The sequence below is a fragment of the Hypanus sabinus genome, chromosome 15 (genome assembly GCF_030144855.1).
Source record: "Hypanus sabinus isolate sHypSab1 chromosome 15, sHypSab1.hap1, whole genome shotgun sequence".
NCBI classification, from domain to species: Eukaryota; Metazoa; Chordata; class Chondrichthyes; order Myliobatiformes; family Dasyatidae; genus Hypanus; species Hypanus sabinus.
In genome coordinates, this window is record NC_082720.1 from 39,711,213 (window position 1) to 39,855,391 (window position 144,179).

Below are 144,179 nucleotides of genomic sequence, written 5' to 3' on the forward strand. Positions count from 1 at the left end.
TTTCAGTATTGTCTCTCAGACAGAAAACCAGCTATTGTGTCATAGAAACATAGAAAACCCACAGAACAATAAGGCCCTTTGGCCCACAAAGCTGTGCTGAACATGTCCCTACCTTAGAAATTACCTAGGGTTATCCATAGCCCTCTATTTTCTAAGCTCCATGTACCTATCAAGGAGTCTCTTAAAAGACCCTATTGTTTCCACTTCCAGCACAGTCGCCGGCAGCACATTCCACGCTCTCACCACTCTCTGCGTAAAAAAACTTACCCCTGACATCACCTCTGTACCTACATCCAAACACTTTAAAACTGTGCCTTTTCATGCTAGCCATTTCAGCCCTGGGAAAAATCCTCTGACTATCCACACAATCAACGCCTCTCATCATCTTGTACGGCTCTCAGGTCACCTCTCATCCTCTGTCACTCCAAGGAGAAAAGGTACCAAGTTCACTCAACCCGGGGGTCGGCAACCTGCGGCTCCCGAGCCATTTGTGGCTCTTTCACCTCTGTGCTGCGGCTCCCTGTGGCTTTGGGAAATAATTGGTCAGTATTTAATTAAAATGTATTTTATGTTAGTTTGTTAGCTTTTGAAATGTAATTCTAAATTTGAAGATTATGGTGATCTTGTACAATCTAAGTGTGGCGACACATTTCCTGGCACATCCGAAACGGCTCACAATTAGCCAGCATTCCGGCTAAGGGAGATAGCCTACGGGGGTTTGTGAGTACGCGTCTTTTGCAGCATCTGCGTCCATGGGGGCTGGGTTGAGGGAGGCTTAAAAGCAAGGCTGTTTAGTTCGAATGAAGTTATTCGACTGCAGTTTACTGACTGCGTGAGCACACCGCTACAACGTGTTTTTATCGCTATTAATATACGTCACCACTGCCAATACCTGACACCCGCCAGTGCGCGATTTCTTTAATTTTTCGATCCAAGGTAAGCCAACTATGGAGAATTCTAAAAAAAGAAAAGTGACTGAAGAAAACAGAACGTTTAATGATACGTGGACAGATTCATTTGCTTTCACTGTTGACGAGACTGGTTTACCGGTATGCTTAATATGCAATGAGAAACTAGCAAACAACAAAAAGTCAAATGTCGCAAGGCATTTCCAGAATAAACACGCAGCCTTTGCTCAAAAATATCCGGATGGAGATGAGAGAAAAAAAGCCGTTTCGGAACTGATGCGGAAGGTTGATCTGAGCAAAAATCATTTCCAGAAATGGATGAAGTCTGGAAAATCAACGACATACGCCAGTTATATTGCCGCTCAGGAAATAGTCAGGCACGGGAAGCAGTTTACAGATGGTGAATATATAAAAGAATCTTTCATTAAGATTTCAGAACATCTATTCACGGACTTTAAAAACAAGAGTGAAATTGTGCAGAAAATCAGGGATATGCCCCTCTCTGCAAAGACTGTCAAAGACAGAACCATAAAAATGGCAGAAGACATCACAAGACAGCAAATTAAAGACATCAATTCAGCTGTGGCCTACTCGATTGCCTGTGACGAGTCTAAAGACAAAGGTGATATTGAACAAATAGCGTTGTTCTGCCGGTATGTAAACTCTGCCGGGCCACAGGAAGAACTGATTGAGTTGATACCTCTAAAAGACCAAACACGGGGGGAGGACATCTGTGAGGCTGTCTTGAATTGTTTAAGAGCCAAAGGAATAAAGACCACCCATCTGGTGTCAGTAGCTACTGATGGGGCTCCGAATATGACGGGAACGCACAAGGGATTTGTGGCTTTACTGCAGAAGTCGCTGGACAGAAAGCTGCTGACTTTTCACTGCATCTTGCACCAAGAGGCACTGTGCGCTCAAACATTTCCTCCGGAATGCACAGAAGTAATGGATGTTGTCATTCAGATTGTCAATAAAATAATGGCAAAAAGTTTAAATCACCGTCAATTCCGTTTGTTACTGGACGAGATGGAAAGCGCATATTCTGATCTCCTGCTGCACAACAAAGTCCGGTGGCTGTCCAAAGGGGAGGTGCTGAAACGCCTTGTCGCGTGTCTGGAAGAAGTGAAAACTTTCCTGGGCAGCAAAGGGCTCACCTTTCCTGAGCTGGAACAGCCAGAGTGGCTGGAAAAGCTACACTTCATGGTAGACATGACAGCGCACCTGAACACGCTGAACACAGCTCTTCAGGGGAAAGGACGCACAGCCCTGCACATGTTGGAGGATGTTTTGGCATTCGAGCGCAAGTTGACAGTGCTTGCCAGAGATTTACAGAAAGGCACTTTGTCTCACTTCCCCAATTTGAGAGAGTTCAAACAAGGTCACGACATGATAATTTCGGAGTATTTACATTCTGCAATCATCGCAATGCAAACATCGTTTGGGAAACGCTTCTGTGAGTTCAGAGAGGAAAAAAACACATTATCCTTCCCGGTCACTCCCTTAAGCATCGATCCTTCCCTACTGAATACGACTGCATTGGCAGGTGTGAGTCAACCTGAGATGGAACTGGCCGACATAGCCGACAAAGACATATGGGTGTCCAAGTTTAGACGCTTGACAGCAGACCTTGAAGATGTTGCCCGTCAGAAGGCCGTTCTTGCTCAGAATCACAAATGGAGTGATATTGAAAACCTTCCAAAACCGGACAAACTTGTGTTCGAAACATGGAATGCTATGCCCGACATTTATGTAAACATGAAAAAGTATGCGCTTGGAGTCCTGTCGATCTTTGGATCCACATATGTATGTGAGCAGGTGTTCTCCAACATGAACTTTATTAAAAACAAACATCGCGCACGCCTCACAGATGACAGCTTGCGATCCTGTGTAAAGATGAAGGTGACGTCATACAGCCCTGATGTGCAGACGCTGTGCGCTGAGGTCCAGGAGCAGAAATCCCATTAACCAAGTATGATAAATATTTTAATTGCCTATTATTTTATGTATATTCATATTTTTTCATTGTTCAGTGAAATAGTCCTTTTATTTTTCAGGCTGACAGCTGGCTGATGTTATTTTTGGTTTGCTGCTGGCGGCAAATTTAAGTTTGGCATTTTTCATAAATACAAGAAGGACTCAAATAGACGTTGAGTATTTTACTTAAAAGTAACCTTCAACCCAACGTCTTTTTTTCGGAGTTCAAAATGTTTTTGTTGCATGCAGAAATGTAATTTCGTTTTCTCTGCAGGAGTTCATCAATTTCATAAATGCAACACATTATAGCTTGTTTATACATAGCATAAAGGCAAAAAAAACGTTGTATGCAGTGTTATTTCATTTTAAATGTCAAACGGGTTTTGCGGCTCCCAGTGTTTTCTTTTCTGTGGGAAACGGGTCCAAGTGGCTCTTTCAGTGGTAAAGGTTGCTGACCCCTGACTCAACCTATTCTCATAAGGCATGCTCCCCAATCCAGAAAACATCCTTGTCAATCTCCTCTGCACCCTTTCTATGGTTTCCACATCCTTTCTGTAGTGAGGCGACCAGAAATGAGCACAGTACTCCAAGTGGGGTCTGACCAGGGTCCTATATAGCTGCAACTTTACCTCTTGGCTCTTAAACTCAATCCCTCGATTGATGAAGGCCAAGGAACCATATGCCTTCTTAACCACAGAGTCAACCTGTGCAGCAGCTTTGAGTGTCCTATGGACTCAGACACCAAGATCTCTCTGATCCTCCACACTGCCAAGAGTCTTAACAGTAATACTACATTCTGCCATCACATTTGACCTACCAAAACGAACCACTTCACGCTTATCTGGGTTGAACTGCATCTGCCACTTCTCAGCCCAGTTTTGCATTCTGTCAATGTCCCGTTGTAACCTCCGACAGCCCTCCACACTATTCACAATACCCTCAACCTTTGTGTCATTCCTCCACTTCCTCATCCAGGTCATTTATACAAATCACTAAGGGCATAGGGGTCTCAGAACAGACCCATGAGGCACACCACTGGTCACCAACTTCCAAGCAGAATATGACCCGTCTACAACCACTCTTTGCCTTCTGTGGGCAAGTCAGTTCTGAATCCACAAAGTAATGCCCCCTTGGATCCCATGCCTCCTTACTTTCTCAATAAGTATTGCATAGGGTACCTTATCAAATGTCTTGCTGAAACCAATATACACTACATCTATTGCTCTATCTTCGTCAATGTGTTTAGTCACATCTTCAAAAAAATTCAATCAGGCTTGTAAGGCACAACCTGCCTTTGACAAAGCCATGCTGACTGTTCATGATCATATTATGCTTCTCCAAATGTTCATAAATCCTGTTTCTGAGGATCTTCTTCATCAACTTACCAACCACAGAAGTAAGACACACTGGCCTATAATTTCCTGGGCCATCCCTACTTCCTTTCTTGAATAAGGGAATAAAATCCACGATCATCCAATCCTCCGGAACCTCCCCAGTCCTCATTGATGATGCAAAGATCATTGCCAGAGGCTCAGCAATCTCCTCTCTTGCCTCCCACGGTAGCCTGGAGTACATCTCGTCTGGTCCCGGTGACTAATCCAAGTTGACGCTTTCCAGAAGCTCCAGCATATCCTCTTCCTTAATATCTACATGCTCAAGTTTTACAGTCCACTATAAGTCATCCCTACAATTGCCAAGATCCTTTACTGTAGTGAATACTGAAGCAAAGTATTCATTAAGTACATCTACTATCTCCTCCGGTTACATACACACTTTCCCACTGCCACACTTGATTCATCCTATTTTCTAACATCTTATCCTCTTGCTCTTCACAAACTTCTAGAATGCCTTGGGGTTTTCCTTAATTCTGTCTGTCAAGGTCTTCTTGTAGCTCCTTCTGGCTCTCCTAATTACTTTCTTGAGCACCTTCCTGCTAGCCTTATAATCTTCTAGATCTCTATCATTACCTAGTTTCTTGAACCTTTCGTAAGCTCTTCTTTTCTTCTTGACTAGATTTACAACAGCCTTTGTACACCACGGTTCCTGTATCCTACCATCCTTTCCCTGTCTCATTGGTACATACCTATGCAGAACCCCACGCAAATACCCCCTGAACATTTACCACATTTCTTCCATATATTTCCCTGAGAACATCTGTTTCCAATTTATGCTTCTAAATTCCTGCCTGATAACCTCATATTTCACCTTACTCCAACAAAACGCTTTCTTAACTTTTCTGTTCCTACTCCTCTCCAATGCTATGGTAATGGAGATAGAATTGTGATCACTATCTCCAAAATGCTCTCCCACTGAGAGATCTGACACCTGACCAGGTTCATGTCCCAGCACCAGATCAAGTGAAGCCTCTGCTCTTGTCGGCTTATCTAAATATTCTGTCAAGAAACCTTCCTGAACACACCTAACAAACTCCACACCTAACAAACTCCACATTAGCTAAACCCCTTGTTCTAAGGAGATGACAATCAACATTTGGAAATTAAAATCTACCACCACAACAACCTTGTCATAATTACACTTTTCCAGAATCTGTCTCCCTATCTGATCCTTGATGTCCCTGTTACAATTGGGTGGTCTATAAAAAACTCCCAGTAGAGTTATTGACCCTACTCAGATTTAGATTCACTTGGCCTCCACTCAAATATACCCTTTCTTCTCTCCACCTGCTGCCCTTCCTTGTAACTCAAAAAATGTTTCATTTTTAATTTTTCCTAATTCATTTAACATGTCACTGACCTGAGGTCATAGCACTGTTTCTCCCTCCACACGTTACCTCTCCATGTGAGTACTTCCAGCATTTATGTTTCATATAAAATATCCTGCTTCTGGATATTTACACAACTTTACAAAGCTTGTCTTCCCCATTCTGTGGTTCAAGAAATCCCATGGAAATGCATGGTTCTCACATTTTTATACAAGACCTCTTTTGACCTGTTCTGAGTGTAATGAGCCTACATCGAATGCATGCTTGAAGCATTGTGACACATAGGGTGGCTGTTGCAATTCAATGAGTCCCAAACAAACTCTGGGTCCAGAACTTACTTCCTGCTGGAACTCATGACTATCGCCAACTGTCCCCACCCCTGCCTATTCAATTAATGGCATCCTTTCATAAATAGTCAGTGAGCTTCATAACCTTCTGCATTCACAGATGCTACTACTCAAGCTGTTTTAACTAACGCTATATTGTACTGAGCAGATGGAAAAAGATTTTATTGTTCTACAATTTTGCATTTCTATCCTCTGAATTGAAGATTTGAATTTGTAAATTTGCCACATTTTACAGCTGCTAAAGAGTTTCATTCATATGAGAAGGGATGTTTCTCCTAATATATTCATTCATGAGATGCAGATTATGCTGGCATGGTAATCATTTATTGCTTTTTCAAACTGCCATTTCACTGGTGCTGAGCCACTGCAGTGTCTTTGTTGAATCAGAACCAAGATTATTGTTACTGACATTATTTGTGATATTTGTTGTTTTGTGGAAGCAGTACAGTGCAAGTGTAATAAATTACTATACGTTACAATAAATAGTGCACAAAAAGAAATGGCAAGGTAGTAGTGTTCATCGATTCATGGGGCATTCAAAAATCTGATACCAGTGGAGAAGAAACCTGTTCCTAAAACAATGAGTTTGTGTCTTCAGGCTCCTGGACATCTTTCATGAGGGTAGTAATGATAACTGGACATATCACAGATGGTGAATGTCCTTAATGATGTATACCAAAATCTCGAATCACTCTTTTGAAGTTGTCCTCAGTGCTGAAAAGGCCTGAGCCCATGAAGGAGCCAGTTGAGTCTATGACCCTTGGAATCCTCTTACAATCCTGTGCATTGGTACCTATATACAAGACAATGATGCAACTAGTTTGAATGCTCTCCACGGTAGGTACTGTATTCTGGAAATTTGCTAGAGTCTTTCATGAAATACCAAATCTCTCAAACTCATAATAAAGAGTAGTTGCTGATATACTTCCATCCAGGACCAGGATAGATCCACCAAGATGTTGATGCCCAGGAACTTGAAACCATTCATCCTTCCCACCGCCAACCATGAAGGATTGGTGTATGTTCTCCTGACTTCCCTTTCTTGAGGTCCACAATCAGTTTCTTGTCTTGCTAATGGTGAATGCAAAGTCGTTGTGGTGACACCACTCAACCAGCCTATCTATTTCTATACCTGTATGCCTCCTCATCACTATCTGAGATTCTGCCAACAACAGTGGTGCTATCAGCAAATTTATAGATGGTGTTTGAGCGATGGTTAGCCACAGTGTATTGTGCATGGAGAAGGTAGAACATTGGACTAAGTGTACATCCTTGAGCTGCACCAGTGTTGAATTTGCTGAAGACACTTCCATGACAGTATTCGGTAAGGTTTGCAGATTCTGATGCAGCAATGTTGACCATTTGATTTGGAGGAGCCCTTGCAAGTTGTAGTGTTTCAATGTGCCCTGGACTATGGCTTCAGTGATGCTGTCAAGATATGTTGGTGTTTACCTGCATTGTCTTTTGTCAATAGTAAGCACAGCAGCCAAAGTGCACAGGTACAAGAAGGGAGGATTTTTTTTTGTAAGATGGTGAATGGGGAGACAAGAAATCAGGGTTACTTTATGCTAGTAGAAGTCAAACTTCTTTTGTGCTCGTGATATGGCACATTCAGTCAAGTGCAGATTAGTTCATTTCTAACCAGGCATATACACTGTGAATGGTGGAATTCCTCAGTGTTCAGAGGATCTGTCCTGGGCATTGAATGTAACTACAATTATGAAGAAAGCTCAGCAGCACCCCTACTTCCTTAGAAGTCTGCAAAGATTCAGCATGACATCTAATACTTTGGCCATCTTCTATAAGGACAGTAAATTGACTGGTTGCACCACAGCCTGGTATGGAAACTAATGGCCTTGAATGGAAAATCTGACAGGTAGTAGTGGATATGATCCAGTCCAACATGTGTAAAGCCCTCTCCTCTGTTGAGCATATCTACAGGGAGCTCTTTTGCAAGAAAGCAGCATCCATGTCAGGGACCTCTACCAACCAGGACATGTGTTCTTCTTCCTGCTGCCATCAGGAAGAAGATACAGGAGCAACAGGACTCACACTAGCAAGTTCAGGAACAGTTGTTACCCTTCAACCATCAGGTTCTTAACCATTCAGTTACAGGGTACCTTCACATGCCCTATAACTGAATGGCTCCCACAACCTTTGGACTCACTTTCAAGGACTCTTCATCTCATGTTCTTGATATTTATTGCAAATATATTTATTATTATTTTCTCTTTTGTATTTGCCAAGTTTGTTATCGTCTACACATTGCTCGTTTGTCTGCCCTGCTGATGTGGACTTTCTTTCATTCTATTGTGGTTTTTGGATTTACTGAGCATGCCCGGAAGAAAACAAATCTTAGGGTTGTATACGGTGACAGATATTTTCTTTGATAATAAATTTACTTTGAGCTTTGAAAAGCTCTGGAAGGTCAGGAGATGAGTTAATTGATAAATCATATCTAGCTCCTGACCTGACCAGTTTAGCTTCTGCTTAAGATTGACCCTTAGAATGCTGGTTGTGAGAGATATAATGCAGCTGAATGTCAAGGGGAAGTCATTGCAGTCCCCCTTGTTGAAAATGCTTATTACCTAACACTTGCATGGCACAAATATTACATTGCCATTTATTGGACCTACCTTAACTGTTACCCAGGTTGTATTTTATGCAACTATAAACTTTTTAACTTGGCAAGGAGCTGCACTCAGAACTGAACAATATATTATCAGAGAACCTCTCATTTCTGATGTAATGATGGAATGAATGCCACCAATGGAGTAATTAAAAATTATTAGACCTTGTAAACTGCTCTGGGCAAATCTTACAGCAATATCTGCCAAGAAGTGAAGCAGATATTTTTCTCTGTCTGGTTCTTTCCAGACTTGTGTTAATCATGGGTACTATTTTCACCTCTCAGTCAGAAGGTAATGAGTTCAAATATCTTTCCAGACATTTTGATACAAATCTAGACTGTCACTCCAATGAGTGTTCCATTGTACTCAGGTGTTAATAACAAGGACAGCACTAACTAGTGCATTGCTGCTTTGGCATATAAGTGATTCCATAGGGGTAAATGGGTTTTAATATTTTTGATTGCCCTGCTATTGTATTTAAGTGGCAAAGTGGCCCTAGTAGTAGGGCTGCTGCTTCACAGTTTGAGCACCCCAATTCCAGTCCTAACCTTTGTGATGTCCTAATAGAGTATGCACATTCTCTTTGTGATTGTGTGGATGATCCAGTTTCTTCCACATCTAAGGGGAGGCAGGTTGATGGCTTACCAGGCCATTATAAATTGTTCCTGGTGTAACAGATTTATTGAGAATGTGGAGAGAATAAAATGAGAATTGTGTAAATGGGTATTGTGGCTTTATTAAACACTGGTTAGGCTGCATTTAGGGTATTGCATTTGATTCTGAACACCCACTTTCAGAAGGATGTGGAAATTATGGAAAGGATTCTGAAGATTCTGAGAGGATGTTACCTGGATTAGAGGGCATGTTCTATAAAGAGAATTTGGAGAAACAAGGGTTGTTTTCTCTGGAGTGGTGGAGGTTGAAGGGAGACCTGATAGAGGTTTATAAAATTATGAGAGGCCAAAAGACAGCCAGCACCATTTTCCCAAGATCAAAATGCCTAATACTAGAGGGCATGCGTTTAAGATGGAGTAGTGTGGGGGCTAGGGTCAAAGGAGATGTGTGTGGCTTTTAGGTATGTGAAAGCTGAAGAAATTTGGCCTGTCCCCTAAAACCCTCACTAATTTTTATAGGTGCACCGTAGAAAGCATTCTTCAAGGGTGCATCACAACCTGGTATGGAAGTTGTCCTGTCCAAGACCGGAAGAAGCTGCAGAAGATCATGAACATAGCCCAGCACATCACACAAACCAATCTTCCATCCTTGGACTCAATTTACACCACACGCTGTCGGAGCAGTGCTGCCAGAATAATCAAGGACAAGACCCACCCAGCCAACACAATTTATGTCCCACTTCCCTCCAAGAGAAGGTTCAGGAGCATGAAGACTCGTACGGCCAGATTTGGGAACAGCTTCTTTCTAACTGTGATAAGACTGCTGAACAGATCCTGACCCAGATCTGGGCTGTACCTTCCAAATATCTGGACCTGACTTGCACAACCTTACTTTCCCTTTTCTATTTTTCTAATTATTATTTATAATTAAAATTTTTATTATATTTACTTCGATTTGTACTTCAGGGAGCACAAAGCGCAGAAACAAATATCACTGTGATGATTATATGCCCTAGTATCAATTGTTTGGTGAAAAGTATAATGAATATGCAGAGGATGGAGGGATGTGGATATGCTAGTTAAAGGGATTAGTTTAATTAGTTGTCATTAGTTTAATTACTCCAACACAACATTGTGGGCTAGAAGTTCTACATATGTGCTATACAGTTCTATGTTCTAATTTAATTCACTACAGAACATTGACATAGGATAACATGTATATCTTTCATATTTTGTGGTATATTTTAAATGTATAGATGTTCTAATTATGGAGCAGGAACTTCATGATTGAAAAAAATTGCCTCCTCATTGAGAAGAAATTATTTCTTTTCATTTATGGATAAAGACTTCCTTTCACTTATTCAACATACAATCTTTAGAGCCCGATTATTAACCATCTAAAATATTGAAGTCATCCTCCCCTGACAAATGCTGGCCTTCCCTGAACTGTGAAAAACTTGTCCTTTGTTTTGAGTAAAAGTTTTCAGCATTATTGTCATTACTACAATATCCTCCTCAAACGTGTTTATGGTGTTTAACTGAGCTAATAAAAATATATTTACTTAATTTTCTCAATAATTTATAAGGAATTCATCCTATCCTTTCCCAAAATGTATCTTTTTCCAATTTGCTCTTTGATCAGTATCAGCATTTTATTTTCTCACTATGCAGGGTCATTTATCAGATGCAACCTGGAAGACTTAATTGAAAAAATTAATTTACTTCCAATCTGGCAATGGAAAAGAACTGGCATTTAGAATAACAAAATATGATGCCAAGTTTAAGAATGAATCTTGCCATAATATTAAGCTTAAAGCCCTATTAAGCATAACTTTACTGTTTGCAAGTATGATAACAGTTAAAAATATGTGATATCACTGACAATGATCTGAGTATTGTTGGCTTCAGTGCTCACCATTTTGTAATATTGATCTGTTTGAACGGCATAATAAAATGCCCTTAGGGAAATCAACTGCTGTTGTTAATTTGTGCAAGAAGTACTTCCTATTTTGTTTATGCTTCCCTACAGCATGTCTCTTTTTTTTTGCTCCTTTTAATTTCTCATGGTTTAAACTAGGACAATTATACAGAGTATTCACCAATGGAGCACAGCCTTTCAGGAATTCTCCAATATTTGCAATTGAGGAATCTGATTGTGACTCCTATGCAAGGTTAGATTGGTGTGGAATCCACAAATCAATTCATTTTTATGGAGATTTTACAGATGCAAGGAAGGAAAATTACATATTTTTAATCACATATTTGTTCTCACTTTTTGAATACCCTTTGGTGATTCAAATATATTGTTTAATGAGTATAGTGATGTGGTAGCTCTGGGCAATGGTTTGCATATTGTGAGATATTTTTCTCATCTATTCTGAGCTCTGACTGTGCAAGGCCTTCTTTGATACAGTAGACACAATATGTCAGCAATTTCATCCTCAATGATATGAACAATCTACCTGTACGCCAAATAAATATCATTACAATGAGTTTCAGCCAGTTTGAAGTCAATAAGTACCAGAATATTATCACACCATTAGTGTACTATCAGACCCATTTCTAAAATGCTTTCTCAGTTGTATAGATTTTTATATCTATACATGATCTTCTAGGGAATTACAGACAAGGAGTTCAATCCGGCGGAGCTGTTTATTTCTCTAATACACATTTTCACATTGCTTCATGTCATTCAAGAAATTCAATCAGTCAATTCAGAGATGATTATCTTTCAATGTCCAGACCAAACATGTATATATGATTTCATTCTCTGTGACAACTACATGTAGCATTTAATAAGTTAATGTTGTCCCTGGTCATTAGTACATTTTAATAGTACCTCAATGGGTCATAAGAACAAACACATGTCGTGAATTTTAATATTTCTGTAGCATTTGAGTAATATTGTAAATATATTGTTCAGTTAGGCATTCTTGGTCATTTAAATAATTCACTATGGGTTATATGTAAAAATCAGAATCAGGTTTAATCAGATTAAATAATGGCATATTTCATGAAACTTGTTAACATTGCAACACAGTACTATGCAATACATGATAAATATAGAAAATAACTGAATTAAAGTATATATATGTATATTTAATAGTTAAGTTAAAATAAGTAATGCAAAAGCAGAAATAAATTAATAAAAAGTAGTGAGGTGGTGTTCATGGGTTTACTGTCCATTTGGAAGTTGGATGCCAGAGTGGAAGAAGCTGTACCTGAATCACTTCAGGCTTCTGTATCTCCTTCCTGATGGTAACCAATGAGATGAGGGCAAGTCCCGAGCGGTGGTGTAGTCTTCCTGAGACACTGCTCCTCGAAGATGTCTTGTATACATTGGAGGCTGGTACCCATGATGGAGCTGACTACTTTTACAACTTCACGCAACTATCTTCAATCTTGTGCAGTAGCACCCCCACCCCCCCCCCCCCCAGACAATGATGCAGCTGGTCTGAATTCTCTCCATCGTTCATCTGTAGAAATCTTCGAGTGTTTTAGGTGACAAAACAAATCTCCTCAAACCCCAAATGAAATATAGCCACCATCTTGCCTTCTGTATAGCTGCACCAACACGTTATGGCCAGGTTAGGTCCTCAGAGGTACTGACACCCAGGAACCTGAAACTGCTCACTTTTTCCACTTCCGATCCCTGTGAGGAGTGGTTTGTGTTCCATTGTTCTAGGCTTTCCGAAGTCCCACAATTAGGTCTTTCATCTTACCTGCCAAGTTTAATGACCTCTCTTGTCAGGAAAGATGTTATCCCTCAAGAGCAAGAAATCCTTCACAGTGATTAAATCTTTAGGCCTGAATGGGACAATTTATAATTTACTATGCTGTGGATGTCTGTATAGTAGTTGTATTAAATAGTATAGTGTGTATGTAATTGAGATGCATTCTATACTGAGTTGGAGTTTATAGCTAAGCAGGGAGGAGTATTGTGTATTTAATATTTTGGTAGTATTTGAGTATTATTGTAAATATATTGTTTGATTACACATTTTTGTACGTTTAAACAATTCACCATGGGTTATATGTAAAAATACGCGAATTGCTTATGTCATAACATTACCACCTGATATGTGCGCACCTTGCATAAAGGAGAAACTGAGACTTGCATCTCTCAGCTCTCTTGTTTTCATTTGAATGAGTTTAATGTTTTGAAGTTGGAACCATAACAATAAGTAAATAGAAGCAGGAGTAAGACACTCAGCATGAGCATAATCTGCCTGAAGCCTCAGTGCCTCTTTAGTGCCACTTCCCCAAAACTCTTGGTTCCCCGATCTTCCAGAAATCTATCTTTTTCTTCTTTAAGTACCCCCAATAAACAAGCCTCCACTTTTAATGATTTCAGAGATTCACCACCTCTGTAAAAAGCCATTTCTACACACATCAGTTTCAAGAAAACATAATTAGAACTAAACAAAAAAAGTCAATTTTAATGCAGCGTTATTTAAGCGATTATAGTGTAGCTAAACTGTTGTGATTAGGTGATTAGGGTTTTGCTGGTTAGTTCAAGAACTGAATTTTTGAAGGGAAAAAAATGCTCTTGAACCTGGTGGTAATCGTGGGCCTCTGTACCTCCTGTAGTTCTGAAAAGATAGTATGGCCTGAACAGTGGGGATCTTTGATGATCAATGTTGCCTTCTTGAAGAAGCAGAATCACCTATAGATATTATCAGTGGTGGGGAGCGTTGTGTCCTGATACCTGGGGCAGAACCTATTTCTCTCTGCAGCTTTTTACATTCTTGTGCATTCTACCTACTGTACCAACCATGACAGAACCAGTCACGATACATCTATAAAAGTTTCTTAGCGTTCTATGATAAGCCGAAACTCCTTGACTTCCTAAGAAAATAAAGACCTGGGTATTCCTTCCTTATGAGTGCATCTGCGTGCTGGGTCGAGGACACATCATCAAATACGTTAACATGCAAGAATTTAAAGCTACCACTCACTCCACAGTTGAAACCCGAACGCAGACTGGTGTGTGTTCGCTCCCTGTCCCCTTGAAGTAAGCAACCAGCTCTTCAGCTTTGTTGATGCTAAGCAAGGGATTTTGCAGCACCACTCAACCAGGTGACTTATCTTGCCTTCTGTGTTTCATGCAACAACGTTACTGTTAGCAGCAAATTTGAGGATGCCATTGGATCTGAGCTTACACACGAAGTCTTGCATATTGTGTGAGAAGTATTTTATCTATGGTGCAATGCAACATGAAAACTTATGACTAACAGGTTACAGTGATGAATTTCCAAAGGAGAGATGACAAAGCACAAGATCCCAGCAGAGGCCCTCTTTCATATGGTGCCTCTTAAGCAGTACAGGCAGAAGAAATGCTTCACGGACAACTTAACTTTATTTCCCACTGAGGTCCTGGTGGCACCTGGCTGTGACCACAATTTCCCTTTTCAGAACGTCTAGTAGGATTCTCTGGAGTGAAGAGGCAAAGCAGGAGGGGATAGCTTTTGCCTCTGTGTCCTCAGTTGCTTTGATGTGGCAAATGAGTTAGGGCCAGCATTGCAGACGGCCTCAGAATGCATGTGCATTGCACTGATAAATTGAATGTACTGTTTTCAGTATTAACAGAATTCTAACACTGATTATCAATGGGATACACTGTTCATGAAATACCTTTTGCTTTATAAGAACATAACTGGTTTATGCATGTGTAATTAAATAATCATAAATCTATAGTATATGAACAAGTTTTTTCCAATGGATTTAATACTTGGATTAAAAATAGTTTTGTTGAGCATAAAATTATTTCATAAGGAGTTTTCCATCATTTACCTCATGATGCAGATTTAATAAATCATTTTTGCAGGTCATTCTATTTGATTACATGTCTTCTATCACTTTCAATGAACTGTTAATTAAAATTATTCATTAAAAAACCATTGTCTAGTATATTCCGTTCAGTTTTTACCCTGTTTATTTAACTAGAAATAGTGAAAAACCTATTGAAAGATTTCAGTTCTGGTCATCCCAATACATTAATTTCATCAGCATGTTCACATTTCATTTGTAGCTAAATATGCAATTATTTTACCTGTGGAGCCTCTTCATATGCTTCAGCTTCAATTCCACCTTCTGATTCCATTGCAATTTCCCCTACAGTTTCTTCAACAGCTTCTTGCCCAAACTCTTCAGGCTGTTGTAACAGAAAAATGTAAATATTCATTCATGAGTTTATACATTAGTAGGATGATACAATTAAAACTATCATTTTAACTCAACACACAAGGTGTATACCATCTACTTGCATTTTTAGAAAGAAGATATCAAAATTCACGTAGAATTATTAATGGGAGTCATTGTAGTGAAAATAAAATTAAGAATTGATTTAACAATTTAAAGCAAGAGGTATTTAAAATCTGTTTAAGAGCTGTTTAAAATCTCAACCAACCATGAACAAATGGATTTCTGCATGAATTGATTTGAATCTATTATGATTACTTTTTAAAATAACAAATTGATTACACATTTGCTGTCAAATATTTCGATATTATTAGTTTTGGACTTTTAATGACTTTGTATTGATTTTGTCATGTTGGCCCCTTTATTTCCTGATGCAATAGAATGACTGCGTTAACAGTTAAATTCTAAAACCAAATAGTCTTTACAAGTGCAAATGTGATAGTGTTAGACACAAAAGATTTTTAGTGATTTATTAAGTATATAAGGTGACAATCTTTAGTTGAATCTAAATCTAGGGAGACATTATGCTATTGATTCATTTGAATATAAATCAGGTAATTTTCATGTAGGTAATTAGATTTAAGACCACAATATATCAGTGATTGGTGGCTTGGAGTAGTATCTGAGATATTTAGGAGCAGAAAGAGACTTTACAAAATGGAGAAAATCTGTGACTCTTTGGCAGATTGAAAGTTAAAAGATATATTTAGCATATCACCACAAGGTGTCTTGAATTATTTTACAATTAATGGACGATTTAATGTAAATGTACAGTCATATCACTAACACTGTTAATTTAATCAATTTGTTCTGATTGTCTCAGCTACTTTTTTACCTATAAATCTATACCACCCTGCCCTGGTTCGCTTTCAACTCTAAGCTAATAAAAAAAAAGACACTGTTGTGATGTAGGAAACAAAGCATCCAATTTAGAATTATGGAACCATAGAAAAGTTCAGCACAGAAACAGGCCCTTCAGCCTATCTAGTCCATGCTGAACCATTTAAACTGCCCACACCTATTGACCTGTACCTGGACCACAGCCGTCCATACCCCTACCATCCTATGTACCTATCCATGTAGGAGTGTGTGCTTAGCCCACTGCTCTACTCTATATAAACCATTGACTATGTAGCTAGGCATAGCTCAAATACCTTCTATAAATTTGCTGACCATACAACCATTTTTAGTGGAATCTCAGGTGGTGATGAGAGGGCATACAGGAGTGAGATATGGCAAGTAGTGGAGTGGTGTCACAGCAACAACCTGGCACTCAATGTCAGTAAGACAAAAGAGCTGATTGTGGACTTCAGGAAGGGTAAGACGAAGGAACACGTATCAATCCTAATAGTGGGGTCAGAAGTGCAGAGAGTGAGCAGTTTCAAGTTCCTGGGTGTCAAGATCTCTGAGGATTTAACCTGGTCCCAACATATTGATGCAGTTATAAAGTAGTCACAACAGTTATAAACTCCTATACTTCATTAGGAGCTTGAAGAGATTTGGTATGTCAACAAAAACTTCTATAGATGTACTATGGAGAGCATTCTGACAGACTGCATCACTGTCTGGTATGGGGGTGGGGGTGGGTGGCTACTGCTCAAGACCAAAAGAAACTTCAGAAGATTGTAAATTTAGTTGGCTCCATCTTGGCTATTAGCTTACAAAGTACCCAGGACGTCTTCAAGGAGCGGTGTCTCAGAAAGGCAGTGTCCATTATTAAGGACCTCCAGCACCCAAGGCATACCCTTTTCTCCCTATTCCCATTGGGTAGGAGGTCCAGAAGCCTGAAGGTACACACTCAGCAATTCAATAATAGCTTCTCCCCCTCTGACATTCCTAACTCGATATTGAACCCGTGGACACTACCTCACTTTTTTAATATACATATACTATTTCTGTTTTTTTGCATAATTTTAATTTATTCAATACAGTGTACGTATACCATAATTTATTATTATTATTATTATATTTTGTATTTTTCTTCTATACATTTACACTACACGCTGCATCCACAAAGGAAACAGCATTATGAAGGACCCCATGCACCCCTCATAGAATCTCTTCTCCCTCCTGCTGTCTGGGAAAAGGCTCCGAAGTATTCGGGCTCTCACGGCCAGATTATGTAACAGTTTCTTCCCCCAAGCTATCAAACTTCTCAATACCCGAAGCCTGGACTGACACCTTGCCCTATTGTCCTGTTTATTATTTATTGTAATGCCTGCACTGTTTTGTGCACTTTATGTAGTCCTGTGTAGGTCTGCAGTCTAGTGTAGCTTTCTCTGTGTTGTTTTTTTTTACGTAGTTCAGTCTAGTTTTTGTACTGTGTCATGTAACACCATGGTCCTGAAAAAGTCTCATTTTTACTATGTACTGTACCAGCAGTTATGGTCGAAATGACAATAAAAGTGAATTGACTTGATTATATTATGTATTGCATTGTACTGCTGCTGCTAAGATAGCAAATTTCATGTCATATGCCAGTAATAATAAACTTGATTCTAATTCTGACTTCGTGAAGAAATCACACTGACTGAGAGGAACTTGACCTGATCACTTTCACAGTATTGTCTGACCTTTGTGTGCCTCTTGGATGGGTTTTACTGTGTTAAACCTCTGCTTCCAGCTTTGCTATCTATCAAACTTGTCAAAAATGTTCTTGACATTCAGGAGAAATGAAAGAATATGTAAAAAAAAAAGAAGAAATAATTCATTAAATAAATGAAAAAATACTTAAAATCTCAAAAATATGTAAGCAGTTTAAAATATTCAATGCATTTGAAAAGGAACAAAAGAATTAAGGCAAATAAAACTATAAAAATATAAAATGCAGCTACTGTTAAAATAAAAACAGAAATTTTAAATTAAAAAAATTTAAGTTCTTATGCCTATGTTCTTATTATTTGAGTGTCCCATTCACTCGTTTACAGCTTATCTGTAAAACTCACACTGGTTTTACACTATCAGAAGTATCAACACTTTTCCAATAGAAACTGAAGATCTGATGTGTTCTGTGTACATTCAAGTTGTCCATTGGAGCTACTACTTCAATCCTAGATAGTGTTCCACTGGTGCATTATAAAGGAGGTGCATTGATTAGATATTGTAGAGCTTTATAATATCTCTAATTTAAAACCCCAGGATAATCCCACTATAAAGACTTCAACAATTATACTGAAAATCAAAAAGAATGAAAATGCTATACAAAGTCATCACGTTAGGAAGGATCCGTGGAAAGAAAAAGAACTGAATTAATGTTTCAGATCAAAGACCCTTCATTCAAGATGTCTTTGCATTACTTTATTTCTTTCCAAGAGATGCTGTTTGACATAAATGTTTAAGAATTATATTGATGATTCTGCACATTAATGAAATGTTCTTAAAATTCAACATATTTTATAAACCTCGCATTATTCTTATTTCAGTTTCTTAAGATTGTAACTACTTGACTGGAAAAAAAAAGCTTGTGTTGGAAAATTTAAGCGGAAGCTCAATACTCAAAGGGTCAGTGCAGGTTTGTTCCTGTGGAACTGAGGTTGATGTGCAGGAGAAACAATTTGAAGTGATTAGCAGGAGCAGATGGTGCAAATCATTTGTATCACGTTTAAGTCATTCTTGTTTTCTTTGGAATGGTGGATTTCAATCCAGTCCGAGAAGCCTAACCACACTATGAGAACAGTATTTAAGTATGTAAAGGAAAATCTTTCACTGGTCTTCATCTATTTAAAAACAAGAACTGGTCTCCAGCATGAAGTCTATTTAATTGAGCTGCTTGAGTGCTTAGTGGTGATATTCTCCGAGGTGCATTCTCTACGAACTTGAGGAAATTATTCTCTTGGGCACGAAGAGCACCAAGGCCAGAGTAATTGCATTAAAAATATTAAATGCAAATCTGTTTTCTTTACAGCTAGTTGTCAAAGGAATCATATCTTGCCTCACAATGCAGCAGTGTAACTAGAAATTATTGCCAAGAAATTGGAATATATAACACTTTTTTCAGCACTATGCATATAAAAATATTTTTTTTCATGAGGTGGAATGTGATTAGAATAATTTTCAGCTTGAGCATGACAGTCTGCAAATTCAATTCCAATGGCAAATTGTACTTGTGTTGTCACCATGTTTTCCACATCATAGCAGCACGTGATGGCAAAGTTCTCCTATGAGGGACTGCCGTGTTCTGAGGTGAGTCTGTCTTGTGCACATCAGAACAACAAGGTGTATATAAACTAAAGCAAAGTGATTTTCAATAGGTCCCAGCTCAGCTCCAGAAAACCAAGTCTGGCCCGTTTCCTTTTGATGAGATACTTGCCTGCACATTCAGGCCTCCCACTACCAACACATAATGATAATGAGCATTGGTTAATCTGTACCATCCACCTCTCCAACCACTGCTCTTTAGGGCACTTGAGGGACGGACAAATTCCAATCCTTGATGCCTGTTGGATGGATCCAAGAATCTCCAGACCTCCCAAGATCCTTATCTACTACCCTGCTCAGCCTAAATTCATGAGCAGGTACCACTCATCCTTGGCAACAGACACAAAACTCAGCAGGTCAGGCAGCATCTATAGAGGGGAATAAATGATCAATGTTTTGGGCAGAATGCTGCAGGCACCAGGAATGTTCATTTTGGCTCTGGTAAGTAGTGCACCTTTGGTAAACTCAAAGGCAGAAACACTGTTTCAACATTCTAATGCTGTACTCCATCAGATTTTGTGGAGGGTGATGGTTGTCATAATACATCTGCTTCTTACATGTGTGATCAGCAGTGTGATGAATGAGATATGCAAACTTATTGTCAAGAAACCTAATTATGGCTGTAGTTGAAATGGTACAGATGTTATTAGGTGATTGCATTGATTGGGGACAGAAGTAAATTTGCAATATGGTGGGCAAGGTGCTCCTGATCTTTTACTTTGTCATTAGGGGGAATACTCACCAATGAGTGCACAGTGTTCAGTTTCAATCACAACTCTTCAGATGATGAAATAGACCATATTTTGCAAACAACAAGAGCTGGACAATATTCAGGCAATAGCTGATGAATGGCAAGTGAAATTGCCCACAAGAACCAGGCAATCAATCAACAGCGGCTGAAAACTTCTCCTTGATATTCCAGCATTTATCAGTGCTGGATATCCAGAATGGCATTAAACAGAAATATAGTGAGTCCAAGCTCAGAAACACAAGACCACATCAGAAGCTGGGATAATGAATTGCCTCTCAACTTCCCAAAAGAAAATGTTCACCATTTACAAGTCACAACTTAGAAATGCAAAAGAATTGGGAAAAGATGTTGCCTGATCTGCTGAGTGTTTTCAATATTTTCTGTTTTTAATACGTATTATGTTACTAGATCCAGCTCTAACTACATCATGATGATGTAGTAGTTCACTGATGACACAACAGTAGTTGGCCTCATCGGCACCAATAATGAGTCAACATACAGAGGGGAGACAGCATGGCTTGAGGACAGGTGTGAACACAAAAACTTGAGTCTCAATGTCAAGATTGAAGAGATGATTTTGGACTTCATAAAGCTGCAGGCCGACTACTCCCTACTGCATTTCAATGACTCTGTGGAAAGAGTCAGGAGCACCAAATTTCTTGGAGTATACATCATGGACGATCTCACCTGGTCCTTCAACACCACCTCTTTAGTCAAGAAAGCACAGCAGAGCTTCCACTTCCATGATGAGTTTGAGGCAAGTGGTGCTCCCCGTCCCAATTCTAACCACGATCTACCAGAGCACTATCAAAAGTGCTGACCGGCTGTATCACTGTCTGACATGGAAAATGCAAGGCATCTGACTGCGATATCATGCAATGGACTATGGGGACTGTTGAGAGAATCATCAGGGTCTCTCTTCCCAGCCCCCCATATAAGTAGAAGTGCTTTGTTCGTAGAGCCCTCAGCATTGTCCAGGACCTCTCACATCCATCTCACAATCTGTTTGACCTCCCACCATCAGGCAGAAGATACCATGGTATAAGAGAAGGAATTGTTAAGCCAGGTAACAGCTACTTCCCCAGGCTGTAAGACTTCTGAGCACTCTGTTATTGCTTGGTACACATTATTTATGACAGGGCCAAAAGAAATAATACTGTATGTCATATATGCATTTTATGTCAACTTGTGCATCTCCAAAATACCTTTATCTGTTAATACTATTGTTCTATTTTATGTGGTATATGTGATACATGTACTGTGCTTGCTTCTTGGTCCCTGAGGAATGCTGTTTCATTTAGCTGTTTACGTATACAGTTGAATGACAAAATCTTGAACTAGAACTTGATTTTTTACAAATGTGCCATAAATGATAATACTTAGAATGTGAAAACTATTTGATGTTGGCTAAATAGCCTTCAGTCCAGTATTACAGTCCCTGAAATAACTCGGAATTAACCTGCAACTAACATACAAGTACATTAAATCAGCTATTGATTGTTGAAATGTCAGTTTTGTGAGGAGGTTAGCCAGAGTGTTGAACTCCAAGCAATACACACTAAATACTGGAGGCACTCAATAGGTTAGGCAGTATCCCTGGAGGGAAATGAACAGTTGACATAATGGGCCAAGATACTTCATCAAATCCTGAAACATCGATTGTTCATTTCCTTCCATTGCTTCTGCCTGATGTGGTGAGTTTCTTCAGGATTTTCTGTGTATGTTGATCAAGATTTCCAGCATCTGCAGTGTCTCCTTTGTCTCTGTTCAGCTCCAAAATGGCAAAACAATATCACATCAGAGCTCTGTGTAGTTGTGGAAGGCAATGACTAGAGGAGACACCTTAGCCTTTCTATCGATATGACACTGGTCCAATTGGGATCACAAATAAATGCCTCTATTGCAGATACCATTCTGAAAATCTACTCACATTACCTAAAAAGACATACTATTGGACCAACCAAAGATGTTATTGTCTTTTTTAAACATCTCTGCCAGACATTAAAAACTTCATATACTGCAAGTCTGCCCTATCAGTGAGTTGTTTAAAAGGTTAACTTGGCGGTTGAGTCGGTGGTGAGGAAGCCAAATGCAATGTTATCACTCATTTCAAGAGGACTAGAATATAAAAGCAAGGATGTAATGCTTAGGCTTTATAAGGTATAGGTCAGACCACATTTAGAGTATTGTGAGCAGTTTGGGCTCCCTATATAAGAAAAGATGTGTTGGCATTGGAGAGGATACAGAGCAGGTTTACAAGAATAATCCTCAGAATGAAAGGGTTAACATATGAGGTGCGTTTCATGGCTCTGGGTGGGTATTCAGCAGATGTTTAGGAGAATGGTGGGGGGGATCTCACTGAAAACTACCGAATATTGAAAGGTCTCGATTGAATGGATGTGGAGAGAATGTTTCCATTTGTGGGAGAGTTTAGGACCCTCTGATATATAAGGATGTCCATTTAGAACAGGGGTGAGGAAGGACTTCTTTTGCCAGAGGGTGGTGCATCTGTCTAATTCATTGCCATTGATGGCTGTGGAGGTCAAGTCATTGGTTATATTTAAAACAAAGATAAAGGTGTCAAAAGTTATGGGGAGAAGGCAGGAAAATGGGGTTTAGAGAGATAATAAATCAGCCATGATGGAAAGGTGGAGCAGACTCAATGAGAAGAAGGGACTATTTGTGCTCCTTTGTCTTATGGTATTATGGTTAGCGGAGGAGTTGGTGGAGCTGGACCTGTTGTGGACCTCATTGTTGCCTGCTATAGAAAGGCTTTGGATTCAGTGTGTGAATCCAAAGTGTGGTGCAATGATTGTCTTGGATATTTTTCTTGTGATCATAAGATCCTGTTGGCCATAGATAATGTAGAATACTGCAAGTCCACTTCACTGGCTTATTGGTGAGATCTGATGGCAGGGCAGTTGCATGGCCTCAGTTGTAGTGGGAACTAGGCCTCATGTCGCCTGTGGCAGCTGCCCAAGCTGAGGTGACACTGGATTGGGGGCCAGCCCCTCCTGTCAGTGCTGCCCTTCTGTGTTAGCTTGGTGCTAGACAAGCTGGATTGTGTTTATCTGCAGACTGCTGTGTGCTTGATTTTGTGACTGTATGTTCACTGCTATCTTTATGTGCTACACGTGCCTTGTGGTGTTGGTACTAGCTTTTACACCTTGGCCCCAGAGGAACGCTGATTTGTTCGGCTGTATTCATGAGTATTCATATATGGTTGATTGACAATTAAACTTGAACAAGTTCTAACAAGACAAATTATGTTTCAAGATGCACAAAATGCTGGAGGAACTCAACAGGCCAAGGCAGCATCTATGGAAGAGTACAATGTTTCAGCAGGGCTGGAGAAAAAAGATGAGGAGTAGAGCTAAAAGGTAGGGGAAGGGAGGGAGAAACACAGGGTGATAGTTGAAACCAGGAGGGGGAGGGGTGAAGTAAAGAGCTGGAAAGTTAATTGGTCAAAGAGATACAGGGCTGGAGAGGGGGGAGTCCGATAGGAGAGAACAGAAGTCTATGGAAGAAAGAAAATGGGGGAGGAGCACCAGAGGGAGGCCATGGGCAGGCAAGAAGATAAGATAATGTGAGAGAGGGAAAAGGGGATGAGGAATGGTGAAGGAGTTGGGGAGGGGGGAGCATTATGGAAGTTTAAGAAATTGATGTTCATGCTATCAGGTTGGAGACTACCCATACAGGTTATAAAGTGTTGTTCGTACACCCTGAGTGTGGCCTCATCGCGACAGCAGAGGAGGCCATGGATAGACATATCAGAAAGGGAATAGGGAATGGAAATAAAATGGGTGGTCACCGGGAGGTCCTGATTTTTCTGGTGAACAGAATGTAGGTGCTCAGTGAAGCAGTCTCGCAATCTACGTTCAGTCTCACTAATGCACAGAAGGCCACAATAGGAGCACCTGACACCGTATATGACCCCAGCATCCTCACAGGTGAAGTGTTGCCTCACCTGGAAGGACTGTTTGGGGCCCTGAATGGTAGTGAGGGAGGAGGTGTAGGGGCAGGTTTAGCACTTGTTCCGGTTACAAAGGTAAGTGCCAGGAGGGTTGAATGGACAAGGGAATCACATAGGGAGTGAGCCCTGTAGAACACAGAAAGTGGGTGGGGGAAGATGTGCTTGGTGGTGGGATTCTGCCGGAGATGGTGGAAGTTGCGGAGAATTATGTGCAGGATACAGAGGCTGGTGAGGACAAGAGGAACCCTATCCCTAGTAGGGTTGCTGGAGAATGGGGTGAGAGCAGTCATGTGTGATGCAGTGATGCAGTTGAGGGCAGCGTTGATGGTGGAGGAAGGAAAGCCCCTTTCTTTGAAGAAGGACGACATCTCCTTTGTTCTGGAATTAAAGCCTCATCCTGAGAGCAGATGCATCTGCAGATTGTCTCTTGTTTGTTTCAAGATATTTTCTTTTAATTTGTATGCAATTTTTGAGTTCCCACTTTAGCTATCTTAAGTCCTTTTGCTGCAAAGGTGCTTGTTCCTGGATTTCAGAGTAATGTTTCAATTTCTCAGTGTTTCTTTGGAGAGCTGCTTTTCTTCCCGAGTATTAATTTTGTTCTGCATTATGCCAATTAAGCATATTTTAAATAAAGCATCTGAATTGAAATTACTCACCTGATAATGTGTACTGTTTTAATTGCCAGGGCTTAATATTGATGTATTTTAGGCAGGATATTTTGTCCTTAAATGGATTAATGTTTTCATTGTATTGCAAGTGATTTTGTATCAGAGAAGCTAGATCAGTTCCCCAAGGAGCAGAGGAGGTTAAGAGAGGTTTATAAAATTATGAGGAGTATAGATTGAGTACACTCATAGCTGGGGAAGATAAGATTAACAGCAAACAGGATAGGATTTGGGAGTGCTAATTACTTGGAATGCAGTGTTCAGGAGAGTAGATGAAGCAGGACTGCTGACAGCATTTAAGGAAAGTCTAGACAAGCATTCGCATTGCTTGGGCACTGAAGACTGTGGAGAAAGTGCTGGGAGACGTGATTACTATTGGAGCAAACAACTTGGCCCGATTGGTTTGTTTCCATGTTGTATGATTTGATGACTCCATAACATATCAGTTATTTATGGGAATAAAATGATAAAGATAATGGTCAGAAGTTATAAATAATGGAACGTGCTTTTTTCTTGGATTAGTCACAGACGTTCACTTAAATGCTGCTATTATCAGTGACAATCCAGTTGTCATTTCCGGTATTAACATATTTCTAAAGTGCAAGAAACATGGATATAAGTATCCCTCTTTATAGTTGGCCTCTGTTAATTCACAGAATATTATCATCCCAAAATTGTTTGTCACATTGTCTTGAATCAAATCTAGCAGTCTAATTTGCTATCTGTTGCGTGTGCTGCAAATTATTATTTTAGGTATACTTTGCAGCACATGGTTGCCAACTATAGCAAATATTTCATAAATTAGGTTGTGCTAGTTTTGGAAGGCTAAAAAGTGTTAGAAAGCGATGCAAATACTATTTGTATTCAAGTTGGGTACTTCATTATCCAGGAATTAAGCATAAGAGTTTGTAAGTATGTATTTCCCGATAATTTGGAAGTCAGCATATTTCATTAATTGGGTTTTGTTCTGTATATATTTCAAATACCTTGGCCATTTTGAGCACTACATACATACAGTACTACTACTTTACATACAGTAGGTGACTTTAATATAGCTACCATATCATGTTAAATAGCCAGCCTGTTTATTATATTACCTAAATAACCTCCTCCTGACAGGTAAATTGGACCTTTCTAAACAAAAAAAAAAGTAGTATCTGAAAGTATTATCATTTGTCAACTTTTACTCCTTCCCCTCCCCCCCCCCACATTCGTATTCTTACCTCTATCCCCTTCATTTTCACTCCAGTTGAGGGGTCTCAGCCTGAAATGTAGTCCATTTACTCCCCTCCATAGGTGCTGCCTGACTTGCTGTGTTCCTCCAGCTTTTTGTGTGTGTCACTCACTATTTGGAAGCCGGAAGACCATAATCTTATGAAGAACTTTTATGAGAGTCACCTATAAAACGATTGTCTATTTATAAAACACAGTAATAAATATCACTGGCATATGTTGGACTGATCAATATTAATATATGTAACACGCATAAAATGCTGGCGGAACACAGCAGGCCAGGCAGCATCTATAGTAACAAGCAGAGTGATGGGCAGAGAGAGAACAAAAAGGGGAGAGGGGAAAAATAAATAAATCAGTGATGGGGTAAGAAGGGGAGGAGGGGTATTAATGGAAGTTAGAGAAGTCAATGTTCGTGCCATCAGGTTGGAGGCTACCCAGATGGTATACAAGATGTTGTTTCTCCAACCTGAGTGTGGCTTCATCTTGACACTAGTCCTCTCTTTGCCCATCACCCTGCCTATTCTCCATCTCCCTCTGGTGCTCCCCTCACCCTTTCTTTCTCCCTAGGCCTCCTGTCCCATGATCCTTTCCCCTCTCCAACTCTGTATCCCATTTGCCAATCACCTTTCCAGTTCATAGCTTCACCCCACCCCCTCTGGTCTTCTCCTATCATTTTGCATTTCCCCCTCCCCATCCTACTTTCAAATCTCTTAATATCTTTCCTTTCAGTTAGTTCTGACGAAGGGTCTCGACCCGAAACATCGACAGTGCTTCTCCCTATAGATGCTGCCTGGCCTGCTGTGCTCCACCAGCATTTTGTGTGTTGTTTGAATTTCCAGCATCTGCAGATGTCCTCGTGTTTGAATATTAATATATAGCTATTTTTGACAGCTGTTGACAGAAATTTTGCTGTTAGATATTATAGGATTTCTCTTTAATTCATGTTAAAGTTTGCTGTTAGATTTGATATACTTCACATGATGTTCTTTTGGAAATTCTCCCCTTGATCTCCTTAGTTTTTTCTTTACTGTCTTGTATTTGCGCCAGCTTTTTCTTTTCAGATTCAAACAAGGTTTTGCTTGAGACTGTGCAATTGAAAGCAAATATCAAATGATTCTCCCTATCATCATGCCACTATTTGTATTGCACTGCTATGATGTTATACAAATGTTGGGGTCACAGTTATCCTGAACCATTCTGAAAACTGTGGTGTTGTTATTATTGCTCTAGCCACTGAGGAGATTAATAGCAATTGCAACTTGTAAACAACTGTTTATATATTGTTTCTTGACTCATAATATTGTAGAATACTTCCCAACATTCTTGTAAATAAAATCATTCTTGCAAAGAAAACCAAAAATATAACACATTCTATGCACCCTTTGTTTGAACAGAAGCTTCCAGTGCATCTGAACCCAGTCGCCATTGGACCTGGCCATGTCTTAGATGTTGTACAGGTTGGCCAGTGGGAGTAGTTGCAGACATTTTTAACCTCTCTCTGTTTCATTCTTTGGTTCCCACCTGCTTTAAGAAGGCCACTATCATCCTGGTACCCAACCTAGACAAGATAACTCTTCCTGGTTTGACCACATCTTTCCTATAACAGGGTGACCAAAACAAGATAGCATGCCTAAACAAATGCAGCCCAGGGGCTCCGGCAAGTGCCTTTGAGAAGTGATTTAAGAGGATGCTCATGCTGGTGATAGCACATATTAACTCCGGCTTTCCAGATAACTTTCACACACTGCAATTCCACAACCCCCCAGAACAGGTCTATGGCAAATGCCATCTCCCTTGCTCTACACTCATCTCTGGGGCATCTGAACAAAAAAGACACTGAAGTCAGACCTCAGCATTCAGTACTACAATTCCATACAAACTCAACACTAAACTCCAGACCCTGGGAGTCAATGCCTTCCTCTGCAGTTGGATTGTTAACCTCCTGACCAACAGATCACAATCAGGAAAGATAGGCAACAGCACAATTAGTCTAAACAGTGATGCCTACAAGGGTGCATCCTAAGTTCCCTGATCTACTACCTGTCCTTCATGACCACATGGCCAGTTTCAGCTCTAACTCCACCTACAAGTTTGTGGATGATACTGCCGTATTGGGCTGTATCTGAAATAATGATGCGTCAAAGGATGGAAAGGCATTAGAGAATTTAGTAATATGGAGTCATGATAAGCAATTTTTCCCTCAGTGTCAGCAAAACAAAGAAGTCTGTCATTGATTTCAGGAACGGGGATGGTACACATACTTCTGTCAACATCAATGCTGTTGAGATTGAGTGGGTTGAGAGAGCTGAGAGCTTTAAGCTGCTACGAGTGAACATCACCAATACCCTATCCTAGTCCAATCACATAGGCATCATGGCCAAAAAATCACCAATGCCTTTACTTCCTCAGGAAACTAAAGAAATGTGGGTATCCATTTCCACATTTACCTTTGCATTTTTTACCACAGAGAGCATCCTATCTGAATGCATAGTGGCTTGGTATGGCAATTACTCTGCATATGACTGCAAGAAATTACAAAAGGTTGTGGACACAGCTCAGCAAATCACAGAAACCAGCCTCCATGACTCCCCTGCATGAACTCTGTCTACGCTTCTCACTGCCTCAGTGAAGTAGCCAACATAATCAAAGACATCACCCACCCAGGACATTCTCTCTTCTCCTCTCTGCCATTGAACAGAATATATCAAAGCCTAAAAGTACATACACCAAGCTCAAAGATAGCTTCTATCCTACTATTATAATACTATGAAATGGTTCTCTAATACAATCAGTTGAATTCTTGATCTTGCAATCTACCTTGTTGTGATCTTGCCCCTTTTTATTTACCTGCACTGCACTTTCTTTGATGCTGTTACACCTTATTCTACAAATTTATTGTTTTACCTCGTTCTACCTCAAATCATGAACTCTGTAATGATCTGATCTGTCTGAACAGCATTTATCGTGGTCCATGTGAATTTAGTAAACCAATTCTAATTCAAATTTCAGCTTAAGAGCATCAAAGGCTGGCATATATAACTTTTATTACTTGGAATTGTTCAGAGCAGCTATCTTAGTAGTGAAGTTACAATATGCAGCTATTTTCTTAAATATTAATGCCTAGATAATCTTCTGCACTTGTTAAAATGGCACCCACAGTTTGGTTATCATCCTACTGCATCATACTCCAGCCAAGGCTTTGGTGACAACAAACAGGAGTTATGCATTTTTTGCAGGTGTAATTCTCTGTCTAGTCCTTCTTTCCTGAGGCAGGGACATTGAATTTCCAAGCATATTTTTGGGTAGGATCTCAAATATATGACAATCATGATACAGTTCATGCAACATGTTATTTTTTATATACATGTATGTTTTAAGAACTGTAAGCAAAGAAAGCAACTTCATGAGTTCTTTTTACAATATTTAAGAACTTTTAAGGGCCTCCATGCATAAGATAGTGAAAATAATATTGTCATCTGATACAGACACATTTTAACTGCTGTCAAGAATCATTTGTTCTACCTCAACTTCCCTTCATGTGCTGGTCTGAATCTAACCCAACATGTAAGGATTATTTTGATCTGGAATCCAGACCAGATTGAAGATGCCAAGACTTCAGTTCAAAGGAACAGGATAATTAGAAGCACTCTTCTACTCGTAAACAACAAAGATCCACTTTTGATACCAACTGTTGTATAGTATATAGAAAATATACTGTGGTTTTACATGTACACGTAGACAAATAACTATATGTATTTTTAAAGAACAGGGTTGCTAGTTACCCAACTTTCATTTAGTGTTCAGATAGGGGTGGTCATAGGATAGTGCTGAAAATGTAATAACCTGATCAGCAATTTCATTAAAATCTGAATCCTATTTTAAAGTTTTTTTTATTTAGCTATTTTTCTGTCAAAACTATTGTTAATGGCATTGGATATGCCTTTTCTGTTTTAAAAGTAGGTTTATACAGTATTTATTCAGGATATATGAATAATTCTGTAACTGCAAAAGAGAATTACACTCTATTTCATCATTAAATAGAATGTGAAAGTAAGTGCATTTCCCATGCTCAATCCAATATGGTTTCAGGTGCTCTCACTGATCATTTATTATATACTTTATTAGGTACACTTATGCACCTGCCTGTTAATACAAATATCTGATCAGCCAATCATGTGGCAGCAATTCAATGTATAAAAGCACGCAGACATGGTCAAGAGGTTCAGTTGTTGTTCAGACCAAACATTAGAATGGGAAAGAAATGTGATCTAACTGAGTTTGACCATGGATTAATTGCTGGTGCCAGACAAGGTTTTTTGAGTATCTCAGAAACTGCTGATGTCCTGGAATTTTCACATGCAACTGTGTCTAAAGCTTATGAATGGTGCAAAAAAAAAAATCCAATGAATAGCAATTCTGTGGATAAAATTGCCTTGTTAATGAGAGAGGTCAGAGGAGAATGGCCAAATAGGTTCAAGCTGACAAGAAGCTGACAGTAACTCAAATAACCACGTGTTACATCAGTGGTGTGCAGAAGAGCATCTCTGAACACAGAACACATGGAACCTTGAAGTGCTTGGACTACAGCACCACAAACATACACTTCCTGGCTACTTTATTAAGGAGGTACCTGATAAAGTGGCAAATTTATCAGATATCACACAATGTGCAGAGCTGAGCAATTAGAATATTTTGTTCATGTTGTAGCGGTGTGCTACAAGCAGCGCTAAAATTACGACACGGAGTCGGTAACTGCAGTCGAAGGAAAAACTTTATTCGAAAACTTCAGCCTCACTTTTAAGCCTCTGTCAACCGGCCCCCCATGGTGAAGAGGCTCCAAAGCCCTGTGCTCGCAAACCCCCGTAGGCTATCTAATTGTGAGTCGGTTCGGATACGCTAGGAAATGAGGCGCTACATAACCCCCCCCCCAGAACCGGCGATACACCCCCCAATGTCCACAGCCTGGGCCAGAACCTGCTTGGGAGGTCGGCCTCTGCGCCGAGGCGCCGGAAACTCGGCCGGTTGCGCCAGGTCCACATGGGCCGGCTTGAGGCGGTCCACCGTGAAAACCTCCTCCTTCCCCCCAACGTCCAGCACGAACGTGGACCCGTTGTTCCGGAGCACCGTAAACGGCCCCTCGTATGGCCGCTGCAGCGGTGGCCGATGCCCGCCCCTTCGTACAAACACAAACTTACAGTTCCGTAGGTCTTTGGGTACGCAGGTCGGGTGCCGCCCATGCTGTGAAGTGGGTATGGGGGCCAGGTTACCGAGCTTCTCGCGAAGTCTGCCCAGGACTGCAGCGGGTTCTTCCTCTTGCCCCCTCGGGGCTGGTAGGAACTCCCCGGGGATGGCCAGGGGCGCGCCGTATACCAACTCGGCCGACGAGGCGTGCAGGTCGTCCTTGGGCGCTGTGCGGATGCCGAGAAGGACCCAGGGAAGCTCGTCCGCCCAGTTGGCTCCTCGCAGGCGGGCCATGAGGGCCGACATCAGGTGACGGTGGAAACGCTCCACTAGCCCGTTCGACTGTGGGTGGTAGGCAGTGGTGTGGTGCAGCTGAGTCCCCAAAAGGCTGGCCATAGCTGACCACAGGCTGGAGGTGAACTGGGCGCCTCTGTCGGAGGTAATGTGGGCTGGTACACCAAAGCGGGATATCCAGGTGGCGAGCAGGGCTCGGGCGCAAGATTCGGAGGTGGTGTCGGTGAGCGGGACCGCCTCTGGCCATCTTGTGAACCGGTCCACGATAGTCAGGAGGTAACGCGCTCCGCGCGACACTGGCAGGGGGCCCACGATATCCACATGAATGTGGTCGAAACGCCGGTGGGCGGGATGGAACTGCTGCGGTGGGGCTTTGGTGTGCCGCTGAACCTTGGCCGTCTGGCAGTGCATGCACGTTCTGGCCCATTCACTGACCTGTTTGCGGAGACCGTGCCAAACGAACCTGCTGGAAACCAGCCGGACAGTTGTCCGGATGGAGGGATGCGCCAAGTTATGAATGGAGTCGAAAACACGTCGCCGCCAGGCTGCGGGGACGACCGGACGGGGCTGGCCGGTGGCGACGTCACAGAGTAGGGTCCTCTCACCTGGGCCCACGGGGAAGTCCTGGAGCTGCAAACCAGAGACTGCAGTCCTGTAACTCGGAAGCTCCTCATCTACCTGCTGTGCCTCTGCCAGTGCCTCAAAGTCTACCCCTTGGGAAAGGGCATGAACGGTAGGGCGAGAGAGCGCATCCGCCACGACATTGTCCTTACCCGAGATGTGCCGGACATCCGTTGTGTATTCAGAGATGTAGGACAGGTGGCGTTGTTGGCGGGATGACCAGGGGTCGGATGCTTTCGTAAACGCAAAGGTAAGCGGTTTGTGGTCCGTGAACGCGGTGAAGGGCCGACCTTCTAGGAAGTACCTGAAATGCCGGATTGCCAGGTAGAGCGCCAACAGTTCCCGGTCAAAAGCACTGTACTTGAGCTCGGGTGGCCGCAGGTGTTTGCTGAAAAACGCCAGGGGTTGCCAGCGACCTGCGATGAGCTGCTCCAGCACCCCACCGACTGCCGTGTTTGATGCGTCCACTGTGAGGGCGGTAGGGGTGTCCATTCTGGGATGTACTAGCATTGCGGCGTCAGCCAAAGCTTCCTTCGTTTGAACGAAAGCGGCGGCGGACTCCTCGTCCCAGGTAATGTTCTTGCTCGGACCCGACATCAGGGCGAACAGGGGGCGCATGATCCGGGCAGCTGAAGGGAGGAAGCGGCGGTAGAAATTGACCATACCTACGAATTCCTGAAGGCCTTTGATCGTGGTGGGTCGGGGGAAGTGGCGGACAGCATCTACCTTAGCGGGCAGAGGGGTTGCCCCGTCTTTAGTAATCCTGTGGCCCAGGAAGTCAATGGTATCAAGTCCGAACTGGCATTTGGCAGGGTTGATTGTAAGACCGTACTCACTCAGTCGGGCGCAGAGTTGACGGAGGTGGGACAGATGCTCCTGACGACTGCCGCTGGCTATGAGGATGTCATCCAAATAGATGAACGCGAAGTCCAGGTCCCGTCCCACCGCGTCCATTAACCGCTGGAACGTCTGTGCGGCATTCTTCAGGCCGAACGGCATGCGGAGGAACTCGAAGAGGCCAAACGGGGTGATGAGAGCCGTTTTGGGGACGTCGTCAGGATGCATCGGGATTTGATGGTACCCTCGGACAAGGTCGACCTTGGAGAAGATCCGGGCGCCGTGCAGGTTTGCCGCAAAGTCCTGAATGTGCGGCACAGGGTAGCGGTCCGGTGTGGTAGCCTCGTTCAGCCTGCGGTAGTCGCCGCACGGTCTCCAGCCCCCCGTCGCTTTGGGCACCATGTGCAGGGGGGAAGCCCAGGGGCTGTCGGACCGCCGGATGATCCCCAATTCCTCCATTCTCTGGAACTCCTCCTTCGCCAGTCGGAGCTTGTCCGGGGGAAGCCGCCGAGCACGGGCATGGAGGGGTGGTCCCTGTGTCGGGATGTGGTGCTGTACGCCGTGCCTGGGCATGGCTGCTGTGAACTGCGGTGCCAGAACCGATGGGAACTCCGCCAGGACCCTGGTGAAATCATTGTCGGACAGCGTGATGGAGCCGAGGTGAGGGGCTGGCAACTGGGCCGCGCCCAGGGAGAATGTCTGAAAGGTCTCGGCGTGTACCAGTCTCTTCCTGGGCAGGTCAACCAGCAGGCTGTGAGCTCGCAAAAAATCCGCACCCAGAAGCGGTTGGGCTACGGCGGCCAGTGTGAAGTCCCACGTGAACTGGCTGGGGCCGAACAGTAGCTGCACCTGACGGGTGCCATAGGTCCTTACTGTGCTGCCATTCACGGCCCTCAGGGGGGGACCCGGTGCCCTGCTGCGGGTGTCATAACTCGTCGGAGGTAAAACGCTGATCTCAGCCCCAGTATCGACCAAAAACCGGCGTCCCGACCTTCTATCCCACACATACAGGAGGCTATCCCGATGGCCAGCCGCCGTAGCCATCAGCGGCGGCTGGCCCTGGCGTTTCCCGGGAACTTGCAGGGCGGGCGGCAACGGCGGGCTTCTGCGCCCCACCGCTGGTGGTAGAAGCACCAGTGGTCATTGGGCCGGGGGTTAGTGGGCTCTGCGGCCGGGCCTGGACTGATTTGCTGCCGGGAGCGTGGCTGGGAGATCTGTGCGATGGACGCCCCGCTCACCTTTTTGGCGTTCCACAGCAAGTCCGCCCGGGCTGCCACCTTCCGGGGGGTCACTGAAATCCGCGTCGGACAGCAGCAGGCGTATGTCCTCGGGCAGCTGCTCCAGGAATGCCTGCTCAAACATGAGGCCTGTGTGTCCCTCGGCCAGAGACAACATCTCATTCATTAAAGCCGATGGAGGTCTGTCGCCCAAGCCATCCAGGTGCAGTAAACGGGCAGCCCGCTCGCGCCGTGAGAGTCCGAAAGTCCTGAGGAGCAGGGCTTTGAATTCCGTGTACTTGCCGTCTGCCGGGGGCGACTGTACGAACTCCGCGACCTGGGCAGCTGTGTCCTGGTCGAGGGAGCCCACCACGTAGTAGTAGCGGGTGTCTTCTGAGGTGATCTGGCGAACGTGGAATTGGGCTTCGGCTTGCTGGAACCATAGGTCCGGGCGCTGTGTCCAGAAACCCGGCAGTTTCAACAAAACCGCATGAACAGAGGCGGCGTCGGTCATTTCTGGTCCAAAAATCGTTTGGACCGTCGGGGTCACCAATTGTAGCGGTGTGCTACAAGCAGCGCTAAAATTACGACACGGAGTCGGTAACTGCAGTCGAAGGAAAAACTTTATTCGAAAACTTCAGCCTCACTTTTAAGCCTCTGTCAACCAGCCCCCCATGGCGAAGAGGCTCCAAAGCCCTGTGCTCGCAAACCCCCGTAGGCTATCTAATTGTGAGTCGGTTCGGATACGCTAGGAAATGAGGCGCTACAATGTATAAAATATACATTTTCCTGATAATTTATGATCCTGAATTCTGATAGATAACAATATTATTGTAATTAATAAATAGTTATTGTTGTAATGAATGCTATGTTAAGGGAGCATTCCCCCCTCCCCCACCCCCCCACACACACAATGCAAGCATAGACATACAATTATGCCTTCTAAAGATATTTTACAGCAACCATGTAGCACAGGATATGGGAAGAAACCAGAACATTCAAGGAAATCCATGAAGTCACAGCGAGAATGTGCAAAGAAGAATGTCCAGTCTCCACACAGACAGCAGCAGAGGACAGGCCACTGGAGCGCTGAGGTAGCAGCTCAAACTGCTACTCTATGTGCCATTCATCACCGATTTGCTAACCATCGGTATCAGCGCCATACTTCATGTCACATCCTACAGCTCACTTCACATACTCATCAAATTGCTATTCATAACCTGCGGACATTAGCAGCTATTCACAAGGATAGTACATGATATTGCATGGGATATCAACAGACCCAATTCTCCTTGCCTTACTTCTCCTTATTCTCACAACTTCTTCTGATTCAGAAAGCTGAAGTTGACATAGGTACATCTGTACATCTTACTTACCTTAAATATCAAATACCTCTTCTCCATTTTGCGCTTCAGAGGCTCAAGTACTGAACTTCCCCAATTATAAGAAGGAGGAAGAAATCAGTGAGGATAAAGTGACACTGGTTAGAGACATGATATACTTCAAAACAAAAATAAAGGAGGCTCTGAATGTGATGAGACATCAGGTCCATAACATTTAGGGCAGAGACACGAATGGGATGTGTTTTCATCTGCTGAAGGCTAGGCCATGATTAGTTCTGCTCAAAGCACAGATGGTAAAGATAACAGATTTAAGTTGCGCTTTGAAAGCGTGGGACTGCTGCCATATGAGCTCAACTTGCCCTTATTGTGAATGGATACAACTATTTCACTGTCTTCTAAGCTGCAGCAGTTAGTAAATACAGGCTAAAGGGTATATTGGCAACTCTGTTACTTAAAACAAGAATGGGAAAGCATTATAAATAGATTAAGGAAGTTGATTGGATGGAGTGTATAGCTCAAAGATAGCACGGTTAATGTCAAATCATTAATGCAGGCTGTTAAAGTCATGATCTTTCTGCTCTGTGTTCCACTACAAATGCTTAGCTGTGCATACACAAAGCTGCTGACCAACTATGTGAACACATCAATACATTTTTGAACATTAGATGGTTGTACAGTGGCTTAAAAATGCATGCCATATATCCCGAATAATTTTTATGTTAACTTCCGTTATATGGAAATCATTAGCAAGCATTTATTTCAAACTCCGAAAGGTTTAAAAACGACTTATGGATATTATTATCATCCAAATAACAGATTTTCAGTTTTATATGTAGTGTAATCATTGGAAGCTGGGTGTTCATCATTATTATTTTTAGCATATGTAAAGCTATAATGAATGGTTTTGATGTGTAATTGCAGCTGTAGAGGGTTGGGTGTACATGCTTGATGAAGGCTGACCTTTATTTCCGATGGGAAATCATCCCTTTTCACTAGACCTGTGGCTGCAGCAATGTTTCCAGCTCCATCCACTGTCTTCTGAGCCACAGCTGAGACTCCTGTGATAACTGCACCACCCACCAAAGAGGCCTGCTCCTTTGTCTTCTCAGCCACTATAAAGCAAGCAAGATTGCTTTAATACATATTTAAAAAAAACATATCTTATTTCAGTTCCTAAATGACACTGTTTTAATCAATTTGAAATTTACTGCTTAAACTGTTTATCTTTTTAGGATCTTTTAAATGTTTATGTCCATTTATCGATGTTTTATTTCAAGAAAAAATCATTTTGGAATAGAAATGTAATTTTTATTCATAGATGCTGGAAATTTTTAAATGGACTGCCTGTCCTTAGCTGGTTATGCAATATTGATTTTGTTTGAGAAAGCAGAAAGAACTAAAGCCCAACTTATGTGATAGCCTGTAAGAAAGGGTTATAAAACATAGAAACATAGAAAGTAAGAGCAGAAAAGGCCATTCAGCTTCACCACACAAAAAGATCATGACTGATCATCTAACTTGTAACTTCATTCCCAATATCTCTCATACCTCTTAATGATTTTTGTGTCTGAAACAATTCTAAAATAAATTTATTATTTGAAGAGTTTTAACAAAGGAGTATCATGAGCAATTCAATATCATTAACAGTTGAAACTGATCAGGTTGCATCCTTCAAAATTTTCAAAAGCATTATGAGTTGGTAAGGATATCACAACAAGATAGTCATCATGCTCAAGGTTCTGCTGTGGTTTGAGAACAGTAACATTTAGGGCCGGACACTGTTGAAGAAGCTGTTAAGGTCTGAACTTTTTTAAAAGATTGCTGAGGCTGCTTCCAAGCTAGAACAAGAAACATCAGCTACATTTCACTGTTAGATAAACACTGTGGTATCACAGGGGTCACAGTTAGCTTGTGCTGCATAACAATTGACTTCTTCCTTTGTCAAAAAGCAATGCACAGCATGAACTTCCCGAAGACCATGAACTTCCTGAAGGAGCCAAGTCAGAGATTCAGATATAATCCTTAACCATAAAAGCTTCAACTCCTGGAGAGTGCAACCCGTCTGTCACTATATACAACACATAGCCATGGTAGAATAACAGCTAGCATGATGCTATTACAGTTTGGAGCACTGGAGTTCAAAGTTCAATTATGGCATCCTCTGCAAAGACCATGGGTTTCCTCCAGGAGCTCTGCTTTCCTCCCACAGTCCAAAGACATGCCACTTAGTAGGTTAATTAGTCATTGTAAATTATCCAGTGGTTAGGCTAAGGTTAAGTCAAAGGGTTGCTGGGTGGTGTGGCTCAGTGTGCTGTATCTCTAAATAAAAAATATAACATTACAATTGCCAGATTTTACTGTTGCACCTTTATCTTTCAGCCACTATGCCAGTCACAACAATGGATATCTTTTCATTGTCCAGAATGAAATCAATGCTAAGAGCAACAAGTGCCTTAACAAGAACCAACCAGCTGCTAACTAATCAAACAGACTGCTGGCATCCTCAAATGATGCTAGTGCTCACTGAACCATCATGAAGAAGCCTTGTGATATACCAAATAGCTAGTACACCCAAAAACAATACGCGGTTGGATGATAATATTTCAGCTTCCCTTTAAACAGAGCAGGAGTCATCCATACTCTGCATTTTGTAGGTCTCCTAATCAGTTTGCACAATGCTGGGCAATCAGATAAGCTCAACTTTTCCCAACAATCACAGGATTAGAACTAAAATGGGAAGAGAAGAAAAAGACACAGGAAGGAAAAAAAAGGCAATATATAGGAGTTCATTCCAGCTGAGCAATCAGAGAACAACGGATTATACCATGCATTCAGTTTTCATCTTGTGTTTTCTTTGTTGCTCAACAGCAATGCTTGCTTGAGAACACTGACAGAATAAAAGCCAATGCTATCAACTCTTCAAACTATATTTAGACATCCATCCAGAAACAAATCTACTGTATACAAACTTTAATTAATCACTGTGCAATTTGTCTGAGTTCGTGCCCTGTGCATCTTCCCTTGACCTCGTGTTCTACCAATGGCTACGGCATGTCTGCAGACTGCAGCCGGGAAGACTGCGGACTTTCAGTAGGGAGAATGTCCAGTAGGCTCAGTGAGAGATTGCACCTCTCATCACAAACAGTAGTACCCAAACTGGCTGGTAGATGAGAAACAGCAGTCATTAGAGAAGACAGCAGTGAAATCATGTATACTGCTATTCTGCAGGGACCAACAGATTTATGCTCCATAGACTCACTGTCAACTTCCCAAGGCAAGTCTCAGCAAATCTCAGGAACAGACAGTAGAAGTGCTGCGAATTCTACAAAATCTTTTAAACACTTGCATCTAGGGCCATGATGGTACCAGTTTGAGCTTGCATGGTTGCAAGAAAACCTGACATGAGAACAGTCTGAGCTTGCATGGTTGATATCTGAATTTCTACTACAAAATTCAGATAATATGTCAATGATTTGGAGTTTGGAATTGATAACTTTGTAGTGAAGTTTGCGGACAATACGAAGATGGGTGGAGATGCAGGTTGTGCTGAGGAATCAGGGAGTCTGCAGAAGGACTTAGAATGAGGGAATGGGCAAAGAAGTGGTAGATAGAAAACACTGTATGGAAGTGTATGGTAGTGCACTTTGGTAAAAGGGATAAAGGCATGGACGATTTTCTAAATGGGGAAAAACTAAAAAATAACAGATGCCAAAGGACTTGGGAGTCCTTGTGCAGGGTTCTCTAAAGGATAACTTGCAGGTTGAGTTGACGGTAAGGAAAGCAAATGAAATATTAGCATTCATTTGGAAAGGACTAGAGTGTAAGAGCAAAGATGTATTGCTTTATAAAGCATTGGTCAGACCATACCTGGAGTACTGTGAGCAGTTTTGGGCCCCTTATCTAAGAAAATGTGCTTGCATTGGAGAAGGTCCAGAGATGTTCATGAGAATGATTCCAGGAAAGAAAGGGTTAATGTATGTAGCGCATTTGATGGTGTTTAGAAGAATGAGGGGAGAATCTCATTGAAACCTATCAACTATTGAAAGGCCTAGATAGAATGGATCCAGAAATATTGTTTCCTATAGTGGGGAAGTCCAAGACTGGAGGGCAAGCCTCAGAACAGAGGGACAGCCACTTATAAGGGAGATGAGGAGTAATTTCATTACCTAGAGGGTAGTGAGTCTATGGAATTTGTTGCTGCAGATGGCTGTAGAGACTAAATCATTGACTATATTTAAAGCGGCCGTTGATAGGTTCTCGATTAGTCCAGATGTCTAGGGTTATGGAGAAAAGGCAGGAGAGTGGGGTTGAAAGGGTTAAGAACTCTGCCACAATGGAATGGCAGAGCAGACTCAATGAATTGAAGTGCCCAATTCTGCTCCTATGTCTTGTGGTCTTGTAATGGATGACTTCTGCTTCTGTTTAATGGGTAACTGAAATACCAGTCATCCAGCCATACATAGTGATTGGGTGTGCTAGCTTTGAAGTGGGGTTTCTGTCACTTTCACAAGAGGAAAGAAGGGCCCCAATCTCAATACAAAGCCCTTTACAAGGTTATCACTGGACTCGCTGCAGCTCAAAGATATCACATACATACTTTTGATCAAGCTTAGCAATGCATCAAGCATTTCATTACGGAAACTCATGAGCTTGCTTCAGAAGATTGTTTGCCCACTGTTTTTACCTGTGTATGGCCATGCCTAATAAAGAATTGAAACCTTTTTTATTTTACAAAATACACTCTCCGTAGGCTATTTATGTACAGTGACTCACTATATGAAGTTGTCTACTCCTAAGCTAATCTCTATGGTAATTCTATGAAGAGTTTGTATCTGAACTACTGACAAGTTTTAGGTCTAATGTTGGAGTGCACTCATTTTCCTGTCTTGGTATGAGTCAATGATTGCCCTGGTTTGACTTCCTGGCTAACCGAACGGGCAGTACTGAGATGAAGTTGCTGGGTGCACCACTTGTTAATCATCGGAGAGTTTGAAATCATCAAGTAGCGAACAGCGGGAAGGATTAGGTATAATCATCAATGTGTCAGTGTCAGTTTTAGCTATGGACATTTTATTGACAGCTCTAATTATGATTTGGATTCTCTCCTCTAGGTAGCAGGTTCTGTCTAGTTTTTGCTTCTGCTCATTGAAAGGTGCTTTCTCTTAAATAAAAGAGGGAAATATGTTAATATATGTTGTTTAGATTATGTGTCTGTCCTGGGAGAATTCCTAGCAGTCTAAAAAGTTGTGAGATTTGCAAATAATGCTTGGAAAGTGGTGCAGCACATGAGGAAATGATGTACCAAATGAAATTTAGGCCCCTAGATGATAGAGATTATTGGTAGTGAATGATAAGGCCATGTGCATTGAGCAAGGCTAGTGGTTTCTTTGGGGAGATATGGCATTTGAAGATTTGTTCAATGATCTTGACAATGCTTGTGTGATCATTGCATATTTTGTCTCACCACATTCATGTGCTTGGAGCTGCTCTACCCACATAACCCAATACAACTGTTGGAAAGGAGAGGAGAGAGAGAGATACCGCTTCTACCTCTTCCAATGATTCTAGTGAGGCACAGAGAGATTGGTATTTACTGACAATTACCTTTATTGTTCAAACTAACAAATACGTGAATTCATACATTAAATACCTTGTGCGCACAACTGCTAAGTACCCCTGACTCTCCTGGATAGTCAAAGAATAGCAAAGGTATTACCCAGGCAGAGGAATTTACGCTGGCCAGGCGCTCCTTGTTCCTCGTGGTCCCGACTCACTCTCCACGTGTTCACACAGGGTTCTTCTCGCTAGTGTCTGCGATGGTTATTCTTCAAAGTTACCGCCACCGGTGCACACAAAGCATCCACTTTTATATCCATTGCTTATCAATTCAAATGTCGCATTCCCATGTCATTGGCCGCAGGTCATGTGTCTGGCCTTTAGCACCTGGTCATTGGCTCTGGTCCAAAGCAGCATCCATCTATTGTCCTCTCCCCACCAAAGGACAGTTGCTGACTCATGGCTCTTTGTTCTCAGTCAGCAATGAGCTTGAATCACCTCAGGCATTCACAAGTCTGCATGTTACAGCCAACCAAAGAACACCTCACAAACAACTCCTTATTTGGAAATGCAGAAATGCACTCCAGCAGATTACCTGAGGAGTCTTTGTGTCCTCTTTAAAAAACTAATCAAGTCCAGCATGTCAAGCTCACAAAATGGAGAATCGAGTGTCTTCACAAAATGGCAGCCTCCATCCCCCAAGCACATGGCAAGAACAAAGACTATTTCCACTGTCCTTCATTCATTTGAATTCACTGATTTGAAGATTGTCATTCTTTCTGGCCAACACTACAATTTTACCACTGCTGCTCTATCATTTGCTTTGAAGGAATATAGGTCCACTATGGTTAGAGGATCAGTCGCCATCTCTTCCTCATCTACCAAAAACTTGTTACTACATCTGAAAATGTGAGTGCTTATTCTAGCTACGCACATGCTGGTATATACTGTGAAGATCACTGGAATGACTACCACCAATAATACCAACCATAATTTATTTTGTCTTTAAAAAGTACAAATTAGGCTTATATCAACTCTATTTTGTGCATTTCAAACACAGCACCAAGAGACATGATGAAATACAAAGACATTCAAAAATATAATTAGCTTTGTCTACTGCAGAAACCATAATAATGAGCAGGCAGTAAAAATTCTATTTGGATCCTAGGTCTCATTTTCCAGTGCCATCTAATTTAACTCCCAAAGATTTATACACCATTCAAAATGTTCAGCTGAGAAATAAAATAAAGAAATTAGCAATTTGGAATCTTTTCCCTCATTAATAGCATGCTGTTAAACTTGTATAGTCATTTTAGTTTGCAGCTATACCTTTATGTTAAGCACTTTGTAAAAGAAAAGTTGAAGAGTCTAATCTAATCTAGTACTGCATTAGAGTGGTAGAAACAAAAACCTGGGCAGTTAAAGGGCTCGATACTTGTGAATATGAAACATGTTTTTAACTATGGTCTCCTGACATTGTGTAGGCATCTCAAAATCATAAATTAGCAATGAAGTGTACTGGAAACATTCCAAATCTTGAACTGGTATCCCTAATTTTATCTTTCATTCAGCATGTGCTCAACAAATGTAACTATTCCATCTTCCACATAATTATACATGTAATTTGATTTATACATCCTGATCTGGTTGAGGAAACACTGAGAATATATTGTTCATATCTCTTATTTCTACAATAATTTGAACACAGAATGATACGTACAATATAAGTACAATCTAAATTTAATTGATTTTTCATCAGTCTGGTCTATCAGTCAGTTGGCCACCAGTGGAGTACCTCAGGAATCTGTTCTGGGACCCTTACTCTTTGTGACTTTTATAAATGACCTGGATGAGGAAGTAGAGGGATGGGTTAGTAAGCTTTGCTGATGACACAAAGGTTGAAGATGTTGTGGATAGTGTGGAGGGCTGTCTGAGGTTACAGCGGGACATTAATAGGATGCAAAACTGGGCTGAGAAGTGGCAGATGGAGTTCAACCCAGATAAGTGTGAAGTGGTTCATTTTGGTATGTCAAATATGATGGCAGAATATGGTATTAATGGTAAGACTCTTGGTAGTGTGGATGATCAAGGGGATCTTGGGGTCTGAGTCCATAGGACATTCAAAGCAGCTGCGCAGGTTGACTCTGTGGTTAAGAAGGCATATGGTGTATTGGCCTTCATCAATCATGGTATTGAACTTAAGAGCTGAGAGGTAATGTTGCAGGTATATAGGACCCTGATCAGACCCCACTTGGAGTACTGTGCTCAGTTCTGGTCACCTCACTACAGGAAGGACGTGGAAACTGTAGAAAGGGTGCAGAGGAGATTTACAAGGATATTGCCTGGATTGGGGAGCATGCTTTATGAAAATAGGTTGAGTGAACTTGGCCTTTTCTCCTTGGAGTGATGGAGGATGAAAGGTGACCTGATAGAGATGTATAAAATGATGAGAGGCATTGATCATATGGATAGTCAGAAGCTTTTTTCCAGGGTTGAAATGGTTGCCACAAGAGAACACAGGTTTACGGTGCTGGGGAGTAGGTACAGAGGAGATATCAGGGGTAAGTGTTTTACTTAGAGAGTGGTGAGTGTGTGGAATGGGCTGCCAGCAACAGTGGTGGAGGCAGATATGATATGGTCTTTTAAGAGACTTTTGGGCAAGTACATGGAGCTTAAAAAAATAGAGGGCTATAGGTAAGCCTAGTAATTTCTAAGGTAGAGACATGTTCGGCACAACTTTTTGGGCTGAAGGGCCTGTATTATGTTGTAGGTTTTCTATGTTTCTATGATATTAGTCAAATTCAAATTGGTCCTGAAAATGAGTCTATAAACTGCTGTGTTGTTTCAACAAAAGTCAATTGAAACTAGCTATATTACTTCATATTCTTTATAAAGTCAAGACTTTAACTTATTTTAAAAGGTAGTGGATAAGATAATACTTCATGAATATATTAAGATATCATATGTCAAAAATCACACGAGTGTATCATGCTTCTATTTGTTAATAATTTCACTTTTTGCAAAAACTAAATCACCAACGCATTTATTTGGAAGACAACCTTTTAGTGGAATGCTTTGCCTGATTGCAGTGAAATTCAGTCATGCATTTAACTTCACTGTTTGCAACACAATAATCATTGTTAACAATGTACAGGAGAACAAGTTATTCAGCTAGAGGTACATTGTAACTAAGCCATGCTGCTGGCAAGAGATTATTTTCACACATGCTCTGTTGAATTATAAAAATTGTTGACATTACTCCATGGTCACATTGATAGATTAATCACATTATCAACATTAACAACCTACCTAAGGTAGAACTAAAGCCAAACTACAGTCCTTGATGTTGAGGAAGGAAGCATTATGCTTTTGATGTTGGTTCAAAAATTTAACTTCTGGATTGTTATACATTTTAACTCTTTTATGAAATTGATAAAATTCATCAAAATTCTGTTGAATTTACCTGAAACGACGCTTGAAACACCTTCTTTGGTTTTGGACCCTGAGAGAAGATTGAATATAAATATCATTACTTTTATGAGTTTTTGTGGAACCATCATTGTTTTCTCAGATTATTTTATTTGCTAATATTTATTGCTGCATGCCTCCATGATATTGTTAGCTTTATAGGCAGTGACACTGAAGTGAATGCGTTGGATGTATACATAGAAATATATACATGGATGTACACAGGATATATCCTTGGAAAAAGGATATACTTTGCAGGGTTATAGAGAGTGCCATATGGCAGGTCCATCTGCTCAGCGGAAATAAGACCTTTGAGACTGAATCAGACTGCAGCAAATAACGAGAGCAGCTTTGGAAGAATACAATATTCTCTCGAGAATAAATATAAATGTTTTTTTTTGCAACTGCTCCTATTAGTTTGAATTTGGAGTATTAATTAAACACGCTTTAGTATATCATACATATGCCAACTATAGAAGTCACTTATCAGTTACTGTCGAAAGGAAGGTTTCGTTGTGAAGATATTACCTTACTAAACACACCGGCTGGGTTAAAATTGACAGTTCCCAGTCTGTACATACCGACGTAAAGAACCCCCTCTTTAGTTTTCTCTGCTGCCTCCGCTACTCCCTGCTTGGTTTTCTCAGCCGCGGCAGCCACTCCTTCCTTCGCTTTGGACAATCCTTTCATAAAAACATCCATTTTGGTCCTCGATCAGCAGAGCACTGCAGAATAAACATCAACTAAATCTGATTTAATCACCCCTAAACATAGAAGGTAATAGGCATCGACAAACAATTTTTTTACAAACATACTGACCTCTGTCAGACTGGATAATAATGGATTGGGACAGATTTTTATCAAAACACCATGAAGAGGGGGGTGCTTTCAGATTAAATGAGGAGAGAGATCATCCTGCTCCGCCGCGATGATGGCACCGATAGACTGACCTGTCAGCTTACTGCTCCTGTGGTGTTGTCTGCAGACTGCTCCCTCAAAGCTCCCGTCTTCTCCGTATCTATCGCTCTTCGGAAAGCGCCTGTGATTTCATCAAAGTGCCGTGTAACCACACACGGACACTCACTCACACATCCTCCCCTTTCTAGGTATGTAATTCCCCTAAGAGGGGATACATCATTTTCACCGAAGATCTCGCGTCTTTGCCGTTACCACGACTTCAATTTTTTCCCCCCAATGTGTCGAACGGGATTGCGGTGTAACGGTTGAGCAACCTTCAGCTTTCTTTTTTTTAAACATATTTGAAAATGTTCCTCTCTCAAACCCGACGACATTTCGCACACAAGGATGCTGAAGTGTGCGAAAGAAACATCTATTGGTTAACGGAGCTAGTTCTGTAAAGCATTATGATAACAATGCTTGGGTGACATAAAGAACACGCTTATACTTTAAGATTAAACACCCATAGAAAATAAGAAAATAACATGCAGAAAATGATCAGCAGGTCAGGCAGCATTTTTGGAGAAAGACTCTACATTGAACCTGTGGAACTTAGGGAACTTTAATGCCTTACTTATTTTTCCAACAAATGCTTGCAACTTGTTGGTAAATTACATAGTTTATGAAAATCACGACAGCACAGGAACAGGCATTTTGGCCCGCCATGATGTCAATCTAAATTGATCCCTTCTGCCTGCACGTGATCAACATGTTTCTTTTCCTTGCATGGTCGTCCAGCTGCCTAAATGCCCCTTAATCACTGCTATCACGTGGACTTCTCTCACCTACCACTCTGAGGGGTAAAATCTGCCTGGCAAATTTCCTTTTAACTTCCCTCCTCTCACGTTAAACTTACGTACTCCTGTACATGACATTTGAACCTGGGAAAAAGACTCTGACAATCTACCTTATCCATGTTTCTTATAAGTTTATATATTTTTAGCATATCACCCCTCAGCCTCCAACATTCTGGAGAACTGAATACAATACTCCCAATGTAGCTTAAGGAAAGTCTTATACAGCTGAAATATGACTTCCCAACTTTCATACTCAATGCTCCCACCTATAAAGGCAAGCCTGTTATATGCCATAGTACCACCTTATCTAGGTGTTGAGTCCTGGGCTGGACACCCTGCTCACTTAAGAAAGGTGAAGAGTCTTCCATGGCCTCTCCTTTACAGGTGTAGTGATCGCTGCAGGACCACTGCCAGGTTTGCCCTGCAGGAGATCACTTGCATATGGCCTCTCCTCTACTACTATGCCATAGGAACACCCTTACTTGGTGTTCCTGATCTTACTGATTTTGCTATTTCATGGCACAACCGAGTGTCCAGGCTGGGCTTATCAGCCTTGGTTAGCAGTCAGCCTCTGAGAAGGACAGCTCTGATTCCAAGCCTGGGTCCTGACAAAGGGTCCCGACCCAAAACGTTGACTGCTCCTTTCAACGGATGCTGCCCGACCTGCTGAGTTCATCCAGCTTTTTTGTACGTCTTGGGTAGATGGGACTTGTTAGCCTTGCTAGGCAGTCTGTGTAGGAGAAGAAAAAGGCCGTTACTCAACCTACAGCCTTGTGGTCACCATAGCTGTCGCAGCTCACTGTGCCATTGTGGAACAACCCCGGCCTAAAGAGTGGAACTGGTCCATGTGCACTGATCCGCACCATGAACCTGGTGGGAAGAAAAGTCCTACAGCAATGGACATATTCCCTCCTGAGCATCGCAAGTGAGGAACTAGCCATCATCATCGTCTACATGTAGGGTGGTGGGGGCCAACCAAAGGAGGTGTAAGATGCTCCTTACCTCCACTAGCCTGCAGGTCACCCTTGGCCAAGGTGTTGCACCTGCTTAGCCTCTCGATCAAGGTCATGTGAAGTCATGGGAGCAGGCTGAGGAAGGTCATATGAGCAGCTGGTGCATCTCACAATTTCTGATTATGTGGCAACTGATGCCAGGCTGACAATCTCCAAAGAGTATTGGTAGTAGCTGGTGTCACCTGTCTTGTAAAGACACTGCTCAGAAGAAGGCAATGGCAAACTACCTCTGTAGAAACATTTGCCAAGAGAAATCATAGTCAGCAGATAGAAGACCATGATCGTCCTCGTCATGCAACACATAATGATGATGACAATCTACATGTGTTGCCACTTTCAGGGAAATATGGACTTGCATTTCAATTTCCCTCTGCACATCAAAGCTCTGAAGAGTCTTGCCAAAACCAATATCTTTTACTCTTGCATTTGATCTCCTGAAATGCATCACATCACCTTTGTCTAAATCAGAATCAGAAACAGCATCAAGTTTATTGTCACTGATACCAGTTGTGAAATCTGTTGTTTAGTTGTAGCAGCACCACACAGGCGTAACAAATTACTATACATTCAGTGGCTACTTCGTTAGGTACACCTGTACACCTGCTTATTAATGCAAATATCTAGTCAGCCAATCATGTGGCAACAACACAATGCATGAAAGCACGTAGACATAGTCAAAAGGTTCAGTTTTTGTTTAGATCAGACATCAGAGTAAGGAAGAAATGCGATCTAAGTAACTTCAACTGTGGAATGATTTTGGGTGCCAGATAAGGTGGTTTGGGTGTATCAGAAACAACTGATCTTCTGGGATTTACATATGCAACAGTCTTTAAGAGTTTACAAAGAACGGTGCAAGGAACAAAACAAAATCCAGGAAGTGACAGATTTGTGGGCGAAAATACCTTGTTATTGAGAGAGGTCAGAGGAGCACGGCTAGAATGTTTAAACCAGGCATGGGCAAACTACAGCCCACGGGCCATATGCGGCCCGTTAAGCTTTTTAATCTGGCCCGCAGAACTTGATGAAATTATATTAATAAACCTTGTTAACGTTTTATCCCCGCAATTCTGGCGTTTTCCCAATAGATGACACACTCTATATACATTTGTGGCGACCCATTTCCTGGCACATCCGAACCGGCTCACAATTAGCCAGCGTTCCGGCTAAGGGAGATAGCCTGCGGGGATTTGCGAGCACAGAGCTTTGGAGCCTCTGCGCCACAGGGGGCAGGTTGAGGGAGGCTTAAAAGTGAGGCTGGGGATTTTGAATAAAGTTTTTTTCTTCGACTGCAGTTACCGACTCTGTGTCGTAATTTTAGCGCTGCATGTAGCACACTGCTACACATTGACCTTTGTTGAGGTGCAGCGTATTACTCCACATTTGCGCTTTACTCTTTGTTCGGCTCGACCTATTTGTGTGAACAGGCGTTCTGCGTCATGAACATCAACAAAGTCAGCCACAGATCCAAGTTAACTCACCAACACCTCAGATCCATCCTGAGAATCGCCACAACAAAACTAAATCCAGACTTTGATGCGCTGGCTAAAAAGGGAGACCAACAACACTGTTCCCACTGAAATTAAAAATAAGTTTCTTCGTTGTGTTATGTAAAAAATGCATTTGAAAATATTTTTTTCAATAAGCCTTACATGTTACATGTCATTTCTGTTAAGTGATGGACATGAGTAGTGCGCAGGTGCACGTACGTTCTCAAAATAAAAAGTGCGCTCCAGATCAAATAACGCGCTCCGCATACTGGCGCGCTCTCACTGTTCTGTCCTTGTGCTGGTCATTGTTGAGTTTTGGCACAGGGGACAATTGAATAAGAAGGAGCAGGACAAGTAGACCTGCATCTCCTACCTTTTTTGAAATAAAGACAGGCAGGAGGAGAGTGATGATGATAATATCTTGAAGGATAACAGAATTTTCAGTGCTTTAAAATAATAACTGTTACTATTAAAAAAAGCTGTATTTTATTCATTTAATTTTCAGTGTTTTAAAAGTCATTTCAATAAATAGCTAAATACCATGGGACTTCAAAGACAGATATTTTGTTGTAATGCATTTGTTCATTTTCTATTGAAATTAAAGCACATGTTTTCTACAAATCCCATGATATTTTATTTTCTCTTATGAGGTGTATTACCAAAACACTCCATCCATCTGCTCCTGGTCCGGCCCCACTGTCAAATTTTAGAACCCTTTGTGGCCCACAAGTCAAAAAGTTTGCCCACCCCTGGTTTAAACTGATGGGAAGGCGACAGTAACTCAAGTAACCACATGTTACAGCAGGGGTGTGCAGAGAACAGCATTTCTGATAATACAATACATCAAACCTTAAAGTGGATAGGCCACAGCAGCAGAAGAACACTAATTATAGGGGTACCTAATAAGGTGGCCACTGAGTTTAAATGACAATAATAAATAAATAGATAATGCTGAAGAGGAATAGTGATCTCGTTTTCATGGACCATTCAGAAATCTGATGGCAGAGGGGAAGAAGCTCTTTCTTAAATATTCAGTGTGAGTCTTCAGGTTCATGTACCTCCTCCCTGAAGGTAGTAATGAGAAAAGGGTATATTCTGGATGGCGAGAGTCCTTATTGATGGTCCTTAAAGTTCATTTACTATTTCTCTGTCCAAATTTCCCACTGATTTATGTTCTGCTGCATTCCTTAACAACCTTCTTTGCCATCCACAACTCCAACAATTTTATTAATCAAGTCACCTATGTTTTCATCTGATCTGTGAATATGCTGTACGTTCCAAATAACAGAGGTCCTAGCACTGATTCTCATTGAATATCAATGGTCTCAAACCTCCAGTCAGAAAACACCCCTATTCCTTCTTTGACCAAGCCAAATTTGGATCCGATTTACAACTGACAGTGGATCCCATGTGATTTAATCATCTGGATCGACACACCATGAGGGACCCTTGTCAAATGTTCACTAAATTCCCTGAAAATAACACCCACTGCCTTACCCTCCTTTTCGTGACTTCCTCAAAAAGTCAAACAAATTTGTGAGTCAGGACACATCCCACAAAAGCAACACTGACCATCCCTAATCAGTTCATTATTTTCCTGTCCCTAAGAACCTGCCACAATCATTTCCTTACTACCGATGTAAAGCTGATAGGCATAAAATTACCCAGTTTGTCTCTGTAGCTCTTTTTAAACAAAATGACACCACTGGCTATTCGCCAGTCTTCTGGCATTTCACCTGTGCCTAAAGAGGATAAAAAGATCTCTGTCAAAGCTCCAGCAATCTTTTCCTTTGCTTCCCACAGTATTTTAGAATAGATTCCTTTAAGCCCTACAGAATTATTAAGCTTAATGCTTTTTTTAAAGCACTGAAGATCTGCAAAATACTCCAGTAAGAATATACCCAGTTCCTCATTTCACCATGTCCTTCTCCTGCGCAAATACTAAATTGAATTACTCATTAAAGTTTCCATGCACTCCCTTTAGCTTCACAAGTACTGTAAATTTCCTTCCTTGCCCTTGGCTTTACATACCCTTTCCTTAGATACCCTTTTGCTCTTAATACAGATATACAATGCCTTGGGATTCTGCTTAATCCTACTTGCTGTGACCCCTTTTAGCCCTCCTAGTTTTTGGCTTAAGTTCTTTTCTGCTTCCTTTATTTTTTTTTTCCCAAGGACCTTGTATGAATTGAGCTTCCTAAACTTTCATATGCATTCTTTCTCATTTAGACTAAACTTACAAATATATATTGTCATCAAGGTACACAAACCTTGCTATCCTTATTTTTATTATTTTTTTTATTTATTCATTTATGGGATGTGGCCAGCTAAGCCAGCATTTATTGCCCATTACTAGTTGCCCTTCAGAAGGAGGTGATGAGCTGTCTTCTTGAACTGCTGCAGTCCATGTGCTGTAGGTATGCCCACAGTGCTGTTGGGGACAGAACTGCATGATCTTGACCCAGTGACAGTGAAAGAACAGTGATATGTTTCCAATCAGGATGGTGAGTGACTTGGAGGGGGTTTTCCAAGTAGTAGTGTTCCCAAGTATCGGCTGTTCTCGTCCTTCTAGATGGTAGAGATCGTGGATCTTGAAGGTGCTACCTGAGGAACTTGTGTTGATACAGTGCATCTTGTGGATAATACACACTGTTGCAACTGTTCGTCGATGGTGGAGGGATTGGACGCTTGTGTAAGGGGTACCAGTCAAGTGTGCTGGCTTGTACTGGGTGGTGTCAAGCTTCTTGAGTGTTGATGGAGCTATTGATGGAGTGTTGAGTATTCCATTACACTCCTGACCTGAGCCTTGTGGATGGACAGGTTTTGGGGAGTCAGGAGGTGAGTTACATGCAGCAGGATTCCTAGCCTTTAACCTGCTCTGGTAGCCACAGTGTTTATATGGCTAAATCAGTTCAGTTTCCTGTCAATGGTAACCCTCAGGATGTTGATAGTAGGGGGATTGAGTGTTGGTGATGCCACTGAATGTCAAGGGATGTATCTTTTGTTCTCACAGGAATGTGCTGGTCATGAACCTCCAATCAGTTGGTTATATAATAGACAGAGAATAAGTTCATCCAAGATTACAATAAGATTATGATCAACTGGGCAAGTAGGCCAAGCAGTGGTAGTTGGCATTTAATTCAGATAAGCATGAGATGTTGCTTGCATTGTGACAACGAACACCAAGTTAGGACTTACACTCTAAACTATAAGGCCTTGGGGAGTGTTGTGGAACAGAGAGATCCATGAGGACAGACACATAGTTTCTCGGAAGTGCAGACACAGGTAGACAGGGTGGAGAAGGTGGCATTTGCCTGCTTGCCTTCAGTACCCTTTTTTTTTAGGGTACTGAGTACAGGAGCTGGAGCACCATGTTACAGCTGTACAAAACATTGGTAAGGCTAATTTGAAGGACATACTGTTTATTGTTCTGCTTATTGAAAGGACATTATTAAACTGGAAAAGTGCAAAAAAAAATTACAACAATGTTACCGGGACTGGAGGGGTTAACTTTCAAAAAGTGGCTGGATAAGCTAGGACTTTTCACCCTGGAGTACTGGAAACATAAAGTTTATAAAATCGTGAGAGGTATAGATAAGGCGAATACTGATAGTCTCCCCCCCAGGAAATGGGAGACCAAAATTAAAGCATATAGGTTTAAGGTGAGTTGAGATGATTTAAAAGGGACTTAAAGGGCAATTTTTTTTTTAATGGAGAAGATGTTATGTATATGGAATGAGTTACGTGGTTGAGAGTGGTACAATTATGACATTCAAAAGAGTACATTTGGACAGGAGTATCAATGTGAAAGATTTGGAGGGACTGCAGCCAATGCAAGCAAATGGGAGTAGTTCAGTTAGGCAATTTGGCTGGCATAGATAAATTGGGCTGAAGGATCCGTCTTCCATGTTGTATCCTTTCTGAGTCCACGCTATAAAAATACCACTGCATAATAGCAGGTAATAATTTTTGTAAGTATGTTCACTTTCATTACAAAAGAGACCTTTTGTAATGCTTTGGAAATGATTTATATGATGTTTTCTACTTAACATCAATTGCTCACTCACCCTATAGGCTTGATGTCCAACCTTCACCTCAAGGACAAGTAGCCTTTTGAGGCTAATTTAATGTTCTGTTCATCTTCCAGACAGCCTGCCTATAAGTTCCACATAGGCACCTTTAGCCTGAATTTTCTAGTTGCAGAATCTGCAAAACTCCCAGCATTCTAGTTCCTCAGAAAATAAAATAATCCAGTTTCCTAAAGACCTAAACAACATCCATGCAGGGGCAGATACCCATCACACAAATGAAAGGAAAAGATCATCTCCAATATGAGGGAGTCTAACAACATACCCATGCTATTCAGTAGATTACCACTGCCCAAGTGAACCAGCATTAACATCTCGAACTAGATAAGCCGCATAAGTATTGTGGCTATGAGGGCAAATCAGTACCTGGCTGTAAGGAACTCATCCCCAGAAATGTTCCAGCCTTTCCATAAAGGCACTTTCCCAGATGCAGCTCCCACAACTCCCAAGAAGCTCATCACCATCCGGGACAAAGTGACTTACTAGACTGTTCCAACACTAAACATTCATTTCCTCCATCACTGGCTACAGTGTGTGCTATCAGCAAAATAAACAACAGTACTCATTGAGGTAACGCTGACAGTGGTTCTCAAATCAATAACCTGGGAGGACGAGAGCTGCAGGCATGCAGAATCCACCAGAAATGTATCACAAAGCAATCGTGCTATTTCTCAAAGCAATTCCATTAATCCCATTGCCACAATTATTTCCTGGCAGACTATTCACTCACACATAGAGTCAGGGATACAGGCCTGTCAGCCCAGTGAGTCCATGACAACAATGGTTCCACCCAACTAGTCCCAATTTCTTACATTCATCCTAATATCCCTCTGTCACTCCATGTACCTATCCAAGTGCTTCTTGAATGATACTATTGTACCTGCCTCAGCCACTTCATCTGGTAGTTTGTTCCATATTTTCTACACCTTCTATGTGAAAAAGTTGCCCCTCATGTTCCATTTGACCCTCAATCTAGGTCTCCTTTTCTTGGTCTCTCCCTGCTCTGGGAAAAGACTGATACAATCCATCTTATTTATACCTCTCATAATTTTACACATTTTTATGTGGTTGCCTTAATTCCCCTATATACTAAAAAACACAGATACATAGAAACATAGAAAACCTACAGCATAATACAGGCCCTTCGGCCCACAATATTGTACCAAACATATCCCTACCTTAGAAATTACTAGGCTTACCTATAGCCCTTTATTTTTCTAAACTCCATGTACCTATCCAAAAGTCTCTTAAAAGACCCTATCGTATCCACCTCCACCACTGTTGCCGGCAGCCCATTCCATGCACTCACCACTGTCTGAGTAAAAAACTTACCTCTGACATCTCCTCTGTACCTACTCCACAGCACTTTAAACCTGTGTCCTCTTGTGGCAACCTTTTCAGCCCTGGGAAAAAGCCTCTGACTATCCACAAGATCAATGCCTCTCATCATCTTATACACCTCTATCAGTCTAGTCAATCTCTTCATATAACTCAGGCCCTCTAGCCCTGGCAATTTCCTCATAAATCTTTCTGTATTCTTTCTAGTTTAACCGCATCTTTCCTATTACAGAGTGACTAAGACAAAATAATACTCCTAATTGACCATCGCCCAGTGGCTCTGATACTTACCATCATGAAGTGCTATGAGAGGCTAGTCGTGGCAGTAATTCCAGCCTTCCAGACACCCTCCACTGTTCATTGACTTCAGGAAGGTTGGTGCCCAAGCTGCTGTCTTCATCAGCGGTATGGAGGCTGAGAGGGTTGAGAGCTTCAAGTTTCCAGGAACGAACATCATAAATCATCTGGTCCTGGTCCAAGCATGTAGATGCCACAGCCAAGAAAGCTCACCAACAAGAATAAGCCCTTCAAGTAGAGAATCCACCATCTGTACTTAAAAGAGATCAAACCTAAAGAAAACTTATTAGTAAAGAAAATTATTATGTAGACAGCTAGGATGGGGAAAAAATTAAACTGTATGTAATAATTAGTAAGAAAGGAAAGTTAGAGTATATTTATTCCACTGACTTCAAGACTGGGGAATCAATAATGGAAAACAAGGAATTGGCAGATGAATTAAAGCGGGAACCTTCACTATAGAGGATATAAGTAATATCCCAGAATAGCTGTATTATCTGAAATTGGAAAGGAGGAGTGAACTCAGGGAGATGGAGAGGATTCTATCATATGGAAAAATAACACTAGAAATCCCTTCAGCCAATAAATATGAAAATCATGAACCTACAAACCAGTTGGCTTAACATCTTTCATAGGGACAAACAGCTATTCTCAAAAGACAGTATGGCAGAGCACTTACAAAACAATCAAAGTCTGATCTGAGAGTGAGTGTACGGGAGGCATTGTCACCAATCCTTACCAACTGGAGTCTACCAGTGTGGAAATTGAGAATCCAATTTCATAGGGAGGTACTGAGGCCCAGGAACTCAGAACTTAGTGATGAGTTTTGAGGGGATGATACTTTTGAATCCCGAAATGTAGTCAGTAAGGAACATCAAGATGTATGTATCTTCATTGTCTAATTGTTTCAGAGCTAAGTGAAAAGCCAATGAAATACCCTTTAAAGTTCAAATTTATTATCAAAGTACATACAGCATATGTCACCATATATTATTCTGCGATTCATTTTCTAGCAGGCATTTACAGGAAATGCTATGAAACACAATAAAATCAATAAATCACTGCACAGAAATAAAAATGGACAAACCACAATGTGTAAATGACAACAAATTGTTTAAATACAAAAAAGGAAACAAAATAATAATTATAGTAAATAAGTAATAAATATTCAATCTTAAACCTCAATCCTACTTCCATTCTGAACTGTCTGTTTGATGATATCTCCACTGCCACAGTGCAGCCCACATTCCAAAGATGCACTGGTGAGTAGATTAATTGGTCACATGGATGTAACTGTAGCACTAGCTCATTGAGCTGGAAGAGCCTGTTACTGTGCTGTATCTCTAAAATAAAATTATCTTTTCTCAAGGCACTTTACAATCCTTTGAAATGAACTTTGAATATTCCAGCTTCAGTAAACTGCTATCCTTTCCCATTGTCATGCTTCTGTCCCCTTCTCACCGTTTCTTTGAAATGTCTGCATTCATGCTTATCCCTGGATACAGATTAACCTCTCTCCAATTATGCTATTGTTTTACACCTCACTTGAACTCCAGCTTTGCTTTGAAAACCATAACTCCTGCTTCCCCTAACAGTTCTGAGGAAGTCACAGAACCTAAATGTTAACTGGTTTCTTCTTCCAGAGATGCTGTTTGACTGGGTGAATTCTTTCGACATTTCTGCTTTTGCTTCAGATTCCAACATCTGCGGTTATATTTGTTTTCCATTAACTGTTGATACAATTTAATAAATACTTTCTGGAGATCTTTGCAATTGCTAAATTCTGTGAGCTATGATCCAGCAGCTGCTGAAGTACTTTGAATTGACTTCAATGCTTTTGCACAAACCAATTGCTGGCAGACACGGGAACATTTTCCTTATTATGTCTAGGAGAATAAATTGGCAGCACACAGAGCAAGTTGCTCAGTTCAAAAAATTACAGGAGGCATAGGAATCCCAACAGAAACACATACTTAGCCATAGTTTTCTTCCACCAAAATATCAGAAATATGAAGCCTCTGTGCTTTTTTAGAACCTTTTTATTGAAAGATACAGTGCCTATAAAAGGTATTCACCCCCCCCCCCCGAAAGTTTTCATGTTTCATTATTCTACAACATTTAATCACAGTGGATTTAAAACACAAAATAATTGATTGCATAAGTATTCACCACCCTCCCTTAATACAACACACCAAATCATCACAGGTGCAGCCAACTGGTTTTAGAAGCCATAATTAGTTAAAAAGAGATCTGATTTTGAAGACCTGTGTGCAGTCAAGATGTTTCAATTGATTGCAGTAAAAATACATCTGTATCTGGATGGTCTAACTGCTGAGGAGTCAGTATCCTGGTAAAAACTACACCATGAAGACAAAAGAACACTCCAAGCAACTCTGTGAAAAAGTTATTGCAAAGCACAAGTCAGCAGATGGATACCAGAAAATTTCCAAGTTACTGAATATCCCTCGGAGTACAGTTAAGTCAATCATCAAGAAATGGAAAGAATATAGCACAGCTGCACATCTGCCTAGAGCAGGCCATTTTCAAAAACTGAGTGATCATGCAAGAAGGGGACTAGTGAGGGACACCACTAAGAGACCTTTGACAACTCTGGTGAAGTTACAAGCTTCAGTGGCTGAGGTGGGAGAGACTGCGCATACAACAACTGTTGCCCGGGTGCTTCACCAGTTACAGCTTTAAAGGAGAGTGGCAAACAGAAAGCCACTGTTGAAAAAACTCACATGAAATCTCTGCTGGAGTTTGCCAGAAGCATGTGGAAGATTTTAAACAAGAGAAAATCTGCAGATGCTGGAAATCTGAGCAACACACACAAAATGCAGGATGCTGAATGGTTTTGGCCTGAAATGTTGACTCTACTTTTTTCCATAGATGCTTCCTAGACTGCTGAGTTCCTCCAGCATTTTGTGTGTGTTGCTGGGAGATTCTGAAGTCAGTTGGAAGAAGGTTCTATGGTCTAATGGCACCAAAATTGAGCTTTTGACTAAGTATCATCAAAAACACACTATCCCTACCATGAAGCAGGGTGGTGGCTGCATAATACTGTGGGGATGCTTCACTGCAGTGGGCCCTGGAAGTCTTGTGAAGGTAGAGGGTAAAATGAATGCCGCAAAATACAGGGAAATCCTGGAGGGAAACCTGATGCAATCTACAAGAGAACTGCAACTTAGAAGAAGATTTGCTTTTCAACAAGACAATGACCCAAGTCATAAAGCCAAATCTATGCAGGAATGGCTTAACAACAACAAAGTTAATGTCCTGAAGTGGCCAAGTCAGAGTCCAGGACCTCAGTACAACTAAGAATTTGTGGCTGGACTTGAAAAGGTCCATTCACTCACAATCCCCATGCAATCTGACAGCTGAGCAGTTTTATAAAGGAGAATGAGGAAAACTGCAGATGTGCAAAGCTGATAGAGACCTATCCACACAGACTCAAGGCTGTAATTGCTGTCAAAGGTGCATCTACTAAATACTGCCTTGAAGGGGGGGGGGAATACTTATGCAATTATTTTGTGTTTTATATCTGTAATTAATATAGATCACTTTGTAGAGATCTGTTTTTACTTTGACACGAGAGTCTGTTAATCAGTATTAAAAAAAAACAAATTAAATCCACTGTGATTCAATGTTGTAAAACAATAAAACATGAAGACTTCCAAAGGGGTGAAGACTTTTTATAGGCACTGTACTAGCTGTTTCAACCACAAATCTAATCTCAGAACAATATGAGGACTACAGTTGTGTCTCTTTGATTGAGTTATATAAGTTTATAGTATTTAGTAGTTTTACAGGAAGGTCTCCACTACCGGTGCGTGGGGGAAGGAGGCCCAACGTAGAGTAGGACACTATATTCCATCCAGGAACTTGGCAATCCTCATTATTTCTCATTACCAGCTGAGTAATTACCAGAAGAATCACTGATCCTAAACTTCAACTGTTTTTTTCTTTTCACAGATGCTACTTAACTGGATGAGTTCTTCCAGCATTTCTGTTTTTGCACAAACAGTAAAAGTTAAATCACTTCCAAAGTGACTGACAATCCTTTAAATAACAGCGAGTCCGTGCGGGCGCGCCTGCGAGTGCTTAGGTCGAACGGGGGGAGGTGAAGGGAATTTGCCTACCGTTGTTATCCAGACATAAACTGAATGATGCCATGATTTAGTAGAAATGGCATTTAGCACACTTGCAGGTGCTTGTATAAGGGAGAAAAGATTCTGGGGTTTTCCATTATTTGCCGCGGGTATCGGCAGGAGCACGGTAATACTCCTATCCCTACGGCGGTCGGCATGAACGTACACGCTAATCACACCATTTATGTTAAATCAATGTTCTTAGCATCCGGGGGTGCGATTAAACCAAAATTTAGATTTAAAAAAACAATTCATAAATAGTATTGTTGCCCCAGGCTTTTCAAAATCTTTTGTGTAAAAAAGAGCTCCTAATATCTTGCCTAGAGTTTATCTGACAAAAATGATTTTAAATGACTAAAATAAACTTTCAAAATACTTATAATCATCGAGAAAGTTATTGCAACTGCAAAATTAAAAACAGATTTAAACAGACAGTCCTTTAGGTGTATACTCCGAACTAACTGTTTACAATGTCATCTTCTGACAAACTTTTTACTTTCGGAGCGAGTAAATCACAAACAAAAGGAAGAATTTAAAGCTTCTGATGACTTGTCGTCAACAGGGGAAGTTGAGAGTTGCATTGCCCTTCCCAAAAAGCAAATCTGGTTGGAGCAGAATGGTTAACAGGTGATCAATTAACTCCTTAAAAGGGGATTGATAAGATATCTTGGAGGCTCCACGATTCAGTATGGCGGCCGCACAGCCGGTAAACCCGTTTGCGGTTTCTCCATTTGGGGGAGGGTTTGTCGGTCGGGTGGAGGTGGCGGCGGCTGAAAATAAGCATTTGACTGCTTGTGGAAAACATTCCGAGGAAGTGGTTATGTAGCTTCTTTCACTCAAATTATTTAACTATTTCATACGATAACTAAGGAAAAATGCAAAGAACGATTGGATTAATAGTTTTTGATCGGAGAATCTAACACCATCAGTTTTCCATTATATTTCTTTGTCTCTTTCATTACAGAAATAGTATTTTTCCACACGGGGTACATGTAGTAAGCTGGAAAAGCTGCCTTTTATTCACTTTAATTGATATTCTTCCTTCCTGTAGACTGCTGTATACAATTTTTAGTGTTGTAAACATTTAATTCTGGCATAAACTCGTTCTAATCCAATTAATCATGATCACAAAGTAAAAAGAGAGAAGGTATGGATATGCAAGGTAACGGCCCATTAGAAAAATGTAGCCACTCTTAATATCAGATCCATGAGGTTTCTCTTGAAGCTTCTGAATAGGCTAATGCTATAATTATGTTATGAATTCAACCTTTGAATTATTGAATTGAAGAAAAGGTGTTTAAAATGAAGCATGCATTTAAATAATTTGCATGTTTATAGGAAATATAATCACAGAGAAGTTAGGTAGGTGAAATTAATTCAACTTGATCTTTATATGCATGATGTTAGATTATAATGACCATAATGTGTTATGCTGTTTGTTTCTGTTTAATGCATTCAGCTTGATTAAGTTGAGGAATATTTTATCACTTGCACTAAAAATATTTTCCAGTTTATGTTGAACTCTAAATTTTGTTTAAAGGTAATAGGTGTTACTGCCCCTATTGTGCTTGAAAAGGTGATGTGATTTGGAGAAAGTATGTCAATAGTGATGGCAGATTGGCATTTTTGCATTGTGAGGGGAAGTTAATAGTTTGAGTTGGGATGGTGTTTGGCTTGTAAGGGGAAACTGGTGATTGTGTTCCCAAGTGCAACTGTCTTGTACTCCTTTGCTGTTTGGAAATGGAGTGTTGGGTAAAGTAACGGGTGACAGTGACATACTGTTCATGATAGAAACTGTTTATGTAATTCGCAAACATAGTTACTGAGTTTTGTGTTCACTTTAAGGGATGGTGGCTGATGTAATGAAGTTAATGTAAGGTGGTTTGTTGATAATGGGAATAAAGGGCTAAGGCTTGTGTTTTGCACATGAAATGACTGTCACATGTTTTATTCATAAAATCCTACATCAGTGATCCTGACGCTCTTGGACGGTTTCAGAGTTCGACAGAAAAAGTTTCTTTGCGACCGCTGGAGGTTTGTCAGCAACATACTACCACACGGTTTGCACAGGCACAAGCCCGCCTCACACTGTAAGAAATCACTGGACAATACCAACATTTATTACGTTGTAATAAGTAGGTTCACTTATTACAACGTTTGTACTAAGTAGGTTCACTGCAGCCAGAGTGGTAAGTCTACTAGAAAACCCGCCTGCCTGACGACTCTGAAAACTCCCGTTACAGACTCTTGGACTGAGTCTGAGCACGCAAACATCTCTCATTTCTTTGCTCTCATTTGGCTTATTTCAACGGATGCTGTCCGACCTGCTGAGTTCATCCAGCTTGTTTGTACGTCTTGATTTGACCACAGCATCTGCAGTGTACTTTGTGTTTATCTGCTCTCATTTCCTGACCTAGGTGACGCTAGCCCTTCATGTAAATTTCCTCTTAACAGCAGACTACCAAATTACATTACTGATCTTAAGATCTCATGTTCCACAGTTAAATGCAGAGTATTCAATGGTTTTAAAGACCCATGTAAAGAGCCTTTAAAAGTCAACACCAAAGTCAAGGCTGAGAACAAGGCAGGAGAGGTGGGATTCGAACCAGGCTGAAGTACAGTATGAGGCCTCCTTTGCCTTCCATCTTGTTAGGGAATGTACAGTCACTCGAAAATGAGACTGACGATCTCAGGCCAAGGCTGTTCTTATCAGTGGCAGATGGGGCAGGTCTCAATTGTTCATTCCACTGAGACTTTGTTAATGGCCAACAGGCTGAAGCAGCTCTCCAACCAGAAATGTTTATGATTTTTAGAATGCATCGATCCTTGAATTCTGGCAAGGGAACAAAGTGGAGGCACATGCTTTTTTGGTGCGTGGACATTGGAGTTATGTCGACTTCTGTCCCCTTGACTTAGAGCAGCTAATGGGTAAGTGTAGAGCATTCTACTTGCATTTCAGATACTGACTGCAGTTTACATACCTCCAGCGGTCGATTATAAGCAAGCACTCCAGGAAGTGCATGATGTTGTCTGTAAACAAGAAAAAGCCTAACCTGATGCATTTCAAATTGTAGTCGGTGACTTTAACCAGGCCTGTTTGAAGAAAACTCTCCAACACGTAACTTGTCGCACCAGAGGTCCCAGCAGACTAGATCACTGCTGAATTATGATAAGGAATATATATTCCCTACCCTCCCACCCCCCACGAGGTTACATCTTGGCAAGTTCGATCTTTCGGCGGTACTCCATGACCTGCACATAGAGCTTAAACAGCAAGGCTCCAGAAGTCTAAACAACCAAGAGGTGGTTGCGGGAGGCTGAGGAGCGGTTACAGGATTGCCTTGAGTCAGTGGACTGGGCTGTGTTCAAGAACTTGTCTGAGGATCTGAATGACTACAGCAGTGTAGTTACAGACTTTATTACAACAGCTGTGAATGAGTGTGTCCCCATGCAATCGTTCAGGCTTTTCCTCAGTCAGGAGTCCTGGATGAAGAATGAAATCTGGAACCTGGTGAGAGCCAGATCAGAGGCACTTTAAGTCTAGAAAGAATGCTACAGGAGGTGCAGATATGATTTTTAGAAGGCCATCTCTGAGGTGAAGTGGAGGTTACGGACTAGACAATGAGGGATGCTTGACAGCTGTGGCAGGGTTTAAGTGCTAAAGCGTCTTAAAGTTAAATCTTGTGACAAGGGGTTCAGCAGAGCTCCGCTTCCAGATGAGCTCGATGTCTTCTATGCTTGCTTTGACCAGCAGAACAGGGAGGAACCATCGCACCCCCACACGCGTCTCCCAATGATCATTTGGTCTCAGTGTCTGAAGATGGCATGCAGGCTGCCTTCAAGAGAGTGAATCCAAGGAAAGCGTCAGGTCCAGGCTGAGTACTGGAGACCTGTACTGACCAACTGTTTGGTGTATTCAGATACCTTCAACCTCCTCACTCCAGCAATGTGTGGTTCCCAACTGCTTCAATCATGCTGGTGCCCAAGAAGTGTGTGGTAACCTCTCTAAATGACTGTTGCCCAGTGGCACTTGCCTCCACTGTGATGAAGTGTTTTGAGAGGCTGGTATTAAAGCACATCAGTGCTTGTCTGAATGGTGACTTGGATCTGTTCCAATTTGCCTACCAAAGCAACAGGTCTATAGGAGATCCTATCTTGTTAGCTCTTCTCACAACCCTGGAGTATGTGGTCAGCAAAGATGCATACATCAGGAAGCTCTTTATGATTACGGCTCAGCATTTAACACCATCATCCCCTCAAAACTAATTAGTAAACTCCAGGACCTAGGCCTCAATGCTCACTTGTGCAATTGGATCCTGGATTTCTTCACTTGTCCTCAGTCAGTCTGGATGGCAAAAACATTCCACAATCTCATCAGCACAGGAGTACTGCAGGGGTGTGTGCTTAGCCCTCTTCTCTATCCGCTTTACCCCTCTAACTGTGTGGCTAAGTACAGCTCCAGCACCATATGCAAGTTGGCTAATGACACAACTGTCGTGGGCTGTATCAAAGGTGGTGATGAATCAGCATACAGGAGGAAGATTGAAAACTTGGCTGCATGGTGTAATATTAACAATCTGTCACTCAGTTTCAATAAGACCAAGAAGCTGATTGTAGACTTCAGGAGAGAAAACCAGAAATCTATGAGTTAGTAATCATCAGAGGTGGAGAGGGTCAGTAACTTTAAATTCCTGGGTGTCACTACTTCAGAGAGAACTGTCCTGGACCCACCGTATAAATACTATTGCCCAGAAAGCATGACTGTGCCATTATTTCCTCAGCACTGCAGAGATTTGTCATGTCATCAAAATCTTGGTAAGTTTCTATAGGTGTGTGTGGAAAGTGTGCTAACTGGCTGCATTACAGCCTGGTATGTGAATAGCAATGCCTTTGATGGAAAATCCTACAGAAGGTGGAGGATTCAGCTCAGTGCATCACAGGTAAAAGCTTTCCAACTAGTGAGCACATCTACATGAAACATTGCCATAGAAAAGTGGCACCCATCATCAAAATCCTTATCACCTAGGCCATACTCCTTCCTCACAGCTGCCATCAGATAGAAGGTACAAGAGCCTCAGGACTTGTGCCACCGGGTTCAAGAATGGTTCCCACCCCTGAACCATCAAGCTTTTGAATAAAAGGGGATAACTACACTTGTTTAAGGACTCATTATTATTTCATTCTTGTTATTTATTGCCAAGTATTTATATCTGCATTTGCAGTTTGTTTACAGTTCCTGATGTTTAGTTACTCTTGTATAGATTTGTTAAGTATGCCTGCTGAATAACAACTTCAAGGCTGTATGTGGTTACAGATATGTACTGATAATCAATTTATTTTGAACTTTGAACTTCAGAGCTAATGGACCGCAAGCTATCTCTACTGGGCAATCACTATCCTTATTTTTAAATAAGTCTTTCTGCAACAAATGCCTGATCAAGTTCACGAATCCCTGCTAGTACCCCTGTAAAGGACTATAGGAAGCTTGCTAAAATGGCTGATAGTCTACACTTCAGTCAGGCAGAGGTGCATCACTCCTCCTTTCCTTGTTCTAATGAGCCCTGTCCAGAGCCTCCAGCAGACTCCCACCCATGGCTCGGGACCACCAAACGCTGGGTTCATATTTCTACTATCACACTTAAGCGCGACTGCCAAGTGCCAACCATCCTGCAGCTTCAACAGTGCCAATTCATCAGGACATCGGAGGTCTGTGAACACTTTGGGTTGTCAGGGTCGTCTATTGTTCATATGGGCACCTATCAAAAGCGATGCTTCGTGCGTCACACGGGCATACAAGTGAATATGCTGCCAGCATTGCCCATTGATACAAGGCAGAGAGCTCCAGACAGCTTCTCAATGCCTGTTCAGGTGAATTGTGTAGAAGTTTCTATTGTGACCAATGTGTCATGTGACCAACTACTTTTAAGGTGCTTGGAAGTAGATATAAGGGGATGTCAGAGTGGTGGCATGGAATGAACTGCCAGTGACGGTGATAGAGGTGGATATAATGGGGTCTTTTAAGAGACTCTTGGATAGGTACATGGAGCTTAGAAAAACAGAGGGCTAGGCAGTGGGGAAATTCTAGGTGGTTTCTAGAATAGGTTACTTGGTTGGCACAACATTGTGGGCTGAAGGGCCTGTAATGTGTTGTAGATTTCTGTGTTTTATTACGTTACCCTCCACAAGCTTTGGGGGGAAGGGTGGGAGAGAAATGGGAGTGGCACGCATATTGCTCATAATAGAGACTGTTGTACATAATTCACAAACACCATCATTGAGTTCTGTTCACTTCAAGGGACTGTCTATAATGATGTCAGTATAAGGTGACTGCTCTTGGTTTGTTGGTAATGGGTTGTGGCATTTGAACATTTAACAATTCTCGCATATTTTATTTACAAAATCCTACAGGAGTAGGTTTGACAAATAACCATGTATTTTGTAGATGAGGTATGTTGAAATAGGTTAGCAAGGTCAGCCAATTGAGTCTGCTCTGCCATTTCATCATGGCTAATCCCGGATCCCACTTCACCCTATACACCTGCCTTCTTGCCATATCCTTCGCTGTCTTGACTGATCAGGAAATAATCAACTTCTGTTTTAAATATATGCACGGACTTTGCCTCCAATGCTGTCTGTGGCAGAGCATTCCACAGATTTGCTACTCTCTGGCTTAAAAAAAATTCTCCTTGCCTCTATTCTAAAGGATTGCCCCTCAATTTTGAGGCTGTGCCCTATGGTTCTGGATGACCTCACCATAGGAAACATCCTCTCCACATTCAGCCTATCTAGTCCTTTCAAAATTTGGTAGGTTTCAATGAGATTCTTCCACGTTCTTCTAAATTCTAGTGAGTACAGGCCCAAAACTGCCAAATGCTCCTTGTATGTTAACTCCTTCATTCCTGGAATCATTCTTGTTCACTTACTGGACTCTCTCCGATGTTAACCCAACCTTTGATATATGGGGCCCAAAACTGTTGACAATATTCAAAGTGCAGCCTGACTAGAGTCTTATAAAGGCTCAACATTATCTCCTTGCTTTTGTATTCTACTCTCCTTGAAATAAGTACCAACATTGCATTTGCCTCCTTTACCAGACACTCAACCTGTAAATTCACCTTCTGGGAGCCTTACATGAGGACTCCTAAGCTTCTCTGATCTTTGAACCTTCTCACCATTTAAATAATTCTGACATGTTGTTCCTTTTACCAAAATGCATATTGTACATTTCCCAACACTATTCCATCATTGAACATTGACTTCTCTAGCTTCCGTTAATGCCCCTCCTCCCCTTCTTACCCCATCCCTAACGTATTTAGTTGTTTGCCTGTTCTCTATCTCCCTCTGGTGCTATTCCCCCCCCCCCCCCACCCCACTTCCTTTCTTTCTCCCTAGGCCTCCCGTCCCATGATCCTTTCCCTTCTCCAGCTCTGTATCACTTTTGCTAATCACCTTTCCAGCTCTTGGCTTCATCCCACCCCCTCCGGTCTTCTCCTATCATTTCGCATTTCCCCCTTCCCCCACTACTTTCAAATCTCTTACTATCTTTCCTTTCGGTTAGTCCTGACGAAGGGTCTCGGCCTGAAATGTCGACATCGCTTCTCCCTATAGATGCTGCCTAGCCTGCTGTGTTCTACCAGCATTTTGTGTGTGGTTTGAATTTCCAGCATCTACAGATTTTCTCATGTTTACTATTCCATCTGCCATTTTTTGCTCTTTTTTTTGTATTTGTCTAAGTCCTGCTGCAATCGCATTGCTTCCTCAACATTACCTACCCCTCCACTTTTCTTTGTATCTTCTGCAAACTTTGCCACAAAACTATCAATTCAGTTATCCAAATCATTGACAGACAATGTGAAAAGTAGCAGTCCCAATACTGACCCCTGAGGAACACCACTAGTCACTGGCAGCCAACTAGAAAAGGCCCCCTTTATTCCCACTACCTGCCTCCTACCTGTGAGCCATTACAGTATCTTTTCTCTAATGTTATAGGATTTTTATCTTGTTAAGCAGCCTCATGCATGGTACCTTATGAAATGCCTTCTGAAAATCCAAGTAAATGATATCCATTGCCTCTTTGTCCATTCTACTTGTTATTTCCTTGATGAACTCTTAACAGATTTGTCAGGCAAGATCTCCCTTCACAAAAACTATGCTGACCTTGACTTATTTTGTCATTAGTCTCAAAGTACCCTGTGTCCTTTGCTTTTGGACAGTAGAAGCAGTTTGGGAAGTTGTGGCAAGTGATTTGCCATGAGATGCCTAGTTTCCATCCTGTTGTAGCTGCTGTATGCAATAGGTTTATTAGTGATCCTGTTAAATTTCTAGCTAATAGTATCCTCCCCTTGCTCCCACCCCCAAGGATTTTGGTGATGAACGGACTTGTAGATGTTAATGTCACATTGTCATAAAATTGTGGTTCAAAAGTCACTCGCTATTTTATCAGCTTATCCTGGATCTTTTGCATGCTTTATGGAGCAACTTTCCTTCGATCTTGGATATATACTGTGCAAATGTCTCAGTGCATGATTTTAAAAAAAATCTGTAAAGTGAAGATGTGTTCAAAAACAATAAAATTAAAATCTTCTATCAAAAATACTATAAAGAGCAGTAATTTAAGAAAAAAACACTAAATCAAATATTTGGTGTGACCACCTTTTGCCTTTTTTAAAACAGTACTAATTCTCTCACCTTCATGGTTGTGCAGTTTTGTAAGAAAATCATCTGGTAGGTTGTTTCAAGCATCCTGGAGAACTTGGCAGAATTCTTCTGCAGACTTTGGCTGTCTCTCCAGATAATCCCAGGCAGCCTCATTGTGATCAGGGCTCTGGAGGTTGTACCATCTGTTGCAGAACTTTGTTCTTTTCACTGAAGATGCTTCTTTATAACCTTGGCCATGTGGGCTCGGGATCACTGTCCTGTTGCAGAATGAAGTTGGGACTGATCAGATGTCTCCCTGATAGATGAGAATCTGCTTGTACTTCTCAGCATTGAGGATTCTGTTAATTCTGACCAGATCATCAACTGCATTTGCAAAAACACACCCCCAAGCTTGCAGGAAACCTCCACCATGCTTCATAGTTGGCTGCAGGTACTTATCCATGCAGCACTCTCCACTCTTCTATTGACAAGGCAACATGTACAATGCTGGAGAACTCAGCAGGCCAGGCAGCATTTATGTAAGAAATAATCAGTCACTTTTGGGCCGAGACTTTCCATCAGGACAGATTTTTTACGGACAAACTGCCCCCTGTTTGAGCCAACATTTTCAAATTTTGTCTTGTCATTCCAATGCACTTACTGCCTTTATTCAGCACCCCAATCCTTGTATTTTTGTGTGTAGGTGACTCCCTTGACTTTGCTTCCACTTCCGAGGAATGGCTTTTTGGCAGCAACTCTTCCTTGAAGACCACATTTGCCAAGATCTCTCTGGACTACCGAGGGGTGTTCTTGGGTTCAAGTGGTTTCTGAGTTCAGAGCTGATAAGCAGTGCAGATTTAGAAAGGATGTCAGGTTGATATCGCTCATCTGCTGTACTTGGTTTCTGTGGCTGACTACTGTATTTCTGGTCCTCAACATTGCCTGTTTCCTTGTGCCTTTTCAGGGTAGGGACAGCATCTTGAAATTCCTGACTGCGATGAAATCTCTCCTTACTAAAGCAGCATGTCTTGTTGCTATGCATGCTTTTGCCATAGTGTAAGAATTGAGGGTTTGAAGGTTAAGGGGTCACATTTGACATACCCTCACCTTTTAATTTGGTTGTCCTTCACTCAGTTTGATTCCTTCTACACCATTTCTGTTAAGTTAATCAGTTTAGTTTTTGTGTATGTGTGTACGTATGTATGTGTGTGTGTGTGTGTGTGTGTGTGTGTGTGTATATATATATATATATATATATATATATATATACCTCATAAAATATAGTGGATATGTATCTGCCTACCTACTAGTTTCTAAGCATGGTTATGTTTTATGTACTATGAAGGATGCTGTTGAGAATTTTTTTAATTTCCAAGAATGCAGGAGCCCTGTATCTATTTTCTGTCTATTATGTTTTTATTTGTTACAGTAACTTGTCTTGTGGGTTTTGGCGTGGTAGAAGTAATGAGTGTAGTCATTACTACTTTGTGCTGTTGGATGGAGTAGGGAATGGATAATTTTTGTTGATTGATAATTCCATGATTGCTACACTAGTTTTTGTTGTTATTTTTGATTGTCTTTGTTGGCTCCAAAATAAAGGATTGAATGTACTCTTTTTGACTTGGAACTCAGTTGATTGGAAGTGCATCAGAGTTAGTTACCTCACTTTGTCTCAAAGGTTTTGATTTGTTTTTCAAGTAACTACTACAATGATGTTGGGCCACCAGATTGAATGGTAACCATTCCTGCCTTGCAGTTGTTCTCCCAACTTGTTTAGTAAGATATCGCAGCATTTTGTTTTCTATCTTGCATTTATGAAATTTTTGTATGCAGTTTGTATTACAAATGTACCATTTCTCTTATTCATCTCTAAAGGTTCACATGACATTTCGAAAATCTGAGAAAACAAAATCCCCTAGGAAAGAGATTATTCAGCCTTGTATGAAACATCCTTTACAGAACAGGTACGATCTTTACAATCGTGAATTTTTTTGCTGTAAAATTCTTTATTTGAAGAAAAAGAAGGACATGTGAGAGACTAGATATTGAAATCTGGTGTGTTTTTTTTTAAAGAACAATTGTAGACCAGTTAGCCTGGCCTGGGTTGTTTGGAAGATGTTGGAGTCAGTTGTTAAGGATGAGGTTATGGAGTACTTGTTGACACAGGACAAGATGAGACAGTCACTTAGTTTCCTTAAGGGAAAATCATGCCTGGCAAACTTGTTGGAATTCTTTGAAGAGATTACAAGTTCAAAAAGTAAAGGGGATGCAGTGGATGTTGTATATTTGGGCTTTCACACATGAGCCTGCTTACCAAGTTAAGAGTCCATGGTATTACAGGAAAGTTACTGGCATAGTTAGAGCATTGGCTGATTGGTAGGTGGAAATAAGTAGGGATAAAAGGATCCTTTTCTGGTTGGCTGCCAGTGACTAATGGTGGTCCGCAAAGTTTGGTGTTGGGACTGCTTTTTATGCCGTTTATCAATGATTTAGATGATGGAATAGATGGTTTTGTTGCCATGTTTGCAGAAGATATGAAGATTTGAGGAAAGGCTGCAGAGGACTTGGACTCATTAGGAGAATGGGCAAGAAAGTGGCAAATACAATGTTGGAAAATGCATCTTCATGCACTTTGGTAGAAGAAATGTACAGACTATTTTGTAAATGAAGTGAAAATCCAAATATCTGCAATGCAAAGGGACTTGGGAATCCTTCTGCAGAACACCCTAAAGGTTAACTTGCAGGTTGAGTCGGTGGTGAGAAAGGGAAATGCAATATTGGCAATCATTTCAAAAGTTCTAGAATACAAAAGCAAGAATGTGGTGCTGAGGCTTTATGGCACTGGTTGAGGGTGCACCTTCAAAAGATGTGCTGACATTAGAGAGGGTTCAGAGGAGGTTCAAAAGGATGATTCTAGGAATAAAAGGGTTATCCTGAGGAACATTTGATAGCTCTGGTTTGTACTGGCTGGAATTTAGTAGGATGAGGGGTGCCCATTTAAAATGGATGCAGAGAAATTTCTTTACCCAGGGAGTGGTGAATTTGTGGCATTATTACCACAGACAGCTGTGGAGACTAGGTCATTGGATGCATTTAAGGCGGAGCTTGATAGATTCTTGATTGGACATGGTACTAAGGGTTCTGGAGAAAAGGCCAGGGAGTGGGGCTGGGGGGGGGGGGGGGTGGGAAGGATCATGCATGATGAATGGTGGAGCAGACTCAATGGGCCAAATGGCCTAATTCTACTCCTATGTCTTGTGGTAAATCCAGTCCAGGTGAAGGGTCTTGACCTGTAACATTGAATTTCCATTTCTCATCACAGATGTTGTCTAATATACTAAGTTCCTACAGCAGTTCCTTTGTTATTTTTACTTATTGAAAGAAATTGAGGTTTGATATTTGCCCCTATTTTTAAAAAAATATAATATTTTACAACTGTTTGCTTCACTCTTTAAATACGGACAATTGGTGAGTATCGTTGCACAACTGCAAGCAAGATCAAATGTAAACTTGGTTAAAATATCATTCATTTGATTGCAGAATAAGTTATCGTGGAAGTTACACAGGTTTTCCATCTTTTAATCAAGCGTATGTACACTTTGTGATTTTTGTATTATTAATGTAAATCAGAACAGTATTTTCAAATGTAATTTTGTTTATTTTGAATATATTGATAACTGTTTCTTTGAGAGCCAAATGCCATGCTGATTGGTGCATAGAAATGAATTCATTTGAATGAATAACTTCTGGACTGTCTTCATGGTCATTCTATCCTGCTAACAAGGGGTAGAGGTCCAAAATTTGGAACTATATTTTAGATGTAGCCATACTTCAACAGACAAAAATTGCTGCTCCAGTACCTTTCCTAGAAATTTCACTTACCATTTTAGGCTGTTGACAGATAAAGTGTTGGATACAAGATTTTATGATCCTGATTTTTGTTTTGCCTCATTGGCTCAGACAGGTTCAATGAATAGTTTTTCACCACATGGAGAAAATAATTTTCATATGCTAACTGAGTTTCAGTGATTTAATCTTGACTGTGCTTGTTTTATGTTTAAACCAATATTTGTCCATTTACAAGAGTTCTAGAATACAAAAGCAAGAATGTGGTGCTGAGGCTTTATGGCACTGGTTGAGGGTGCACCTTCAAAAGATGGACATTTTGTCCACAGCATTTGATATCCCTATGTTATTCTCCTCCATTGATTCTGCGTGCACATTCTGCTGCTTGAATGCAGCAGCTAGCACAATCAAAGATCCCACTTCTTTTCTCTCCCTCCCATTGGGCAGAAGATACAAAATCTTGAAAGCATGTACACTAGGCTCAAGGACTGCTATTGTATTAAGTTATAAGACTGCTTCTCTAGAACAGTAAGATGAGCTTTCTATCACAAAATCTACCTCATTGTGACTTTGCACTTTGCTATCCATTTGAACTGCCCTTTCTCTGTACTATAACCCTTTATTCTGCAGTGTTTTCCCTTGTACTACCTAAATGCACTGTAATGAATTGGTCTGCATGGATGGTACGCAAGGCAGGTTTTTCCACAGTACCTCAGTACATCTAACAGTATTAAACCACTATACCATTTTAAGGAGATGATATTTTATGGTGTTGCAAAAGAGAAAACTTTGCTTGTATTTGCATATTAATTTTCAAAATGAGCTCAGTAGTATTACCTGGTTTATTAGTATTAGTTTTCTGCATATTTTGTGTTTTTGTTCCAAATGCAGGTGGACACTCTGGTTTTTCAAAAATGATAAAAGCAAACCCTGGCAGGCAAATCTTCGTCTGGTTACTAAATTTGACACTGTGGAGGATTTTTGGGCGTATGTATTAATATTTTAAATAGAAGAACTTTAATAAAGTGGAAAATGTTTCATTAAAATTTAAAACTTTTGATATTGTGCTGGTACTCAGGACAGCTATGGAGATGAAGCTTATCTGGATGCTGAATTAATTAAAGCAGCTTATCTTGTTGGCTAATATTACAGTACCTAATTTGATAGAATGAGACAAAACAGTGAATTCTTTTCTCCCTGGAAGTCTAAAAGGGTTGGGAAGGTGCAGTGATGGGTGGATTCTATAGAAGGAAATCTATTACGAGAAACAGATGTGTTGATTCTTGCTTCAGAATTGCTTTAATTGTGGCCCTGCAGGCAATCACTTGTGTTGCTTGCAAAATTCATCATTAGTGCGTGTACAATGAACTAACGAAGCAATAGTAAAGGTTAACAATAACAATAGGTTTGGATTATGTTTTGGGTTGATCTTGAAATAGTTATTTGTTATTTCTGGTTTGAATTCTGATAACATTTGACAGTGGATATCAAATTGGGCATATAAATCTTTTGCTCCATTTCCAGTGCAGCATCAAGCTTTAAGTGCAAGAAGAACATAACTAGTGGAAATTAGTAACTTGTTCTGATATACTTTTGGGAGCATAATCATTAAAATTATTCCAATTATTTTCCTGCTTGGTGCTAGTTGTTTCAAACAATAGATTAGTAATTAATTAGAGTGCTCGTTTTTATTATAAATGTTTTGCAATCCTTTCCAGTAAGATATTGCAGTGGGAGGGGGATAAAGCTACTGAAAGTTGACTTGTATATGTAGAACAAAGGAACTGGTTGTGTTCTTTTGCAATTGGTGTCAGAGATGCAAGTTTCGTGCTTTATTGCTAAACTGACCTAACCTGCTACATCTGTGGCAATGCAGATTATTTCTAACTATATTGATAGTGGTTTATAAATTTTAGGATACCAGTCAGTGAGCAGATTTTGGTTTGTCTATCTTTTACTTGTGTTGATCTTTAGTGTATTTTAACATTCATTTTTCTACTGCTTTATATTTTAAAGATATATTAATAATTTTTAATTATCATTCCATATTATCTTTCACATTTAGTCTTCCTTTTGCTCAGATTACTTGAGGTACTTGGTAAGGACAAATTGTGTCTTAACAATGCTTTTCTACCTGATTGGCATTTGATTATATTTATTTTTACTTGCAGTGCCTTAGTCTTCTGAGTTAAATGTTCAAATAGGGTTTGCTTCAGTTTTGAATTTGATTCCTTTCTTTCTATAATTTAATTTTTCTTTTATTTCTGTTTTAATAGATTATACAATCATATTCAAGTTGCCAGTAGGCTGACGTCAGGTTGTGACTACTCACTCTTTAAGGTTTGTAAATGTTGATATTTCTTAAGCAAACCTTGGTCCTGGTTCCAAAGGAAAATGTATGGACTTGTGTAAATTGTATATTATTAGATACCTTAATTATATTCATGAAGTATGTAGTTTAAAGTGCAGCATGGGGGAGATCTAAAAGTGAGTGGAAAGTAACTTGAATTGCTTTCAACAAGTAGGGTTCTGCCTGAACTACTACATTATACATGTAAATAACCTTCGACCAATATTCCATGATCTGGACAGATCAAGACTGCTTGTTTGAAAATTCACTTGAACAAAGTTCATTTTTTGCTATGCCTCCCTTGCAAAATGATATCTGCTCTAAAGTAGTCAATTTTACTATTGAAATTAGAAACCTTTTTGATTTTATTATGCAAAAGCTAGTTGTAGAGTCTGAGAATTAAACTCAATGTGCACATGTGATTGTATGAGAAAGATAAATCAAAGTTCAAAGTAAATTTGTTATCTAGGTACATGCTTGTCACTGTATACAACCCTGAGATTCATTTTCTTGTGTGCATACTCAATAAACCCAATAACAATAACAGAATCAATGAAAGACAACACCAGTTGGGTTTTCAACCAGTGTGCAAAAGACAAAGTGCAAGTACAAAAAAAAAGATAATAAATGAGCAATAATGTCAAACATTTAATGAGTCCTTGAAAGTGGGTCAATAAGTTGTGGGAACATTTGGGTAATGGGGCAAGTGAAGCTATCCCGTATCGTTCTAGAACCTGAAGGCTAATAGCTGTTCTTGAACCTGGTGGTGAGTTCTGAGGTTCATGTAGCACCTTCCTGATGGCAGTATTGAGAAAAGAGCATGCCCCGGGTGGCGGACGTTCCTGATGATAGTTGCTGTTTTCCTGTGACAGTTTTGTGCAGATATATTGGGGAGGCCTATGCTTTGATGGACTTGGCTATATCCAATAATTTTGTAGGATTTTCCATTCAAGGGCATTGGTGTTTCCATACCAGGCTGTGATGCAGCCAGTCAATATTCTCTACATATTTATACAAGTTTATCAACATTTTAGATGTCATGCTGAATTTTTGCGAACTCCTTGGGAAGTGGAAGTGCTGCTGTGCCTTCTTCATAATTGCATTTACAATGTTCTCAGGACATTTAAAGAAATTTAAAGTTACTGACCCTCTGCACCTCTGATCCTCTGAGGACTGGCTCATGGGCCTCTGGGTCTCTCCTCCTGGGGTCAGTTAGCTCCTTGGTCTTGCTGACATTGAGTAAGAGGTTGTTATGGCACTGCTCAGCCAGATTTTTCAGTCTCCTTCCTAAATGCTGACTGATCACCACCTCTGATTAGACCTACCATAGTGGTGTCATTAGCAAATTTGTGAATATTTGTCCTTAGCCACACAGTCACAAATGTGAAGTGAGGCAGGCAGCTAACAACACAGCCTTGTAGTGCACCTACACTGATGGAAATCAGAATCTGGTTTATCATCACTGGCATCTATTGTGCAATTTGTTAACTTGGCAATAGCAATTCAATGCAATACCTGGTAATACAGAGAGAAAAAATTAAGTAAATGAATTACATAAAGTATATATGTATACTAAATAGAATAAAAATAGTGCAAGAACAGAAATAATACTCTTTTTTTAAAAAAAAAAGTGTTCACAGGTTCAATGTCCATTTAGGAATCAGATGGCAGAGGCGAAGAAGCTGTTCCTGAATCACTGAGTGTGTGCCTTCAGGCCTCTGCACCTCCTTCCTGACAGTAACAATGAGAACACAGCATGCCTTGGTGACAGGTGTCCTTAAGAAAGGCTATCTCCTTTCTTAGGCATCGCTCCTTGAAAATGTCTCAGATACCATGGATGCTAGTACCCAAGATAAAGCTGACTAATTTACAACTTTCTGTAGCTTTCGGTCCTTTCAGTAGCCGTGCCTGCATACCAGATGGTGATGTAGCCTGTTGGAATGCTCTCCATGTTACATCTGTATAAGTTTGTATTTTAGGTGACAAACAAATCTCTTCAAACTCCTAATGAGATCTAGCCACTGTCTTGACTTTGTAGCTGCATTGATATGTTGGAACCAGATTAGATCCTTAGAACTTGACATACAGGAACTTGAAATTGCTCAATCTCTTCACTTCTGATCCCTCTTCAAGTAAGACTCCCATAAGGGCATGAGAGAGGAGCTTGTCCAGGTGGATTGAAGGAAAGTTATGGTGGGGATGATGGCAGAAGAGATGGCCGAAGTTCGGAATGTGCAGGATAGATATGTCCAACAGAGGAAGAGGTTCTCAAATAGCAGGGGTAGGCAATCATAGCTGACAAAGGACTGCATAAAAGTAAAGGAAAGAGCATGACATAGCAAAAGTGAATGGGAAGTTGGATGACTGGGAAGCATTTAAATTCCAACAAAAGGCAAATATGAAAGTTCCAAAATGGGAAGAGATGAAATATGAGGGCAGACTAGCCATTAAAGCAGGATACCAGAATGTTTCTTTCAGTTATATAAAAGAGTAAAAGGAGGTTAGAGTTGATACGGGACCACGGGAAATTGATTCGGTACGGGTAGTAATAGGGGACAAAGAAGTGGCAGATAGACTTAATGGGTGCTTTGCATCTGTCTTCATAGTGGAATATGCTAGCAGTGTGCCAGAGGTTTGTGGGTGTCAGGGGCAGGAATGAGTGACATTTCTATTACAAAGGAGAAAATGCAAAGCAAACTGAAAGGTCTTAAGGTGGATAAGTCAACTGAGCCAGGTGGACTACATTGCAGAGTCCTGAGAGAGATTGCAGAAGAGATAACAGATGTATTGCTTTTGGTCTTTCAAGAATCACTTGATTCTAGCATAGACAATTGGAGCATTGCAAATGTCACTCCACTCTTTAAGAAGGGAGGAAGGCAAAAAGGAAAGAAATTATAGGCTAGTTAACCAAACCTCAGTGGTTGGGAAAATGTTGGAGTTTATAGTTAAGGATGAGGTTTCAAGGTACTTAAAATAAGTCAAAGTCAGCAAAGTTTCTGTAAAGGGAAATCTTGCTTGACAAATTTGTTAGAGATCTTTGTGGAAGTAACAAGCAGGAGTGGCATGACATGTCATTTACTTGGATTTTTAGAAGGTGTTTGGTAAGGTGCCACATATGAAGAGACTGTTTAACAAGATAAAATCCTATGGCATTACAGAATGTATACTGGCATGGATAGCAGAATAGCTGACAGGCAGGAGGCAGAGTGGCTTTTTCTGGTTGGCTGCCAGTAACTAATGGTGTTCCTCGGGTCACTATTGGGATTGCTGCTTTTCACATTGTCAATGATTTTGCAGATGATGTGAAGATAAGTAAAGGGGTAGGTAGTGCTGAGGAAGCAATGTGATTGCAGTAGGACTTGAGACAAATTGGAAGAATGGGCAAGAAGGTGGCAGATGGAATACAGTGTTGGGAAATATATGATGATGCATTTTGGTAAAAGGAACAATAGTGCAGACTATTATCTAAATGGGAAGAAGGTTCAAATACCAGAGATGCAGAGGGACTTGGGCATCTTCATGCAAGAACCCCAGAAAGGGGGGGGGGGGAAATGTGTGGCTGAAGAAGGCAAATGCAATGTTAACATTTATTTAAAGGGGAATAGAATTTCAAAGCAAGGAGATGATGCTCAGCCTTTATAAGAGACTAGCCTGGCGGAATATTGTCAACTGCTTTGAGCTCCATATCTCAAAGGATGTGTTCTCATTGGAGAGAGTCCACAGGAAGCTCATGATTATTCTGGGAATGAAGGGGTTAATGTATGAGGAGCATTTGACAGCTTTGGGCCTAAATTTAGTAGAATTTAGAAGAATGCGAAAGGATCTCATTGATACCTACCAAATTTTGATAGACTGAATGTGGAGAGAATGTTTCCTCTGGTGGGAGTATCGAGAACTAGAGGGCACAGCCTCAAAATTGAGGGGCGACCCTTTAGAATAGAGTGAAGGATTAGTTTTTTTTTTAGTTGGTGCGTAGTAAGTCTGTAGAATGCTCTGCCACAGACTATGATGGAGGCCAAGTTGGTGTGTGTATTTTAGGCAGAAGTCAGGGCATCAAAGGATATAGAATAGTCAGGTGTGTGGGGTTGAGTGGCATCTGGGATCAGCTATGATGGAATGGTGGAGCAGACTCGATTGACTGAATAGAATTTTTTCTGCTCCTATGTTTTATGGTCTTATGAGCCCAGTCAGTTCCATGAGGAAATTGAGGATTCAATTGAACATGGTGGTATTGAGGATAAGGTCTTGGGGCTTATTGATTAGTTTAGAGAGCATGATGTTGAGTGCTGAGCTGCAGTCGATAAGGAGCATCCTGATCTATGCACCTTTGCTGTCTGTGTTCCAGTGTTGAGTGAACAGGCACCTGTTATGGACCTGTTGCTCTGGTAGGCAAATTGGAGCTGATCCAAGTGGCTTCTCTGGCAGGAGTTAATGTGTTTCATCACCTACCTCACAAAACACTTCATTGTGGATTGAAGTGCTACTGGATGATGGTCATTGAAGCAGGTCATGTCTTTCTTCTGGGGCACCAGTATCATTTTAGCCTGCTTGAAGCAGGTGTGTACCTCAGACTGCTGAAGTGGGAGGTTAAAGATCTCAGTGAACACTGCAACCAGTGGATCAGCAGAGTTAATTGGTACTTGGCCAGGTACTCCATTTGGGTTGGATGCTTTTCATGGGTTCACCCTGCTGAAGACTCACACATCTGTGTCAGAGACTGAAATCACAGGATCATCGGGGGCTCTGGGAGTTTCTGATGGTTTCTCCATGTTCTTGTGGTCAAAGTGTGTGTAGAAGACATGAGCACATCTGGAAGTGAAGTCTTCCTGTTGTCTATGTTGCTTGGTTTTACCTTGTAAGAAGTGAGAACTTTCAAGCCCTGCCACAAATGTCAAGCATTCTTTGTTGATTATAGTCTGGAATTGCCATTTTGCCCGTGAGGTGACTTTCTGGAGAGTGCACCTGGCCCTCTTGTAACTTGATTGCCAGACTTGAATGCTTCTGATTTAGCCCTCAGCAGATTGTGGATCTCATGGTTCATCTAGGGTTCTGATTGGAGAAGTCTCTGATTTTGTGGGGACACAATTATATACAACTGTTTTCATAAAATCTGTGACAACCATGGTGTGCTCACTCAGATCCACAGATGAGTCCTTAAACATGACCCAGTCCACGGACTCAAAGCAATCTCCTAGCTGCTCCTCTGCCTCCTGTGACCACTCTTTGATGTCCTCATCTCTGGAGCCTTGCTCTTTCTCCTGTGCCCCTATGCAGGTAGAAGGACAGCCACGTGATCAGATTTACTGAGATGCGGCCTGGTAATGATACTGTAGGCATTCCTTATAACAGTGCTCTACTACGTTAAGACCTCTGGTGCTACAGGTTATATGCTGATGGCAATTTGGCAGGGTTTTCTTCAAACAAGCCTGGTTGAACTCTCTGACTACGATTTGAACTGCATTGGGACGGACTGTTTATTGTTTAGTGATGGCATCTTGCAGTATCTCAATTGCATGATTATAGTTGGCCACTGGTGCAGTCAGGATTATTAAAGTAGGTAAATGTACTTGTATTTGGCTTAATATCAACATCCTAATTTTCATTCAGAAGAGGGCTGTGGAAATCTACAAATTGTAGAGAATTTAAGATCTGAATCTTGAAACTGGCCTTACTAATTTTTTTTTGAACTTTTGATTTTCTTTTACCCTGTAGGATGGTATTGAACCAATGTGGGAGGACAGCAAAAACAAATGTGGTGGAAGATGGTTAATTACTCTGTCAAAACAGCAAAGGATGCTGGAACTAGATCAATTCTGGCTGGAAACAGTGAGTTAAACCTGTATCGTGTTACTTTATTTTTGAGCAGTGCACATCTACTTCCCTTCAAACTACTTTTTTTTGTCTAGGATCTCCTATAATCATTCCATTAAGAGAAAAAAAATGACAGCATCCCTTGTTTAATTATTAATTTTCCTCTTGCAATGTGCTATGAGTTGATATATCTGAATTTGAAATATTTGTGGACAACTCAAAGTAGAGGTACTTTTGTGACAACTGTGGTGAACTACATATACCTGTCTGGACACGCCCCCCACTGACTGCTCCTGTGGCTCCTCCCACAGACCCTGGTATAAAGGCGATTGAGGCCTGAGCCCGGCCTCTCTGTCTCCAGGATGTAGTATGGTGGTCAACCACTGCTTGTTCCTTCTTCCAGTCAATAAAAGCCGATAACTCGCCTTTACGTCTCGGAGTGAGTTTGTGGTGAACTACATATACCTGTCTGGACACGCCCCCTGCTGACTGCTCCTGTGGCTTCTCCCACAGACCCCTGTGTAAAGGCGATTGAGGTCTGAGCCCGGCCTCTCTGTCTCCAGGATGTAGTATGGTGGTCAACCACTGTTTGTTCCTTCTTCCAGTCAATAAAAGCCGATAACTCGCCTTTACGTCTCAGAGTGAGTTATTGATGGTGCAACAACAACATTGTGCACTTGTGATTGTAAAGACCCTTTCATTATTAGAAATTGTCTGCCTCCAAGTCAAAGTTGTAGTTTTAAGCTGTGCTTCAGGGATTTGATGTAAAAATCTTGACCCTTGGCCTGTACCGTATTGAAGAGGTTCAGGACTGTTCCCAGTACAGTCTTAAAGAAACCAAAGTAGCTTCTTTCCTGAGTGGATATGAGATTGGTTGTAACATTTTAAAAAGCAGGAAAGTTATTCCTAGCCATTTTTTGTTCTGATGCCTATCGATTCTAGCACGGTTATTTGATCATAATCGTCTGTTTTGTGGGAAGTTGCTGTGGACAAATTAGTTGTCTTATTTCATACTAGTCTGCTTAATTGTGAAGTGCTTTGGTATTCTAAGACCAATTAGATTTTCAAAAACTCACATTTTGGTTGTTGGATTGAATTAAAATCTTATCTTTAAAAAGATGCTGTAATTCAGTGAGAAATGCACTCAACCCTTTCAAAGTGCAAACAAATTAAATAAATCTTTTGTATTTAATATTTTTCTAGTTGTTGTGCCTTATTGGAGAAGCTTTTGATGAATATAGCAATGACGTTTGTGGTGCTGTAATTAATGTTCGAGCAAAAGGAGATAAAATAGCAATCTGGACCTGTGACACTGAAAATGAAGCAGCTGTTTTGCATATAGGGTAAGCTGATGTTTGGCTATTCATTTAAAACCTGAGCAATGGAAGATTTGTCAGCTGTTTGCCTTGTCAATGCTCAAATCTGTTTGTTTAGTTTTTCCATGTCAATTTTACCCTGTTATGAGGTATGTTATAATTGGTATGCTATCTCTTCTACAGTTAATGGGTTTTTTCTTGAAGATGCAGTAAACAACCCCATTATTTCACTCCCTTGCTTTAAGGTAGTATAACTATTTAAATACTTGAATTGGTTTTATTTCGGGTAGCTTTATCTTGAGTCTTACTAGAAAAACATTGTCAAATTGTAGTGCATGATACACAACAAAGGGTTAAAGGTTCTGATGAAGGGTCTTGTAAGTTACCTCACCTGTTGAGATTTCTCACCTTTCATATTTATTTCCAGCATCTGCAGCTCTTCTGATTTTCATTCATTGGACTAAATGAGCTTTAGTGCAAACCAATTTGAGAACTAAATTTGGAAATCATTTTATAATTTTAATGGTTGCGAAACTTACAAAGCCCCCTTTTTAATCTATTTCCTGTGTTTTTAATTCTGAAGCTTTAGAAGACCCGAGCAATCTGTTCAAACAAATTTCAAACAGATATTTCCAATTTAAGTTGGTGCTGGTGAAGCACAGTGACAACTTTAGGTAGCAAACAAAACTACTTATTAATCACTTATCTTTCTTGAAAATTATCACTGCATTCAATAGCCTGTAACTTCCTTTTCAGAGTTGAGGTTTTGAACCGCCTATATAACCCTGCATCTTTTGCAGTGTGAACTGAGTTTCAAAGGTGCAGGATGGTTGTGGCGTATACCCACTGAATTGAGGTGGCAGGGCCTGGGTCGGAGAGCGGGGAGTGAGCCAATGCATGGTCATTTCTGGAGCAGACTTGAAAGTGATTCAAGGTGGCAGAGCTGGGGCCTAAATGTATCTAAGTGGCAGGGCCCGGGTCCAAGAGAAAAGAACGTCCCACTGTTTGGCCAATTTAGTACCATGCCAGATTGAAATGGTCAGGGAGTTGGGGCCAGAGAAGAGGGATGGGACTATTGTCAGCTTGTTGTTTGTGTGGTTTACTTGTCTCTGTGCTCAGGTAAGGCTTTGGCCTATAACTAATGGTCTGGAATGGGGCTGTAACTGGCTTCGTTGCTGTGAACTCACTTTCATGAGCTTCAGTTCTGAATGTTTGCTCTTATTGTTTGCACAAATTTTTTTCTGCACATTGGGTATTTAGTCATTTTTTTAAAAAAATGGGTTCTATTGGGTTCCTTTGTGGCTGCCTGTAAAGAGATGAATCTCAAGGTAGTGTAGTACATTAATAATGTACTTTGAACCTTTCAACTTGTATACAATATCTTGTCAATCAGAATTGTATGGTGTCTCTTGCCATCTTTTTCTTTGATCCTTCATCTTTTTCAGATGCCATATTCCATATTTACTCAATTTGTTTTCTTTGTTCATTTGATTTTTGGAGGATAAATTATTCCATACTTTAAGGAAATCAAAAATTAGTGCTCCTAGAGATGTTTGTTCACGTGAACAACAGCTGATTCTTTTTCACTGAATCATGAAAAATTTAATAGCTCAAGGACGAAGCTTAATATATCCACTAACTAAGATAGTATAAATTTGCTTGTAACTTTAATTTTCCTGTATGAGCTGAATTTGTATTCCTCCAACTCAATGTTTTTAATATAGTGTGTATCACAAACAATGCAGAGCTACCTCACTTCTACCATTTTGCTGTATGGTTATAAGTATTAATCATGCGGAATCAGCAATTTAAATCTTGCAATTACCTATATATTTAAAATATCAGTAAAAGGCAAACTTTAACACTAATGTGTCAAATGCAGAAGAACCTGAAACTACTGCATAAGAATTTTTTAAAAATCAGCATTGACAGCAACACAGGAAAGACAATCGTCTGGAATTTAGACCAAATATTTTCACTTTTTAAAGAAAGAAAAAATTAGTTAACATTTTTGTATGCCAATCCATCCCAAGGTGTTGAATGAGCATTTAAGTGAAATTTTAACTCCAGGTCACATATGTGAATTAAGGGACTGAAATCTTGGACCAAATATGAGGGTAATAGTTTGGTGTGAAATTCCATTCTTTACCTTGGTGCCAAGATGGTTGAAAGCATGGCTATTAATAGCAGAACAACATTTTTCAAAATGTGTTATTTAATTGGCTGAATATTTAGATGCATTTTTAATTGGACCATGAATATAAATTACAGAACCCTGGGATACTACATTTGTTTAAAACAATATAACATAATTTATTTGTTTTGTTTTTTCTCTTGTGCAGAAAAATTTACAAGGAAAGACTTGGCCTTCCTGTTAAGGTTGTGATTGGTTATCAAGCTCATGCAGATACAGCTACCAAGAGTGGAGTGGGAGTTAAAAACAAATTCATTGTGTGAAGATCGTTCATTGTAAAACTACGAGTTTTATATAAATTTTGGGAGTACTTAATCAGTATTTAGATCTAGACTAAATTAAACTATTAAAACCATAGCTGTTGCTGACTGGATTTAACTTGGCAATCGGTTGATACTCAACTGTATGGCTTTTACTTGTCACTTTGGACAACACATGAATGCTACAAGTTATTTTTGTTTAAATTATGGGATTTAGAGTTTCCTTTCTTTCAAATATAGTTAATGTTAAAGCAACAAAGACTGCAAATAGTCCTGGAGTCCTGGGTATGTAATTGTATTTTACTTGCAGTTTCTACTATTCCTCTAATACTGAGGGTAATGGAAAATGATTCTTTACATTATAAAATGCCAATTACTTTTGCACATTTCCTATAATTAAGAATAAATATAAGGGTTTGAATCACTTTCAATATAGTATCTAAATTCAGCATGCTTTTCAAAGATGTAAACTTATTTGAAATAAAGCATTTATTTCAGATTTTGCTTCCTTGTGTTAATTTTAAACCAGCTTTAAGGATATGAATGTATTTGAAAGGATGCAGGGGAGATTCACCTATAAGCCACATGGTATGGAGTCCATCTTCTATGAAGAGAAATTGCATAGATTACTGGATTTGATTTGGGGGAAGTGGGATATAAGTGGAAAAGCTAGAGGCTTGTACGAAATGTGAGGAAGAACCTTCACTCTGATTGTAGTTGGAATCTTGAATACTCTGCCAAAGTGGATGATGATGGGTACTATCTCAATATTTTAAGAATTTGAATCACTAAGGTATGGAAAACTATGGACCAACTGCTGATATACGGAATAAGTTTGGATTGATATGTGATGGGCATGTACATGTCTTTCTATGCTGAATAATCTGAGCTCCCAATGTATTATTTTTTTGTATACATATTTTTTATTCTGGTTCTTGATTTAACCAAATGCTTTGCTAGTGTTTGGAAGGATTGTTTTGTGCTTTAATGTGAAAACAAAAGGTAATTGGATTCAAAGTTTTGTGCAAAGCAACTATGTAAAATGATTTATATATTTCTTAAAACCAAAACAGTGTTGTGGACTCTAGATTTCTAATATTAACATGTGCCATTGCAGTTGAATTTATAATATCACTTGTCTGTGAAGCCCAAGAGTAATGATGCATGATCTCTTTTGAAGTCTAGAAACAAACTGATATAGATTTGATTGTATCTAGCCTTGATCTGATCTCCAAAGTGATTTGAAAAGTGCAATTGGGATTCATCAATTAAGCTATATGGTCTCATCTAATAAGATATTGCACCATATCTCTACTAACTTTTACCAGCCTTGGCCTATCTTTTTGCCTTTTTTTCTGGTTTTAAGATGTTATTACCACTTTATTATCTGGTGGTGGTGGGGGGGGGGGGAAGTCTCGTCCTCTCAGTCATTTCACACCACGGAAACTGGCATAAGCACCGGCCTGATGAGTCTATAAGGCTTGGGACAGACTTTGAAACTTTTAACTTCACCCCTCCACCAATGGGAATAGTGTCTTAACTATAGCTTTCAAGATTTCTTTACAACTCGTTCTCAGTTTATTTTGCACATTGGCTGTTTCCTCTGCGTATAGTTTGTAAATTTTAGTGTACTTTTTCCTATAAATGCCTGGAAGATGAATCTCATGTAGTAAATGATAACATACATACTTTGATAATAAATTTACTTTGCAAATACACTAGTGAATGTGTCAAATTTAAGGAATACCAGGTATTGCTTTCTGGAATCCTTGCTGCCTCCTTTCCAATAACTTAAACTCTCTTCTAAAAATGTGTTGCCCAGAATGGGGGAAGAAAAACTGTGAATCAACTTTGGCTTCCTTGCAATGTGAACCACTTTTTATTGCAACCTCTGCTGCTTGGCTGGATTTGGATTGATCAAGATCCTGTATGTCGTCTTAAACTACTTTCGCAACTTGCCCTGATACTTTCAATGAAAATAAAATTCCATTAAATCAAAAGATCTCTTTTGTAGTATCCTTTTTCTGTTTCTTCCTACCCAAAGTAACACATTTGCAAATCCCATTTTCAACCTCTCTGCTTAATTTATCAAACTTTCTATATCTCCTTTGAAATATTACTCTCCTTAGCATGTAGTCTACACCTCTAAGTGTGGACATCTGAAAAATTATCATGTACATCGCGTCCAAATCTTTAACATGCAGTAAAGTGTTGAACCCTAGTACTGATCCTAGGAGAACGCCTCCGTAAATTTCCCTCCCGTAATGGGGGGTGGGGGGCGGGAGAAAGGGAAGAACAAACTTTTGCCACTCCCTTCTCAATCAGTACTCTATCCCGCTGCTACGGCCAATTGCCAAGACTACAAGGGTGTTGCCTTTTGTGGTGAAATCTGATGTGAGTATTTATTCCGTACCTCACCTAGGGGCCTCTGTCTCTGGCGAGAGTTTCGTTTGGGTCTCTGATCAGCTCTTCCTCTCATGCGAACATCGTATTTTTGGATTCTCTTTGCTGGTTGTTGATCTTTTCTCATCCTCCCTTGTATCCTATTTACTCCCTTTACTGAGCTTTCTGTAATCAGCTTGATTCTTGGGTTAGCATCCTTATGGCAGTAATATGCTTTTTCCCTTTTCTGCTTTCTCTTGAAAGTCGTGCTTGTTGACATTGCTACCTCTTATTCCATAAAAGTTAACCATGCAGAAGCCCCTTGTAACTGCATATCAGTTTGTTTAACTTCAGAGGGAGGTAGTAATCAGGCGTTCTTCGTATATTGCATGTTTGTGGGACCAATGAGGCTGATTGGGATTTTTCTTGCGTCACGAGAGTGGCAGCTCCAAGGAATGAACCATTGGCTACGGTGATGTGCAGGCGGATCCCGGACTGGTTCATTGGGACGAGAAACTTGCCCCACTCGCCTGCTGGACGGAGTTGTGCATGCGCTTGGTGCGAAGGACACTTGCGCAGTGTCGATTAAGGTGCATGGGAACGGGTGATGGATGGCCGGGCGGCCGTTAACGGGATGGAGCTGTGAGCTGGATCAGACTCGTCCCGTTGATCGGCTGTTGAGCGCACGCAGCCCGATGTTTGATCATACGGTATCTTGATGAGGTGGCTGGGCGGGCCTTGGCGCCTGGCTTCTCTTGTTGGGTGTTGATCCTGAATGAAGGCGTCCGTCGGCTCTGGCGTTCCCTGTTCCACCGTCCGCCTCCTCCCGTCTTCCCGCTCACCATGTCCGGGAAACACTTCAAGGGACCCGAAGTTAGTTGCTGCGTCAAATATGTGCTGTTCGGCTTCAACATCGTGTTCTGGGTGAGTGGGGACGCCGGCGTCGGGTGTTAATGCAAAGTCTTTTGTCCGAGTCGTGCTCGCGGAGTCTCTTCTGATCCGCAGCATTGGCAATAGCGTCCAGAACAAAAAAAAACTTCTTCAACAAGCCACTGTACTTGCAACCCGTTTATACAAAACTCCCTGTGGCCGGAGAAACAATGTGGAATACAGTATTTTATAATTGGAACCTGTAAGGGTAAGGTTAGGTGGTGGGCGTCTAGGAAACTCCCTCTGGCTGAAGTGTGAAGTGTGACAAAAGCTGAAAAAGAACCTGATCAGGGTCATTGAAAAAGAAGCAACATTGTTGCAATTGTATCTTAGTTTTGAGTTTCTGTTTTCCCCTTTGTGCATGTTATTCAAGAGCTGCTTTTGTTTGATTTTAATACGGAAAGGCAGGTGGTTGGAAAGGGTGTCATTGCTAATTTTGTAACTTTGTGCACATAACATTCGAAAATATTTTTATTTAAAAACTTTGAATTATCGATTAAAATTCTTGATGCACCAACGCCGCACGATTTCTTGCCTTAAATAAGGTTTGAAAAACCATGTTGGTAGTGTGAAAGGTAGTTGAGAAGGCATGCAGCGTATTTTATTGGCTGAATAAATACAGGATTAAGCTGGAATTGTGTTATATAATAGACCACAGCTGGAGTACTGTACAGAGTTGGTCAGAGTATAGAAAATGGAGTCATTAACCTAGAGTAATGATCACTATTTTTCAAGTAGGGGTAACTTTACAAAAATGTTTGGAGGGCAGTGTTAACTGATGAACATTGCTCACTGCCCTGTAATGATGTAATTTTAACTAATACCAAGTCTGTTTGTGTAATTGATGTTAATTAAATATATGGAATTTAAAAGGCACCAATGGACAATTTTAAACAATATCACTTACTGTATAAAGGTATGGTTATTTGCATACATTGGCAGAATACAAATAAATTAGTGCACAAGATTAAAGATGAACAGATTAAAGATTAGCCTTATTTGTCATATGTTCATCAAAGCACACGGAAATGTGTTAATTGCATTAAATCATTCAAGATTGTACTGGGCATCCCTCAAGTGTTACCATGCTTCCAACTCGAATGCCGCATGCCCACAGCTCACTGACCCTAACTATAAGTCCTTGGAATGTGGGAAGAAAGCGGAGCACCCAGAGGAAACTCGTGCGGTTACAGGGAGAACTGACAAACTCCTTACAGATAGCGGCAGGAATCTAACTGATTTTACAGCAGGCATTGTATAGTGTTGCATTAATCTCTTGTACTGCCCCATGCAAGTTGGCTTTACACACTATTTATGCTACTCCTTAAACTTTCTCAACCCTATGATCTCTGTGGCTGAATCCCCTCCTCACCCTTATATTCTGCATCCCCACAGACATCATCGCTTCAGCTCCTGCACTTTTTCTTCTTCAGCACATGCAGCCTCTCTCTGGGGCATTTTTTCTCACTCCTACCATGCTTCATCTTCATTGCTCTGTCCTGCTCCTTTCTTGTGTTTTATCTTTTTGAGCTTTTTGGGTTGAAGGGAATTGCCATGGAATATGCTACTGAAATTATTTCTCCAAGGAAACATTGAAAAGGCAAGGCTTATTACTTAAGGAAAAGAGGAGGCTAAGGTCAGGGTCACTGTATAAAACCACAGGCTTATTTTGGGTTGATGCACATTCTTCCCTTATAGAATCTGGTGTCACATTTGGAGATGTTAACGAAGAGTTTTCCATTTGGAATGCATGTGTCTCTAGCTAAGTAATACAGATGGAGATGCTCAATATATTTAAAGTATAATTGTAAGTAGATTTTTAAACTTGAAGCCAAAAAATAAAGAGCTGGAAAGCAGCTTTGGCAGGTTAGGAGCTGCATCAAGCTCTAAAATGAATGTCTGTAAATGTCCATAATCTTACAGGCTAGTTTCATGCAGATGTTTTTAATTACTGTAATTTAATAGTGGCTATCCTATCAAGTGATGTGGTGGGTGGATCAACCTTCAAGCTTCTCTTTCCCACATCTTGTAATAATATTTCATATTTAACATGAGATCATGAGAGTTCAAAGCAGTGTTGTGATATACAGTTGCACAAGTGTGTGTTGGAGTGGATGGCTTGAATGTTGGTCAAATAGGAAGGTTTTAAAGAAGGAAAGGAAATGAGTCATCAGCATGGCAACTTGGGTTTGAGATGCGAAATGCTCAGTAAAAGGTGAAGCGTTTGTGATGTTTCAAACTGGAGGAGCATATCTGCTTGTGGATTTTAGAATAGGATGAAGATACAGATGCAAGCATTTTTATATATAAATATATATAATATATTTTAAAATTGAAACAAAGGGTAACGAATTAGGTTAGTCATAGTAGAACTGATGGATTTGAGTTATGGTGGATTGAGTTGGATAGTTTTCAGCGAGATCAAGTCTACATGGAATAAATAATACATGTGGGTCAGAGACAGGGTCATTTCAGAGCCTGTTTTCCTTGTTTCCTGATGTGTACTTTCATTGGAAATTCAACCTGTACAGACTGAAACATATTCCTGCGTGTTTTTAAGTTCTTTTTGGTTTGACCAGCACCATCTGTGTTGGGACGTGGCCCTATAAAGGTGCCAAAATTTTTAATTCCAGAAATTCAGTATTTTGTCTTCCCTATGTTTGCATCTGTAGTCTGTTAATGAATGGCTTAATGCATTTAACCATATTAAGTGGACCACTTCTGGCAAAAAAAAATTTGTAGTAAAGAATAATCTGTTCAGATATATTAATTCGAGAATTCCAGATAAGGATCTTTTAACATATAAATACACAGTTTAGTTATAGTCTTAAATTGCTATTAACAAAGAGTTAAGTTTTTGGAGATGTAATGCTTTCTAAAAGTATTTCCAACTTTAAAGACATTACTACAAACACATCAGAGAAACATTTTTTTCACAGAGATCATTAGTATTTGTGCTGATGATTAATATTGCTCATGGTAAGAAAGGAGGGACACGTGTAGAACTCTGAGCTTATGATTGAAATAAGAAACAACAGGAATGGTATTTGTCCTTTGCAGATTAATTGCCAATGTTTTGTTTACTTTTTGGAGGAAAATTATTTGGTGTATAATTTTGTTAAATAATTTATTTCAGTTTTTTTTCTAAAATTACTTGAGACAAGAGCAAGCAGGCAACGGATGTTGTTTATCTTCACATTGAGCATCCTGCTTCAGTGAAGGTCACAGTTTTAAGCTTTAAAAGTATAAGTTCAACTATCTCTAAGTATGTCTAGATTCTTATGAGTTCTTTGCCTTAACTGAATGTAGTTTATTGAGTTAAAGTGACACCTTCCAGTTTTCTTGAGGATGTAAAATCTCGATGTTTATGGAGACACAAGACGCTGTCAATGCTGGGATCTGGACCAATAAATAATCTGCTGAAGGAACTCAAGTGAATTGAACAATATCAGTGGTGGTAAAGGAACTGTTAAATGTTTAGGTGGGGGTCTGTACTGATTCAACTCAAAATGTTGACGGTTTCTTACACTCTTCCCCCACCACCCTCACAGATGCTGCTTGATCCACAGAGTTCATCCAGCAGATTGCTGCTGTTGTTTGATCTCCATTATCCCATTTGGAAAACCAAGGGTTTCATGATTCTTTGACCTGCTCCCTCTTGGGCTTCACAGTAACTTGGGTGTCAGTAGTAATATTCAGTTTCCATATTCCTCTGATCAGTTGCAATGTTTATTTCAAAATATACTTTATTCAGACAAAAATTCAAATGTATCCGACAGTGATCAGTTCAATACTTATTATTAGTGATCATGTTATTAGTTATCATTAACAATCCTAAAGCAAATGGTTCATGAGTTTTGTAACACAGATTTCAACTAATTTGTATGTAATTGCAGAATTAGACACAAATTACAGGATTACACAAAAACTATGGCCCTTCCGTTTAGAGCCCTTGCAATGCCAGCAGCCACCTGAACGTGCCCAGTATCTTTGGACCTTTGAACGTGTAAATTTGCACCACTCAGTCATAGAGAATACCTTTTTCTAGAACATCAGCAAGATTTGGGCATACCTGGGGATGTCTTAAAACTGTTTTATTGTTTCCCAAAGACAGTTGACACTTGTTTCAGCATCTGCCCCTGGAAGCAGCCCATTCAGCAAATTTCTTATGTAGGGTCCGGGTCTGAAACATTGACAATCCCTGTTCCTGTACTGCTGAGTTACTCCAGCAATTTTATTTGCTCTAAATTTCAGCATTGGTATTCTCTTGTCTCTGCACAAAAGTGTACTGTGTCGTGCAGCTTTTCATGATAAATCTTAATAAATACATATTGTACTTCTTCCCAGACTTTCCTGGCAAAGATGAGGTATCTAAGGAGATTGGCAGTGATCTATCTCCAGTGCAGCCATGACAGGTGAAGGGAGATGTGTGGCCAATAAATCAACCTTGGAGGAAAGGTTGAATTGGAAAGCATTTCTCACTGACAGCCAAAACCTTGGTGCTTTGACAGTGTTGGTTCTGAGGCATTCTGTTCAATCACTTTGCTCGTGAAGCTTTCCCAATGGATCCACTGTATTTTCTTGCAAGGCTATGATGATAATTGGTGCAGATTACTAACTGTTTTGTGATCGCAGGTGTTCTGCAAGAACAAGTGACTTTAAATAATCGAACTAAAATTAACTTTCTGAGGCAAAATCTCCACACCCATCCTTTACGTCAGTTTGGGGCCCTCCTGGGGCACACACGTCTTTAGATTTGCATTAAAACGCCATGGACTATTTAAGGTTGTAAATGAATGACAATTGATAATGTGCTTATAAGTAGTAAGGATAAAATGTGAAAATGTTTATATTCTGGGCATGGAATGCGAGGATGAGGGGAACCCTGTCCTTGGGCCAGCTGGGAGGAGGGCAGTTGAAAGGGGAACAATAGGAAATATAAGGATACAGTTGAAAACCATATCTGTTATGTGGAGGAGTAAACAAGGTTATGGAGAAAGGAAGACATCTCGAAGGCATTGGTATCGAAAGTCGAGAAAGCAGCTATAATGGAGGCAAAGAAACTGGGAGAATGGAATTATATCTTTACAGGATACATGACAAAGTGGTGACATTAAGAAAGCTCTTGGTGTCTTCAGCATAGATATGTTGTCTGAAGGGCCGCCTTCTGTGCTGTATAAATCTGATTCCATCAACCATGCAAATATAGAGATGCTGGATAGAACTTGGTAGCATGTGTAATGGAATTTTTGTGTATCAAGCATGCAGGAAGTATCATCAATACAGTCATCAATATATTGGGGAGAAGTAATTGAGGGAAGTCTCCTGTATAGGACTGAAGCTCGGGCTTGTGTATGTCTCTCCCAGAGAGATGGGTTTAGGCTAGCTCCATAAGAGCCCCCATAGCCATATATTAATATAAATGAATGGATTTGAAAGAGAGTTCAGTCATTTGTAGAGTGGGACTAATATTCCATAGTGGGACTATGGCTCACAAAGAGGTAAGAGGGAGTGTCTCAGAACTGTCCTTCTGCCTCTCCAAAGTAGATAGCTCTCAAGTACTGCTTTTCGCCAGTGTTGGGGTTGGCCTTTAGTGAACATAGTACTGCACATTGAATGTTAGTTCCTTTTCCACACCCCTTGTTCGCCCTTACTGACCTAAACCCTTCAGTTACCATTGGTTGATCCTTCAATGTGTAGAAAACGCAGAATGAAGGTTAGCAAAAGAGCCAAAGTTACCATGAGGAAACCCATTTTGCTACAATGTACACAGACTGATGTTTCAAAAGGTGGGAGATTGTTACAGATAAGTTACAGAATGGTAAGTTTTAGATTATCTGATGTATGGTAGCTGTGCATATGCATACCTAATGTTTTGTTGTATTCTGTTTTCTTTTGCAGTTGCTGGGAGCTGCATTCCTAGGAATAGGCCTCTGGGCTTGGGCTGAGAAGGTATTTTGTATATGCATACACTTGAAGCTGATTATCTTAATTTTTATCATCTTAATCTATTCTTGGGAAGAGGTAGTATGGTATGGAATGTTTGAATGTTCATTTAAGAATTTAATCACTCAATTTAAGTTTGGTTTATATTAAGTAAATATGTTCACTTAAGTATTTCAAGAAGAAACAAAGGTAATGAATTTACGTAACACTGTAAATGTCCTTGGAGCACCTGCTGGTTTCATTTTGTAAGATCCTTTGAAAGTTCATTAGTCTGTTTTTCTACCTGTAGATGCTGACTTACCTGATGAAGATTTCCATTTTCTTTCTGTTTCAGAATATAGTAATTTTCTATTTTTCAAAACTTTTGGAATTTATACTTCCAAACAAATGTACGTTATATTTCCATATATTTACAGTTGTGAGAAAGTTTATGAACCCTTTGCAATTAACTGGTTTTCTGCATTAATTACTTATATAAAAAAATGTGGTCAAAGCTTCATCTAAGTCACAATAATAGACAAACATAATCTGCCTAAACTAGTAACACACAAACAATTGTACTACTGCTTGTCATTACTAAGTACACCATTTAAACAATCACAGCGAGGTTCAAATATACATAAACCTCTGGGGTAATGCATTCTACAAAAGCTGTTTGGAGTCAGCTGTTCCAATCAATGAGATGAGATTGGAGGTGTGAGTTGTAGAGGGACCCTGCCCTTTAAAAAAGCCACGCAAAGTTAGGTTACTGACAGAGAATGCGCTTCTTAATAAAGATCTCTTTATATGCACCATGTTTCGATCAAAGCTACCTTCAGAGGACCTTAGAAGAAGAATTGTAGAGATGCATGAAGTTGGAAAAGGATACAAAAGCATTTCTAAAGACCTGGCAGGGGAAAATTCAGTACCGTTGCTACTCACCCGAGAAGTGGGTGTCCTGCGAAGATCACACCAAGAGCACAATGCAGAAGGAGGTGAAAAAGAACCCAAGGGTAACAGCAAAAAACCTGCAGAAATCACTAGAAGCACAACATGGAGGAAGCCACTGTTCTTCTCAAAAAAAAAATGCTATATGTCTCAAGTTTGCAAAGACCACCTGGATGTTCCACAGTGGTTCTGGGACAATATTCTGTGGATAGATGAGGCAAAAGTTGACCATTTTAGCAGAAATGTACACTGCCATGTTTGGACGAAAAAGGGCACCAAAACCAAGATGTCATAACAGCTGTGAAGCATGATGGAAGGAACATCATGGCTTGGGGCTGCTTTGCTGCCTCAGGGCCTGGACCGCTTGCAACTTGTTGAGAGAACAATGAATTGAAAATTTGTATCAAGACATTTTACAGGAGAATGTCGGGGTAGTGTCTGTCATCTGAAGCTTAATAGAAGTTGGATGATGCAGCAAGTGTATATCAACAACAGAATGGGTTAAAAAGAAGAGAATTCATGTTTTGGAATGGCCAAGTCAGAGTTCAGATCTTAACTCAGTTGAGACGCTATGGCATAACCTGAAGAGGGCTGTTCATGGAAGGTATCCCAGGAATATTGATGAACTGAAAGTTTTGTGTGGAGGAATGGTCTAACATTCCTCCAAGCTGATGTGCAGGACTAATCAATGGTTACTGGAAACATTTGGTTGAAGTTATTGCAATACAAGGGGACACACCAGTTACCGAAAGCAAAGGTTCACGTACTTTTCCAACAAATATTTGTAATTTTCTCAATAAATAAATGAACAAGAATGTTTTTTGTGTTTGTTTATTTAATTGGGTTCTCTTTATTTCATTTTAGGCCTTGCATGAAGATCTGATCACATTTTAAGTCATATTTATGCAGAAATAGAGAAAATTCTAAAGGTTCACAAAACTTCATAGTGCCACTGTATACATACCCAAACTAACTTCTGCTATGAACTCAATCTTATTTCAGCACATTTTTATACCATTTATTAATAAAATGTAATTATCTACTGAAATAACATTTTGTTTTAGCCAAGTAACATTATGTGGTGTATTTTTAATTGGTAATTCATCTTCAGGAGGTTTTCAGTGATTCTTTCTCATTTGGTACCAGTATAGTTTCTACACTGGCAACTTCACCCTTCCTATATATTATTTGCGTACTGTAATATTGTCATGCATTTTGTCCCTTACTATTCTCATGTCATTTACACATTTCTCTGTTGGTAACTTGTTTATGTTCAGAAGTGTGAAGACTGATTAGCTATTTAAAACCTTTACTAAGATATGGGTATTCACTTAGATTTGCATTGCAAAACAAATCTGAAGCCCCTTGACTGTTTCTTGATTCTCTAATCTGTCTGTAAAAGATGTTTACAATAGAAAATACCTTCTTAGTGACATCAATTGTTATCTTTTATGCATTGACCAGTTTCTGTTATAGGACAGAATTGATTATTAATGTTAGGTCTTTGTAGTGTTTGGGAAAATTAGACTATTTTTCCACTCTGAATTTGAAATTCATTGGAAATAGAGATATTAGGATGTTTAGTGCACCTTTTTAAATGATAATCAGATGTAATACTCTTTTTCAGGGTGTGCTTTCTAATATCTCTTCTATCACAGACCTGGGAGGATTTGACCCAGTCTGGTTGTTCATTGTTGTTGGTGGAGTCATGTTCATTCTTGGATTTGCTGGCTGTATTGGTGCTCTGCGTGAGAACACTTTCCTATTGAAATTTGTAAGTCTACGTTGTCACTCATCTATAGAGTGATTGGTATTCTTATAGATGTTATAATGTAGCATTAAGAGGTTTTGAAATAACTGCTTAAATTGCTTTTCAACTTTTAAGAAAGTTTAGTTTTTATTTTAAGTTGGTAAACACAACATGGGTAAACTCAGATTTTTAAAAAAATTCCAAATATTTATTAAGCTACTTCAAACTTTTTCACTTACCCATATTTGACCATTATTTATAAATAGCTTGGAATAGCTGGTGATAAAAATAGAAAATTTGTTTAAAGAAAAAACTTCTAAGAAACAGATTAGGATCAGAATTGTTTTGATGGCAAGTATGAATTGATGGGAATTGGCCATTATAGTTGTGAATATTAAAATCTGATGTATCAATGGGTTAACACAACTATATTTGATTTTCTCTGTGAGGAAATCACCATGTTAATTAGTTTCAACTGAAATAATTTTGGCAAAAAAATGTTACTGATGCACTTTTAATTGCTGTTTAAAATGTTTTACAAATAATTACGAACTGCAGCTCAAATTCCCCTACTGAATTTACCCCAGCAGTGTGGCAAGCTTAGTGGAATATGATCTAAACTTCCAGTAAACTGTTGGTTCCTTGTGTATATGATGTTCCTTTTTAAATGTAAGTGATGTGAAATCAAAATCTAGCATTGGGAAGTTTAGAAGGTCTGCTCTGATTTTCTTTGGTGAGTTAGCTCTTCAACAAGTGTCATAAAGACATGTTCACCTTCTATCCCAGTAGTTGCCCTGTTGCTAAAGAAAGTTTGGATCGGGAATTTCAAAGGTTCAGTGCCCTTGTATTGAAGTTCTTTTCACACCTTATTTTTAAATGACTGTTGGTTCTAAATCCCCCATCAAGGGGGAAAGCATTTTCCCTGCATCAGTGTTTTTAAGCTCTGAAAGAATGTCATGCTGTTTGTGTGATAGCCTCTCGTTCTTCCAAGATCTAGAGATGTTGCTTTGCCCTGCAATCTATCATAGCTATTTCTTTTCTTGGGTCCTAATGTAATTGTAAGACACCTTTACACTTGTATTCAAATTATTTTCCGAAATAACTAATGTGTAGTTTGTCCTCCTAATTGCTGTTGAACCTACGTATTATTTCTTAGTGATTCATTTATGGGAACAGCTAAATCCTACAGAGCATCATCACCTTTCCAAGTTTTGCCATTTAGAAAACAGTCTGCTTTTTCTATTATTTCTACCATGTGGATGTTTACAGAATTTTTCATGTTGTCTACTGTGTAAAAGTCGTAGGCACATGTTTAAAAATATCTGTAAAGCGAAGATGCTTTCAAAAATAATACAATGAAAAGTTTCTAAATATCAAAAAAATTACTGTAAGGAACAGTAAACAGTAAAAATCAAATCAATATTTGATATGACCACCCTTTGCTTTTAAAACTGCATCAATTCTCTTAGCTACATTGTCATGCAGTTATATAAGAACTGGCTGGTAGGTTGTTTCAAGCGTCTTGAAGAACTTGCCATAGTTCTGCTGCAGACTTCGGCTGTCTTGCTTGTTTCTGTCTCTCCAGGGAATCCAAGACAGTTCAATAATATTGAGGTCAGGTCTCTGTGGAGGCCATACCATCCGAAACCTTATATTTAAAAAGAAATCTAGGGTGCCTAAGAATTTTACACAGTGCTTTATATTCTCCTGAACCTTTTTGACTTGCTCATAATTCCCATTGCGATACAACTTTGGGAATGAGAACTCTTGGACATATTGCACTTAGTTCCCTTCATCAAATCATTACTTTAGATTGTGAGCAGCTTAAGCAGTGGCACTGATTCCTCTGGAAACCCACTATCTACAATCTTCCAAATGAAAATGTCCTATTTATTCCAGCTGTTTGTCATCTGTTAACCAATCCTTAATCCAAGCCAGTATATTACCCTTAAGCTAAGGTGTTCTAATCTTATATAATAACTTATTGTGTGGTAGTTTTGGGTTTTCTAAAATAATCTTAAATTATCTGAACTTTTCTGTCATTCTTCCTCCAAGTCTTTTTTTCTTTTTCTTTCATGTACTCTTCTAGCCTTCTGAATCATCTGTGTTTTTTACCTTCTGCAGTTAAGTATTTTGCATTCTAACTACTTTGAATTCAGGTGTTTACTACTTACGGTTTGGATTTGAATGTCATCTCCTGTATTTATACCAGTGGTATTGGTTACTCCAGTGATTGGAAATGATCTTTCAACATCTTCACTCTCCAATTCATTCATAATGTTAAAGAACTTCGATAATTGCTGTTTCCTCAAGAGGGAATGCTTCAGCTAGTTCAGTGTTTCCTGATTGCCGTAATCTCTGGTTTCATCCTTAGTGGAGTCTTATTTGATATCTCTGTCTCTCCTGTGTCTCCTCTCCATGGTCTTCAAAAGAAAACTAAAACAGCTGTCTGTGGCTTGGACATGTCCCCTTTCAGACTTGAATTAATTTTGGATTTTTCTGATACCTCAGTACCTGAAAGAAATCCCACTGTTTTGTAAACATTGTTCTGCAAAGCTGATCTTTAAGAATTTTAATGTATTCCTATGCCCTTACTCATGTATAACATTTAATATATTTTCTACGATATATATGTTCCATATATATCAAAGTTAATCTTCAAGTTAATTTGCTTCCTAATTGCTCAGCCATACCAGTTAGAATCAAAATACAAAGGTTGACTGAATTGAATTAGAAGAGATGCAATATAAAAAATTGTAGAAATGTACTTTAAATCAAGAAAGGGAAATTTTTTCAGACATCCTAATGATCCGTGGATGCACTAATGCATTATATAGTATTTTCAATGGTCCATTTTGAAGGTCTTGTTTTAAAGTACAGAAGATTATTACATATGTGCTGATTATAATGAGTAGCAATGTTTTTTGATAAAGGTTATCCAGGACCATATCATTGTAATATGGAGTGATATGGCATATTATTACTGTGAAGTGCCATACCTAGAACTATAAACACGACATTTTGTGGGTACTGCATATCCAAAGTAACACAAAAAATGCTGGAGAATTTCAGCAGATCAGGCACTGTTTACAGAAATTAATAAACAGTTGACATTTCGGACCAAGGCCTGCCATTTGAAATGGGGAAAAAAAAGCTAGAAGGTGATAGGTTGACTCTCCTCTTTTATCAGGTTTCTCTTTCAGTCCCTTACCATTTCTGTCTATCATCTCCCAGCTTCCTATTTCATCTCCCCCCCCCCCCCCACCCTCACCTGTTCACCTATCACATTCCAGCTTGTAATCCTTTCTTTTTCCCACCTTATTCTGGCATTTTCCCCCTTCCCTTCCAGTCACGAAGAAGGGTCTCATCCTGAAACGTTGACTGTCTACTCATTTCGATAGATGCTTCCTGACCTGCTGAGTTTCTGCAGCATTTTGTGTCTGTTGCTGTACATAAAACTGTTATTAAAATGATATTTATAATTGAGATTTGCAATTTCCCTGGGATTTTGAAGGTCACTTCTTTTGGGGATACTATTTCAAGATCATTTGCTTTGTATAGTGTGCGAAGTCTGGGGTAATTACGACAAGCTTTTTTTTAAACTTCTGAGTAGTATATCAAATACTTAAAAGTAAATTATTTGGAAAATTGAATCCAGATGTTCTGACATTTTGAACATTCTATGGTGAAAATCCACCAGTTGAGAAAACATCCCACGAGTGAGCTATTATTATATTTTGGTGCAAGTTACATTGGTAATGAGTTTTATTTTTCAGTTTTCAGTATTTCTGGGTCTAATTTTCTTCATGGAGTTGACAACTGGGATACTAGCATTTGTCTTCAAGGACTGGATCAAGGATCAACTCAACTTATTTATCAACAAGAATGTTCAAGCTTATAGGGATGACATAGATCTTCAAAACCTTATTGATTTTGCACAAGAGTATGTAAGTAACAAGGTGTACTACGTAAATTCAACCAAACCTTGGAAGTTGTATCTGATATAATGTATGGAGGAGGTTATTTATTCCAGTATAATGCAATAATGTGATTATTCAAGAACCATTATCCTTAAGGTGTTTTGATTACTCATTCCATCTGCAAATCTAAATAATAAATACAGTTCAAAAGTAATTATTGGAACTGATTGTGCTGTACTATTGCAGTTTTTACCATTTCATAATAATGTCTTTAATGTTGGATGAAATAGGTGTATTCTTAGACAACCAGCCAATCACTATCCATGCACTTCAATGGGCAGTATGAGTTCAGAGTTGATTTATTTTTATTCACATAGGCAATTGAAAGCTATTCAGTTGTGAATATGCATTACCATTGTAAGAGGTCTGGGTGTATTGTGTGGAAGATGGCAAAAGAACGATACTGGTACTCTTTTGGAACTGGCTTAATGTGCTTTGGATAATGTAGAGGAAGCTTTAATTTGCTTTTAATCCGCACTGTCTTGATCTGGAAGTGTATCCTTGACAATTCAGGGAATATCTAACGCAAAAATCTTAAAAGAAATTGACTAAAAATGTATACTTGTGAACATCAGCCGTTTTAAAAGCAAAAAGTTTTTCTCATTTCCTTGAGTAAATTATTAATTCACTTTTAATCTATTAAAACTAGGTGATCCCAGATGCATTTTCATGGCTAATGGTAGTGAAATAGATATTTTGATGGAATAAAGTAGTTCAGTAACATTAAGTGGTTACTGTTTTACATCCTCATTCTCCCAGATGGCAGTCAATACTTCTCAAATAATACTTTTTATTTTTCTATTTTAATTTTAATTTGTTTTATGGGATCTATTAGGAATTTGTCATTACAGGGTATAGTGAAATATGAATTAAGTGTAACGTGGGTAGTAAAAATGGCATACAGTATGCTTTCCTTCATCGATCAAGTAATTGAGTGTAAAAGTCAAGAAGTTACGTTGCAACTTTATATATAAAAAAAAATTGATTAGGGCACATTCGCAGGACCTTGTGCAGTTCTGATTGCTCCGTTACAGAAAGGAAGTGGAGGCTTTGGAGAGGGTGCAGAAGGAGTTCACAGTAATAGCTATATGGAGTGGTTGAGTAAATTGGATTTTTTTTTCCCATTAGTGCTTTCAGTTACTGGGGAGAGATCTGATAGAAGTTTATAAGGTCATGAGAAGATTGGCTGACCTATCTAATCTGTTTCCTTGGGTGGAAGTATTGAATATTATAGCTTTAAGATGAGGTGTAAGGTTTAAAGTAGTAAAGAGGCAAATTTTCTTAAGTGCCTGATCAGTGCAGATTGATCCGTTCCCTCAATATTTTTCCATAATTACTTAATCTTGACTGTCAAACCTATTAGTCTATTAGACTTACCAGCTCATAGTTGCATAATGCACTGAAGTAAAGGTACCATATTTGTTGTCCTCTCGTCAAGTGGCGCCTCTTCTGTGGCCAGTGTAGACTTGAAAATATCTGTCAGAACACCAGTATTTTCCTCCCATATCTTGTATTGCATCCTAGGATAAATCTCCTAAATCCTTGAGGGTTATATTTCTCTTAGACATCAAAAAACTCCTTTTTTAAATAACCGTTTGTTGTAGAATTGAAATTGATTTGGTTCTACAGATCACAGTATAGATGTGATGGAGCTTTATGTATTTAACAAGGAGCAAGTTTGGAAGTGTCAGAAGCATTTGCATTACAAGGGCAAGAATATTATTTTACAAGCAATGTTTAGATATCTTCTGTAAATATCAATGCAATGCAGTAGTTTGCAAGAAGGTGAAAGGGTGTGCTGAGCTTTGGTACGTAGTATTTCCTTACAATTCTAGATATAATTGGGCAAGCAACTTTAAACAAAAGTAAAGCTCTGAATCTGGTTTCTGATTGTTTTAAAATCCTAACAGATCGCCATCTAGTTCACTCGTTAGTCCACTAAGTTCTTGTCATCTGTATCTGTCGATCCACATATTAATTATTCTGTAATATTGGGAATCTGGGTTAGGTATTTAGTCAGACTTTGTTCAGGAACATGGTATTTCTAACAGAACTAGACAACAGGGTGAACTGTTGGGGTACCCTTTGAGGGAAAGGTAGTGCAGCCTGATGTGACCAGAATGAACATTAAATTTTCCTGAATGCTATTGGTATTGCTTTGCTTTGGAAATTGAAGAAGGAAAAACTCAGTTTATTAATGAAGAAAGACATGTAGCAAGGCAATGAGTGGTCACATTCTGCTAATCACCATCAGCATGTGGAGGATTGGGACAGATCTAACTGATCTAATGTTTGGTGTCATCTCTAGACCATAATTTCCCCCTTCTCTTTCCACATGGCAAAATGAGGCTGACCATATTTGTTTTTACCCTAATGCTGGATAGAAGAAGCAGTGACACCAAAGCCACCAGGAAGCTGATTATTCTTGATGATGCGGTTGGCGCTCTCCTAAATGGACATGATAATAGTCACCGCTGTCCTTTGACTGCAGCAAAGGGTTTTATGGGTGTCTTGAAGTACGTCATTACAATAAGATTTAATGATCTCTTACTGGTGGGTGGCAGTTAGATCTGTCCCAATCCTGCACGTGCTGATGGTGATATGTGACCGCTCGAAATAGAGCTGCCCTGTCCTTTTGCTCCGGTTCGTGTTGCTTCTGAGGCTGGCCGTGTGCATGCTTCGTCGCGTCATGATTTCCATGATGTTGGGTCGGCTCTCAGGTGAAAGCTGGGGTTGGTTATGGCGAGTGAGCAATTTTTTAGGAATATATAACCCTGAACTTTGCCTGCATTCTGCAAGTTAGTGCATTTTAAGTCGACTTAGCCAAAAATAGTGCCGCTGTAATGCACTGTTTGCGCTAATTGGAGGTCACAGACCGACAGAGCATGGGACATTTAGTAGTATTTAAGATGTATTTCATGTTTCTTCAAGATGGTTCTTAGTGGTGAGGGAGAATGTAGCAATGTCTTACGCAGAGAGATTGGAGAGATTGGGCTTGTACACGCTGGAATTGAGGAGATTGAGAGGGGATCTGATTGAAACGTTTAAGATAATTAAAGGATTTGATAGGATTGAGGCAGGAAATATGTTCCAGATGTTGGGAGAGTCCAGTACCAGAGGGCATGGATTGAGAATAAGAGGTCAGTTATTTAAAACAGAGTTGAGGAAGAGCTTCTTCTCCCAGAGAGTTGTGCAGGTGTGGAATGCACTACCTCGGAAGACGGTGGAGGCCAATTCTCTGGATGCTTTCAAGAAGGAGCTAGATAGATATCTGATGGATAGGGGAATCAAGGGATATGGGGACAAGGCAGGGACTGGGTATTGATAGTGAATGATCAGCCATGATCTCAGAATGGCGGTGCAGACTCAAGGGGCCGAATGGTCTACTTCTGCACCTATTGTCTATTAGTTTTTCCTTTTGATAGTCATGCTTTCACATTCACTGATGTGATCTGTTCCTGGATTTGACATTAGTACCTGACAAAAAGTCTTGATGGAGTTTTCTTTTGGAGTTGAAGATGCTTGTATGTATAATTTACTACACTGAAGATGAAGTATTTTGAGCAAGAGTGCTGTGTAACTTTTTAATTCAGATTCTTTTACCTTTAAACAAAAGCACTCTGGTAACGGGCTGCTGGAACATGTTGCAGCAATATTCTGCATCTTGCATTTCTACATTAATTACAGCATTAACTATGGTAAAAGTTGGTGAATAGAGTTGGGACTTTGCAGCAACAATCAGCCTGCTCCGTATTCAGATACCTGTACTTCAAGTGACGTTGTTAGAGAGATGGAAATAGGATCCCTTGACCTTTATATGTTAGCTATTATGCAAGTGAAGAGTAAGATTTCTTGAAGAGTGCCACCTGCTGCCTGCACTACATTAGATTTTAAATGAGGTGTATCCTTTATGTATATTGAAGAGTTTGAGGATTAGCTAACTTTGTTAATATTACTTTTAATTGAAATATCTTTTATGTCCACACCTTGCATGTGGCATTATCCTTTTGTACAATGATGACATAACATAATTGGATTTTATTTGACTGTGTGAATGTGAAACATCTTGAAGCAATTCTCTTTACCGTAGAGTGAGGAGCACCAAATATTTTGGAGCAACTTTTTTCTAGAAAAATATTTTCTGTCTCAGTCAGCCCTTGTGTTTGTTAAAATTTACGAAGGTTTATTTATCTTGCATCTGCATTTTAATATTACGTGAAAGGTGATGGTGTTATAGTCTGTGTTTGCATAGCTCTGATATTTTTGTTGTTTTTTTATTATAACAGTGGTTGTGCTGTGGTGCTCGAGGGCCCATCGACTGGGACCTAAATATTTACTTCAACTGTACAGATTTCAACCCAAGCCGAGAGCGATGTGGTGTTCCATTTTCTTGCTGTATAAAAGACCCTGCGGTATGAATATACTTTATAAATTAAATCTTTTACATGTACATTTTAACTTACTTTAATTGAGTAGACTTTGCTTCCTTGAATTGGAACACAACTAGAGACAAAATATTTTTACATGATGTAAGCTTGAGAACTCTGACTTTGAAAGTTGATTATGGGATGTGAGTGAGGCCATATGAAGTAGGAATAAAAGTAACCTATTCTGAGTCTGCTTTCCCCATTCTTGTGGTTATGGCTGATGTGACCGCTCTGAGCTCTTTCCTAACTTTTCCCAATAATGGATCTCTTGCCAATTAGAAATCTGTCAAAACCACTCTGAAATATATGCAAAACTTCCTACAGCTCTGTCAAAGAATCTAAATCCTCTGGGAAGTTCTTCCTTCTGTCTATCTCTTTTTTTTGCTGAGATTGTCTTCTGAAGAAGTATCTTAATAACATTTACTTAATCTATCCCCTAATAATCTTGTGTTTCAATAAGTGTGTCTCTTTCTTAAATCCAGTAAGTGTCATCCCAGTCTGTTTAACTTTTCCTTGTAGGGCAACCCCCTCTTGCTCTGAATCTCCAAACTGCTTTGAATTAAATAATGTTTCCTTAAACAGGTGCCAAAGTTACTCGCAGTACTAGTTTCATTATTGATTCATCCAACTGCAGTAAAACTTCCGTATCTTTATGCTGCAGTCTCTTGAAATAAAAGCCAATATTCCATTAGTCTTTCCTAGAACCTACTACACATGTGCTTTCTGTTCTTCAAGCTCATGGATGCCTGAATCCTTTTGTGTGCAGCTGTTCAGTTTTTTTGTTCTGTCCAAAGTGAACCACTTTATATTTTCTCACAATATGCCCTATTTAACAATTTATTATTGCTTTCTTAACCTTTCAAGCAATTTGTATTCTCACAACTTTACATTCCATCCACTTTTGTTTTCTGTAACTTTAACTACAATATATCCTCTTCCTACAAGTTATCAATACTATAAACAGTCATGGTCCCAGCCCATATTTTGGTAGCTTACTATTGATCAAAGATTGTCACCTTGAAATTCTCACCCCTTATTCCTATTTGCTGCTTCCAGTCTGTTGGGTGTATGTAAGCCACATTGCTGTCTCCAACACTATGTGACTTAACCAATGAGAAGCAACTTGAATGGTATTGTCAAATCAAATAATAATAAACCTCAGGTTTTGGTCAAGACTTTCCTAAAGAAAATACCAATCAGACATGATTTTCCCATCATAATGGCTTACTGACTCCGGCTGATTTAATTCCAATATTCCATCTGTGCTATTATTTAATAATTGATTCTAAGACATCGTTCCAATAGGAGATGCTAAGCTGAAAGATGATTTTTTTTTGAACCAGATGTGTCACATTGGTTGTTTTCCAGTGGGCTGGTACTTCTCCAGAGCTAAAACATTCTTGGATGATTATAGTGAATCTTAGTAACAACTTTTAGGATTCCCCATTAGTGTACCAGTATTAGTTCTCTGTGGTGGTAATGCTTAATTTCTCTCCAGCATTACTTCTTATCAATGTGATGTTCAAAGTATTGTCATAAAGACTGATATGAAATATGTGTTCAACTCTTCAGTTATTTCTTTGTTCCCATTACCATTCTCTTCTTCATTCTCTACCAAGCCAATGTTCATTTGGACCTCTCTCCAGTTACTTATAAAAAATTCTTATTGTCAGTTATATTTCTCTGTTACATTTTCTGCAATAATTTTCCTAATTTATTGAGGTCATTTGTTAAACCTTTCAGCAAGAGTGCCTGTTCATTGACTCCATAATGGAGTGCTAAAGACATCTACCCTGAATGCTTTCTGTGCATTTGCTCGTGGATCTAACCATACAGCCTGATTAATCTTCATGCAAATTGGATCAATATCTCAGTTTATTAATGCATTACACTTTTTGTGTGCCTTTTTTGAATTTTACTCTTTTGTGCAGGATAGTTATTGTTTGAGAGCTAGACATTGCTTTGACTAATGTTTTCTTTGATTACTCTTTAACTTTCATCCAAGGTGGACTTAACATCTATGACAAAATGTTTCTGACAAACATACTTATTTCACCTCTTGATGATGTTACCTTCTATTTTCTCTTATATGCATACACTTTGATAATATTCTGATTGGTGATTGGTGAGTAAAATCAGAGCTCATGGCATTGGGGGCAGGGTTTCAACATGGATAGAAAACTGGTTGGCAGATAGAAAGCAAAGGGTAGCAGTGAATGGGTGTTTCTCGGACTGGCTGGAGGTGACTAGTGGGGTACCACAGGGCTCTGTATTGGGACCACAGCTCTTTACGATTTATGTCAATGATTTAGATGAGGGCATTGAAAACTATATCAGCAAGTTTGCTGACGATACTAAACTGGGTGGCAGTGTGACATGCGAAGAGGACGTTAGGAGAATACAGGGAGACTTGGATAGGCTGGGTGAGTGGGCAGATACTTGGCAGATGTCATTCAATGTGAATAAATGTGAAGTTATCCACTTTGGAAGCAGGAACAAGAGGGCAGAGTATTGTCTGAACGGTGTAGAGTTAGGTAAGGGAGAAATGCAAAGAGACCTAGGAGTCTTAGTTCACCAGTCAATGAAGGTGAATGAGCAAGTGCAACAGGCAGTGAAGAGGGCAAATGGAATGTTGGCCTTTGTTACAAGGGGAATTGAATACAAGAGCAAGGATGTCCTTTTGCATTTGTACAGGGCCCTGGTGAGACCACACCTGGAATATTGTGTACAGTTTTGGTCTCCAGGTTTAAGGAAGGACATTCTGGCAGTTGAGGAAGTGCAGCGTAGATTCACTAGGTTGATTCCTGGGGTGGCAGGGCTGTCTTACGCAGAGAGATTGGAGAGATTGGGCTTGTACACGCTGGAATTGAGGAGATTGAGAGGGGATCTGATTGAAACGTTTAAGATAATTAAAGGATTTGATAGGATTGAGGCAGGAAATATGTTCCAGATGTTGGGAGAGTCCAGTACCAGAGGGCATGGATTGAGAATAAGAGGTCAGTTATTTAAAACAGAGTTGAGGAAGAGCTTCTTCTCCCAGAGAGTTGTGCAGGTGTGGAATGCACTACCTCGGAAGACGGTGGAGGCCAATTCTCTGGATGCTTTCAAGAAGGAGCTAGATAGATATCTGATGGATAGGGGAATCAAGGGATATGGGGACAAGGCAGGGACTGGGTATTGATAGTGAATGATCAGCCATGATCTCAGAATGGCGGTGCAGGCTCGAAGGGCCGAATGGTCTACTTCACCTATTGTCTATTGTCTATAAACTGGTGAAGCTTTAACTGGTGAAATGGTCACTGTCAAATATTTAGGTAGAAGTGCTGTGTTTGATAAAATTCAATTTTTCTTCAGTCTCTTCAAGCTGATGTGTGATGTATTTTGTTAGGGCAATAGCACAAATTTTTAATATATTATAATCTGTGTAGCTCTTAACAAGGTTTCAAGTTAGACAAAATTATTCATGTGAAGGAATAGCATTGTGAAGTGTGTTTGGCTAATCAGCAAATAGGATATTTTCAAAGCTTGTGTTATTTGGCACCGATAGTGGCAATGCTTTGCGAGCAGGTCAGATGGAAATCATCAATTGTTCCTGTTCAGGACTACTCAAAGCTGAAATTCACAGTCACAGCCATGGGTATATCAGAAAGCAATATTGGTTTAAGACTTTAAATAAATAAATAAACAAATAAATAAATAAATTCTGTCAATACTCAAAATCGGCAGATTCCAAATGATAGACTCGAGTCATGAGTGCTGTTCCATGCTAAGAAAATGAATGCAGAAAGATGTGCAAGTCCACAGGTACAATGGAAACACAGAGGATTTGGACTCCCATTCCTGACTATCCTGCAAATATACAGTGTCTGGAAAATAAAATTGAAGACCTCAGAGCAAGATGGCAGTACAGGGGAGACGTCCAGTGCCCCCCATACTGGATGCAGCGCAGCAGCCTGATGACTTCAGTGCAAGGACAGGACAGCTCAGTCTTTTAAAGCTAGATGAGGTGGAATATGCTTTATGATTAATTCATCATTGTGCACAGATGTGGCAGTTGTCTCAATCCCGCTTGCCTGTGCATGAAACATTTAGCAGTCAAAGGTCATCCATTTTATCTGCCGAGGGTGATTTTCCACCATCATCTTGTTGGTGGTTTACATCCCACCTCAGGCCAATGTCAGACAGGCACTGGAGGAACTGAGCATCGTGATCAGCAATCACAAAGCAGTGTTTCCTGCTGCCTTCCCTATCATTGTGGGGGACTTCAATCGGGCCAGTTTGAAGAAGTATTTTGATATGAACCACCATCAAACATGCTTACTGTGTTATCCCACACCCACACTTTATCCGATCACCTAGTTATGCCTCTACTCCTAACATATAGGCAGGGACGAAAGACCGCAATACCAGTGCTGAGGACCAAGAAGGTATCGTCACAAGAGCAGAGAAGCTCTTACAGTACTGCTTTGAGCCAGTGGACTGGACAATTCTGGGATTCATCTTCAAATCTGAATGAATATGCCAGGTTGTCACTGACTTCATCAAGACCTGTGAGGATGAATGTGTTCCTACGAGAACATACTGGACATACTCAAACCAAAAGTCTTGGATGAACCAGGAAATTTATAGTCTGCTGGGGACTAGATCTTTAGCATTCAAGACCCGTGATCTAGAACTATACAAGAAGCCCAGGTATGACTTATGGATGGGAATTTTAAGAGTGAAAAAATAACTGTGATTGAAGTTAGAGATAGAATTGGATGCATGTCATCTCTGGCAGGGTTTGCAGGTCATTATTTCCAACAAAACTAATCCTAACATCATAAATGGCTATGATGCTTCACTCCCAGATGAGCTCAATGCCTTTTATGCACGCTTTGGAAGGGAGAATAAAAAGTATCCTTGTGCGAATCCCTGCAGCATCTGGGATCTTTTACTCGGAGGCTAACATCAGAATATCTTTTAAGAGAGTGAACCCCTCTCAAGTCATCAGGCCATGATGGTGTATCTGGGGTAGGGCACTGAAAAACTTTGTCAACCAACTGGTGGGTGTGTTTAAAGGCATCTTCAATCTCTCACTGCCACAGTCAGAGGTTCCCACACACTTCAAAGGGTGAAAATCACACCAGTGTCTTAAGAAGAGCAGGATCAGCTGCCTCAACAACTATCATCCAGTTGCACTCGCTCTACTGTGATGAAGTTCATTGTGAGATTGGTCCCGGCCAGTATCAACTTCTGCCTGAGCAACTGGAGCTGCTGCAATCTCACTGGCTCTGCCTTTGGCCTTGGATCACCTGGACAATAGCAAAACCTACATCAGGCTGCTGCTTATTGATTACAGTTCAGCATTCAACACCATCATACCTTCAGTTCTAATCAACAGCCTCCAAAGCCTGGGCCTCTGTAACTGGATCCTTTCTCAATGGGAGAGCACAGTCAGTGCAGATTGGAAATAAGTTCTCCTCGCTGACAGTCAGCAGTGGCGCACCTGAAAGATGTGTGGTTAGCCCACTGTTCTACTCGTTCTGCACCCATGACTGTGCCGAGACACAACTTAAATGGCATCTATAAATTTGCTGATTACACAACTATTTGCAGAATTTCAGTTGGTGACAGGGATGTTTGCAGGAGTGAGATAGGTTTGCTGGTTGAGTGGTGTTGCAAAAACAATCTTGCATTCAACGTCAGTAAGACCAAAGAATTGATTGTGGATTTCAGGAAGGGGAAGTCGAGGGAAGACATACCGATATTCATTGAGGGATCAGGCAAGGTGAGCAGTTTCAAAGATGTTGACACCCAGGAACTTGAAGATCTACCCTGGGCCGATGATATTACATGTTATAAAAGACTCTTGCAAATTTCTAAAGATGTACTGTGGAGAGCATTCTAACTAGTCGAATCACCACATGTTATGGAGGAGTTGCTGCAGAAAGTTGTAAACTCAGCAAGCTCCAGCATGGGCTCCTAGCCTCCCCAGCATCATAGACATTTTGAAAAGACAATGCCTCAAAAAGATGGCATCCATCTTTAATGACCCCCATCTCCCAGTATATTCTCTCTTCTCATTGCTACCATCAGGGAGGAGGTACAGTGGCCGGAAGAGAGACACTCAATATTTTAGGAATGGCTTCTTCCCCTCTGCCATCAGATTTCTGAATGAACAATGAATCTGTGAACACTACCTTACTTTTTTCCCCTCCTTTTGTAATACTTATTTAGTTTATTACATCTATATAAATTTAGTTTTTTTTATTATGTATTGCAATGTGCTGTTGCTGCAAATAACAAATTTCTCAACATATTGCCCGTGATATTAAACCTGATTTTCATATTCTGATTCTATATAAATACTGCCTGAAGTTCTTTATTTTGAATCTGAGTAACCTGTGGCAGCATTCTCTGCTGCTCATTTAACTGCCATGTATTACCAACCTTCAATGATTATCATATCTATTCAATCCCAATATGTAGCATGAAATTCATGAGCGAAGTAATTCTGAAAGGATTGCGAATTTATTCTTAAGTGCTTCCAGTCATATTACTGTTGTTAGGAGATTTTTTTAAAAGCAGTATTTATTTATTTTGGCACTTCTGTTAGAGCTCCGATTGCTTAACATTACATTTGCCTTGTGCCTTTTTTTAAAATGTTAAATGTAAATAAGATTGTCAGGGAATTCTGGCAAATCTGTCAAACTGGTTGCAGTAAATTATGACATGACTTGTACCATTGCAGGCAATTCCTGCTTCAGATATTTGAGATTAATGCCTTCTTTTATTGGGCAACCTATATTCAGCACCTAATGGGTGAAGTTTGTTGCCATTGTAAACTTATCACTAAGTTTTACAATGAATGTATGAAACTCGTCACTTTGGAATATTGTGGCTGAATGCTTTACTTTGATATGTCACCTTTTTTTTGCAGGAGGATGTCATTAACACACAGTGTGGATATGATGTCAGGTCGAAAATGGTAAGTGTAAATCATTTCTTGTTGAAGGAAGAGAGGGTGTAATTTGCTGTTGCTATTATTGCAGTTGAATAAACGGTATTTCTTGATATTTGGAGAACCTGTTGCCTTTGTTGTTTTAGCTTTACAGGAAGAATTTTTGGTCTTGGCTCATTGTATATAAATAACTTATTCTTCTAAGCAGATTCAGGTTTTATTATATTTATAAGTTTTTAGACCATAAGACATAGGAGCAGACTTGGGCAATTCAGCCAATTGAGTCTGCTCTGCCATTTGATCATAGCTGATTTATTACTTGTCTCAACCCCACTCCCTACCTTCTCTCCGTGACCTTTGATACCATTACTAATTAAGAAAACTTTAAATATACCCATTGACTTGTCCTCCATATTCATTTGTGGGAATGTTCCACAAGTTCGTTGCCATCTGGCTAAAGAAATTTCTTTTCAACTCTGTTCTCAATCCGTGTATTCTGAGGATGCATCCTAGATTCCCCCACTATAGGAAACATCTTCTCCATGTCCACTCTTATCTAGGCCTTTCAGTATTTGATAGGTTTTGAAGAGATTCCCCCCTTTGTACTTCTGAATCCCAGTGAGTACAGGCCCAGAGCTATTAAATGCTCCTAATGCATTAACCCTTTCATTTCCAGGATGATTCTCGTAAACCACCTCTGGATGCTCTCCAATGCCAGCACACCCTTTCTTGGGGATAAGGGATCCAAAAATGTGGCCTGAATATCTCTCAAGCCGCAGCATTACATCCTTTTATATCCTAGTCCCCTCAAAATGAATATTAACATTGCATTTATCTTCCTTACTACTGACTTAACTTGCAAATTACCTTTAGGGAATCCTGCGTTAGAACTACCTAGTTCCTTTTGTACCTCTAATTTCTGAATATGCTTCCCATTTAGAAAATAGTCTATGCCTTTTATTTCTTCTACCAAACTGCATGACCATACACTTCCCTACACTTTATTCCATCTGACATTCCTTTTCTCATTCTCCTAATCTGACCAAGTCCTTCTATAGACTCCCTGCTTCCTTAACACCATCTGTCTCTCCACCAATCTTCATATCTTCCACAAACGGACACAAAACCATCAATTCCATCTTCCAGATCATTGACATATAATATGAAGAAAAACATCGTTACACTGACCCCTGTGGAAATACCATGAGTCACCAGCAGCCAGTGAGCAAACCCCCCTTGTATTCCCACTCTTTGCTTCCTGACAGTTAGCCAATCTTCTGTCTATGCTAGTTTTTCCTGTTGTACCATGGGCTCTTGTGTTGTTTATCAGCCTCATGTGACTACCTTGTCAGAGACCTTCTGAAAATACAAGTAAACAGCATCCACTGACTCTTCTTTGTCTATCCTGCCTGTTACTTCCTCAAAGTATGCTAACAGATATGTCAGGCAAGATTTCCCCTTAAGGAAACCATACTGACTTTGGCCTGTTTTGTCACATGCCTCCAAGTACCCCAAAACCTCATCTTCAATAACGTACATCTAGCCAACCACTGAATTCAAGCTAACTAGCCTACTTCCTGTTACTCACTTCCCTCCCTTCTTGGAGTGACAATTGCAGTTTTCCAGTCCTCGAACGATTCCAGGAGCTAGTGATACTTGGAAGATCATTACTAATGCCTCCAGAATCTCTTCAGCTATCTCTTTTGGAACCCTGGGGAGGAGCCCATCTGGTTGTATGATTTATCTGCCTTCAGACCTTTCAGCTTCCCAAACACCTCCTTAGTAATAATGATTGCACTCACTTCTGCCCGACACGCTGAAATTCCTGGCGTGCCTCTGGTGCCTCCCTCTGTGATGACTGATGCAAGAAGACTGGGGCAAGTACGCTGAAAAGATTTCAAGAATGAAATTGAAATGACTCATTTACAACAGTCGTGGAATATGTAAAACTAAAATGTGAATTTTGTAATGAACAGTTTTTGATTGTAAAATATGTTCAGATTTTTGCATTTCTGCTTACAATATCACAGACTTGCAGTGGCACGAATTATAGATTGTGGCCAGCAGTTAATGTTCATGTGTGGTGGTGGATTTTGATCTATAATGCGATGTTTACAATGGATTCTAATCTATGCCATCTAGCTAAATGTTAATTATATAAAATGGTGTCATTTCTAACTCTTAGAAATTGAGCAAAATACATCCATAATTCTCTTCAATCCTATTCAGATTACTTGCAAAATGGACTGTCTTGTAATGGAAATGAAGCTTGGTCTGTTTTATAAAAATCACTAAATAAAAATTCCTGATTGCTTTAGGAAATAGATCAACAAGATTATATTTATACCAAAGGATGCGTTGGCCAGTTTGAGAAGTGGCTGCAGGAAAATTTGATTGTGGTTGCTGGAATTTTCATTGCTATTGCTTTACTGCAGGTAAGCAATTTATGTAGAAAATGCCAAATCCAAACAAAATCAGTATGGAAAAATGAAGGACACAAAAGAGTATATGACTGGTTATTCAGCAAAGATCAGCTTATAGTTTTAACAGAGTGAATGTTTTCAGCAGTTTTTGTTTTTTTTATCTTGGTGTACAAACATTTTATGTATCAGAGTATGTTGGTCAAATCTGTTTTAATAGTATTACAAATGTGTTTAAAGTTCACAAATTTATTTCCCTTTTGCAGATATTTGGAATTTGCCTGGCACAGAATCTGGTCACTGACATTAAAGCTGTCAAAGCCAATTGGTAAAATTTCACTGAAGTTAATTATGTTTGATTGATAGAGCTGTTGAAAGCACATTTGTAAAAAGCACATTGGATGAATGTCACCTGTAGAGTATTTGTTAATCTCTTAATGCTCCAAGACCTGTGGATATTAACTATGTGGCTGCTATTAAGCAGTTGAATTTTTTTTACAATAACAGTAAGTAAACAAAATTTGAAGCTCCATTATTTTAAAGGGAACTTAAACAATTTTTAGTTAATGAGTATTTTGAAAAGTTGCATGTCTTTGATGTAAAGTACCATGAATGTAAAGTTTCTTACTGTTAAAGATGGTGTGATTAAAATGTTTTCTAAGGGGAGGAAAAATGATTTGCTATAACTGCTGACCCACTTGAAAATAACTAAATAGTTTTGGGCTATTAAGTAGTCTTAGCCCTGGCTACTCTACAGAAAATTTGGAATCTTTGTGATATTAGTATTAAAAAGATAGTAATTAGTATATGCAGATCTACAGATTAGATTAATGAATACAGATTGACATGTTTATATGTATTTCAGACAGTGAACATAAATGGCAACACTTTTAATGATGCCTGTTTGATAGAGAAAAAAAAATGAGTTGTTTATCATGGCAGTGCTCCAACTTGGGTTATTACAGATTTTTTTATTTCCTCAAGTTCTGACATAACTTGCTTATTTTGAAGAAAGACTGTGAGAAAGTCAACAGTGTCAAGTGCTTGTAAAATAAATTTATAGGTGGTAAATATGTAAGTGTTACTTTGTTTCTTTAAATAACATTAACACGTTTATTGCACTAAAATGTCATTTAAATTGGTGGTGCAAACTGGTAAACTCAGGAAATTTACTGTTTTATTTAGTACGTTATTAAATGCTGCACGGTTGTATTTAGTTTCACAAGACTGCAAAGGGGTGAATATACAAACACTGGTCTGCTGCTATTTTTAACAACTGGCCTTTAACTTGTAAGAACATTTCTTGTTGCTGTCATTACAAGTTTTTAGTTTTGGTATGTAGAGACAGAATTTGATTAGGCTATGACCGTTCCTAAACTTCTCCTGAGTAAATGCTGGGTAGTAAAATCTGTTTTAAAAAAACTTGGGGGTGTGGTTGTGATGTGGGCAAATATTGATGAGGTATTCATTGACTAATTTGTTATTAGTTAATTACTTTAGGCATGAAAGCTAATGTATCCATCAAACCATAATTCATGCACATTAGTCACAAAAATAACTGGTTCCATGTACTTTACATTTTGGATATACGTTTAAAACCAAACCAGATTAGATATTAATATAGGAAATTTCCTCAGTCTGGGTTTTTTTTTTGACAAAAGTAATTGATTAATTTGAACATACCTCTTATATTCATTTCTGTATGAATTTACTCAGTGTTATGTGCTGGAATTTTAAACTAATGCTATGACAATACTGCGATTTCAACATAATTAGAAGGACCAGTTCATCATATTTGTATATCATATGTTATGCTTTCTCATGGTCAGTCTCATTGCATCAAATATTTACGGAAAATTTCTGCACTGGTACGTTTTGTTCATTGCGATGCAGTCCAGTAGAGATTAAACCCAATTGATTTAGTCTAAATGTAAATAGATTATTTTAAATATACTACTAAATACATTTTACTTTGTTATAAGCTGTCATTATTCTGACATGAAGTAAAATAACATGCACTGTTCCACCATACATTTCATGTTATCCAAGATTTGTTTAAAGCTATTACAACTATCTTCTAAAATTGATGTAAATTGATATTCTTTTTCATGAATAGATTATAAGTGGAAATAACTTGTGCCAATTCATTTCAGGTTTTGAACCTAGTTGTAATTTTTAAGCTCTTTCTACTTTACAACTACTGTTTAAAAAAACTTTTTATGATGGTAAAATTTTCAGTTTTATATACATCACAGCAATATTACAAGTAAATCAGACCAAAACATGCTGTTTGCTCTTCTGTGGCAAAACCTTGCTATTACTCTTTTGCAAGATTAGTCTTCATACTTGCACTTTTCACAATCATTGTAGAATGTACTCTGACTCAGTGTTGATGATGTTAATGCAGTTTGTTAGAGCTGCCTCAGAGTCCCTTTGGAATATTGTATAGCTGGATTTCTAAGTGGTAAATTTATGGAGTGTAATTTTTTTTCTACAACTTTGTTTTCATTTTACATTCTAATTGGTACTTGAGTCAAATTGAGTTAAAATAGTTGTCAGTAAACAGAATCCATTGCAGTTGTTCTCTTTTATTGCTGGTTACTTTGGGTATTTCCATGTGATGTACATTTTGCTCAAAGTGTTGTCTTGATTTTTGAGGCTTTCAGAAAACTTCTAATAATTGCAAGAATTTGGCTTTTTTTCTTACAGAAATTAATTCTGTAAGCAGTGTTTATGTTGTCCATTCTTATTTTGTGTAGAGTATCCAGATAAATTATTTCAAAGGTTGTCTGATTTAAGTAGATCTCAACATGTGATTTGCAAATAGCTGTGTTACATTGTTTTTGCACAGTATTAAACTTTTTGAAAATCAGAGTTGTAAACATGCATTGCACATTGTTTGTGATCATTGAGGTATCAGGATTACAATAAAGTTCTGTTATTATTTACTTTGTGTGTTATTGTTAACCATCTTTGTGTCTGTTCTTGGTATTTGGTTAAACTTAAAATACGGGCATTGAGAAGATAAATCACTTTCTGTAATTTCCCATTAGAATGTAACAAGTACTTCTCTAGCAATCTCTAATGATTCTGCAATACTGTAATTAACCTTCCCTAATTAGTATACCATTCAAGTTTGATTTTTAATATTGATTTGACTTTGTCACTCTAACCACTGAAGTCTCAGTGTTTTACCTTTGGTACTCCAATCAGGATCAGGTTTAATATCACTGGCTTATGTCATGAAATTTGTTGATTTTGGGGCAGCAGTAAAATCCATTATAGAGAAAAAGCTGACTTACAGGAACTATGACATGGCTTCTCTAATTACTAATTGGTGTTTAATACTGGAGTCTTTTAAGCCATTATAGTTCAATAGTTCCATGTAATATCAGAGAATGTATACAATATACAACCTGAAATACTCACTGTCTGCAGACATCCTCGAAACAGAAGAACAGCTCCAAAGAATGAACGACAGAAAAAAAACTTAAACAACCCCAAAGCTCTGTACTCCCTCCCATGCACAAGCAGCATCAAACCCTCCCACTTCTCCACTTATTCCAGTGTAAGGCATCAGTATTACCACCACCCACCGTGCAAACAACAACAAAGCTCCCAAAGAGAGACCATTATCTAAATACATCGAAAACTAACTCTTCACTCCAACATTTTTGCAATCTCTTTTGACATTTGCTATTTTGTTGTTACAGTATCAACAGCAAACTCTTCCTCACCATTGAGAGAAAGATGGATTGATCGATTACTGAGTGCAGAGCTCTCTGACAGCTACTCTCACTGTTTACGATGTTCCAGCTCCTGCTACTCTTTAGTTTGCAACACCAGTGAGAAGTTGTATCCATGGGGCCTGGCAGCGCCTCAAAGTCGCCTGACTTCAAGCCAGACCTGGGCATACTGAAACGTGGCCGATAGGCGAACTCAAAGAATAGGGACATGCCGTAGTGCAGAACTGCAGTTTGAGTGCCGTTGTAGATCAAAGATACTGAAAGGCTCCCAGCCACCCTGAAAAGTAAAATAGAGAAACTAGGATAGGAAGAATTTAACTGTTCACGGGTGAACTGGCGCCATCTGCCCTCTGTTGCCCTCTGGCGCCATTTTTAGCTCCACACCCAGAATACGTGTCCATATTGGAAAAACTCTGATCACGGTATTTAACAGATTTTATTTTTGGCAGCTTTGGCATATTAGATTGGAAGCGTTAAGAGTATAAATTTGCGAAGGCTGAGGAGAGTCCATCTTCCCCCCTCCCCCAATTCTGCATCACATTCTACAGAGGTTGTATTGAGAGCCTCCTGAGCAGCTGCATCACTGCCTACTGCCTGTTTTGGAAAATGCACCATTTCGGATTGCAAGACACTGCAGCAGATACTGAGGTCAGCTGAGAAGATCATCGGGGTCTCTTCCCGCCATTACAGACATTTACATCACACGCTGCATCCGCAAAGCATTCAGCATTACGAAGGACCCCACGCACCCCTCATACAAACTCTTCTCCCTCCTGCCATCTGGGTAAAGCCACCGAAGCATTTGGGCTCTCACAACCAGACTATGTGACAGTTACTTTCCCCTTAAGTCATCAGACTCCTCAGTACCCAGAGTCTGGACTGTCACCAACTTACCGCCCACTACTGTGCCTATTGTCTTGTTTATTATTTATTGTAATGCCTGCATTGTTTTATGCACTTTATGCAGTCCTGGGTAGGTCTGTAGTCCAGTGTATTTTCTTTTGTGTTGTTTTACGTAGTTCAGTGTGGTTTTTCTATTGTTTCATGTAGCACCATGGTCCTGAAAACCGTTGTCTCGTTTTTACTATGTACCGTACCAGCAGTTATGGTCGAAATGAAAATAAAAAGTGACTTCACTTGACTTGATGAAAAATTGTTCTAACTTCCCATTTAGATCTCATGCTCCTGTTCCTTCTATACTGGGAATATACTTCAAGTTTGCTTCTGATAATTGATTCCAGAATAATAACTGGGAAATCTGTCCTTTGTATGGACTAAAAAAATACACTGATTTGAATTAATATTTTGTTTAAAAATCCAGTCACATTAATAGTCACAGACACTTAACAGTGAATCACATAAGAATGAAAATATCAAAAGCTACGGGTATGAAGTTTGACATTTGTGAAATATTGATAATGCTAATATTGGTGGAAGTCAAAATTTAATTGGATATTTTTGTTTGAGAGTTGGCCTTTCAGTGCGCTAACATATAAAAGATGCAAAACAGAATGATTGGATGAGGTATTTCATTAAGGAACACCCAGTGTTGACATTTTCCTTTGAAGCTGAAGCTTCAAATTATACATAAGCTATATGAGTGAGATTTGGGAAGGCAAATCTGATGAGCTTCACCCTAGGATCTTAAAAGTGATTAACAGAATAATTGCATTGTTTTCATTTTCCAGATTCCACAGATTAATGGAAAAGTTCAGTTGAATTAAAAAAGAAATTAACTCTGAAATAAAACTCCCAAGTCAAAAAGGAGACAAAGCGGGTAACTGCAGGCCAATTTGCTTAACATTTGCTAATATAGATAATGTTGGAAGTATAATTAAAGATGTTAAAGTAGGGCACTAAAACCATTCAAGGTTATTAGGCAAAGTAACTATGGTTTTGTGAAACCAAAACTTTCATCAATTTATTGTACTTCTGTTAAGCAGGATACTAAAGCAGGCACATTTGTAAATTATTAAATAATATTTGATTGATTAATTACTTATTTGGCAGCAACCCATAAAAAGATAAGGTCAAGTAAGGTGGCCATTCCCACAATGGACCAGTAATTAGAGTGGAGAGCTGAGGCTTCAGTGTGAGGAGGTGGAGTAAGTGGCCTGAGAGCAGCTGTTCAGGGGGTAAAAAAGGCTTCAGAGACGAGGCACAAGTAGGGTTTTATTTTGTGTTGCCTTTGGTTTAGTTGAAAAGGTTTCAGTGAGCAAAAGCCAAGGTAAGGCCTCTTTGTATTTTTATTTTGCTTATTTCAAAGTTAAGAGCTGTGAAATGGCAGACAGGCCAGTGAAAGTCAGGGAGAACTTTGGTGTCCCTGATGACTACACCTGTGAGAAGTACAGACCATGTTGGATCTGGATAAACTCAGGATCCTAAGTTGCGGGACACTGACGACTGTCAGGCGAGGAAGGGGAGTAGACCATCAGTGCAGGTTACCTCTGTGGCCTTTCCCCATTCCCCTCAATGACAAGTGTATAATTTTGGATAGTGTGTGGAGGGCAGGGGGAGGAGGGTGGAGTGAACAGCCTAGGAGAGGAAAGCTACAGTGGTCAAGCCTCTAACACTGAGTTAGGCTCTAGCTCAGAAGGAAAAACACAGTGGTAATGATACAGCTTTACTTAAAGGGGAATGGATGAGATTCTGTGAATATGAACATGATTCCCAGATGCTAAGTTGCCTCCTAGGTGCCAGTGTCGGAGATGTCGGAGTTCACAGCATCCTGAAGGGGAGTGTGAGCAGCCAAAGTTCTGGTACACATTGCTTTCACTGACCTAGATAGGATAAGAAATGAGGTCCTGAAGAGGGAATATCGGGAGTTGGGAAGGAAGCTAAGCAGCACAACCTGAAGGGCAATAATCTATGGATTGCTTCCTGTGCAACTGCCATTGAGGAAAAGAATATGACAGATGAATGACTGGCTGAAGAGTTAGTGGGAGGGGAGTTGCATAGTTTCAGATCTGTGGATCATTGGGATCTCTTCTGGGGAATATATAATCTGTACAAAGGGGCGGGTTATACGTGAACTCGAGAGGCACCGATGCCCCTGTGGAAGGTTTCTTTACGAGTGCCACGTGCTAGTGAGGCCAAAAATAGGAAAATCATATAGGCTAAGCTGCTGGTGCAGGAGAGGGAGGGATTCAGATTTTTGGATTATTGGGCTCTCTTCTATTATGGTAGGACTTGTAATGAAGGGATAGCTTGCACCAAGCTGGAGGATGGCTGATATTCCAGTGGGAAGCTTTGCTAGTGCCACAAATGGGGGACGGGGGTGGGGAGGATGGTGGTGTTAAACTAGAGTTGCAGGAGTATGGGAACCAGAATACCAGAACAGATAGTGGAGAGGTTGTGGAGAAAGATGATGTTAAGCCTCCATACAGGGTTGGGAATCAAAAGATTGAGCATGGTGGGACTAATGTTCTGACCTGCATATGTTTCAATGCAAGGAGTATTGTAGAAAAGGCGGATGAGCTTGGGACATGGATCAGCATGTGGAATTATGCTATTATAGCCATTAGTGGGACTTGCTTGTAGGAGGGGCAGGGCTGGCAGCTCAGTGCTTCAGACTTCTGTTGCTTTAGACATGATAGAGTGGGAAGTGTGGTATTTATTACTAGTTAGGGATGGCAGTGCTTAGTCAAATCAGGCTGGAGAGCTCATACAGTAGGGCTTTATGGGAAGAATTGAGGAATAAGAAAGGTATGATCACTGTAATGAGGTTATAGACCACCCAGCAGTCCATAGGATTTAGAGGAGTAAATTTGTAGAGCGATCATAGACTGTTATATGAAACATAAGATTGTTATAGTAGTTGTTTTTAACTTTCCACATAGACTGGGTCTCCCATACTGTAAAAGGGCTGGATGGGAAAGAATTTGTCAAATATGATCAATAAAAGCTTCCTTAATCAGTACACAAAAGCCCCAACAGAGAGAATGCTATACTAGATCTCCTATTAGTGAATGAGACAGGGCAGGTTGCAGATATTTGTGTAGAGACACACTTTGCTTCTAGTGATCATGATTACAGTTAAACTAAATTAGTTTTCATTAAACATTTAAAAATAAGTAAACATTAGTTTAACTGTAATCATGGAAAAGGATAGGTTTAGAGCTAGGATTGAGATTCTAAATAGGAGAAAAGCCAATTTTGATGGTATCAGAAAGTATCTGGCAAGGGTGGATTGGGATTTGCTGCTTTCTGGCAAAGGTATATTTAATAAATGGGAGGCCTTCAAAAGTGAAATTTTGAAGTAGTGTTTGTATGTTCCTGTCAGAATAAAAGGCAAGGATAACAGGTTTAGAAAACATTGGCTTTTGAGGTCTTGATTAAGAAAAAAGTAGGAGGTACGAAAGAGGTATAGGCAAGCAGGAACAAATGAGGTTCTTGAGTATACGAAAAGCAAGCGAGCACCCGAGAAGAAAATCAGGAGGACTAAAGACATGAGGTTGCTCTAGTGGACAAAGTGAATGTGAATCTTGAGGGCTTCTACAGATATATTAAGAACAAAAGGAAAGCAAGGGACACAATAGCTCCTCTGGAAGATCAGAGTGGTAGTCTAGGCATGGAACTGAAAACGATGGGAGAGAACTTAAGTGGATTTTTTTTGCATCTGTGTTTACCCAGGTGACCAACACAATCCATAGATGTGAGGAAATGCAGTAGCTAGGTCATGAACCCTATACAAATTAGATGAAATGGTGTTTGCTCTTTTGAGGCAAATTAGGGACGATAAATCCCCAGGGCCTGACAAGGTGTTCCCTTGGACCTTATGTGAGGCAAGTGCACAAGTGGCAGAGGCTCTAGCAGAGATATTTAAAACATCTTTAGCCATGGGTGAGGTGCTAGAGGATTGGAGGATAGCAAATATTGTTCCGTTATTAAGAAAGGCCTTAAGAATAAACCAGGAAATTATAGGCTGGTGAGCCTGACATTAGTACTGGGAAAGTTTTTGGAAGAATTCTAAGGGACTGGGATATATAAGTATTTGGATAGACAGGGAAAGATTAGGATTAGTCAATATGGCTTTTTGAGTTGTAAGTTGTATCTAACTAATCTTATAGTGTTTTTCAAAGAAGTTACCAGGAAAGGTGATGAAGGCAGTGCAGTGGATGTTGACTACATGAACTTCAGCAAAGCTTTTGATAAGGTCCTGCTCGTGTGGTTGGTGAAGAAGGTTCAGTTGCTTGGTATTCAAAGGTCGTAAATTGGATTAGACATTGGCTTCAGTGAAGAAGGGAGAATATCAAGGCTTGCAGAGGTATGTAGACCAGCTGGAAAAATAGGCTGAAAAATGGCAGGTGGAGTTTAACCAAGATAAGTCTGAAATTTTGCACTTTGGGAAGATGAACCAGTTTAGATCTTATGTGGTGAACAGTAGGGCACTGAGGAGTGTGGTAAAACGGAGGGATATGGGAATACAGATCCACAATTCCTTGAAAGTGGTGTTGGAGGTAGATAGTCATTTAAAAAAAAGGACCAAAGGGCCTGTTTCTGTGCTGTAGTGTTCTATGATTTGAATGAGGAAGTGGAAGGGTGGATTCCTAAGTTTACAGATGGCACAAAGGCTGGAAGTGTTGTGAATGACTTTGGTGATGGTTGTACATTACAACAGAATATAGACAAGATGTGGAGTTAGGTGGAGAAGTGCTAGATGGCAGTTCAATTTGGAAAACTGAGGTGATGCACATTGGAAGTTCAAGCTTGGAAGTGGAATGCAAGGTAAATGGCATGATTCATAAAAATGTGGAGGAATTGAGGAATCTTGTGATCCATCTCACCAGATCCCTCAATGTTGAAGCACAGGTTGATGGGGTGGTTAAGAAGGCATATGGTGTACTGGCCTACGTTAATTAGTGGACTGAGTCTTGGAGCTCTGAGGTTATGCTACAGCTCTATGAGAGGTGACTCGATAAAGAAGTATAAGATAATAAGAAGCACAGAGTGGACAGCCAGCAGCTTTTCCGCAGGTGATGATGACAGAGAAACATCCATGTATGGAGGAAAACCTGAGAGAAATGTCAAGAGGCTTTTTTTAAGGGTCTTGGATGTCTGGAACACAATGATGGGGGATAGTAGATGCTGATAGAATGGGACGTTTGAGAAGCTCTTGGGTACATGGATGTAAGAAAACAATGGAGGGTCATGAGAATATCAATAAAAGATGGTACAAAATTGTGGGCCAAAGGGCTGTGCTGTTCTATGTCTAAATAAAGCTGCAGATGTTGAGAAACAGTGGATGTAAGGTATAAATATTCCAGAGAAATTTGATAAGGTGCTCTTAAAAAAAGGTAATTAAGGAAATTAAATTTAATTCTGTCGTTGGTAATGGATTTGAGTGGATGGCAACAGGAAATGAAGAGTAAATATTAATGATTATTTTTCTGGAAAGCATTATGTAATCAATGAATGATGGGTCAGTACTGGGGCTTCACCATTTGAATATATCGAAGGTATGATTGCTAACTTGGTTTCTGAAACCAATATTGTTATGAAAGTTAAGTTGCAAAGATAACAAGAATGCTACAAAGGGCTCTTGGCTCATTTCCAATTACTTTAACGAAGATTATGTGATGGGGAAAAATGAGCTTGTAAATTAAACAAGAAGAACTTTGCTACTTTTGCAAGAGTTCTAGGCCTCCTTTCAGTTTTGCCTTGAGAAATGTCTTTTTGCTAGGCACTTCGTTTGGTTAGCCTTCTGTATCCAAAATGGATGATATAGATGTTGAGTATGATCAGCTGCTCAGGCTGGCAAGTTGTTTTGAGTGTGTCAGTGGTTGTATATCTGCCCCTCTCCAATTAGTTAAAATAAGCAGTGCAAAAATAGATATTTAAAAAAAAAGTAGTGAGGTTGTATCCAGAGCTTCAATGTCCATTTAGGAATCGGATGGCAGAGGGGAAGAAGCTGTTCCTGAACCAATAAGTGTGTGCCTTCAGGCCTCTGTACATTCCTCCTGATATTAGCAATGGGCATGTCCTGGGTGATAAGGATCCTTAATGGATGGCACCTTTTTAAGGCATCACTCCTCTAAGATGAGCTGCATACTATGGAGGCTACTTAGGTTTACAACTGTTTGCAGCTTGCTTTGATCCTGTACAGTAATGCCCCCTTCCCCATACTGGATGATGATGCAAACAGTTAGAATGCTCTTCCCGGTGCATTTGTTGCAAGTGTTGTAGGTGACATGCCAAATCTCCACAAACTCCTAATGAAACATGGCTGCAGTCACGCCTTCTTTTTGGCTGCTTCAATATGTTGAGTCCAGGTTAGGTCCTGAGGGATATTGCTCATTCTTTCCACCTGATCCTTCTATGAGGACTGGTTCCCTTGTCTTGCCCTTTCTGAAGTCCACAATCAGCTCTTTGATCTTACAGAATTTGAGTGCAAAGTTATTGCTGCGACACCACTCAACTAGTTGGTATATGCCCTCTCATCACCATCTGAGATTCTGCCAACAATGGTTGTATTGTCAGAAAATTTATATTGTTTGAGCTGTGCCTAGCCATACAGTCATGGGCATAGAGAGATTAGAGCAGTAGGCTCAGCACACATCTCTGAGATGTCCCAGTGTTGGCTGCCAGCAAGGTGGAGATGTTACTTCCAATCTGCACAGATTGTCTTCTGGTTAGAAAATCGAGGATCCAGTTGCAGAGGGAAGTACAGAGACCCAGGTTCTGGAGTTTTTTAATCAGAGTTGTAGGAATGGTGGTGTAAAATGCTGAGCTGTAGTCAATAAACTACATCCTGACAGGCATTGGTATTGTCGAAGTGACCTCTCAGAGAAATTTATTGTTATCCCTTGTTTTTACATGTGCTAGAACAGCTGGATGGGTAAGTAATTTGCGTCTAAGGTATTTTCCTGCCCTGGAAATTTTCTGTGGTGGGTAAATTTAATTAGTATTGTATGCACTCAGGAAATCTGGCAGATAAGGTCTGAGGATTGAATCTTTGATTCAAGTGATTTTACAGTACTGTTTTAAAACAAAAATGACACCAGTGGTTTGACCAGGCCTACCGGTCAAGTAAACTAGCTGTGTCTCTCCTCCAACATCTGGCAGGTGAAACCTCTTCCCAGCCCAGGCTTGCTCCCAACTCAGCTGTTACCTTAAGGCCAATTTGCACTTCTGTGTCGAATCTACACTGTAGATTCGGCATAACTGCATACCCTATGCTGTAGCCTGTCACACACCTCCCCAAAAATGTAACTACACATCACGGCGACACAGACCACAGCAACTGTGATTGATCAGCTTGGTCAAATCGCATGTCCTCCTACGCATTTCTGGTTGCTTCTGAACGATGAACCAAATAGTCAAATCTACCTGCTGATATCCGAAAATATTTGAAATGCATTTCCTCGTCCATGTCTCTCAGTGGCCGGACAAGCACAGAAAATACACCCTCCTTCTGCCTCAATCTATTCTATGGTCATACAAACCATCTCCTCTGGCTTTTTCTCTCTTTTCTGCGTTGCAGTAATTTCGATAAAAGAGACACTTGTTCAAAATTTATTAGCTCCAACTCCAAAATGATGTGCTCAGTTTCAGTCACCATTGTTTGAAGTACACAGAGAAACTCAACACTGGCATAGAAACCCCACCGTCAACCAGCATTTTGGTGGTGAATTGCAGAGCAATGCAGACACACCAACGCAGAAGTATAAATACTCACAATGACACAGGCCACTTGCGTAGGCTAGGACGTAGAGCCTACACAGAAATATAAATCAGCCTTTACACTTTTAGCACTTTTGTGTTATTTTTAAAAGTTGCAGGATGCTGAGGAGCACATTTATTTATGTTTTTCCGGCCTTAAAATTTGCATTTACTTTTATTTTCAGAGAAGTGAAGGCCAATGTAGTAAAACTGTAAGTTAACCATCGAGAGGTTATAGTGTGGAAAAAACTTTCTGCCTACCAAAGTCATGCTGAACATTAACCACCTACTTTCACTAATACTTAACTGGTTTTTAGTCTCCCCACAGATTTTACCAGTCACCTAACACTAGCGGATATATAAACAGCCTAGCAACTCACACAACTTTTGGGATGTTGGAGAAAACCCGTGTGGTCTCAAGGTGCAGGCACCACCCCAGGCCAGGATTGAACCTGGGTCTCTGCTGCTTCAGGCTGTGGCTCTACTGGCATCACTGAGTGTTTTGTTATAGATCCGAGGGGGAAAAAACCCAGAATATCATTTGTATGTCTTCACTCAATGTATAAAATTAACAGACCTAACAAACAATGTTTTATAAACTCTTGCTGTCGTTTGCCTGAAGAGGGAGACATTTTACATCCAGTTTTAAGTGGTGGTAAGTTGATAGATGTCCTGTAAATAAGTCACACACAGAAAATGAATACTTTTTCTATAGCTGTTATTTTGAGCAAATTATTTTCTGAAATTCAAAAATGTCAAAGCAAAACCAAGAGATAAGTCGTGTTATTGTGATAATCATGCCCCAATAATTTATCATCCTGTCAAATCTCCCCTTGTTCTCCAGTCAAGGAAATAAAGTCCTAACCAATTCAACCTTTCCCTATAACTCAGGTTCTCAATTCCTGGCAACATCCTTATAAATTTTCTCTGTACTCTTTCAATCTTATTGACATATTTCCTTTAGGTAGGTGACCAGAACGGCACACAACACTCCAAATTAGGTCTCACCAATTTCTTACTTCAACATAACACCCCAACTTCTGTAATGAAGGCCAGTGTGCCAGAAGCTCTCTTTATGACCCTGTCTACCTTCAGGGAATTATGGATCTGTATTTCCAGATCCCTCTGGTGTAACACACTTCTCAGTGTCCCACCATTTTCTGTAATTCCTACCCTGTTCTTCCAAATTGCAACATCTAATGCTTATTTGTGTTAGATTTCATCTACCATGTTTCAACTTATTTTTACAGCTGGTCCAGATCCAGTCTTCAGCCTTCCTCCCTGTCCACTATAGCCAATCTTGGGGCCATCCACCACTTTGCTGATCCAGTTTACTACATTATTATCCAGATTATTATTGCAGCTGATAAACAACAACAGACCCAGCTCCAATCCCTGTGGCACACCACGAGTCACAGTCCTCCAGTCAGACTAGCTTCTGCGAAACTAATATCAAATCTAAACACAAAAATACAACTGCAGATGCTGTGGATCAAAGAATATGTACACAACACTGGAAGAAATCAGCAGGTCAGGCAGCATCCGTGAGAAAAGAGTAGCCAATGTTCCTGATGAAGGGTCTTGGCCCAAAATGTTGGCTACTCTTTTCCCACAGATGCTGCCTGACCTGCTGAGTTCTTCCAGCATTGTGTACATATTCAATATCAAATCTAATTTGCTACCTCATTCTAAATATCAAGTGACTGAAATTTCTTGACAAAACTCCCATGCAAGACCTTGTCAAAGGCCTTGCTAAAATCCATGTAGACAACATCACTGTCTTTCCTGGTAACCTAGAAAAGACTGGTTCAACGTGACCTACCATGCATAAAGCCAAATAGACTCTACCTAATCAGTCCCGTCTATCCAAATAATTGTATATCTGGTCCCTTAGGAACAACATTAGCTGTCCTTTGGCATCTTGTCTACCACTAAGGATATTTCAAAAACTTCTGCTAGGGCCCCTGGAATTAACTGGACTAGCCTCCGCCAAGGTCTGAGGAAACATCTTATCAGACACTGAGGATTTATTCACTCTAATTTGCCTCAAAACAGAAAGCACTTATTCCTCTAAGTCATATGCAGTCTATGACCTCACAGCTGTTTTGCCTCAGTTCTGTAGACTTTGTGTCTATTTCCCAAGTAAATACAGATACAAAGAATCCATTTAAGATCTCTTTGATCTCTTGGCTGTATGCAGCAATGACCATGCCGATCTTTAAAAGGACCAATTTTGTCCTTTGCTATCCTTTTGCTCTTAATATATCTGTAAAAGCCCTTGTGATCTTCCTTCACTTAGTCTGTTAAAGCACCCTCATTTCTTCTAGCCCTCCTCGCTTCCCTTGTTTTTTTGCATTTTTTTGTACCTCATTTGTTCTTTGCTGCCCAAACCTGGTATGTGCCTCCTCCAGTATCTCTCAAGAACCAAGCCTTGCCTTTTATTCTGACAGGAATTTACAAATTCAATACTCTCAAAATTTCAGTTCTGAAGGCCTCCCACTTACCGGGTACATCTTTGCCAGAAAGCGAACTCTGCAAATGCACCTTCTATGCAATAAAGCAAAGGCTTTAGTTTAGCTAAACAATAGAAGTTCTAGATTTGATCAAGAGGCAGATTAGTTAATTGCATATGAGAAAATCATGGAACTGATCTCACTGCTATCATATTCAATGCAGAAAACTACTTTGAAGTTTGCATGATGAAACTTGGTTGCCTTGAGAGAGTGACAATAAAAGGCAAGAGGAAAATCAGGGCCTAACTGAGCTGTGTGGTTCATAAAATTTCCTTTAGCTTCTGTCGATCTGATGCAGGAATCTAGATGTGGAGGCCCACTCATTGTCATGTAGGCATCACCTGGATGCCATATCTAGGTTCTATGGCCATGGATGGTCTGTGCTGTCATTAGTTAAAGTAGGAAATGATGCTGCTTGTGAAGTGTTTCTTTAGTAATACTCAAAGGGGACCTGTGGAGGTATGAACCAGCCAGTGGAATTTCTTGCTATAAACCTCCCTTGTGTATGTCTCCTTGAGGAATATATCGAGCATGTACAGGGCCCAGGGAGAAATAGAGAAGTATATTCCTGGAAAGCTTGGAATTCCACAGTTTCTCCCCCAACCTTCAGCACTGATCTGGTGACTTGATAGAGTCTTGCAGAAATGACTGCCACTCTCCTTACTCCTATCAAACTACCCTTGCTCTGACCTCTTGGCCAACTTAATGTCCCATTCACCTTTGGCTCAGCTCAATGAGCTTTGAATATCTAGCCCTTGCAACCTGCCATCTCCAGCAACTTAACAGATTCCTTTGCGAGCTCTGCAGTGTCAATGCACTTAAAGGAATGACCTTTCTGTAAGTAAGGCTTGTTCATTAGTGCTTAATTGCTTGGGCCATGGGTGCCACTATATTTCCCACAAGCAGAGTCTTCAATAAATCATTTGATTTCTGCTGCATTTTGATGGTTTGTCTGCCTCTCAGTTCTGGGCCATTCACCCTATAAAGCAGGGGTTCCCAACCTTTTTATAATGACATGGACCCCTACCATTAACTGAGGGGTCCATGAGCCCCAGTTTGGGAACCCCTGCAATAAAGAGTTCAAACTTATAACAGAAGAAACTTCAGGACCATGAAAAATGATAACAGAAAAAATTTACTTTAATGCAAGAGATTGAAGGTAACGCATCTCCGCTCATGACTTGAGTTCTACAACAAAGCTGGTCGAAATCGTTTATGGGTGTATTCCTTTATGCATACTGCAACTAATATGGGTGAATTTAATCTAGTTGAATATGCTAATCACCAAGTTTGCAGTAGGAGTGCTCTGACCAGGGATAGGAGTAGTACAAATAGGTGAAAATGAGAGGGAGGTGCTTTAATGATTGGGAGGTGGAGATCTGAAGGAAGCAAGAATTTGAGGGTGAATGTGTGCTTGTTGACGTTCAGACAGTAGAATCTGGTCTCCAATCTGCCACCTGGCATGACTGTCAATGGTAACCCTACACTAAAAGTAATCATGTACAGCAATTTCCATTCCTCGATGAGAAGTTCAGGACAGGAAGGTTCGAACCCTTGTGGACATCCCTGAGAGCTGTAGTGTTAACATAGCCTGATTAAGCAAACACTTAGTGAACAAAGGGTAATTGTAAGTATGTGATTGAGGTTACACCACCTACTGGACAAACTGGGAAATGAATATTGTCTACAAGGGGACATGGGAAACTGCAGATCTAGAAATTTAAGGCAACATATACAAAGTGCTGGAAGTCAGCAGTGTGATTTGTGCATTGATCAGGAATTCATCAGTGTGTTCTCTCAATGTGTATTGAGAGAAATGAACAAATGACATCTATGAAACTTTGTCAGAAGTGAGCTAGTTTGTTATCTTTTGGTCTCCACAGTGCAATGACTGCTTTCCAACTGTTAAAACACAGGGGGTACCTAATAAAGTGACGGCTGAGTGTATGTTCGTTGTCCATCCATTTCAAGGTTCAATGTTTCGTGCATTTGGAGATGCTCTTCTGTACACCACTGTTGTAACACATGGTTATTAGAGTTACTATTGTCTTCCTGTCAGCTTGAACCATTGAAAGAATCTTAATAGACGTAGATATTTTCCATCATTTTTTAATTCCAATGGCAAAATCCTTTTATTTTTAAATAGAACAAGTAACTGGATGAGTTTGAGACAGGGTTTGTCTCAAATTATATAGATGAGTTATAGTTGAGATTATTGAAAGTATTTTGTGGTTTTCTGTAACTTCTGCAGTTAAAGATTGTGCTCTAGGAGGTTGATTAATTTGTGGATTGTGTTTTGTTTAAAAAAAATGGTTTTCTTTTACCTTTTCAGTGCATCTGAATCTATTCAGCAGGAGAAATGCAAGAATATTCTGATTCGCTGATCAGGAATTCATCAGTTAGTGCTTTACTTTTCAAATAATAATACTCTAGTATTTCAAACCTGACCTTCTGAAGGATCACTTATTTCAAGTCAAGTCAAGTCATTTTTTATTGTCATATCAACCATAACTGCTGGTACAGTACACAGTAAAAAAAAAAGATGACATTTTTCAGGACAATGGTGCTACATGAAACAGTACAAAAACCACACTGAACTACGTAAAAACAACACAAAAAAAAACTACACTAGACTACAGACCTACCCAGGACTGCATAAAGTGCACAAAACAGTGCAGGCATTACAATACATAATAAACAAGACAATAGGCACAGTTAGAGGGCAGTAAGTTGGTGTCAGCCCAGGCTCTGGGTATTGAGGAGTCTGATAGCTTGGGGGAAGAAACTGTTGCTTAGTCTGGTTGTGAGAGGCCAAATGTTTCTGTGCCTTTTCCCAGATGGCAGGAGGGAGAAGAGTTTGTATGAGGAGTGCGTGGGGTCTTTCATAATGCCTTTGCTTTGTAGATGCAGCGTGTGATGTAAGTGTCTGTAATGGCGGGAAGAGAGACCCTGATGATCTTCTCAGCTGACCTCACTATCCACTGCAGGGTCTTGTGATCCGAGATGGTGCACGTCCAAGATTGTTTCAGTGAGAAACAAAGGCTTTTGCCAAACTCAGCTCTTTTTGTATTTTTTCTTTTAAGGAGACTGTCTTTTATTTTGAAAATGCTGACGAAGTACGGGGTATATACCTTGAAGTAATATTTAATGCTATGAATTTTGACTGATTGGATAAAAGGCTATTCACTGGAAGGTTTAGTCAATGTTGAAGATGATTTTAACTGTTTATATTTAACGCGATTAAATATTTATGGTAAAGTTTATATCATTTTCAGTTGAAAGATTTCAGATTTATCTTGGTTCAAAATACTAATCGTGATTATGCACTTTAATTGGTCACTTAGGTGAATTTATGTATTTTGTGTAAGATTGGGGCCTATCCCAAAGTGTCTTGCAATATTTTTTTGATAAGGTGTTAAATAAATGCAAGTTTTTATGGTAGTTGGGCATCAAAGAAATAATCTGTTATTAAGATAAAGTTAAATGTTGGATTTAATTCAGTCCTATTAATTATTCCACACAGGAAGTATTGTGAGAATGAATCTTGAAATTGTGTTGGATTCCACAGTTTTTGAGGAGTGATGTATACTGCTTGCACTGTTACAAACATAGCCAAATGAGTCACTTCATCACAGGAAGCATCAAAGTTGCACTTCTATCAGGTAATTTATAGTGTATAATGCTAGAATTTGAATTCTTAAGATGCCTTGTAAGAGCATACCGTACAACATTGGCCTCTGTTACAATCTGAATAACGCTACCACTCTTCAGTACACTGCAATTTACAAATGTTACAAGTTTAAAGAGTTTCGGTAGGGAAAGAAAGGGTTTGTTTTCACTTCTATTGTCTTATTATTTCCGTTTAAGCCTCTCATAATGGGAGTGGAGCTTTGCCAGATTCTGTTGTGACAAATTGACAACAGCTTTATCTTTCTTTTTGCCTGTCATTCTCTTTCCCCCTTCATCCAATCCAATATTTCATATAAAAAGCTTGAAAATAATTTAAGCCATTTGATGGGGTTAAGATCCATTCATGTGCACTCTTTTCTAGCCAAGCACAAACTGGATGGCAGATCCTGTGAATTTTGTATTACTGGCATTCTCATTGGTACTCATTTTGCACTACTCAGTTTTATTCCATGATTATTTCACAGAGTACTGGGCTGAAATGAACTGACTGGCAGCTGGTGGTTTGTAGGTTAGATAATGCACCTGGACTTGCTATTCGGTCAGACCATTGATAATCTGATCTCTTGCTTTTATCCCAGGGTTGACTGACATTAACACAATGAATTCATGGCAGAGTGTTTGAATTACTTTTAATTGCACTTTATTTTTAGTTTCATAGAAAGTTCGAATTTAAATTTATTTTACGATTGTTCATCTTTTTCTAAAATTATTAGCTGATTTAAATGGTCTTTAATTGTCTCTGAGAATCAGGTATTTAAAACTGTACAGAAGCTTGTAATATAGCAAACTGTCAAAGGGGGCAAGACATTATTTGGTGGAGCTGCAATTGTTCACTGTTACTCTCCTCATTGTATCGTGCCTGCACTGCCTTATTTAGCCCTCTTCATTTGTAAAAGCTGAGTCTGAATGAGTAAGGACTAGAGGCAGAGAGTCTGAACAGTGAATCAGAACCAGTGACTGGTCCAGTATAAATTTTCTTCACCCACTGAAAAGAATTGTACGTGAATAACCTAAGCATAAAAAAATGGAGAAATAAGCAATTTCAATTCGAATAGATGCAAATTAATTAAATGCCAGAACATTATTTAAAATTGAACAGATGGAAGAAGTTTTATTTGCAATTAACACTTTGTGGAGGTGTAACCTCACCAGTAACTCTCTTGTACTTGAGATGCAATACATCATTGTAAGATATGAGCTAAGCCATGTGTTCAACAGCTGAAACCAGCTGGAAATACCTGTAAATACTGATTTCATATGTAGACTTTGGATACCTCAAGTGTCATTATAGTTGTTCTTGGGTATAAAAGGCACTAGATTAAAACTACAGTTTTGTATAGTGATATTCTCATTAAGATGCGATCAAAATAAATACTGGTCTATTAAAAAGCAGCTAAAGAATTGAAACTATGTACCGGATGCAAGTACCTGCAAAGTTTGCTGATCCATGGTTGGACCTCATTGGAGATTTTCAGTTGGATATTTTCTTAATCTCAAAAGAATACTGATACAGATATTATATAATATTCTTATTCTTTCCATTGCCTACTGTACCAATTTCATTAAATAGTGTATCTGATTTTTAAAAAGGGCAAAATTGAACTCCATCAGTAATAGAGATATTGGACGTTTATTGCTAAATGTGGACCTGCTTCAGGGGAGTAAAGGCATTTTTCTGGGAGTGGAATAATGCAGTTATGATTGTGAATACATTTGAATGCACAAAAAATGGGGAAACATGAACGTTACATCTGAGTAAAATCCTAAAATAGTGGAAAATAATGTATGTAAAAAAAAAGGTCAGAATTTGAAGTTCTCCATTTCTGGAGGGCAACGTTGATAAGCACAATATGAATATGTGCATCTGTTCTTAATCTGCTTAGTGATTATTGAAGCAGCTCTTGCTATTTCCTTTATCCTGTAAGTGAAGAAATAGCAAAAAAAAGTAGTAATGGGAGGAGTGGAGTTGATGCTGGTGAAACCTGTGCTAACACTTTCTGGGTTTTAAACAATGAATAATTATCAGCTTTTGTCATGCAATTTCAATTGGTGGAAATATTACAGTACAGGCTCTTTCCTATGAGTTATCACAGTTAAATTAATGTACATGGGCAGGATGAATCTTGTGTATTAGATGAAGATGAAAGCAGTTGAATCTTTTATGCCTACCAGCAGGAATATCACAGACAGCGACGTGAATGGAAAGAGCAATTTAATTACAGCATAAAAGGAGAAACTGGAAAAGACACCAATCAAAAAGTACTTTAAAAATTATGAAATTTACACCTTGTGACAATAATAAATAACAGACTAAAACCAAAAATAATATGCAAAATATACTGGCTAGTTATATTTTCCTTTGTGTTTTATCACCAGTTACAATGGTTTTTATTAGTTAATTATCCAGATGAAGAAGATCCTAAGTTTCATCCCTGTTCTTTATTGAGCCAAATGATTTTAGATCTTGCAGCACGTGAGTTCCAAAGTTTGTCTTCTATGACCATGGACTAAAGCAGAAAAAGTTGGTTGGGTTTTCCATTATTCTTAGCTATTTTGCAACTTTGCTGGCATCATATTTCCACTCAGGTGAGGAAAAGTCATCTTGCCAGTTCTGTTCCGCAGTTGCACACCTTAGAGATAATCCATGTGGTGCAGCTTCCAAAGTGCAACTGCCACTCACTCAATGTGGCCCAAGCATGGAGTGAATTGCCCAGGGAAATGCAAAGAAAAAACATTTAGAAAAGTAGACCCTACTTCCGTGCATCATGGGCTGATTGACTCCAAACTGGCGCCATCCAATTTTGATTAACAAAACACTTACCTTTTGAGCTATCTAAGCAAAATAAAAAGATGAAGGACTATTTTTATTATTTCCAAGTTTTCATCTTAAATCACGTTATGAAAATTTATATTGCATCTAAAATTGATTTAAAAAAAAATCTGTTTATACCCCAGAAGACAAAGTCCTCAGTTGCACAACATTGATACTTTTTAAATTCAAGTTTTAACATTTTTGAAACTTCATCTAAAATTCATAATTTATCATTAGCTGCACAATTAATGGTGAAAGTGTCTTAAAATTGTAAGATTTATTTCACTTGAATAACAACCCAATGTTTATGTGAAAATATAGAATTAAAACTACATTGAATTGTCCTATGCATTATCTTGGGTTCTTTCACTGTAATTTTACCAATAGAAATCAAATGATCTTAAATGAGCATAATTTTTATTAAATACCTTAAATGAATAAAGATTTTTGAATGTGTTTGAAAATGTATTCCCAAAGAAAATTAGAACTAGAGATAAGAAATCATGATTAGGACAAACAATGAGATGCTATGATTGATGTCGCTGCAGCATACAAGTTAGGAAATTTCTGTACCATCCTTTATTGCAATAATTATGAATAAGAAATAATTTTTTTCTTTGAGATAGTAGTCATCTGTTGAGATCATTTTTCAAAAGGGAGTGGCAAAGGTTTATAAAATGATTATATTTTTGGAAAATTGTAATGTACAGTTAAGATAACTGCAGCTCAAGGATAAAATATGAAATCAGTATATGCTGAGCTACAGGAAATTCAAGGGTCTCAATAGATTGTTCTGGCAAAAAGCTAACACAAATTTAGCCGACCCAGTCATCTCTTATGGTAAATTTCTTAGTGACTACTTTGTGGGGGGAAACCACTTATCCATGTCTCAAAAATCCTTCTCACTAATGTGGTTATGTTTCATGAGAAAGCTTGTGTACTCTCTGCCATGTCCAACAGATGGCCCCAGAACCCAAGTTATTTCAAAATTTGCATCTTGTGGTGTCAAGAGAGAACAGATTGAACTAAGAGTTTATTTCTTTTTATTTCTTAAATCCTTGTGAAAGGTCTGAAGCTAATCGAATTAACTGTATTGCACAATGTTATTAAGGTTTTAGATTAACAAACATGTCTAAGTGGTTTTAAGTCCTAAATTACATTAAGGAGGTTAATTAAATATATTTGAGTTTCATTTGGAGACAACCAAATTATCATTCTAAATTAGGTTTTTGTTTCAATCAAACAGCAATCTCATAGGGCAGTCATGTTATATTAAAGTTAGAAAGTTATTTGTGTATTTGTTAGTGATGTTTTATTCACATTTGTTATACCATCACAATGGATCTTTACTATGTTGCAGGTTTAATTTGTCTTACTGCTTGAAGGATTCAAAGACGTTTTACTACATCTGTCTTCTAGTTGTAAATTCCTTTTGCCATGTTTGCACTTAATCCTTCTATTAGAATAGTTACATTTTATAATACAAGTTCATATTGTGCTGTAGGATCTTTGAACCATTTTGGAAGTATTCTTCGCGTTCATCAAGGTAAAATATAACACAATTACCATACTTTGCCAGCTGCTATTATTGTATGAAATGGTTTTGTCTTTCAAAACTGCCTCACCCACCTGAAATATTGTTTGCATATATTACAGTTAACTGAATAACTTGACTTTCAGATAAAGAATTTGTGTTTCCTTTTATTTGAACTGGTGTATCCTTTTAGTTGTTTCTAGGTATTTGTGTGCTAAGGTAACAGTAAATATGGGAGAGTTTCCACTGTAAAATGGCATCCACTGAAGACAGAATTAATACTGACAGAAGTCATTTCACCAATGAAACCCAAGAACTTTTTCAAAGAGGCATAATGGAGGATTTTATTCTAACTATTCAAACTAAATGTAATCCAGATTCCTCATGAAGGTGTGACAGGTTTTCAAATGTGTACTTAAAAAAAAATATTGTGCAGGCCAATGACTCCTTAATTCATTACTTACTAATATTCAATTAAAGTTCCAGTGATTTCAGAATGAGATTCTGGTTTATTTTCCCTGACATATGTTATGAAATTTGTTATTTTGTACCAGCAGTTCATTACAAAAGTTAAAATTACTATTGCGTTACCCAAAAAGAAATGGTTCAAAAGAGGAAATCTGATTGCAGAGGTGAAGAAGTTCAAGTTTGTAATCTGACTCTACATATATACAACTAAACAAAATAATGTTCCTCTGGATCATGGTACACCCACACAACATGTGTCACACACTGCACATAAAACACAATATTATGCTATAAGTTAATCACATATGATTAAAAATGCATGCTGTAAAGTGTACAATTAACAGCTCGTTGTTTTGGTGCTGAGACATTGGTGGTGGCAGGGTATTCATTAGCCTCATAACCTGAAGGAAGAAGTCCTTACATTGTCTGGTAGTTCTAGTCGTGATTCTTCTCTACCTCCTTCCTGACAGTCATGGTACTGAAAGATACGAGTACTCCGAACAATTGTGGGATGAGTGGTAGAGTTCCTTGACAATCCTTTGGACCCTTTTTCTACAGCACTCTGATAAATGACGCAAAGGTTGGGGGGGATGGAGACCCTGGTGATCCTCTCGGCAGATTATACTGTCCTCTATAGCGATTTGCGCTTCGATGCCTTGCAGTTTCTATACCACACAGAAGCTGTTTCTAAAACGTTGAATGTGAGTCTTCAGGCTCCTGTACTTCCTTCCCATTGGTAATAATAAGACGAGGATGTGTCCCGAATGGTGAAGGTCCTTAATGATTAATGTTGCCTTCTTGAGGCAGAGCCTTTTGAAGGTGTCTTCAGTGGTTGATAGAGTAAAACCCAAGTATTAGAATCTGAGGTTTGTTCATCACTGAACCTAACCCCTCTGCTACACCCAACAGAATTAAACAAACTTGTCTCGTTGATTTTGGATGTCTTCAAGCTTTTTAAGGGCTCTTTGTTTCATTGCTTAAATAGTAGTGTCTATTTACGACTACTATATCTTAACATTGAAAATATACTATATACCAATGTTTCACCACTCAACCAAGTTATTGATTTACTACAACTAATTTGTTATATTGAATGTTGTCTGTTTTTCATTCATTGTAAGAGTTTCATTGGACTTCAGCAGTATTCATCAGTTTTCTTGGTTCCATAGTGCATTGTTTTTTGATCTTCAATTGTATGCCAATTATACCTATTGTGACTATCTTATACAGTAACTTACTTTTTAAAACACTTTTTAAGGGAGCGATGCATCAAAAGCTGAAGGGTGGTATTGCTAGTTATGATGGTTAATAGTATTGATGTAATCAGTAACTCTGTTTACCATAAGACCTCAGGACTGACATCTAAAAGAAATGACCTTCACCTAATGTTAAACAAAATTAGCTGAATGTTGAGAAGGCAGAACTGCTGCACATTACTGCAAGGTCCTTCAGCCACCCAACTTAAAGCTCTAGGGACGTATAAACAAGCTGGAGGAACTCAGCAGGTTGGGCAGCATCTGTGGAAACAAGTTCCTCCAGCTTGTTTGTACGTGCTGATTTGACCACAGCATCTGCAGTGTACTTTGTGTTTAAAGCTCTGGAATTCACTCCCTAAACCTATCTGATCTTCCAAGCATTCTTTGTTTTAAGCTGATCTCTGTAACCAAGTTTTTAGCCATTTCCTAATACAGTGGATTCTGCTTATCAGGACCAGTACATTTTGGCTCATTTAGGCAGCTGCCCCAATTAGCTGAAATTTCATGGCAATAGTTAAGAGGGTGTATATTAAAAAAAAGGCATACTACAGATTAACTGAATAACAAATTTCTATGGTGTTGAGGCTATGAAGACTGCACTGGCTGCTGTCCTCCCTGCCTGCTAATATAATGTGCTGATAAGCAAAGCTTTAGGCCTGCTTCAGGGTTCAGATCTGTGGACTCAATTTTAGTTCAGAATGCTGTTGTTTGCTTGAATTGTTTGCAAGGCTTTTTTTTTCTCTTGCACGTCAAGTGTTGGTCTTTTATTTTTATTTTCATTGTTTTTCTTTAATTGGGTTCTTTCAGGTTTCTAACTTTGCTGCTACCCATGAGCAAGGTTGTATAATTTACGCATTCTTTGATAATAACTGAAGCTTAAATCTTTGAATCTTGAATTATGTACTGAAATGAAATGTGGAACAGATTAGAAGACCATCACTCCTACTACAATGCTATAGAAACATAGAAAATAGGTGCAGGAGTAGGCCCTTCGGCCCTTCGAGCCTGCACCGCCATTCAGTATGATCATGGCTTATCATCCAACTCAGAACCCTGTACCTGCTTTCTCTCCATACCCCTGATCCCTTTAGCCACAAGGACCATATCTAACTTCCTCTTAAATATAGCCAATGAACCGGCCTCAACTGTTTCCTGTGGCAGAGAATCCCACAGATTCACCACTCTCTACGAAGTTTTTCCTCATCTCAGTCCTAAAAGGCTTCCCCTTTATCCTTAAACTGTGACCCCTCGTTCTGGACTTCCCCAACATCGGAAACAATCTTCCTGCATCTAGCCTGTCCAATTCCTTTAGAATTTTTATATGTTTCAATAAGATCCCCCCTCAATCTTCTAAATTACAGCGAGTATAAGCCTAGTCGATCCAGTCTTTCTTCATATGAAAGTCCTGTCATCCCAGGAATCAATCTGGTGAACCTTCTTTGTACTCCTTCTATGGCAAGAATGTCTTTCCTCAGATTAGGGGACCAAAACTGCACACAATACTCTAAGTGCGGTCTCACCAAGGCCTTGTACAACTGCAGCAGAACCTCCCTGCTCCTGTACTCAAATCCTTTTGCTATGAATGCCAACATACCATTTGCCTTTTTCACCGCCTGCTGTACTTGCATGTCCACCTTCAATGACTGGTGTACAATGACACCCAGGTCTCATTGCACCCCCCCTTTTCCTAATCGGCCACCATTCAGATAATAATCTGTTTTCCTGTTCTTGCAACCAAAGTGGATAACCTCACATTTATCCACATTAAATTGCATCTGGCATGAATTTGCCCACTCACCTAACCTATCCAAGTCACCCTGCATCCTCTTAGCATCCTCCTCACAGCTGACACCGCCGCCCAGCTTCGTGTCATCTGCAAACTTGGAGATGCTACATTTAATTCCCTCGTCTAAATCGTTAATATATATTGTAAACAGCTGGGGTCCCAGCACTGAGCCTTGCGGTACCCCACTAGTCACTGCCTGTCATTCTGAAAAGGTCCCGTTTACTCCCACTCTTTGCTTCCTGTCTGCCAACCAATTCTCTATCCACATCAATACCATACCCCAATACCGTGTGCTTTAAGTTTGCACACTAATCTCCTGTGTGGGACCTTTTCAAATTCTTTTGAAAATCTAAATATACCACATCCACTGGCTCTCCCCACTCTACTAGTTACATCTTCAAAAAATTCTATAAGATTCGTCAGACATGATTTTCTTTTCATAAATCCATGCTGACTTTGTCCGATGATTTCACCTCTTTCGGTTGTTTGCATGCGACAGCAGCCACAACCTGTTACACCACCTCGACAAGTGGGCTAAACCGCAGAAGGGTAACCGTCAGACTGGGTGGATGAGATCAACAGTAAGATCTAATGGCCAAAAATGTAGTTCTGCAATGCTTCATGGAGAGTGAAAGGCATAGTAAGGCACAGAAGTTGTGGTTATCCACACGCAACGATTCTCCCGCACAGATTTCTCTGTCATCATTGGATTTGTTAGACAACCAACATGTTGCCATGTTCTTTTGATTGACTGAATGAACAAAATTAGTGGAGACCCCTTGTGCACATAATGGATTGCCTTCATGCAGCGCTTTTGAAGATTATAAACTCCAAATCTTTATTTTCATTGTAACATTAAAGCTGATTGTCAATACCTTCAAATTCTTCGTAGATCGTAATTTGTAGGAGTAGTGAAATCATTTTATTTTTGCTCCCAGCTCTTTCTTGCACATCCAAACCTGATTGCTTGAAACCGCAATGAGCAAAACAATTCTAAATTTTCTTTATGCTTATATTTCAGCAACTAGCAGCTTTTTGAACACAAACACATGCAGCTAATGCTATTTTCAGAACTCTATGCTTTAAGTATTGTGTAGTTTCTAACAGCTACATACGTTCACACCACCAACACTGTTAGAAACTGTTCAGTAATAGTCTCCTGTACCAATTAAGCAGCATAATATTCCAAATAAATGAAAGGGTTCCCAGCAATTGATTAGTTTTCCTTCATTAACTGATTGAACAATTAACTGGAATCTACTGTCTTTTCTAATGGAGCTCAGTCATTTTTAAAAATTGTGCCATCTTGAATTTGTGTCATGTGAATTATGTGACATTAATAGAAGTTGCTGTTTTTTATCTTTGATTTAACTTGCACCAAACTCTTTTCAGCTATTAAACTTGTACTCACTGTCCCAACTTTACTCTTTGTTAAGTATAAACTCAATTTTAAAATACTCATTTTTGTTTTAAAATTTCTAAAGGTATTTCCCATTTTTAATCTCTCCAATACTGACAGCCGTACCTTCATCAAACAATTTCCCTGCTTAATCCTTTTCTGAATGATATACCATTTTCCTTGTGGTTTGCTTGTCTACCTTAAAATAATGTCATATTTTATTTGTTAATTCTTCTATCAAAGAAGAATATAAAATCCTTCTGTGCTTCACTGTCAAAAGGAGTTCTTGTAAACTAACTGCATTGATTTTAGCATTTATTTATTTGCAATAATTTCTTTTTGGGGAAATCAGAGCCAGGTTATTGTGACATTTTCATTTTCTGCTTTATTTTAGCCAATCTTCTAGTATTCTAAGTTGGCTGGATCAGTTGAATAATAAAGCATCTATCTATTTTACAGAAAGCAATAACTGGTTCCTTTGGTGATTACATGCCAAGCCACAAAGTTATTTAATCAAGGTATGAGAATATTTATTGGAGAAGGGATTGGACAGATTGTAAGCATTGCAATGCTCAATTTCAATAAGAGCTGATACAGATGTATATTTTGACTCCCAATAAAGTACTGTGATATACCTTGCCTTGTCTAAACCAGCTTCCTGAATGATTGAAATTCATAAGTTCAGAGCATTTTGTTTTTGTAGCAGACTTGCTTCTTAAAGAAGGCAAATTAATACCAATCTTAATTAAAATGCTTGCAACCTGTCAACTTTACTTGCATCAATAGTTGAATCCAAAGGCAGAATAACATTTTTTTTGAACTTTATCACAGTGCTTCTCCATATTGCTGCAAATGTCCTTTGGGAAATGGGCAAATGTGGAAGTTTCGTTAATGTTTGTTGGTAGGCATTTTGGACCTTCTATTGCCGGGGAGTTCTGATAAAACAATGCCATGAAATTTGTAATTTATAAAAAAATAAATCAATAGAGAAGTGAAGGGTATATTGCAAATCATAGAAAATTACATCAAAGGAAAGAAGATCTTCAGCCAGTCCACAAGGTAGCTATTTATGTAAGTCCCCACTTTAGCACTCAATCCATAGTATTGTGCATTCTAGTTGTCCAAGTAGTTTTTTTGCCCCTAGTACCCTTTCGGAGAGTGAGTCCAACCTCAAGGTTACCCGTTGCTACCCCCAACTCATTCCCTAACACCCACATGCTCCTTGTACTCTTTGGGTGAATTTCTTTTACATTAATTCTTACAAAGTTTAACATATTGAAGTCTTCTAGTCAATGAGCACTCTATTAAGGGAAATGTGCCTTTTTCATTCATTTTTAAAGTGCCTCTCACAGTGCTGTACACATCAATCAAATTTCCTGTCTCTTGTTCCAAAGAGAGAACCATTCAATCCTCATAACCATAAATCTACACTCTGACAATATCTTTATCAATCATCTTGGATTTCTTCCATCCTATCATACCCATGTACAGTAGTGTGTTGACTGCAGATTGACACAGTACTGTGCTGTAATCTATATAACTAATCATTTATGGAGTTCTACAATGATCTGCCTGCACCTTAATGAAATTACCTACTTGTTCTGCTATCTACAGAGATTTGTCTATATGTATTCCAACATATCTTTGTTTTTCTACACATAGTATGGTGTAGTATTCTACTATTTGTTTAATATTTCTTTGTCTTGTTTGTCCTTCCCATATATATTACAAGATGCTTCTGAATGAAATTTAATTTGATACTTTGAGTCAATCTATTCAGTTTATTAATTTCTTCTAGCAGCCTACAACATTCTCTCTTTTTATCTTTGTCAATTTTGGTATTATCTGCAAATTTTTTTTATCAGCCCTCTACTTGTTGAAGTTTATGAAGAGAATCTAGGGTCTGGAATGGGCATGTAAACATGATCCTTTACATTTTTACAATGAGATGATTCTGAACCCTGCATGGCTACGTTGTTGTCAATACATATAAATTATATCACATGCTTAACACTCATCAATTCTTTGTTACTTCCTCAAAATATTGAAACCATTTGGAAAGAGACACAAAAGATTCTGTAAATGCTGAAGATCTTGAGCAGCACACAGAAAATGAACAGCCAACTGTTCATGTTCCTCCATATATGCTGCCTAATGTGCTGAGTTCCTCCAGCCCTTTGTGTATGTTGCTCAAGTTAAAAAGAAGCAAATTTTCCTCAACAGATCTGTACTGACCTTGATTAAGCTATCTCTCTTCATGTTGATTTATCCAGACCTTGATGAATATTTTGCCTAACTGGGGTGACTGGCTTGCAATTAGTCATCCCTTTCTTACTTCTATACAACTTTAGACTGCAGCCAAAATGGATAAGAGTCACCACTGTTTTCTTCATTGCCTCTCTAAAGAGCCTGGGATACATTTTATCTGAACTAGCTGATGTATTCGCTTTTAAAGGTGTTAGGCTATATAATCTTCCCTCTATTACAATAACACCCTCCCCAGTACTAAATTAATCATGTTCACTTTTGTTCCTCCTTAAATTGATGACAGTATTATGTCCCTGTTCTGCGAAGGCAATTGCTAGTATTCATTTGGAACTGAACACACGCCTTCACCTTCCACTATCAAGTTTCTGTTTTGGTCTTTAATTGGCTCTGTTATGTCCTTTGTTATTCTATTTTCTTCTGTGTCTGTAAAGCACATTAGGAATTTCCTTCAATCTATCAATATTTGTTATATTCTTTTCCTTCTGAATTTTCATTGTATTTTCATCTCATAGCATCCTGTAGTGTTGAGCTTTCAATTCTTTTTGCTTAACTTATTTTGTATACTAAAATTTCTAGAGCGTCTGGATTTGAGAATTCTCTCTCCTGTATTTAATACATATTTTATTTGAATGTTCACTCATCACTGAATCTCTCCCATTGATCTGATTTACATTTGGAGAGTTATTTCCAGTTATTTTTGCTAAATCGTGTTTCAGGCTAATAAGCTGTCCGCTGGTGAAACCAGTATGCATTTCGCAGCTCTTTCCTGCAAAAACGTTTGTGTCATTACTAGGGCAGGCAAGAGAAAAGGAATGAAAAGTACCTTGCTTAGCTGCACCAGAAAAAAAAATGTCAACTGCTGCTGATAACCTCTCACACCCTTAGTTAAAATAAGAAAAATTACAATTATCGAAGCTCTGGAGTGAGCAAGCTGCCCAACTTTTATATTCTTAGCATTCGGCTGCAAGTATTCCTTTACTTCCTCAAAAACTGACAAGAGTCTAATTGCGTGCTGCATGAATCTGTTATCATGTTTTATTTTATAGATTGCTTGCTGAATCTTT

At 39.6% G+C, this 144,179-nt stretch overlaps 3 protein-coding genes across 3 annotated transcripts; 2 read left to right on the forward strand and 1 right to left on the reverse strand.

The window, feature by feature from the left end:
- Positions 1-14,301: 14,301 nt before the first annotated feature.
- Positions 14,302-45,440, reverse strand: sncb (synuclein, beta). Its single transcript, XM_059989908.1, has 5 exons — positions 45,320-45,440; positions 44,734-44,772; positions 36,675-36,826; positions 15,251-15,352; positions 14,302-14,397 (listed from the first exon to the last, which is right to left on the reverse strand). The coding sequence occupies exons 1-5, from the start codon at positions 45,438-45,440 to the stop codon at positions 14,302-14,304; spliced, it is 510 nt and encodes a 169-aa protein (XP_059845891.1).
- Positions 45,441-59,535: 14,095 nt separating this feature from the next.
- LOC132405149 (eukaryotic translation initiation factor 4E-like) lies at positions 59,536-83,502 on the forward strand. The gene is made up of 7 exons (XM_059989850.1): positions 59,536-59,569; positions 69,376-69,464; positions 72,238-72,333; positions 73,623-73,686; positions 79,409-79,522; positions 80,711-80,850; positions 83,166-83,502. The coding sequence occupies exons 1-7, from the start codon at positions 59,552-59,554 to the stop codon at positions 83,278-83,280; spliced, it is 636 nt and encodes a 211-aa protein (XP_059845833.1). The 5' UTR covers positions 59,536-59,551; the 3' UTR covers positions 83,281-83,502.
- A 2,655-nt stretch (positions 83,503-86,157) lies between these two features.
- On the forward strand, positions 86,158-115,931 carry LOC132405446 (tetraspanin-17). The gene is made up of 8 exons (XM_059990256.1): positions 86,158-86,583; positions 92,491-92,541; positions 95,090-95,236; positions 98,989-99,159; positions 103,479-103,604; positions 110,542-110,589; positions 112,881-112,997; positions 113,249-115,931. Exons 1-8 carry the CDS (start codon positions 86,503-86,505, stop codon positions 113,312-113,314), a joined length of 807 nt encoding a protein of 268 aa, XP_059846239.1. The 5' UTR covers positions 86,158-86,502; the 3' UTR covers positions 113,315-115,931.
- The last annotated feature ends 28,248 nt before the right edge of the window (positions 115,932-144,179 follow it).

Coding starts and splice junctions, on each gene's coding strand:
- LOC132405149 (XM_059989850.1), top strand. Junction 73,687..79,408: donor GTGACTACTCACTCTTTAAG/GTTTGTAAATGT, acceptor TTTACCCTGTAG/GATGGTATTGAACCAATGTG. Junction 80,851..83,165: donor GCAGCTGTTTTGCATATAGG/GTAAGCTGATGT, acceptor TCTCTTGTGCAG/AAAAATTTACAAGGAAAGAC.
- LOC132405446 (XM_059990256.1), top strand. CDS start 86,503: ATGTCCGGGAAACACTTCAAGGGACCCGAAGTTAGTTGCTGCGTCAAA. Junction 110,590..112,880: donor ATGATGTCAGGTCGAAAATG/GTAAGTGTAAAT, acceptor TGATTGCTTTAG/GAAATAGATCAACAAGATTA. Junction 112,998..113,248: donor TTGCTATTGCTTTACTGCAG/GTAAGCAATTTA, acceptor TCCCTTTTGCAG/ATATTTGGAATTTGCCTGGC.
- sncb (XM_059989908.1), bottom strand. CDS start 45,440: ATGGATGTTTTTATGAAAGGATTGTCCAAAGCGAAGGAAGGAGTGGCT. Junction 44,773..45,319: donor AGAGGGGGTTCTTTACGTCG/GTATGTACAGAC, acceptor ATCTTCTCTCAG/GGTCCAAAACCAAAGAAGGT. Junction 36,827..44,733: donor TGTTTCAAGCGTCGTTTCAG/GTAAATTCAACA, acceptor CTTGCTTTATAG/TGGCTGAGAAGACAAAGGAG.